The sequence below is a fragment of the Amblyomma mixtum genome, chromosome 3 (genome assembly GCF_055824585.1).
Source record: "Amblyomma mixtum isolate Tamu chromosome 3, ASM5582458v1, whole genome shotgun sequence".
In the NCBI taxonomy this organism is placed as follows: domain Eukaryota; kingdom Metazoa; phylum Arthropoda; class Arachnida; order Ixodida; family Ixodidae; genus Amblyomma; species Amblyomma mixtum.
In genome coordinates, this window is record NC_143014.1 from 124,270,714 (window position 1) to 124,413,120 (window position 142,407).

General features: G+C 46.4%; 6 protein-coding genes and 2 long non-coding RNA genes across 20 annotated transcripts; 5 read left to right on the top strand and 3 right to left on the bottom strand.

Annotated features, from left to right (window-relative positions):
- The first annotated feature begins 3,040 nt into the window (after positions 1-3,040).
- On the top strand, positions 3,041-8,363 carry LOC149351714 (uncharacterized). The gene is made up of 6 exons (XM_089581074.1): positions 3,041-3,267; positions 4,990-5,153; positions 6,207-6,336; positions 6,858-7,001; positions 7,252-7,559; positions 7,937-8,363. Exons 1-6 carry the CDS (start codon positions 3,103-3,105, stop codon positions 8,361-8,363), a joined length of 1,338 nt encoding a protein of 445 aa, XP_089437200.1. The 5' UTR covers positions 3,041-3,102.
- Positions 8,364-8,629: 266 nt separating this feature from the next.
- On the bottom strand, positions 8,630-14,617 carry LOC149351715 (uncharacterized). The gene is made up of 3 exons (XM_089581075.1): positions 13,557-14,617; positions 13,303-13,483; positions 8,630-9,647 (listed from the first exon to the last, which is right to left on the bottom strand). Exons 1-3 carry the CDS (start codon positions 13,699-13,701, stop codon positions 9,047-9,049), a joined length of 927 nt encoding a protein of 308 aa, XP_089437201.1. The 5' UTR covers positions 13,702-14,617; the 3' UTR covers positions 8,630-9,046.
- LOC149351716 (uncharacterized) lies at positions 13,924-36,039 on the top strand. 7 transcript variants are annotated; one of them, XR_016290626.1, is made up of 4 exons: positions 13,924-15,406; positions 18,284-23,821; positions 25,393-33,593; positions 34,501-36,039. XR_016290626.1 is itself a non-coding variant. In XM_089581069.1 (2 exons), exon 1 carries the CDS (start codon positions 14,063-14,065, stop codon positions 15,374-15,376), a length of 1,314 nt encoding a protein of 437 aa, XP_089437195.1. In that variant the 5' UTR covers positions 13,924-14,062; the 3' UTR covers positions 15,377-15,406; positions 18,284-24,679. The 7 variants fall into 7 exon arrangements, 5 of the variants coding, with proteins under 5 accessions (XP_089437195.1, XP_089437197.1, XP_089437199.1 ...); XR_016290627.1 differs by lacking the exon at positions 18,284-23,821 and having other exon boundaries at positions 33,441-33,593; XM_089581069.1 differs by lacking the exons at positions 25,393-33,593; positions 34,501-36,039 and having other exon boundaries at positions 18,284-24,679.
- On the bottom strand, positions 22,228-31,799 carry LOC149351717 (uncharacterized). 4 transcript variants are annotated; one of them, XM_089581079.1, is made up of 7 exons: positions 30,679-31,799; positions 25,722-30,060; positions 25,422-25,566; positions 24,152-24,215; positions 23,649-23,743; positions 22,744-22,988; positions 22,228-22,662 (listed from the first exon to the last, which is right to left on the bottom strand). In XM_089581079.1, the coding sequence occupies exons 2-5, from the start codon at positions 25,919-25,921 to the stop codon at positions 23,688-23,690; spliced, it is 465 nt and encodes a 154-aa protein (XP_089437205.1). In that variant the 5' UTR covers positions 25,922-30,060; positions 30,679-31,799; the 3' UTR covers positions 22,228-22,662; positions 22,744-22,988; positions 23,649-23,687. The 4 variants fall into 4 exon arrangements, with proteins under 4 accessions (XP_089437205.1, XP_089437202.1, XP_089437203.1 ...); XM_089581076.1 differs by having other exon boundaries at positions 23,649-23,815; XM_089581077.1 differs by having other exon boundaries at positions 22,228-22,988; positions 23,649-23,815.
- A 20,741-nt stretch (positions 36,040-56,780) lies between the features above and the next one.
- LOC149351718 (uncharacterized) lies at positions 56,781-63,731 on the top strand. Its single transcript, XR_016290632.1, has 2 exons — positions 56,781-57,084; positions 62,178-63,731. It is a non-coding gene; the product is annotated as an uncharacterized LOC149351718 (long non-coding RNA).
- Positions 63,732-65,986: 2,255 nt separating this feature from the next.
- LOC149351719 (uncharacterized) lies at positions 65,987-74,267 on the bottom strand. 4 transcript variants are annotated; one of them, XR_016290631.1, is made up of 4 exons: positions 73,686-74,249; positions 71,557-71,883; positions 66,284-69,736; positions 65,987-66,201 (listed from the first exon to the last, which is right to left on the bottom strand). It is a non-coding gene; the product is annotated as an uncharacterized LOC149351719 (long non-coding RNA). The 4 variants fall into 4 exon arrangements; XR_016290629.1 differs by lacking the exon at positions 65,987-66,201 and having other exon boundaries at positions 66,263-69,574; positions 69,651-69,736; positions 73,686-74,267; XR_016290630.1 differs by lacking the exon at positions 65,987-66,201 and having other exon boundaries at positions 66,263-69,574; positions 73,686-74,264.
- Positions 74,268-103,806: 29,539 nt separating this feature from the next.
- On the top strand, positions 103,807-105,396 carry LOC149351720 (uncharacterized). The gene is made up of 2 exons (XM_089575628.1): positions 103,807-103,929; positions 104,953-105,396. The coding sequence occupies exons 1-2, from the start codon at positions 103,807-103,809 to the stop codon at positions 105,394-105,396; spliced, it is 567 nt and encodes a 188-aa protein (XP_089431754.1).
- Positions 105,397-116,210: 10,814 nt separating this feature from the next.
- On the top strand, positions 116,211-117,793 carry LOC149351721 (zinc finger protein 711-like). The gene is made up of 2 exons (XM_089575629.1): positions 116,211-116,333; positions 117,350-117,793. Exons 1-2 carry the CDS (start codon positions 116,211-116,213, stop codon positions 117,791-117,793), a joined length of 567 nt encoding a protein of 188 aa, XP_089431755.1.
- Positions 117,794-142,407: the final 24,614 nt, after the last annotated feature.

A 142,407-nucleotide genomic window follows, 5' to 3' on the forward strand; every position in this document is an offset into this window, starting at 1 on the left:
CGAAAGTTTTCGAGTGATCCGATTAAGGTACTGTTCGGGTTCCCTCGAAGGATAGCAGGTTGCAATGATGCTATGGATGTGAAGACTGTACTCTACGAACTTGAGAAGAGGTTGAAGACTGGTATCGTATCTGCATCAGTTCGAAGCAGTGCCTACAGCTCAGCCTCATTCTGTACTGATGCGGCGGTTTCCAATGGAGACACTCAAAAACACAGCTGTACAAGCAGGTGTTTTCTCCCATCAGCAGCAAAGAACAGATTGCGAGATCTTTGCACTACACCATGGCTTCCCAACCCATGATTGGTAGATGGTAGATGGTATTGCCCTGATTGGTGGATATTTGCCCAGGGTGTTGTTAGAAAGGCTCAGCTGCGAGAGCTGCTTTCAGCTTGTGGCAAACCAAAGGGCAATGCCCCTGTTGATGGCCTGATTGCATACCAAGACCGTGGTGGACTAAATTATCCAACCAAAGAATTATTGTTTGTCTTGATAGGTCTTAAGTGGTTTGTCGACATAATGCTGTTTCACAGGAAGTCCATTTCCAAACCGCTAGAAACAAGTGTGGAACATGCTGTTGATGTGCTTGTGGACATGCTCATTATGGTGTGCAAGAACGAAGAGCCAGGCCACAGGAAGATGTTCTTTGAACTCTTGTGCCGCAAATTCATGAAACCATTGCTGACTAACCATTTCAATACTACAGACAAGAATTCAGTTGCCAACCCAGTAAACTATAAAATGTCACATGGACATTGGCGAGATATTTACGCTGGACTTTAGACACCTCCACCAGACATCAATTTTAGTGCCGTTCACCAAAAATCTCTGTGTCTACAACACCAAAATTAGTGTCCAGTCCGAGGTATAGAACATAATGCAGGCATCCAGCTCGATATTTACCAGATATTTGTGCATGGTCTAAGTATGCTCAGTCTGCATAGTCTACAAATCTATATACAGAGAATATGGACATATAGACCAATAATTTTTTTAAATACTGCATTTGTAATAACTGTAAAATTATGCATTAAAAAATGTTTGACGTCCTGATCCTACTGTTCCTTGGGTCATCTCTTGCCTAGAGGCTTCCTTTATAGCATGCCATGATAATGGTAACATAATGCACAGAGCATTATGTTGCAACTCACAGGAAGAAATACCCAAGGTACAGAGGGGTGAAGACCTTATATTGTAATGCAGTACGTAAATCATGGGTGCTTGCAACCCATGCTTTATGCAATTACGCATGCTTTACAAAAAAATGCAATTGCAGGTTTTCCTTCCCCCATGCCAGCTTTATTTCAACTGCAATGTTATTAAATTAAGTTAAAAACATCCTAGTCGAAATAACAAAACAGGTATATGGGCAACGCATGTAACATGAAGGCAAGCTAATCGATTATCATTAAGGGTAATGGGCTGTGTTCAGAGAGAAAGCCAGCACAGCAGAAAGGATTAGGTCAGGTGGGCAGGTGAGGTGAGGAAGTTTGCTAGGATAAGGTGGCTGCCACTGGCACAGGACAGGGTTAATTGGGGGAATTTTTGGCCAGCAGTGAACACAGGCCGGTGATGACAAAAAGTGGGGCTCAAGAAGTTTACTCTCAAGAAAGATGAGGTCACACATTCATCTACACAAATGCCAAAGCTTTCCTCAGTTCAGCATACCAGTAGTTATCATTGCTAGCATGACTACAGTTTTAGCATATTTCTGAGAAAAATTAACTCTAAAAAATTGAACTGAACCAATTTTTGTGCTTTAAATAGTTGGATAAGTTGAATAAAACATGTTTAATCAGAAAAAAATGATTATTGTCCTGACTGCTGATTTAAAAAAAAGTTTTTTAGTGTGGCCTCACACCTCAAGCTGAGATAGCTTACTTTGGTTGCAGTGCAAGGTATAAATTGAAAGTAAGAATAGTAACAAAATAACAATGCAAATCCTGACGAAAGTGACTGGCATTTTAAACCACCTGCGTCCAGTTGAGTCAGAAATCTGATGGGTGTGCATTCAGATTTGCTTTTACTACTTCTAATATTTTTTCTTTTATTTAGGTAGGATAATGTTGCCATGAAGCGGGCACGAACACACACAAAAATACAGGCAGCGCTGGTCATGCCACCATTTTGTAGTCAACAGCAATTTCCAACTTTGAATGCAGTAAGACAATATGAAATATCGAATGCTTCAAAAATATGGAATTCTTAAATCATATCTCACTTATATGCCCAGGACGTCACATGTAATATCTACGGGGAGTCTAGGTTAAGGCATGTATAATGTCTTGGGTACGTCTAGATTTTGCACGAAAAAAAGTTTGGTAAATAAGACATCTCAGAGATTATGCCTCAGTACATAGACGTTTAGACTTTATCCCGACATCTCTGGGAGGTTTGTGGATTGCTGGGAAGATGTATGCAAAGAAGCCATTGTCACAGAAGCTGCTAGAATTGTAGCATATGCCATGGGAACTGTTGCGGTCTTGACATGTTGAGGTAAATGCTGCAAATAAATGTTCGATTGTTGAATGTATCATGTGTTTGAGTGTAAGAAAATTTTGGCCGTGGGAACGAAAGCTTGTTAAAAAGCAGGGAAAATCACAGAATCAAGGAAAAGCACAGTTTTTGGCTATTATTATGCTTTTCGTTTCTGCCCAGCCCCAGCTGAAGTGTTTGGCTAGTGCCTCCATGGACACATCCGAGGCGCACCAGCGCAGCGCCTACGCGCCCAGCGCCGCGCCGCGACAGGCGTCGGAAAACATGCACAACTCGATGGCCTGTCGCCTCGTGACGCTGGTGCTCGCGCTCAGCTCGCGTTGCTGCATTGTTGCGAGACTCCTTACGCTGAAACCAACCGAAACAATCCGACGGCTACTTGAAGTCTTGACCTTTAAAAAGAAAAAAGACAAGTCATTGATTCAGTGAACTGAATGTTAGTTTGCGTCTTAGTTTTTGAAACAAACAAACACATCCTCCGTCACTTATTTCCAAGTATTCGTCATAATCTGCAGCGCCATCGACATTAAATTCCGCGGAAAAGCTTTCCCGCGCATTTCGAGGTCGTCTGTGTTTCTGCTAGCTCGTCTCTGTCCGTCACTATCAATAATGCCGGCAGTGTCCGCACGGAGACGAGTTTTGCTGCTCATGATAAGAGCAGCGGTTCTTCTCATCATGGGGAAGAGGCAGAAGCGGCTCCAGCGAAGACGACCACGCTGGTGGGTGCGGCCTGTGTTTGCGGCGCGCAGGCAGGAAGGCCTCTATCACACAGCGGTAAGTATACCTCCATTCCTTTGAGTGGAAAACCTAAATGCAAAGTATTAGAAAAGCTCGGATTGTAGGCTGCGGCTAGAGTGATTCCGCCGAGAGGGAAAAAAACTACTGCATTTCCGACCGGACATAATAAAAATGGCTTCAGTTGCGCCAGCATAGAACACTTTCACCAGCTGGAAAAAGAAAACCACGAAGCAGTAAATATCGGCTCGTTTAGGGGTGGTGTGTACCTTTAAGTGCGAACTGAATTTTAGCAGTAGTTGCATTGTTACCTCTGGGCAGAGGGCTCAAAGCTAAAAATGCTATGAATACTATCAATACAGGCGATGAATACTGTTTATGAGATGAGACAAAAAGTTGTGATTATGTAAGACCTTATTTTCATTTCATTTCTCTCTAAACTATTGAGTAATGTGGGAGTAATATATTTCAAAGATTGCGTATGGTATGAGGTGTAGGTACATGCCATTTTTCCTTGTGCCTCGTAAGGCGAGGTCTGGCGTTTTCTTGTAGTTGGGCTAAAGATATTAAAAAATTACTTTTTTCTTTCACAAAAGATTTATATATTAGCATTAACCTATAGTTATATTGGCAAAACACTGGGAGAACATTATATTTCTCGAAAAGGGGGGCCGAGTGATGCAAAAAAGACACATTAGCGATATACCGAACTGCTTTTTTTTATGTAAGTGTAGTTTTTTTCCCTGTGTACCCTATGTAGCCTATGTACCCTGAGCTTTCGTCCTATCTTCCATTTTTGTCTTCATTCATAGTCTTTTTGTTTTAACAAAGTACTTCCGTTATATCGGAGGACGAGTATCGGTCTGATTTCTTAGATGCAGGATGTTGTGCTTTTAGCTGTCAGCAAGTTTTTCATTATATTCGAGTCTCCTCTCTCTCCCACCTCTGAGTCCCCCACCTCTCATCTACAAGAGGAGGAGTGTGATTCCTTTCTCCTCATTCTGTCACCTGTCAGTCATGGCAGGTCGTGGTTCCATGTAGCAACAATGGTAGGTGGCAGGCAGCTCTTGTCATCCGGAGCCATGTGGCAGGGGCTTCAGAGTCACGGCACTCTTTTTTCGTGGGAGTGTGCCTGTTATTGGTGTGACTGAAATCCATCGCACCAAGCAGCCTAAAAATCATTAGTTGCATTTGGGCCCTATTATTGTTTAGCCTTACTTTCCTCTGTATGGAACCGTGCTGGTACAGTAGACTCCAAAGTTCTCCATTGCCTATATAGGTTTTCTAAATGAGACAAGAATTATGCATCACATCAGCCAATCATTGCTACGAGGCAATTTGTCAAAATTTCCGGAGCTCTTCACTACAGCGTCCCTCATAGCCTGAGTCGCCTTGGGATGTTAAACCCCCATAAACCTAAAACAAACCAACCAAGTAGTATTACATAACAGTGCCAGGGAAAGAAAGGCTGTGCAAAACTAAGTGCTCCTGCGCTGCTCACACAGAACCACAGTACCTTTGCTGCCGAGATTCAACTACTAATTAGTAAAGCTGGCACCACAGCACCAATGTCGACAAGATTCAGCTGTGAAAGGCACTGGGCCACCTCCACTGGCATAAGTAATATACTCAAACAAATGCTTCATGCGGTCTCGGGAACCATCCACAACAGCCAATGTAATAACATATTACTAGGTGTTCTAATCGTGCTCTCAGTTGTTGCTTGTTGGCCTAACAGAGGGCATATTTTTTTCCCGACAGATGCGTCGCATGTGTGACGGCGACCATGATCTGTTTTTCAAGTTCTTCAGAATGACTCCACAGCTGTTTGATGAGGTGCTCAGCTTTGTTTCCCCGGACCTGACACGGCAGCACGTTGTAAGGGAGCCCCTGGAGCCAGCCGAGCGACTTGCAATAGCATTAAGGTTTGTACAGCTTGAATTCTGCTTTCCAAGAAGCGGTGTCTTCCAGTGTCGTGGCAGGTTGGTATGGATAGCATAGACATATAACCCTCCTGACGTTTTCAGGCCACAATGAGTCCCTCATTTTTCCTTATTTCATTTGCTGGTTTTCAGTAGCCCTTAGAAAGAATAAAGAAAGAGAAAGGCCTGGGAGATTGGACAAGTAGAGTTGTGTCACACTGAAAGCCATTAAGACAAAAAAAAAAAAAATCTGCATGCGCCCCGTGAAAAATAGTTCGAGTGCAGCTCCTGAGTGCCCATTCCTGGCTTAGTGGCGTTGCCATTGCCATAAACGGTGGGTTACCGATTGTCCATTCGCAATCCCATCGGGTTACAAACCAGCATTAAGTGGGTAGCCGGTAAACCTAGTGTGCATGATTCTGCTCAGCCTTCCGCAACGCACCATGGTCATCGGGAACACAGGCGTCTTCGATGATCTGGTGAATGGTAGCGTTGGGTCTTCCCTTCACCCTTAAAGTATAGCACATAAATGCATCCTGTACTGAGAGTCATTTGAAGGATGGCTATGTGTGGGAAAATATAGTCTAGGCTCTAAGTGCATGTTTGCAGAAACATTTCTGCCTCAAATCCTTTACGTAGTCATATCACAAAACTAAGATACCTGAAGAGCAGCACTCAAACTTTGCATTACCGAGCATCGTAGTTGTTGGTCAGTTTTCTTTTTTGCAAAAAAAAAAAAAATGTGTCGCCCACAGACATAAGCACCAAGCTGCAGTTTGAGTGAACAGAAGAAAAACAAAATCATTAAGACAGAGTAGTAAGGGTAAAGAACCCCTAGCACTGTCCTGTCATGGTGGTCACACAGGAAATATTAGAGTCCATGACTATGCTAACCATGCCATCTAGCACTTCACATCATGAAATTACTCGGTCTGCCATATCTACAAAAGCTGCATAAAAAACTAGGACACTATGGTGCAAAGATCAAACTCAAGTGAAACAAGGGTTGCTGGTTCAAGTTTCCTTACTGATTGATTCTCCTGCTTCATCTTGTAGCTACCTGGCTTCGGGGCAAGACATCTGCAGTGTAGCACTAGCCTACCGTGTCGGTATTGAGACTGCAAGGCGCTGCATTCACGCAACCTGTCGGGCCATCTGGGAGCGACTTAAAGATGTATTCATGCCGGTGAGTTCGTCCAATGCAAAAAAATTTGCCACTCATTGCATCTCCTTCAATGTGCTGGATTTCGGAAGATATGCTTCACTGTTTCATTAATATGTTCCCTCTTTGATGTGAGAGTCATTGTTGGCAATCTTGGAGATGTACCACTTTGTAGGACAGTTTTCCATGCTGCTAGCTTCATAGTGCCTTTTCAAATGTACCTAGTACTGAAGCACTGTTTGGTACAATTATCAGTGGATATGTTTCACTCTACGATTTCACAGGCAGCAAAAAGATGACCTTAAACTTATTTGCCGCTATCTTCTACTGATAGCATTTCCAGCATTTCGTACACATATCCTAGGAATGGGTGGTTGCATGTTTGCCAGGCTGATGACAGAGGAGCATAAACAAATTGACAGGGAGAAATGTGGAGACAAAATTGCGTACTCCTTATCTGTCACTGCAGGGTGGCTTTTTGTCACGTGGTAGTTAGCAACATTGTCACTGTCCATCCTACAAAGAGCGCTGCTGACTCCTTCCAGACGCCTACACAGTCACAGTGGGTACAAATCGCCAGGGATTTCAGCTTGCGATGGCAGTTCCCAAACTATTTGGGAGCAGTCGACGGCAAGCATGTGGCCATCACTTGCCCTCCCAATTCTGGGAGCAGCTACTACAACTACAAGGTAAGATCACACAGGTTCAATACGTTATTCAGGTTGAAATGACATATGTAAATTTATTGACAGTGACTAGATGACCTTTAAATACAACTTTGTGGTAACACTGTAAGGGATTGCAAGAGGCGTGGGGAGGCGTTTAGGACGATTAAGCCATGAAGCATGAAGTCAGGCCTTGGTCATTGCTACATTGAGCATCTTAGAGTGAGTGTAGTGACCCCTGTGCTGATTGTCTGTGCTTTGCTTTTTATTTCAGGGCACGCACTCTGTAGTGCTGATGGCCATCGTGGACAGCCACTGCAAGTACATCCTTGTAGATGTGGGTGCCGAAGGCCGGCTGAGCGACGGGGGGACTTTCAGAAGATGCGACTTCGGCCGTGACCTCACTGAGGGAAATCTTGACATTCCCAAGCTTGCAACACTACCTGGGATGGCCACACCTGCACCCTACGCATTTGTGGGTGATGAGGCATTCCAGCTAAAAACACACTTCATGCGCCCTTACCCATCGAGGCAGCTGGATGACCAGAAGAGAGTGTTCAATTACAGATTGAGCAGAGCATGGTATGATCTCACATTATTTCATTAGTCTTGATAAGCTAGCAGTGAAAGATGTGGTAAAATAGAGGCCTGTTTCGAAAGAGATGAATTGAAAATACCCGTACACTTCCTTGATTTATCAATGGGTTGGATTATCGAAAGCATTTCCAGTAAACTTCTTACTGACTGGAGGGAAGTACTGGTTACGGATGCATAGTAATTTCAGAGCCAACTAGTTTGGACAGGTGCAATTCGGCTTAATATTTTTAGCCTCTTGTTACTGTATTGATGTCCCCCTTGATGTGTTTGTTAAAAAAAATAGATGCGCTGAATGTGGCACATTTATTTGCCTCTTGTTATTACTTTAAATGCTGAGCATTCTTTTTTATTTTTTTTTCCAGGCGGTGTGCTGAAAACGCCTTTGGGATCACCGCAGCAAGGTGGCGCATCCTATTGCGTACAATTCCCCTCCGCCCTGAAAATGTGGACTTCGTTGTCAAGGCTGCCTGCGTCCTTCACAACTTCCTCACTGTCCGAAATCCACGGTCACAGACCTTCATGGACAGAGAAGACATGCTTGGGAATGTTGTGGAAGGACGCTGGCGGCAAGGCATCCAAGGGGGAGACAACTCTGAGCCCAGATACTTTTCTCTCGCTCCAACCCATGCAAGGAACCACCTCGCTGATGCTGCTGCAGCCAGAGACCAGTTCGCTGCATACTTCTGCAGCATGGCTGGGGAAGTTCCATGGCAGTGGCAGCAGCCAGGAATTTCAAAGGAGGCAGCAATGAGGGGGATGCAACAACAGCAGCACGGTTCTTGCCACTAAAAGTAAGTTACTGTAGTGCTCAATAGTAATGCATAAGAGCTTTTTACTACATTAGCTGTGGCGGCTGATAGTGCTTGAAGCTGCCTGCCACCCTAACCTATACCTTACACCTTCAGACAAAAAGGGGCGAACACATGGTAGCACTGCACTTACCTGGATAGAAGTAGCTAAAACATATCAGCATTGCACTTTTTCAGTTTTTATGAATGTATAGTTGAAAGAAGAGCAAATTAATGTTACATACAAACAAGACCGGAGACTGTGAGGACTAGCACCAAATAAGGTTTATGCAGATTTTATAAACCAACAGCAAACGACTGAAAACAATAGCTTAAAATTGCACTACATTCAAGCCTAAATGAAAAAGGCAGAAAAAAGAAAACAATTAATTTCAATGACAAGGAAAGACAAAAATGGGGAGAAAAACATTGCAATTGCTGGTGTATACAAAGAAAATAATGTGGATATAAAAAGGAGCATGAAGGTACGTACAAATGACAAACACACCACTTTAAAAAAGGAAAACTGATCGAAATTCTGAGTCCCTGAGAATTTCAAATAATGATGAAAAAGGCCAATATAGGTAAGCTACGCATTGAACGAAGCATAAAACTAATGCAGGACATGGAAAAAAAATTGTTGTATGTCACAAAAAAAAAACCGCTTCATTCATATTAAACATCTCACACATATCCTTCAAAGACCTTCAGGAGTTTTACCCTGACCTCAATTTGTTGGTGCGCAGGCACCCTTCTCAACATTTTTCCTAGAGAAAGCACAAAGTGATCAAATTCGTCAGGTCCCTCGCATGTGTTGAGTGCCTCAGTAAGCTTCCCTAGATGGTCAGCTATAGCAACATCATCGGCACTTCCCTGATGTTTCCGCTTCCTTTTGCCCTGCATAGGTGTCACTGAAGAAGCCGCGGGAGACAGTGAGTCCAGAGATGCCTGGCCAGACGGTCGTGAATCACTCGTGGAAGGCGACTCTCGCCGTGTTTCCATCGGCTCGTCAACCACTGTTGCTACATGCAGGAGTGAGACCTGCGACGATTCACTGTTGAGGTTCCACTCCTGCAGTTCAATGGCATCTTGCGCACATTCTCCTGCTGCCAGGCTTTCTTGGAAGTCTGGCTGGCTGACCTCTGGCTGGCTGACCTCTGGCTGGATGGCCTGTAGCTGCCTGACCTCTGGCTGGATGACCTGTGGCTGGATGGCATGTGGCTGGATGGCCCATGGTTGACTGGCCCGTGGTAGACTGGCCTGCGGTCTGTAGTTGCCCGAGGTCCTGTAAAAAGAGTGTACATGTATATGCAGCATAAAGTTCATAGTGTCTTCTCTCTCAAATGTGTTTATATACATCAATGAAAGGTGATAGTGTACTTAGTCATACATGCATTGTGGCAACACCAAGAACTGTGAGGGGAGGGGCTAGGTTTATGTTGTGATGGCACATGGCTGTCTCACACACTGAGCACATTGTGCAGTTCATCGCCTAGTCGAAACAGCAGCTGTAGAGCTGCAGCAAACCTGTATTATCGCATGGCATTCCTGCCGCCACTTAATGAACAATATCTTGTAGTGTATAATGAGTTAGATGATAGCATTGCTTCTGATGCTTAGCTATCGCTCTGCAGGTGATGTTCTTCTGATGCTTAGCTATCGTTCTGCAGGTGATACAAGAACACATTGTATATAAAATATATAAAGCATATTGCAAACTGCCCTGCTTTTCATGCACACTAAGCTTGGTTTGGTTTATGAGGTTTAAAGTGCTAAATAACTCGTGCTCCGAGGAACACCATGGTGAAGGACTGTAGGTAATTTCGGCCGCCTGCAGTTAATGTGCACTAATATCACACAGTATATCAGCGTCTTGCCTCCATCAAAAACGTGGCCTCTACGGCCAAGATCGAACCCCGATTTCCTGGCTCAGTGGTCAACTGCTCTAACCTCACAGTCACCGTGACGCGACATACATGCATACCAAAGAACAAACCTTACCTAGGCAATGTGTGAAAACCTGAAACCCTCAATGCGCTTTTCTAGCATATGTGTTGCAGGGAGCAGGGCTTGCTATATGTCCGTCACATGCAATGTTTTTCTGTCAAGAAGAGCTAGACGAAGAAGTGCAATTTGTGAAACTGAATCCTGCATGGTCATTCAGAATGCAATGTGAAGGGTTTTAAGCCCTGCAAGTCAGATTTCAATGTGACAAGTATGTTGTACAGTTGCACACATATACAGTAAAACCTCGGTGATACGTTCTTTTTTTCTGTTGTGGGCAAAAACTTATTATCCGAGAAAACATATGATCCAACCCACCTAATTTCGAGAAATGTAACTGTTAAATAAGGTAACGAAACATTTATTGACAGTTTCGCTGTATAAAAATGTTGATTGGCATTTCTTGGCGCAAGAGCTGAACAGACCCTGTCCCAGTGCTCCCTGAGTTCAGTCCGCGCTGTGTTTAGCGTGGAAGGGAATTCGTAACGCATCCGCTCCGTTGGCGGCAATGACGAAAGTAACCAAAATCTCATCCGTGTCATTTTCGGACGCTTCGTCCCTTTGCACCCAAATATTGTGGGGAAGCCACCTGGGAAACGCAGCTTAAAAATGCAGAAACACTGTGACAATCAGCCACCGTGGCGGCTGATTGTCGCAGTGTTTCTGCATTTTTAAGCTGCGTTTCCCAGGCCAAAAAAAACCTTCTCCTCGCCCTTATGCACCGCGAAGAAACTTCAGCGTTTCTCCTCTTCACATCGCGTCCTCGCAGAAATGGCTGGCACAAATGCTAGCGCACCGTTATTTTCTTGCTCTGGGTGGTAATGGTAATGCTCCGCATTGTTGCAATGAAGCACTGTAGAAAAGCCACCACAGCGGGAGACTGCTGCAAAAACCATGTCGCGTGTCCTTTCATTCGGCCCACTTGAAACGTACATGGCGGTTGGTCAATAAACGTATTATACGAACACAAATTTTCGAAATTTTAAACGCAGTAGCCGGGAAATTGTGTTATCCAGGAATGTATTAACCGGGAAAAATACAGTGTCACTCAACGGGACATCTTTAATGTCCATGATTTTGAGCGTACGAACCGAGAAATCGCATGAACCGGTAACGTATCAATGAGGTTTTACTGCATATTGGGGCTCAAATTTGTGTGATTCTGCGCTGTTTGCGTGCAGTATGCAATCCTTAAAGCATTTTGCAGCACCATTCACTGTGTTTATTGGTATGTTCGTGCTTCATTGCATGCAGCTCATTCATTTTGACAGTATTTCACTGTGAAGGCTATGTGTTTGGTGTATAGAGGAATGGGAAGCTCACTTGTTCATTATTAGTTCATATTTGCTCACACAGCTTTGTTTGTGGTATTTTGAATGCGAGGTAACCTGTGACACAAGCAGGCATACCTGCTTAGAATCAAGAGTTTGGCTGTATCACTGCATCATTGAATACAAGAATTGTTCAGTTTTGTATGTGTCGCATTTATTTATTGCTAATCAAGCTCATATGCCCTTCACACCACACATTTTGAATATGTCTCTTTGTCTAAACATACCTGCAAGGCCAGTCACATGTATGTCATAGGAAGGATGTGGTTTCAGTGCAATGCTAGCATACCGCTGGTTGCCTGATCATTCTGAAGCCTTGAAGGAAGTCTTCATGTGCAGGCCTGCAAGCCTGTCGAACACATTGCCTGAATTTTGCCGATGTCTTTCTATAGTCTGTCATTTTTTGCTTCCCTTCATCCACAAAAGTAATCATGTAGTGCATGAAAACACAACCCAGGTTGTCATTTCTGAAATGCTCTTCGGGATGTCAGTACGCTGGAAAAGCGGTGGGTACCTGGCGGCTGGCAAACCCAGCTCCTCCTGAAGGCTACGCAGATGCTCTACCACTAGGTCAGAGCTCTGTGATATTTGGTTAATCAGTTCTCACTGGCTTGTTACTTCCTGAAAGCCATTCAAGGGCTACAAGTCACAAATGAAAGGTCTGGCTTAATTTCAGCCACCTCGCAATCTGGGTGTAAGAGTATTCTAGCAAAGAGTTTGGCATTGGTAGCAGCTACTTGATGCACTTCCTTTCTCAAGGCCAGCTATAGCACTAGGTCTTCTTCACACAATACAAACTTCGACACAGTGCAGTGGAATTCACATGAATTGTAACAAATGAGCACGGATTCCTGTATGTCACATTTACAAATCCTCACACTGTTGATCTTGCAAAACAAAAGAAACTGCTCTCCTCAGTAATACATCCACAACAAAGGTGCACATACAAACCGGCTGCACTAGACAAGATTTAAATTTTTTGATCAATTCTCATACGTAGTCAGACAGCGCACTGAAATGTAGAAAGTGACCAATTAACAAAAATGTATCCAAATTAGTGACATGCCTTAAACAATCTGTAATATGACATCAGTACCGAAAACTTATTGCATGAAAGGAACCATTAAACAACGTAATGTATGGCAGATAATTTCAGTGCCTATTTGGTTTATAATTAGCGACAAAGTAGCCAGCAATTAACGAGGCACCTGAACTCCACGTGCATTTACAGTTCTTGATTTTCATAGACATCTCATAGCCGTGACTCGGCGGCTTACAATGAACCCATTTCAGAATTCATTAAATTGGCTTTCCCGCATTACATACTGCCCTGCGTCGAATACATAAGACCTGTGTCGAATTTATAACAAGGAGTAATCGATAACAGCAACTGCTACTTGGTCACGAGAGAAGAGCAGGCTTTTAGTACGCACAGTTAAATTCGCAATACCGTCACGTTCAGTTTTTGTACATGAAAGCGCGTCGCGTCAAACAGCGCTTCTCACACACGCACATGGATCGTTGCCACGGCGAAATCGCGGCACTGCACACGTTCCTCTTCTAGAAAAGTCAATACAGCAAGAAGTATTATATCAATGAACTTACGGCCTGGTGCTCATGGCATCCCTCAAAAAGAGCAGCTGCTCATAGTGAGGCCACACTGCCTCGGATGCCTCTACTTCCTCTGTGCCTGCGCCGCTTTTCTTCCCGTTTTTCTCGGCGGTAAATAGGCGGCGGAATTTATCCCGCAGGGATTTCCAGCGCCTCTGCACTTGATCTGTACTTTCTGCGCGATTGAAAGACGAGGAAAAGCACATTTCAGTTAATCAGTGCCAGTCACAAACAATGCATCGGCTTACCTTCAAAAGGCACTCCCGGCAGTACATCAGCCGCCACCTCCTGCCAGAGCGCGGCCTTGACGTACTTATTTTTGTGGAGCTTGTGGCTCGCAAGCCACAAAGAGGGGCGCGCCTCCACTGCGGAAATCAGGCGTTCGTTATTCATAGTTTACAAGCCAAGTGACGTCCGCGGTGAAAGTGATCGAAAAAACGGCGGGAAGAGCCGTGCCGAATGCCGAGAGAACTGCGTTCTCCGATTGGTTGCACCGCCCGCAAACCAGCGAGGCGCCGGCGCGAGCGAGGCGCGCGCGCGAGGCGCGAATATCTGACATGGACAGATATTTGACAAGCGCCAGCGCCAGCTCGCGTCTGCGCGTCGCGCATGCGCAGACCGGCTCCGGCGTACGCTGGTGCGTAGGCGCTGCGCTGGTGCGCCTCGGATGTGTCATGGAGATGGGCCTTTAGCGTTCGGGCGTACGTGTTCCGCAAGAAAGTATACCATGCAGATACAGCGTGTTTGTGTGTGAATGACTGTGACCACGAAGACCATGGGGGACCGTGCGTATGATCTTAGTGACGTTAAGTGTGTGATCCGCGCTTTGCTTATTGCCAACGGCGGCCCTATAAGTTGTGCTACCTTAATGAAGGACTACAATGCACAGGAAGGCCGCCCAATGCCCTTCATCAAATTTGGTTATCCAAACTGCTTGGCCTTCCTTGAAAGCGAGCTAAATGACATTGTGCACGTGCAGGGCACTGGGGACAACGTGCTCATCAGCGCAAAGCCCGACGAAAGCGTTCGGCATCTACAGACGTTAGTCCTAGCTCAGAAGGCTCGTGGTCAGCCCGCCCCGCGTCCTGTAGTCCGTCCACCACGGGAACGGGCCAGCGCTCCGCAGCTTCCGGAAGCCATGCTAGAGAACATACTGAAGCTCATGGCAGAAGGTGTGCACACGCGCGTGTTGCGGGACGCGTACTATCGGCGCTTCGGTACTTCACTCGACGTCGAGCAGTACGGCTTCGCCTCGCTGGAAGACTGCGTGGCGCGAGTCCGATTGGAAGCAGAGAATTATAAAGGCCTGCCCGAAGCTATCGTCGAAGTGTTGGCGCAGTATCCGGAGGGAATTTACATGTCACGCTTCGCAGAGGCTTATGCACGTGAGCGGGGCCTTCCGCTCACCGTGAGGACAATACAGCTGGTGGGCCTTTGGCCCCGACTTTTCCGCGCGTTGAAGCCCGACTCTTCGGGCGATGTCATCCTCCAGCCGGCCGTCAATTCATCCGCCACATTATTGCCTCCGGAACCCCTGCCCGACCTGTCTGTCATGCATGTGACCGACGTGTGCGGTAGCCCCGCCGCACTGACTGTGGCTCTGCGGGCACCGGAGAGTGAGTCGCCGCTGGCCCTTCTAGGGGCGGCCATGGATCGCTTCTACGGGCTGGAGGCCTTCGGGCCACCGTTCGACGCGGAACCCGGCCGTCCATGCGCCGCGTTGTGCGCGGAGACTTGGCGCCGCGCTCGCGTGGTCACGGTGACAGGTGACATCGTGCAGGTAGAGCTGGTGGACGTGGGCGTGCGCCGGTCGCTCGCGCCGCAGCGGCTGCGGCCTCTGGCGCCGCGTTTTACTGAGCTTCCCGCACTGTGCACGGTGGCTACCCTCACGCTGCCGCCGGGAACGAGAGCATGGTGCGAGACTGCCGGCGAACGCCTACGCGAGCTGACCCAAGGTTGCCAGCTGATATGCCACTTCGATGGGGCTGGCGTTGAGCTACAGAACGCGCAGGGAGTGTCTCTGACGGAACAGCTGGCCAGTGAAGGCCTGTGCATACCGGCCTGGTGATGTGTGCCACTCTCGTATGGCAGCCCCCAGGTATTGAAACTGAAATTGTGTATACATTCTTGCATGATGGCTTGTTTCTCAGTCCCAATTTCATCACTTTTTATTGCTTACCCTCTTCTTCCTAGATTCTTTCCATACTCCTCCCGCTGCAGACAGGGTGGCCTGTGGGTGGTTTCAGCGAGACCCATGAGCATGGCTTATGGCTTATTGAAGCGATAGAGTATGTTGCCATGAGCATATCAGCCATCTCGAAGTAACAGCGCAAAAACATAGACAGGACACATAGAATAAGAAGACACCAACAGCCCTCGTGGTGTCTTCTTATTCTATGTGTCATGTCTATGTTCTTGCGCTGTTACTTCGAGATGGATCACCAACAAGCCGAAGCTGCAGTTCTGGATATCAGCCATGTTTCATGGTTTCATGATATATAGTGCTTAGAGTGCAAAGTTCATTTCTTGCAATGTGCGGTTGCATCTGTTGCGCTGCCTTCACAGAGCCACTGGTGCAATATCAGTCCATGCACCACTGCTTGAGCAACAGCTGGCTTATGGTGCAATGGTGAGCAGACATGGCATATATGGCATCACTCCTGGAGCCCCACACATAGGAATAATAGAGAATAGATATCAAGTTAAGCAACAAAAGCCAATTACTGGGACTTACATTTACCTGCCTGTACTGCTCATACAGGAAGGATTTTTTTTAGGATGCCATTGCTTGTAAGGCAACCCACCTATTCGAAGGCTGTTTCTCTTGACACTCTTGCACAAATGGCAATAAATTGCTGCACTTTATTAGCTTTCCTCACTCTCCTTAACACTGCTAGCTATATGAAAAAGTATCTGTGGGGTTAAACAGCCTTGACGTTGTGGCATGTTGCTGCTGAAAACTACCACACTCACATATTGGAAAATCATTATTTCATGCTGGCAGCTAGTCAAGAATAGGAAGAGACCAAAGAAATGGGCTGGACACAATGGCACTGTCAGCTGAAGTTTTATTGCTGAAGAGAATTTATACATGGTAACACTGGTTGCATGTGCATTGCGAGGGAGGTCCCACAAAATAATTTGAGAACCTTTTTCTAGGGTACCTAAAATCATGCACAGATACACTGTCTTGTGACCGGTTCCCTCCTGACAACGAAGTTTTTGTGATCACATTCTGAAAGATTTCTTGCTTGCTCAGCATCAGTAATGGCTGGCTTATATGCACTGGGCCTCTTTTTAAATTATGGTATGCCGCAGCAATCTAGTGTGCAGTCTGTTCTCTGTGCCCAGACAGGATGTCAGTTTTGGCAAAACTGAGATGTAAACACACTTGTGGCAGTGCTCTCTCATGTGCAGTCCTGGAACATTCTTTAATCGATAAGCAGTCTCCATCATCATCATCAGCGCAACTGTGCTCACTGCAAAACAAAGGCCTGTCCCATATCCCCCCAATTAACCCATTCCTGTGCCAGCTATGACCACCTTATGCCCACTAACTTCCTAATCTCATCTGCCCACCTGTCTTTTTGCCCCTCCCTGCTATGACCCCACTCCACTAGCTTTAACAACCATTTTGTCTTTTCTCCACTTTACATGCCCTGCCCACGCCCACTATTTCTTGACTTCACTTGGAATGCCATTACAATCTTGCCCTGCTAATACAGCCCCCATTGATATGGACAATGTTTCAGGGAACCAAACTTTTTCAATGCATTTATGCCTCGTTAATCTCCCTGTCTGGAGAATGTACAGAACAAAAATGCACAAAACCTATTGGGGCCTGTGTATTTTTGCCATTAAATATAGACAGTAGCGAGAACAAAATCATGATTGCACCAATGAGATGTTTCTATTCCTGTATTTTGAAAGCAGGACACCAGCAAAAGGCAAAGCGAAAGTGAAAATGCCTTAGTGGTGACCCTCCCTCGTGCTTTCGTGCTTTACAGTGCCAAGGTGCCCAGTTGATGCTTCCTTAAGATTTGCCGTATTGTATGAATTGATGTGAAGAAAACTCGGTAGTCCATGCTGTGTTGCCAGCCGCATTTAACAGCTGCCAGCAACTGGGTACAAATTTACTATTGTGCTCAATATGAGCTGCAACGCACGAGCTATGGCAGAAACTCAGTTCACGAAGCAGTGCGTGCTCAGTGGGGCTGAACATTGATGCATTTAGCTGTCGATGGAAAGAACAAAAGCACTGGATGGTTGTGCTAGGTGGGTGCTATGTGTGAAGGCGCACTGATTTACTATAAAGTAAAAACCTCAGTTGGCTGACTTTGGACAAGTTTCAATTCATAATGAGTGCGATACACACTAGGGGTTCAGGGCGTCTGAAGAGTCATAGGAGGGGATAAGCCACAGTTCCGGTGTCATCAGCGTTGACCATGTGTGGTCCGTGCGCGAAAAAGCTATCGCTTTAAAATCCCAGATAGGTCGGCTGGTATGGCAGCTTGGCACAGCCGATTGGTGTAGTGGCACCGGCATGCGACGGCCACCAGAACCAAGACACGCCGCAGAGTGCCACTGAGCCTGTAATAACTCTATGACTGAGCCTAGAGGTGGATGGCTCGCGAGATGCGGCCTGTGCTAGCAACAGTATAGGTTTGTGCCGCGAAGTGTTCATGCCTCCGAAGTTATATGTGTAGGTCTCCAGACTGCTAAAGGGAGCCAATTAAGCTTTAGCAGCACCATTGCGAGCAGCTATAGAGTAGAAGATGACACAGAGCTGCTGCTCAGCACCGTCCGTGTTCATGCCGAGCGCACGCAATGTCCTGTGTTCGCTGCACAGTGGTGGGTGGCTGTAGAAGGCATAGGCATAGCCCTGCATTTTTTGTGTTCACCTTGCGCTTGAATTCTGAGTGATATAATAGGTGTCTATAGACATCTAATTGTAGTTGTATGTTTCTTGTTTCAGATGATGCGTCAGACATTAGAATACATTGATCACCACGTGATGTTCGCTTACGGCTGCTAAATAATTTTTCCATTGAATTTCTTCTCATGCTGTTTCTATTTCGGTTTCATCAACCGAATGATGGCTGTGACGTATAGTTCCATGTGTAGTTCACAATTAGGTCACGTTAGACCAGCTCAGACTGGAACCACCTGCCCGCCTGCATCGTCTCCATCCCAGAAACAGAAGCATTCAAATTTGCGCTTCTTCATCACCTACGTTAATAACTATCCTTATTTTGTATATTTACCTGCCACCCCTATCCATAACGCCTTGATGGCCCTGTTAGTGATGAAAGAAATAAATAAAAAAGAAATAGGTATCAGCGCCGCGGAAGAAAACAAACAGCTGTGCAAGAACGCTTGCTCAAATGTTTATTTTTTAGGCTCCTCTTCTTGTCTAAGACACTCAGCGGTATTTTGGCAGTGTATGGTAGCACTGAAAGCATTCCCCTGGGTGCAGGCCTGGGTTTTGGCTGCAGGTTTGACAGAAAAATACAGTCTCCTTCCTGCCTCCTTTGGTTTTGCGGTCACTGCACACCGCGCAATCTTTGCTGCTTCGGCCTGGGAGCTTGAAAATGAAATGAGGTCTGCCATCCAGCCTTTCCTCGCGATCCAAACGAGCAGATGGGCCCCGTTTTTTAGCGCGGGCCCTCACATCACCGACCAGCTGTTCGATGAGGTTCCGGCGGTGGTGGAGGTGTTGCTGCTCCTTCAGGCCCTGTTTGAGGTGTTGTAGTCTCATCAAAATGAAGCTGTTTACAATCGAGACTTCCAGGAGCCAGAAAAACAGCTTTCTCCACCATTTCATGGTCTTGCGGGTAAAAGCATAGCTGGCACAATAGTGGTCAGCCCTGTCGACAGCACCCATGTTCTCAGTGTAGTCACTGATCACCACAGGCTTTTGCAGAGTGACTTTCTTGCCTCCTGCTTTCGAGCGCGTCTTTTCCGTCATTGATGCATTGTGCGCCGAACTAAGCATTGTCACTTGACGTTTATCCCGCCACGCAAGTGTCATGTATGAGTCTCCTTGGCGGTAAGCCGCCACTTCGCCTTTCTTCAGTTTTTTCTTCAGCTGCGGTGGCATTTTTTTCCTGTTGGTCATTACAGTGCCTGTTAGCACCACGCTCTTCTGAAGCAATTCTTCTGCAAGAAGTGACGAAGTGTAAAACCTGTCGGTGTAAATGTGGTAGCCACTGCCCGGTGTAGCTAGCTGCAATTTCGCCAGCAGGTGCAGAACAATTCTGCATGTAAAGGGGAGATCGGGACGGCAGACGCTCTCAGTCGTAGTGCTGCCGTAATAGGGCTCAATTGCAGAAATATACCCTGTCTGGCAATCAGCTAGAGCAAAAACCCGCATGCCCCATTTTGTTGGCTTCTGTGGGTTATAGCACTTGAAAGAAATCCGCCCTTTGAAGCCGACTGTACTCTCGTCGACACAAATTTTTGGCCCGGCACTGAAATGCTCTCTACATTTTACATCAATGTAGTGCACAATGCCCCTCACCTTGCTGCCACGAGTTGGTCGTTCGGATGAGGCATCTGTGCTTGGTGAAACGTGGAGCATCCAAAAAATCTGAACAAATCGCTTGCGCTTGAAAACATGCGGGAAAAAAGGCATCTTCTTGAGCAGGTCCTGGCTGAAGTACTCCTTGATTTCGGGCTTTGGATTCAGTGCCATGTTGATTATTACGCCTAAAAAGGCCTTGAATTCATGTACGGACACATCTTCCCAATCCTTCCAAATTGAATGCTCTGGAAGAACTCCGGCATTCGAGATTTTCTCAAGCGCATAGCGGTTGGTCTCGCGCACAATGTCCTCAATCAGTTTGTCCGTAAAGAACAACTGAAAGTAGTCCAACTTGCAGGTTAGGTTGGAGGCGCTTACTTGAGGTCCCGGGTTCGAAACGGTGAACGGAATGGGTTTGAAGTCTGGACAATTTTTTGGGTAGGCCCGCCAGACTTGCAGGTGGTCTCATGTCACCAGAGCCACAGGCTCCAGAGCAGTCGTCGTAGTCATCGCTGCCACCACTTGATTATGTGGATTCGCTGTCTTCGTCATCTGATGGCGGCACATAGTTCTCTTCTTCACTAAAATCATCTTCACTTTCACTGAAAGCTTGGCAATTTTTGCCGTAGAAAGCACTCGGCGAGAAGGCGGCCATGCTGTGCTACGAGCGGCATGTAAACAGAACCACAAGACGCTCGAAGGCTTGCTTGTGCGAAAGGTCGAAAACTTTTCTGTGCTGCCATCTAGTGTAAAATTTACAAACAAATTTTAAAATATAGTTTAGTATGCTACAAGAGATGGCGCGCCATGCAAATTTAGGAACTCTAATTTAGCCGAAACGTGTGCGATTCAACTGTGGAAGCGCTTGTCGGGCCGTGCCAGACAGCGGACTGCTACGGCCGAGCAGCGTTGTCGGGCGGGGCCCAACTAAGGACCGCAAAGGGTTAAAAGGGCTTCTACCCAATAGGAAGGGATGGGGAAGGTTATGGGTGGGATGCCACCGAGTGGTGTTGTGCAGGCCCAAACAGAATGATACAGTACAGGTCAGTGTTCTTGGCAGCTTGGGCTTTGTCAGTGTAGAGGGTGGTGAAGAACAAGTGTTTGTGATGTAGGTTAGGATAAGTGTGCATCTGAAGTTGGCCCCATGCATGCCACAGCTTCGGCCTTCGTCAGTGTTGGGTCTGGTGGTGGCGTTGTTCTTCTTTGTGTATGGTAATATTCTGTGATTTGGATGCAAGTGCACAGAGCCGCGAAGACGCCCTCCGTGTCTGCTTCCTCCTCTGCTTCCATCAACAGCACCCAGAAGGTTGGTGCTCGGACGAGCGCGTGCGCGCTCTCGTTGCCAGGAAGTGAGGCATGACCAGGGGCCCAAACGATGCGCACAGTGGGGATATATCGGGATTGATTGGTGAGAGCGCATGCACAGTCTGTACAGATAAAGATTCTTCGCGAATGCGTGCCACGCAGTTTTTGAGTTTGTAATTATTTTGTATATCGGACTGGCATAGTGTTCATCATGTGTGCCCATGTGGTGTGTGGAACTGAGTGCTACCACAGTGGCGGTCTCCTCAGCCATTGTGCTCGAGATCATGCCCCGAACGGAGCTCATAATCTGATTTGAGCCAGTTGTATTTGTAATTACTAGTCCCTTAGTGTCTGTGCCCGACAAGAATTTTGCCGCATCGACATATATAGGATGTTTTGATCAAAGCCGTATTGGCACATGACTGCCTTGACTCTGGCTGTCCTACAGCCAGCATGGAGCTCGGGGTGCATGTTTTTGGGACTGGCGCGACTCTGATCTTAGCTGCCAGTTTGAGCGGCGTGGTGTAGTATTGTTGCTGCAATGGATTGGCCAGGTCTGGATAGCCTTGTCGGCGCAGAACGGTCCAGCGTATTCTCACGTCACCAAGATGCCTGAGCTGGCTGGTCCTTTGGGCTTCCACCAGCTCTTCTGCCATGTTGTGTAGGCCCAGCTGGAGCTGGCGGTGTATTGAGGTGTACGGGTGCAGTCCAAGGGCTGTCTTGACCACCGATCGCAGGAGGACATTCAGCTGATTCAGCTCGCTTCGAGTGGGTCGTTGATAAGGTGCATGGAACATCACATGGCTGATTAGCAATGCCTGCACAATTCACATGGTGTCACTTTCCTTGAGCTCCCTTTGTCTGTTGGAGATGCAGTGGATCAAGAGAGCCAACTGCACAGATTGCTTCTGGAGCAGCTGTACTGTGTAGGCCATTCGGCTGCTTGATTATTGGTACAGGCCCAGCACCCGCAGACTGTCTACTCTAGGAATGGGAGTGCCTTCAAAGTGGAGGTCGATATCAGGGTCTTCGAACGCGCACAGATAACGAGCAATTCCAAATTCTCAGGAGCGCACATAAGTTCCCTTTTAGTCGCATAGTTCTGCGTCACTTCTATGGCTCCTTGAAGGCTATCTTGGATGTGGCCGTCCAAGCCTATCGTCATCCATAGCCTTAGCAGCATGACCCACCATGCATGATCTCATTGCATCGCTCTGACCACCAAGGGACGTTTTGTCCTGTATCTCTCTCAAAATTTGCAACTGTGTACGAGCCTCACCTCATGGGCCTCCAGCATCCACATGGGACGCCTGGTTCCGGCTCTGCAGTGAAGCAAGCATTGTTTGTTTGTTTGTTTGTTTATTAATACTGTTAACCCTATTGAAGGGTCATTACAGGAGTGGTAGGAAAAAAAAAGAAAGCAAAAATACCAACAAATCTGTCATCAAGCGCATTGTACACGTAACAAGTCATGTCCACACCAGCTCCTCTGTGGCATCAGCTTGGCACACCATATGGCCTTCAATCTGTATTGGAAAGACAACCGAACTATCCATAAAAAATCAGTACTTCAAGAAACAGCAGTGAAAAAATTGTTGAATACTTACCCTTGCCATATGGGCCCTGATGTGCACAGGTCCTGACCTATTTGTCGAAGTTGGTGCTCCTGATTGGTCACCAGATGTCCCTCCCTGCTTGTCCTGTAGGCCTGCATCCAGGGCGTGGCTTCCCTGTGCATGGCCTTCACACACAGGCCTACGCAGAAGCCTATGCAGCTGCGTGTGCACAGGTGGCAGTGCTTGGGGGGTGGGGGACAGTGGTGATGCCAAGGTGCTGGCGTGGGCCTCGATATCTGTATGTGTGTTATTGCAGTGTTCTGAGTACCTTTCTAGGTACCGGAATAATTACTCATTAGTATTCACCCAAATGCAGTCATATGTTTAGAAAGAAAAGCTACACAGTTGATTAGAAAATCATCATGCTCTGGGTACTGTGCCTGGGACCACCCGCTGTCCAGTGCAGTTGCTCTGCCAAGCAAACCCCGATGACTAACAGATGGTAGGCCGAGAGCAAATCAATGAGCAACTTGAAGTGGGAATGGTGCATGTTCAATTAGTTCAGAGACACTTTCGACTGAGTGCCTGTGCGGAAATCGGGACATTTTGCATCTATTACGGTTCTTTTTCAACCTTTCACTTCATTTTGCAGCATCTTTGGTACACATACTTAAAAGAGTTTACCTCAGGTAGCCCTCACTGAAGCGTGCCTACGAAGCATGCTGCGACTTTGCCACTAATTCATAATTATAACGCTGTGGTGACAAAAGTGGACTTGTCATTTCGAAGGAAGCATGTTCCTTCAGAGTAAATCTGTAGCTACGAGGAACAACCGGTGCAGTGATGGTAACTGATGATTTGCTGGAACAACGGTTTAATTTGATGTGTCACCTTGCTTTCAAGTGCCAACTACATGAGGGATGGAAAGCTGCTGTGAAGTGGTGTATGTCACAAACCTTGATCCACGTAATCATGATCCTCAACAGGTGGAGGAGTCACTGGAGGTGGCGTGGAAGCCTGAGTGAACAGGCGATGGCTTTGGTGCACAGGCCTGCGCAAAAATGGCAGTGCTTGGGGGTGGCGGACGATGGCAGTGCTGAGGTGCTGCTGTGGATCTCGATATCTGCATGTATGTTATTGAAGTGTGTTGTGAGCACCTTTCTAAGATACTGGAGTAATTATTTATCAGTATTCACCCAAGAACAGCCATATGGTAAGAAAAGAAAGCTACAGAGTTGATTAGAAAATCATCATGCTCTGGGTACTGAACCTGGGACTGCCCGCTGTCCAGTGCAGTTGCTCTGCCAAGCAAACCACAATGGCTAACAGATGGTAGGCTGACAGTGAATTTACCAGCAACTCGAAGCAGGAGTGATACAAGTCCAATTAGATAAGGAGACACCAAGTACCAACTACACAAGGCATGTAAAGCTGCTGTGAAGTGGTGTAAGTCACAAACCTTGATCCATGTAATCATGCTCCTCGACGGGTGGAGGCGGCGTCACTGCTAGCGACCTGGCTGCCTGGAGTGCAGATCAATTACATCACCTCTTGCATCATGTTTTAGTTGCAACATGTTGGCTATTGAGGCTTTCAGCAGTGTATTGCCATGTCAAATTGTGCGTGAATCCTTCGACATTAGATCATTAAATGCCTTCCCCCAGGGAACACCAAGCAAAGGTACTGGTTTTTTTTTTATAACCCTGTGTGTAACACTGTTTCACAGCATGCTAACAAACCCTACAAGTCTAAGCAATCTTTGTGATGCATGTTTATGTGTGTGCACACCTGATTAGTGCATACTGTTTGCTGCCGAAAGCTAGAAATTTTTTCATCATGTTCACAGAGTGGGACCCACTAAAAGTGTTTAGTACATTTCAAACAGTGCACTACACATCTTGCCAGCGTAGCTCTGTGCATTTGTGTGTTGTGAAAATGTGCACTTTCTTGCCCTCAGTAATTTGAATAAAAAGGGTTACTATATGTCTTCAACGTGTTCAACTTTCTGTAGGCCATCATATGCTATACCACGTTGTCGGAAGACTGTTATGACAATGGCACAAAACTGCGCAGACACTTTAGCAAATAAAGTGTTGAGAGGCGAAAGGACACTATGCCATGATGACTTACGTGATGACATCATTCTTGTGGCTATATCTATACCCAAATTGTACATCTTTCAGGGATCTTAAGTGTTAATTACGCTTAATTACACATTTCTACATCTAAGTTTACACAAATCCGACGTTTTTCCGACCATTCTGTGACAATTTTCACTATCCCGTGACGACTTCCGGTGGATGTGACGTCACACGGTTCCCATGGCTATATCGATGCCCACCCTATTTTAATGCAATTTTGACATTTTGCCTATAATTAATTAACTAATTAACCAACAGTCATCAAACTTGACTTTTAGGTTCATTTTTTTTCTCCTCTATCTAGAGCAACATTGGTTTTCTTCTATCTTTTTTAGCTCCCGAATAAAACACGTGTGACACGCTTTCTTAACGGACGACAGTATGAGTCATTAAAAGCTTTTGCCTTAAAACCTGCGTAACGCTGCGCATGCTTCATGTGCAACCTTGCACTCCTCATCGTGTAATGCACATCTAAAACTGCCTCACAATTTCACAGTTCCTGCCTGCCAGCAAACGCTGTTTTCTAAGAAAAGCTTAAGATATTTCTCATTGCATGCAGACATGGGAAATTCCAGCAAGGTTTCTCACCTGGTGACTCTGTGCCCTCAGCCGTGCACCAAAAATGGCAGGGGCCCTGCAGCCACCGGAGCAGTCCTGGCCGACGATGGTCAGAATCAATGCGTTGACGTTGCTCAGCACTGCTCCAGAGTTCGGCAGCCCTCCGCCTGTTCTCCTGCAGTCATAACACAATCACTGACATTACACAGGCGCACTTCAGTGGACGGACGGACAAGACTGAACATGTAACCCTGTTATGCATTTCATGTATTAATAATGCAAGTCAAGCCTCCGAGACACCTGCTGCGCTCCATAAGCAGGTCAGCTTACCTTTGGTCGGCAGCAGCTAGAGCTCCTGCTTTCTGGGCCACTCTCACGCGCTTCTGCCATAGCTGCCTGCACTCTTCTGGCGAGTGAGTAGCCGGCCCTATGGCATTCAGCTCTGCTGCCAGCTGCACCCACAGCGCCCGCCTTTTGTCTTGTGTTATGCTATCACTGGCCCCATGGGCCAATGTGTGGTGGCACTGCATAAAGTTGAGCAGTGCCACAAGTTCAATTGCACTGCCGTGCAGTGCATAGGCCCCGCGCTGCTCGCTACTGCCGGCACTGCTCTCTTTGGAATTCACTGAGATTCTGACGCTATTGTGTGCTTCATAAGTACTGCTAAAGTCCCTAGATCAGCTTTAATTTAGGTAGTGCCTCCTCTATGTTCGTAGCAGACATACGTGAATGAGCAAAGGCACAAATTTCTCATTTACATTATTAATTTTCTTTATTACAAGACACTTTACTTTCTTTTTAATAACGCATCTGGCAATAATTTGAGGCAACACGTCACGTGATATGCCGAGGGGCTGCTGATACCTTCCCCACACAAAGCGACAGTCAGGGTCCGACAAATCGTTCTCAGTCACAGTGTTGTTCTTGCTCTACCCCCAAGATTCGTTGCTTCTTGCGGGTACAGCAATCGCAGCGTTGTGGAGAACATCACGCAGGTACCATTAAATATCTTTGCTATTCCTGCGACTATTCACGTCGTGTTAGAAGCACTGCCCAAAGCCAGAGCCATATTCCTTTGCTGCCCAATGGATATGTATGAACTGATACACTGAGACCGCAACGAATTTCACTGTTTCGCTCAGCGGCTGCAATGCACCACGCATACATGCACCTATGCGCTGTAGCTGCTTGGCTTTAGGCCCAGCTTCAGTGCATCAGTGCTTTTTGTACTTGGCGCCAAGTAGGAGATGACAGCATTTTTTTTCAATTTTTTTTTTTTCTTCTCAAATGTCGTCAACCGATTCTGTATAGACCTTTTCACAAATTCCGCCGCGCCACCAAGCGGCCGCGCAAAGCACTCTGGGAAAACGGAGCGCCGCGGCGCCGCTCGCGTCTTTTCGTCCGTCTCTCCGACTGCGCCTGATCACCGGAAAGCCTTCCTCTGCCATCTCGTCGCCATCGCTGTTTCTTATACCTGTGCTACACGGGAACGTTCGAATGACATCTGAGTCGAATGACATTCGAAAACTGGAATGACAGTCGGACTCGACGGACGCGCGCGGTGCTACACGAAACCTTCCAAGCGCATTCGAAAGCCTCAGTTCGTTTCCTGTGTACAACGATGACGACGGCGGTGGTCACACTGCTCCGATAACGACACTATCACGGTCAACAGCAGCATGTGATTATAGTGAAATATCTAGTTTACTATAATATGATTGCAGTGGGACACGTTTTTCAGGCCAACGACACCGACGAATCCGATCGGCGGACGGTCAGCCTTGTCGGCGGCTGAGCGAAAGCACGGTGATGAGGCGGCGGTGCAAATATGTTCGCGCTTCTATATGAGCGAACCGAACGGCCATATTTCACATGTGCACACCTGAACAGTCACCAGCGATAAGCGCTTGCCAAATTAATTTCAGTCGACGACGACTCCCTTCCGGAACTTCCACGACGACTAGGCCTAGCGAGTCCGTAGGATATGATCTGTGATTGCGGCGGTTGTGATGAGCGAATCACTAGCTTTAGCGAATGAAAATGGTCACCGAGTGTAGTTTTGGCAATAGTGACCTGATATTAATTATTGCTTACATCGCTGGACACGCATATGATGAACGTGAAACGCCGGTGTGACCCAGACTGCCGAGCCGTGTTTTATGGCCAGCAGCAGTCGTCGCCGTCGTTAGCGTGTGGATGACAAGTTAGGCCGTTTCACTTAAAGCGAACGGTCGCCAAACATACTTCTGGATAAAGTAGTTTAAAATAAAGTACTGGTCACGACGGAGGAAGCCGGGACAAAAAACGAGAAGCGCCGGTCCTGCGCGATGTCAACAGCCCGCGGTTGTTAAGTGTTTCTCAGGCGTGCGATCGCACCATCGCTTCCCACACATTATCGCACTGCCTAAACAAGCACGGCTACAGCTGGTAAAAAAGAAAACAGGTTGATTAATATAAATAAAGCGCCGATTGTGTTTTATGTCATGAAAAGCGAGTACTAACTGTTCGTACGGAGCGATGTAAACAACAGTATGAGTGCAGTTGTCCTCATCGGCGCACTCCTGGGGAAATTTCATGCTGACGCGGTAAATGTTAACTGCTGTAATATATAATCCTCAAGCACTCCCTTAGACAGAACATGAGCTATTTGCTAAACATGACACAGTTGGTTGACACAGTAAGCGTGACACAGTCGGATGTTGCGTTCCGCGGCCACGGATCACCAGCCGAGCACCAGCAGACGCAGACCGGCGTTCTCCCAATGCATGTATACACAGAGCCCTCGCCGCTCATGTGCCCATGGTGGTGGTGAATAACTTTATTCATAAAAGCCCCCGCCCCCCCCCCAAAAAGAAAGAAAATTATGCAGCAGCATTGCGGGCGGCCTTCAGGCTGCCAGTTGTGGCGTCTTGGCCGTACCTAGTCGCGACGCCCTCTGTCCCGGTCACCAGCCGAAGTTGGAGATTCGCATGCGCCCATTGCTCTGTGTAATCACAGCAGGCGTCCGTTCCGCATACACTCGGTGTGGAAAGATCGTGGAGAGACGATCCATGTATCCCTTGCGCCCGCTAGTGTTGAAATGCGTATACCACATATTTTGTGGTGTTTCGAAGGCTTCCACAGGGTAAATCGCCCTTGCGAACCTTGCCAATTTATCCTGCGCACCCATTCTAGCTTCAGCTTCTTGTCCTTGGGGAATACGTGGTATGAAATGTTGATGTCCTTTCTCGTGTTGTTACTACAGCCGGGCACGCAGCACCTTTGACCGCCACCGCGGTTCTAATCTGCAGACATGTCGAATGTCTAAAAAAATCCCCACATAATTGCAGAAAGACTAAGAGATAACCACCCCAGCAGTGCGCTGCAACATTTACACCACGCACGAGAAGACGCACAACGCCTGAACACGGCGGCACAACACAGCAACACGCTTGACAGCAGACGACGTGGGCGGCGACCGCTCCTTTCTCCCATCATGCTTTGCGCGGATCCGCTAGGCGATGGCGCGGCGCTGCAATTTGTGGAAAGGTCTATTGACGTACCTTGGCGCCGCCCCGATTTACATGCAACGGGTACGCCCCGCTCTGGGCAGATTGGCGGATATCGAGAATCGGGCCCTAGATTTTGTGGGTAATCCTGAGCTTGTGGCTGTTTCAACAAACATTGACTGAAGTCACATTCGGGACCACCACACAGAATTCCTTCACAACAAAAACAGTCTGTTAAAACTTTTCTTTACTAAAACAAGAAGCTAATCACAAGAAAAAGATTATAAACTCTAGAATAGCGATACCTGGCTTGTTTAATGTAGTTAATTGCGACAAGCATGCGCAGAAGCAAGATAACACACAAAGGAGGCAAGAATTGCAAGGCCAACATAGCCCTCAGCACAATATTTGAGGGAGGCAGTATCATAGACAGGCAGTGGTATTCTGGCAAAAGGTTGATTAATGCTACATGATAACACTGGATAATGTGGATTGGTTTTGGCAAGCCGTGTGCACTCCATGAGCAATCTACAAAAGGCCTCAGTAATGTTTCTTGCCTGATGTGCAAGTGTATGACCTTCCCTGTACACTGCTGACCACATACATTTGGTTCTCTTTGAGTAGTGGATCACAATGCTGTTAGACAACATTTACAAATACACTGATGCAATAAAGATGCTCTGCTGCCACTATTGTGCACTGCAGGAGAGTAATGCTCAATGGAAAGCACTTTCAAAGTAGTTTCCTTTACTGTGCATTAAAATATACAACCGAAGCCCTCTATATGTACCCAAGCAACCACCGATATCCTTCGGACGGCCGACAGAGGTCTATTTTGGATGTTCTGTACGTCCGCTGAACATCCGCAAACAGCCGGTAGACGTCCGTCGGCCGTCCGAAAGGTGGCCAAAGGTATACGGTTCGCCCGCCGACGGACGTCCAGTTGAGTACGTCCATTGGCGGATCTTTCTCGAATATTCGCATATATGGTGCATGCGTGCTTTTTTTACTCCGCGCAATGCAATAAAACCAAAAACAATGATGCATAGCACGCATATGTTATTGTGGTTGATTATACATCAGCAGCGCAATGGGTTACATTCGGAAAATTACTTAAATGTGACTCTTCAAATGTGGCAAGATTGGGACACACATCCGTAATCTTCCCACCCACAGGATTTCTGAAATAAAAAGAATGCGGCAAATATCAGTCATGTGAAACAAATGGCACAATGCAGTAGCCCAAGTAAAAACATTGGAACCAATTAATAGAAGTGTTTAATGCTGCAAGTATAACAGACAATGCACTTTAACAAACACCTCAATAAGTATAAGGCAATAACAGCTCTCCCTTTTCTACACCATATTTGACAATGTATCTATTCTTTATTTATTTTCATGGGCCTTAGGGCACTAACCTGCGCAGCACTGTACGCGACTGTGCACAGAAAGCCGCAAAGCTTCCGTCGCGAACCACTGCGACCTCACGTGCTTCCTATGGTCTGCCTTTCGCGCGTTGTCACTCTTTATATAGGCACAGTGAACATAGCGATGCCTTAAAAATTAACAAGATGCGAAAACACTCCGTCCAGCAACTTTGAAGAGGAGTGGGAATTAGTCGCGCGAGTTGAGGGCTCCCGCAGCTGTGTGATGTAGGCTCCCGAAAGTGTGAGAACAGCACACACTTGGGGAAGCCATCTCCTCGCGCTTACTGCTCCCACTGTCCTGTGAACGAATGTTATATGAGCATGCTGCATTGTCCTAGAAGCAAAGTTCCAAGAAGTGTACTGGATACATACCTTCGTAGGCAATCACAAGTGCACTAAGCCTTCTTTACACCAAGGTCGACGCAGTACGGGATTCCGGTGTTCCAGAAAAGCTTCAGGCGCAACCCGTAGCTTTCGAATTGCTTAAGTTACATACAACTTTCGTCCACAGACCGAACAAAGCCACATTTTATAATAACAGAGCTATAAAGATCTGCACGACAACACTACGCGACATACCAACAACAGCGCTACGGAGCCGTACTGATGGATTGGATTGGTCTGACCGCGAACTGACATCTATGATGATGGTGATAGCAGAATGCACGGGAGTTTTGATGCTTACGAATGGTTTCAATGGCAAGTTTAGCTAGCAAAACAGTGGACATGTCGCGCAACTCCTCTAATTTGGAGAAGTTTTATAAATATAAAACTAGTCATTGAGTTCTTGCAAAATTCTGCAACACCTTCTTCTCCTCTTAGATAAATTTAGCTCGTTGGCGGCTCTTGCACTGCAGGTAGGAGTGGAATCGTACCAATTTACAAACGTCTTCGCGTCAAACCCTCCAACTGATGCAAATAAAACAGTATGCATACACGAAAGACTCGAATTTTCTGTGAAATAAAAAACGTCCATACTCATGGCCTGGGAAAATACTCGACCTTACATCCTTCGGACGTCCACCTCGTCTCTCATGCGGATATACAAAAGTGGACACTGTCCGTACGTCCGGCGGATGTACGAATACGGATATCCGAAATAGGATTGTGTTCGTACGTCCGATGGACGTCCGATCTCGGCAAAGGACGTTCGGATCTAGCTCGTACGTCCGACGGATATCTGTGGTTGCTTGGGTACACTCAAAATATGACATCTACAGTTCAGTGAAGGGCACCATACCATATGTAGGTGTTGCAATGTCGGCAAATGCCTGAAAGGACATTGAGGGCAAATCGAAGTTGCTCTGTAACAATAGGTTACCACATTCCAATAACAAAGCGTCTATCTGTAAAGAGAACAAAGCTTGTGTACTGCTCAGAGATTATTTGTTCAATGAAGCAGTTGAAATGTGCAAGATTGCCGTGGTGAAGTGCATTGGCAGGAAGGATATTTGAGTCCTTGGTTGGTTGGGGTAATAACTTCATTAGACACACTTCAGTGGATCATGTGAGGGTGGGTGAAGGAGAAGGGTCTTGAACAGGATGGTGACAGGCCCTGAAGTCACTCTAGATGACCAGGCACTGTTGGGCTGCGGCAACCTTCAAGGCCCAACCCATGATGTGAAGCCATGTGGACTTGTGGCGAAGCCACTATGTACACTCAAAATAGGACATCTACAGTTCAGTGAAGGGCACCATACCTATGTAGGTGTTGCAATGTCAGCAAATGCCTGAAAGGACACTAGCACTAATAGAAGTTGCTCTGTAACAATAGGTTACCACATTCCAATAACAAAGTGTCTATCTGTAATGAGAACAAAGCTTGTGTAGAGCTCAGAGATTATTTGTTCAATGAAGCAGTTGAAGTGCGCAAGATTACCGTGGTGAACTGCATTGGCAGGAAGGATATTAGAGTCCTTGGTTGGGGTAATAACTTTATTAGACACACTTCAGTGGATCAGGTGAGGGTGGGTGAAGGGGAAGGGTGCTGAACAGGATGGTGATGGGCCCTCAGACTGCTCTAGATGATCGGGCACTGTTGGGCCACGGCAACCTTCAAGGCCCAACCCATGATGTAGAGCAGCCTCCCATCGCTCCTGTGATTCCACCCCTTGGAAGAGAGGTTTCGGTTTGTTTGGGCAAGTTTGATATGTGTGGTTAAAATCTGCTCTGCTGCTTGGGCTTAAGATTTCTCCCCTCTCTATATATATTACAGTACTTGACTGCATGCAAAAAAAAATAACACTTAAAATGCGCAGTGGTGTGTGCTCATGGAGGGTAAATTGTTTTTCTGAGCATGATTAAGGCGGTTTGAAAAATGGTAAGCAGGTCTGACTCAGAGTTCCCAAGAGGAGTGGGTTAAATTCTTGAACAGAAACTATTCATCACCAATATAATGGTAGAACAGGTTGCAAAATGTTGGTGAAATTGGAGTCATTGGAAGTGCTTGTGCATAAAACTTAGGCCCCATGAAAATTACCATCTTGTACAGCTTTGCTGGCTATTTTTTCTTCAAGTTCAAATCAGAAGTATGAAACCAAACCAAGTCAGGTGGAAATAGGCTGCAATTTTTTTTCACACTAGAATAAATTTTTTTTTCTAGTTACTACAAAGTAATATCATTAGTGCTTTAAGAAGTTATTAGGTGACATGTACAACCAGAAAAGAAAGGTATGAATAGCCTGCACTTACCACTGTCAAGGAGAGAGGTTTGTAACACGACAGCATTAAGGCTGCCATTCAGCAGAAAACCCAGTGTTATCCAGCCAGCATTGTGTCAAAAAAACCCGCTTCACGCGTGTATGTCTGCAGTGAAAGTCACTGAAAAGAGGATTTGTAATTTGAATCAAAAGTCAGCACATATATGAAATTACTTCACTTTATAAAGTAATAGATTTTACGTACAAAAACTTTCAATAAATTTCTGTCTGCCTTGAAACCCATGACCCCTGGGTCGCCATCCGGCATGCGACCAACTAGGCCGTGCAGGCACACTGACTTTGCTGAGGTACAAAAGTGGAAGGGGAGTGATGTGTGGGTGCTGTTGGCTTAATTTGAAGCTTAGTAATGTAATTACCACAGTGATCTAGATATGTGCCAATTAGTGAGAAACTAATTACATTAACATTATGCAGGTCAACTGCAGTGTGGAAGAGTTCAAAGATAAGAATGTGGAACCTGTGTTGAGATAAATAAATGTGTGAACATGAATGAAGAACAGTGACTGTGCTTGTGAAGAGAAACTGCTGCAGAGAGCCACAAACACTGTCATGTCATACCCATGAATGGTGAGCTTAACTGTCCCCTACTTTTTTGGGGAGCAAGACAAGAATTGCTATGCCTCTTAGGTGTTGCGAGTTGTCTAAAAGGAATGAGGTGTCTTTTATATGCACAGTGAAAAGTTTGTGGAAGCCAGTATTGTCAAAATAATTTATTTTCATCACTGTCCTTCTTGGATCTCAGAATTCATTATGCAGCCTAACTGCGAATGATTACCTAGTGCAAAATTACATATTGATGAATATGTCTCATGTACAAAAATAAGGACTTTTTTTGCCTTTCATAGACATTCGGCAGTGGTGTACATGCACATTATTGTTGCCTAGTTTGCAAAGAGAAGTAGCCAGCAGTCACCTCTGCTAAACAGAAAAATGGCAGCACGTACACTGATGGTCCAGTCACACTAAGGGTGTAGAGGGTAAATATGTTGTCTAGGATGTTTCTTAAAATGACCAAACAGCATCCCCAATTTACATGAAGCAAAGTGCAAGAGGCTGAGTCAATGAAAATGAAAGGGATGATGAGGGAGTCATGAAATGTTCAAGCAAGGAAAAGATGAGGGCAACAGTTTCCTGTTCCAGTGCAATGCAACATGCAGTATTCACCACAGATGCACTTCGTTAGTTGCTTCCCAAATCTTGATATTATGTCCCCCTTAGGTGCTGAATCTGCATTTGTAGTGTAGACGTGACCTGAATACTATCGAACTTCTCGTACACAAGGCGCTATAAACTGTAACATGGATGCAGTAAAATGCATGTTCTGAGACTTGAAAAAATCATGTCTAGGTCGAAACACATCAGGTCAGGTATGAGAAATAAACGTAAGAAATAGTTTTTAGTAGTTTTAAATAGTTTGGCAGATGTGCGCAAGCCAAAATTTGCACACTGCTTACTGCTCCTGCTTTTTTCACAGTATCGCCAATGGTCGCTGATGTTCTACCTGGCAGCAAGTGGGACCAAGTCACTGGTGCATCGTCGACTGCAAAGCGAAACTGCTGCGTTGCTTGTATATCCCTCTTCCGGTGATCAAACGCGTTAGCACTGGTCTGCTGCCCCCAGCTGCTTACAAAAGTTTGGCCGCAGTTTACAAGCCATTCGCATGCTTGTTGCTCAGAGCTACAGCTGCTACTACTGTACTACTGCCACTGGCAATCTAGCTGTGCACTGCTGCCAAACTTCATTTATTTTGTGAACTTGTTGAATGATTCATTTGAACTTTTCTTACCAAGATGAAAGAAATTGCCAAGACTCTCAAAGACTTTGATCAATGAGAACGGAATTACGTTCCCTGAAAGATTCTACACAGTTTTGCAGTGACACATGTGACAAAGCAAAAAAAAATTACCTTTGAGGTCAGAACAGTTGGTTAGTGAAGTGTAAAGCTTATTGAAAGCCTGAGAGCAGAAAATATATTTATAGGTCCTTATTAGCCTGGGCAGGACTCAAGGCTGCTGTGCTATATGTGAAGTCATAATAGGCACTGCTTCAAGGCCTTCATATTTTAAAGATATTCATGAATGTGTGCCTATGTTTCTTGTGATCCTTGGCATAGCAACTCACTCTTCTACAAAATTATACAAGAGCAACTTCCTCTGTTATCAGAATATTCAGCTTTTGCCTGTAGTTAGTAGGCTATAGGCTGTTATAGTCATGGGGTATTGTGGACAACTCCACCCAGTTATTGTTCCGAGTAAAAATAGATCCAAGCCCCCAAAAAACACCACAGGTTGATTGTGAAATTGGCTGGGGATGGCAGCACCTCTGTTTTATTTTTTGGCCTTTTCTAGCTTATAAAAGCTCTTGTTTTTAATGAAGTAGTGTCCTTGCCATCAGAATGCAGTTATCTCTCATTACAAGGCAACTTCGCTTTCTTCTCTGAGCCTCTTTGAATTTGCTATCTCATGATGTGAATTGAGTCAGTGTAAGCCGGTTTTGGACGACCACATTGTTGTCCATCTCATCCTAAATATTTGCTAATGTGCTTCTAATTTTGGCAAAGTTAACTAGCTTTCTAGCTGTTTTATAAGTTTTAGTCCACAGGAACAAGATTTACTCTGGTTTTGAATTAGAATAATTAGAGTTGCTTCAACCTGTAACTCTATGGCAAAGTACATTGATGGGAATAAATCTTGGCTACTGACTTTCTTAGTGTTATCGTTTTGGAATTCTCCTTAGATCACTGCTATCCCTTAAAAATATCCACGTCAGTTCGTGATGGGCATTTTTTACCATATAGTTGACAACTGGCCCTGTGCTATGCCTTTGTACTTTAGTCTATTTGTTGTCCTCATCACTGTGCTCAATTTTCTCCACCCATGAATACATTTCCTTTTCTTTGGTAGCCTTTGTATAACTCCTTCAGACCACTGTTCACCTGTGCTACACATATGTCCTTTCACCTCCTTTCACATGTGCTCACATGTATTTAATTTCAATAAAACATCGATTCACAGCTTGTCCTCTGCCTTTGATATTTAAGTTGCATACACCATTGTTTCTTATTTCATCACTAGTGTCCATTTCGCTTTCCCTGCTTTCCATTTGAGAATAATCTGTAAGCTTCTGTTCATTACTTGGTGTGTCTACCAAATTCACTCCAATCGAGTCCTATTTTTTAAAATTTGCTCTCATGGCTTAGATCTGTTGTGAGTGCTTGACACATAGGTTTACTATACAGTGCTTGAAGTCTGGCTCCATCAAAGGGGTGTCTCTAGTGAATCAGGCACAGCTGAAGAGAGAAGTGAAGAGGGAGAGAGAGAAAGCGACTGACGACCTGCTTTACACATCGTTCTGTACAAAAGGGAGAAATCACTTTTAAAGGTGGTTGTTTGCTCATTTTATGACACATACCTGAAACAAATGATCCCCATGCTCTGTCAATGTGCTCATTGTTATTGTGTGTTGTTGTTGCTCAGCCTTGGAGCTGAGCAGCCAGCTCTGGACTGAGTGACGGTGTGAGGGCATGGGTTTCCCTTCTTCCAACCTTTGTGTACTGCTGCCGACTTTGTATTTTCCTCAGTCTAAAATTTTAGAAAACATGTTGATGATTGATTCCTACTAAAAATCGCAATGAAATTTTCAAAACGATAGAGAAGAAATGTTCCAATCACCTCTGACAAGAACACTAAAAAATGATTGCCTGCTTCGGATACATGCAATCTGTACATTCTAGTATGGGGGGGGGGGGCGGAAGTGTCTCAGATTTTTTGTCAGTACTGGTGGGTAATCTGAGAGCCCCCCCTGAGACCCCCTGACTTCAAGCCCTAGGTGTACACATACACTGCTTCTCAATACTGATCAGGTGCCTTTGATTGCTACTTTGATAGATCAGAATTTTTGAAGCCTACTTTGCTTTCAAGCCTGCTTTCTAGTATGGCCAGTACGTTAATGGCCAGAAGTGCTGTGAATGTGGCTTTCACCTTCGCTAGAAAGACACTGCCCTCCTGATATACCCAACATCAGTTGGCTCTGTTGTGTTGGTTATTGAAGTACCCACAGCTTTGGACACTATTTTCCAGTAGTTAATGACACCTGGTGATCATGGCATCCTTTTTAGAATATCTTGAGGTGTTATTGCAGTGCATTTAGGAGAATCCTCCAAGAATGAGTGGAACTCAGGTGGGAATAATTACCATTAACATCCACTTCAGTGGAGCCATGCAGCTGCTGCAAGTAAACTGTGCAACTTTGTTCTTAGTTCAAAAATTACCCTAGCCTGTGGCCTGTTGTATTTACTTGTGTAATGGGTGCGCTCGCATAATGAATACTTCCCCTACTTTGGCTATCACAAAGTAAAATTTTTTTTTCCGCACACAAGAAATGCACCCCTTTATTTTGGAGTGCAGTCTGCTGCTGGTGATACTTATGGCTAGTAGCTAAGCACCCTTTTTTTGAATGCTGAAAAAAAGTATGCAAGTCAAGACTACTGTACATCACCCTGTGGGAAAAGCATGCAGTAAAAAGAATGTTCGACTAGGAATCAGAGAACCAAAAGAAACCTTGCTTGGTCACAAAGGGTTTCTCTGTTTGATCTGCCATATTAAGGATTGTAGCAACTTGTTGAAGTTGTGTTTAATCCTGGAAGTTGTAGAAACCATGTGAAAATTTTGCTGAAAGCTGTGCTAGACTGAACTCTACTTGTGCTCTCTTGGAGAGCACTATGAGATGGTATGCAAGTTATGCAGATGGCTTTAAGATAAACGTCACATCGGCTATGCTCTTAACCACAAAAACAGTGCTGGAGATGAGTCTTGTTTTATTTAGTTCGTGAATTGTTCCTCATCAAGTATTCATTCCACCAGCTTACTTTTTTCATTTTTACAGCTTCAAATTTTTTGTGACTATTTTACCCCACATAGTGAATGCACACCAAAAGTTTTCTGGAATTTTTTGTGAAGAAAAAGAAAACTGTTCATTATACAGGTAAATGCAGTAAACACTGCTGCACAAAAGCATCTTGTGTACTATATTAGTTAACTGGGACAACTAGTAAGGTCATACTGACCTACAACAGGGGTTCCCAACCTGTGGAGCCTTCGGTAACCTCCACCTGGTTTAAAACAGTGCTGAAAAACCCCACATGTCTCAGCTTTTGTCCCTTTGTGCCTGACTTGCATGCATAAAAGAGCGTACAGGTGTAGAGCCCCACAAAAAGTGGCCAATTTCAACAGTAATGCCTTGCTGTATATAAAACAGTAAGCCATATAAGCACTTACTTTGTGGTTGCTCACAAAATAAAGTGTGTGCAGGAAAGGTAGGGGTTGAAGCAAGCATGAATTTAGGGGCTCAAGGAACCGTAAAAGTGCTCCAGGGAACCCAAAGGTTCTGCAGAACTCAGTTTGGAAAGCACTGTTATATAATCACAGCAAAACCAGTGAGTTCATAGGAAGGATTTCAAACAGAAGGCTAATTACCAATAACTCCAGCCTGGGCAAACATCTTCCCTGCTTTAAGTGGTTGCTTAAATGAGCCTCTCCTTGTCAACCTCAAGACGCCCTCGTTAGCTTAGCCAGAAGACCAACTGTACTATTGTGGCAGTGGTCTAATAGCCTCATACGGACAGCGTTGAAATTTGGACTGGTGCTAAAGGATTAATGTAGAAGAATCACAGTATATACAACATCGGAAATGGTGAATAAAGTATACTTTTGCTATGTATTGTCCACTTTCTGTTCCCACAGCTGATTTCAAGCTCTTAAATGGGCTAAATTTTATATTACTGATTGCAGGTTGTGGTACTTTTGGTGCAGCTTTGCACACACTACTTTAAAGGTTCGTTCATAAACAATGGTCACACTGAAACGTCCAAGTGCTCATGCGCAACTTAATATCATACTTTAAACAAGCTTAGGGAGTCAGTCTAAAACCAGTGTCCCATTTATTATGCCGAATCTTCGAAATTTTAATGTATCAGAGAAGCTTTCTTTGAATGAGCTTAAATGTGCATTTTAATCTTGCTGTACAAAGACTGCCACACACCCGGACAATTTGTAACATACAGTATGCTTATAAACCTTGATCCCGTAGCTGCTGCGAAATTTTTGTTCGTATTTAACAAGCTTCTCAACATCGATGTTGTTTGTAAGTAATGGAAGGCAGATAAGTTTTAAAAAATTAGTGAGTTCCAGTTGGGATTAAAGGACCCAAACCAAATTTAGTCCACAAAGAAACTATGTGATAACACCACATTTTCACAAAATATTGTCGCATATCATGATACAGTATGCAGTTATTGTTATTTTTTGTGAAGTATACAGTGAATTTAAACGGCCATAACTGAACAAGAATGACAATGCTAAATGATGGGATGGTAATTTCCTGGAAGAAAAAGTGGTAGGGGTCTAATGTAATTAAACTGAGTACACGTGCAAAAACAGGGGACACGTAAGCTCCGCCTTAAGGGCTTTAGTGGGTTAATGCCCATATACGCAGAATTAGTCATCCTCCACTTAACATTCATAGATCGTGGCGAGTCCTAATACCACTACCAGCGCAGTGGCGCAGCGGTTAAGCAATGCGCTACTGCACTGCAAGTAGCTGTTTCTATCATAGCCACCGGTCGGAATTGTGTGATCCATGTTGCTATTCTTGAGCAACCTCTCATGACCGATCATTAATTTAACTGCCACCTGTCACTGTGGTCAGTTTGCTCGCAATCTGGTGGGCAGGTTGTGATGATGCCACAAGGTTACGTGACTTAGGTGGTGTGGTGCCTTATTCCCATTAGCTACAGCTGACGTGACGCTGCTCTAAACTTACCCGAGTTTCCTCCCATTGGCTGCAGCTTGCATAACACTCCTCTGAATTAACCCGAGCTTACCCCAAGCTAACCTAAGGTTAGTTCGAAGCACAGGACAAGACAAGACAAGATTTTTGCTCAGGATTGATGCGTTTGGAATAGTGTTTTCGTACTAAAAATATTTTTTGAGAGCTCCAGCTATGCCAGCCCCCTAAAATGCGACTGTATAGCACTTGGCGTGTCACTGCACCCCTGAAATGTGTGGCAATGAGCTCTTAATACAACACCTTGAAGCTAGTGGAGAGTCGTAGAAAGAGAACACAGTTGCTTGTCTCAATTGAAACGTTAATTGCACAAGTATGCTGAGGGGGGGTGTACAGCACATTCATTTTAGTGAGAAACAGTCTATTTATCTAAGCAGCCATCAAAAGCCAGCAGCAGCAGCAACACTGCTATTAGCTGCCTTCATGAGCGCTTTTATTTCATAGTTTAATCTAGAAGCATGATGTACAGAACAGGCTGATGCAGATTGATGGTCGCTGTTTTGCTCACCCTGCTTTTCCCACGTAACTTTGTCATTGTCTTTCTCTTCGCTAGTATTTGTCTTTGCTGTGCAACGAAAATGCACACTGCATAACTGTTTCAGGCAAGCACATTTTCTTTTAAATTCCTTTGAATACTTTTTTACGGCGAATGCTGTTATAGCTTTAGTTTAGCCATATATCTGTGCATTATATAAATGAAGTGGGCGCAAAACTTAGACAAGGATCGAGAAGTCCTTGAACCTAGAAAGTTTTGCACCCACTTCATTTATATCATGCAAAGCCACCTTGCCTGACAGCACGATCCTGTGATCCGTGCATTCTCCCATGAAATTTACAATGACAGCTGTCAGACTTTAGTTACTAAGTTATTTAGCTTATTTAAATGCCACCACGTGTCAACCAAGGCAGGTGGCAAAGTGGAGAGAGAGTGTGGAAGTCGGGGGGGAGGTTGCCCAGGAGGCGATCGTGGCCATGTTTATTAGACGGCTTCTGAAGAAGACATTGTGGTAGAGTGGCGGCGGCAGTGTCCGGCCGAGGCTGAGGTCCAAGCGTTCTCCCTAGCGCGTGCTCACTGCTTCGTCTTCCTTGCGCATGCTGAAATGGTGGCACTACAAGAGAAATCCCCCTCTTCACGTTTAGAGAAATGGAGGGAGAGCGAAAGCCAAGAGGGAAGAGGTAGAGGGTGAGAGGCAATGGGTGGCCAGATCAGATATCACTGATTCTCATTAGCATGGCTAGATTTGCAGTGCAGGGCTAAGTGGCTAAACCAAAGCTATAACAGCTTTAGCTGATTCATGCATCAAGCCAGAAAGCCTAGATCTACATATATTTTTTCTTTTCGGGTCTTTTTTGACCTTTTGTACTTGCTACTTTAGAAAAAGCTTCATTATTGCTGTCTTCCTTTATATGTGCCATATCTGTCTTAGTCTCTTTAGTCTCTCTCGAATTTTTATTCCATCTGCTAGCAGGCGATCATAGTCTTCTTTATCAAGACTCAGTACACTAGCGCCGATCTTATCACAACCACCAAATGGGTGTACATGGATCTAGCACTGTTTCAATTAAGAGGAGTGATCAATTAATAAAGGCACCTAATCCCCTGAACACAACAAGGTGTGTAAAAGCATTCTACTGCAGAGAATAAATCTCTGGCGCGGCACAGCTTATCAAGCTCTATGTAGTTCAAAAATAATGTGTAATTGCAAGTGGGTGTGCATGGATCCTATCACCATTTCAATTAAGAGGAGTGATTAATTAATACAGGCAGCTAATCCCTTGAACAAAGTATGTAAAAGCATTCTACTGCAGAGAATTTATTTTCTGTTGCGCAACTTATCAAGCACCATGTAGTTGAAAAATAACCTGTAACTGCATGCTGTAGCGAATGTGATATGCAAGTGAATACCTCTCTCACAATGCAGTCTGATGTACTATCGCACCGCAGCTGCTCTAAAAGAATGACAAAAAAGAGCTATTACCAAATAATTTTTTATAATGCCACCTCTAGTTAGAATGACAAAAAACTTCTTGTTGCTTATAAATTTCTGCAAGAAACAAGCAATAATGCCTCCACAGACATCTTAGAAAAAAACCATAGGAGAAATCCTCCAGAAGGGTGCGTTACTGCAAGTATGGCTGTGAAGGAAGCCATTTAGCACTGAAATCAAGTATGTACATATATGTATATATATTTTTGGGCTTAGTCAATGGGTTATTATAGTGTAATTGTTCTATCGCTAAAAGAAACTTGATTAGAAAGCAGAAGAAAAACATGCCACCGGTGGGAACCGAACCCACGGCCTCCGAATTTCGTGTGCGGTGTTTTACCAGCTGAGCTATGGCAGCGGTTTTGGTCCAATCTTCTGCTTTTGGAGGCAGTTAAGTTGTGTCTTAACCTTGAGAGAGTTCAGCGCCATCCTCTTTCATAGCAGTGGACGTACGTCCTGTATTACTGTGTACTTGCGTCACATGGAACACGGCCACAAATTTTGGGTATAATGTAAGTATTTTTTTTGTTTTGTTTTTGAGGAAAGGAATTGTGGCGCTGTATCTGTCTCACATAGGTATCTCGGTGGACACCTGAACCGTGCCGCAAGGGGAGGGAGGATGGTGGGAGTGAAAGAAGAAAGACGGAAAGAGGTGCCGTATAGTGGAGGTCTCCAGAGTAATTTCGACCACCTGAGGATCCTTACTGATATCGCACAGCACACGGGCGCCTTTAGCATTCCGCCTCCATCGAAACATGGCCGTCACGGTAGGGTTTGAACCCGGGTACTGCGTCTCGGTAGACTAGCATCTTAGGGCTGTTGTACGATCGCTTTTTTGGGCAGATTCCGCTGCATGCTGACCGCACGCTTTCAGCCTCCGCCCGGGCATGGGTTGGAAAGGCATTGATTGTACGATCACTTTGCTGCTTGCAGATGAGCTGGATGGTTCGAGCATTTCAACTGGCGCTCCTGGCAGTGCCTCCCATCTAATCGCCTGTGGCGGTATAGACGTGTTTGTAGCGAAACACGCAGATATCTTGCAGTAGAAATCACGTATTCGAGACATAACCGTTGTGTCAACGCTTCTTTTGCTGCAGGACTTTTTTCGAAGGTACAATCATGGCCGGCTGTGATGGCACGGATCTCAAACTAATTTGTGACAAAAGTTTGCAACATTGAAGGTTAGTCCGATCATCTGAAGTGATGTCATGGGAAACGATACATATTTCGATCATTTCTACCCAAGAGACTGAAAAACACGTCACATCACCATCGATTATACTCCTCCTTGTTCGACGATACGTTCTCACAATGGTCTGCGATTTCTACCCCAAAATAACAGAATGCTGCCCGCTCTGAAAGTTATGCTGCCCAGACGACTTCAGAATGACACGATTCTTACTGCGAATTCTTGATCAGGCCAGGCTGCAGTATAGGCTGCTAACAACTGTCCGCAATTACAATTGGGATAATCACATTTTTTAAACAGGTAAGATTACATGCTTAAAATTTTTATTCAGTTATTAAAAATAGCACACTGCAGTGTTTTTGCATTGCTGAGAGAAAAAGAAATAATTGCACTTGCAGCCTTTCCCAAGCATTTGCCTGGTCACTGTAATATGTAAATGGCCTTCTGCACGGCTCCCTATACTGTTACTGCAAAAGACATGCTATTTGATGTGTGTGTGTGTGTGTGTGCATGTCTGAATTGTGCATGCATTAAACATTCACACTTTAGAAAAACACTGCTGTCAAACACAAATGCTAATGCACATGAGAAATTATGATGTTTCCAACTACTTGGAAGGGGTAAAATCAGTTGTAATCAAAGCATTTCTGCATTTCACAGAACAGTGACAATACAACAATAGTGATTTGTTTTTGTCATGTTGTTCAGGCCATTATTAAAGCCAAAATAGAAACAGCACTGTGTGGCAGTAAAGGGGCTTAGATGTGCATCACTGGGCTAAAGTGCATGGCTTTGCTCTGCATGGTGACAGTGGGACATCAAGCTGCGCTTTAGCATTCCTTCCTGAGCTCATGTTGCAGTGGAACAAGTCAGAAATCAGCATTAAGAACAAGTATGGGAAGTTCTCTCTGTGCAACTCCAAAGCATTCTTAAATGTCGCTGTGAATGCAAAACAAAGTGGGTGCCTTTGTGTTGCATAAAAGTCTATATTAATGCCATTCTCATTAATATAAATATAATGAGATGTCGGTGCCAGTAAACTGGATTACAGGCAGAGTAAATGCAAGAACCAATTTGGAGGGTTTACATGGCAACAGCTCCTGGCTTAGGCTGAGAAAGAATACTTGTATAGTCAGGGAAACAGGATACGATGGCCATATTATCTGGTTATCTTGAGCAAACACTAACATCTCAAGCAGAATTTGCAAAATTGGATTTCCAATATGGGAGCTAAGATGTCGCACAATAAAATTTAAAAATAAGCCATTTAAATATGTGACAGGCATATATGCATATGTTCTCTGATACAGCTTTAAAGCAACATTTAAAGTTATTTTCATTCAACAGTAAAATGTATAATGGCTGAAGGTAAGGTGACCAGTTTCCAAGATAGCAAGCAAAAGTGAACACTGCTGACTGTTAATTGATGTTCATACCACTTAACATATGCTGAATTTTAGAGTGCTATTAAATGGTAACTATCAACATCTTCAGCAAAATATAACTATTTCACTGCCAATCTGCTTTCAAAGAAAGAAATTAACTGAGGCATTGAGAGGCATCAGAAATTTGGAAAAATCCAATTTGAAGTTAGGGCAAAGAATGCTGAAGAAAAACAGGAAAGCAGTGGTGGCTTTTGTCGTTTCTGGCGTCTCTTTGCTGCTACTTGAAGTTGACGGCTTTTGTGTTAAAGGGACACTGAGGAGAAATTGAAGTTGGCTTGTATCGACAGAATACCAGCTCCTGATTACAAAAATGCCACTCATACTGACAATAAAGCTCTTGTAACATAGAAAGGCGCAAGAACCAAAATACAACTTAGCAAACCACAAACCTCCCATATATAGATGTCCAGATTAAGTCTGAACGTCTATGTACCAAACCAAAATCTCTCAGATGTCTTATCTACCAACCTTTTTTCGTGGAAAAGCTGGAGACGTACCCATGACATTATATCTGCCTTAACCTAGACTCCTCGTAGATATTACTTGTCACGTCCTGGGTATGTAAGTGAGATATATAATTTAAGAATTCCATATTTTTCAATCGTTCGATATTTCGTGTTGCCTTACTGCATTTAAAGTTGGAAATCGCTGTTGACTACAAATTGGAGGCATGACCAGTGCTGTCTGTGTTTTTGTGTTTTTTCGTGCTCGCTTCACGGCAACATTATCCTACCTAGAAAGAAGAAAAATACAGGAAGTAGTAAACACAAATCTGAATGCACATGCATCAGGTTTCTGACTCAACTGTACGCAGTTGGTTTGAAATGCCAGTCACTTTGGTCAGGATTCGCATTGTTATTTCATTACTATTCTTACATTCAATTTATACCTTGTGCTACAGCCTGCAAGCTATCTCAACCACAGTGAAAAGTGAGGACACACTAAAAAACTTTTTTGTTATTCAGCAGCCAGGACTATATAATAACCATTTTTTCTTATTAAGCATGTTTTATTCAACTTATCCAACTATTTAAAGTACAAAAATTGGTTCAGTTCAATTTTTGGGAGTTATTTTTTCTCAAAAATGTGCTAAATCTGCTAATCGCGCTAGCAATGATAACTAACTATTGGAATGCTGAACTGAGGAAAGCTTAGGCATTTGTGTAGCTGAATGTGTGACCTCATATTTCTTGAGAATAAACTTCTTGAGTCCCGCTTTTTATCATCATGTCCACTGCAGGCCAAAAATTTCTCCAGTTAACCCTGTGCCAGCGGCGGCCCCCTTATCCCAGCAAACTTCCGAACCTCATCTGCCCACCTGCCCTGATCCTCTCTGCTGTGCTTGCATTCTCTCTGAATCCAGCCCGTTACCCTAATGATCATTGGTTATCTTGCCTTCATGCTACATGCGCTGCCCATATGCCTGTTCTGTGCCGCGGACAGGCGGCGGCGGGGAAAGCACGGTGAATTGTCTACGCCGCCATCGCGTTGTAGCTCGTATCGTATTTTATCAATTAATAGTGCAAACTGCACATGGCGATTGAAGCTGTGAAAAAAGTAATATGCTACAATTTAAAAATTATTAACTTATTTTTCGTGGCACAGCAAGCCTGCTACTAAGTACAAAAAAGAGACGATACAAAATATGTGTCAGTTTCGCACACTCCGCACGAGGCTAGGTTCGGCCATGGCGGCAGTGGTAGAGCGCACGGCGTGTGCGATTTCTCATCGTGTCCCGTGGGAACGTTGTGTTTGAAGAACCTCGACACAGAATTATTTATTCCCATATTATTGCTGGTGAGATTGTTCAACAGTTCTTTCCTTGATGGAGCTGAAGGAAGACAGTTTGCTTGCTTTTACTACTCGGTGAAGTGGACCCATCAGTACGAATTAGGACTACAAGTCATTTTCACCTGCTGGAATCGTGACCTTTCCTGGTACGTACTCAGTCTCAGTCTACTCATTGAAGTGTATTTTATGCTATTTTTGCGTTTGTAATGAAAAAATTCTAACGCATTTATCGGCACGTTATATTTTTACGTTCACTCGTTTGGCTGTTTTGCCAAACTCGCTGTGTATTGAAACAAAGGCTGGTGATGTATGCAACTGGCCTCTACTACCGAAATGTGGGCATGCATTCGGATGGTGTGCCGAAGTGTGTGTGCAAGCTCACTCCGCTCAGCATGACTGCCTTTTAGTGCTGCCAGGGCAACCATTGACGCTTCATAGACTTGCGTCAGTAAAAATGGCGTAAATTACTGGGCTTGTTTGTTGTGGTTGCTGCGCTATTCTCTTGTCACCTATAAAAGTGAACAATTATGCTTTCTTTTGCAGCAACCCTGACTTATTGGGCTCTGCAGAAGAGTATTGATGCCACCGCAGCTGTAAACCTATACGATTATGCTCAACGAGAAGATTCAGTGAAAGCACCGAGCGCAATAAAATACTGACGCACTCGGAAGTCATCTGCAGTGTTTTGGGCTCCCGTGATGGCCATGTACTCGCTTACTCAACTGTATTTGAGCTAGCTGGAGTGCTTGGACGTCCCGACGACTCAAAAGGGAAGTCTGTGGCTGGGATGCAGTAGGTCTCCGTTCAATCTGCAATTGTAACAGGTGTCAGCTGCATCTCGTATTGCAACTGGTTCCAGTCGCAACTGGTTTAAGGAACAAATTTCCAGTTGCAACAACTGGAAATGTGTCCCTTAAAACAGTTGGACTGGAACCAGTTAGAAATTTTCACCTGGGTATTGATCTATGTATAGTCATTCTCTTTATATAGACGTCTACACTACGTAGACTGGGCGTACTTACATGTTCACACATATCTGATAAATGTCGAGCTTGATGTCTGCAGTACGTACTTATAACGTGGACTGGACCCCAATTTTCATGTTTTAGGTACGTAGATTTTTCGTAAACGGTACTAAAATGGATGTCTAGTGGAGGTGTCTAATGTCCAGCGTAAATATCTCGCCGATGTCGATGTGACGTTTTATGGTTTACTGGGAGGTATCGCCGCCACAGGCCAAACTCGCAAGTACAAGCGTGATGACGTCATAGGACAAAACAGTGTTGCTAGAACCAATGTTCTAGCAACACTCACGAATCACTGAGGTGCAGCCAGTGCATGCACAAATCTCCTTGATGTCGCCAGATGGCGCCACGTACCCGGCAGCTACGCGCGCGCTTGCAGCATCGGGACCAATGAGCATCTGCTCACCGGACGTAGGCGGGCTCACGGTATTCCGCTAACGATAACAAGGTACACGGTATGCTAAAGGTGTCTATTTGCGAGAACTTCATTGACGACTTCGAGAGCGGGATCCATCGTAATGCTGGCAAAACACCGGTGCAAACGTAAACGAAGCGACGGCCGCAGTAGCCGATAGATGCCTTCAATGTGCGGCCGGCAGTAGCTTTCTTTTCGGCTGCTGCTAGGCCGCACTGCTGGCTGCCAGAAATCACGGAGTCTGCGTTACGTCATGTGCACGTCATGTTTCACGTCACTTCGTCCTGTGTTGTCATAAGAGAATCCCAAGTTTGAATCAGAGCGGCGGGAAAAACTTTTTCACTTTGAATCCAAATTTCTTAGAAATAAATGCATCTCTCGCTGCCGGCCAAGTGGTAATAAAGCCATGAAATGCCGAACTATCGGATTTTGTTTTTAAAAAAATATTAATAGAGCTCTCCTCACTGTCCCTTTAAGATGAACCAACAACCCTGTTAACACTATCCTGAATATACAAAAGTCACATGCATAAGTATGCATTTGTAGCATTCCTACTGAGCCACGCTATCTAGTCGATGTCTTGCTTAGCTGAAGAAACGATAACAAAAAAGCACCAAGGAAAGCCTGACACAGGTAGGTACAATAATGCATGCTTAACTATTCAGTGCACGAGTTTAGCTGGCTAGACCTAGCTTACGCAGTATGCAAGTTAGCCTAAATGCAACTGTATACTGTCCAACAAAATTGCGTAAATCTGCCCCGATATCACTCGAAATAGATTGTGACGAAAGTTCTTACGCGTAAGAGAGCATTGTATTGGTTTGCTGAGCTGAGCAAGCGACTAAGCACTTCATTAGAACAATTTAATTTAGCATTTATTATGCCTAAACAGTACTAAATGATAATACACGAGAGGTGAGCTCACATGATATGCCAAGTAAGAACTTGAGTTTGTAATTTACTATTAAGAAGTAATTAACCATTAGCATCCAAGCACAGCTATACAGCTACATAGGAAAGCTTTGTAGCTTCTCTTTGTAGCCTTATGGCTTCACTTGGGTTGATGCTAATGGGTAATTTCTCCCTTATCACAAATCTTCGCCTTGGGAGATTCACCTAAATCAGTGGATGAACATCATCATTTACTGCATGGATTTCTGCGCTGACCAGTTCAAAGGACGAGAGGTTAGCCCTGTGGAAGGCCATTCTAGCCTTCTGTGGCAAAAACTAAAATGAATCTTGAAATGCAGTGGCATGAGCTAACTGAGGCACAACAGTGCTTGTGCAGCTGGTGCAGAAGGAACTATGAGTCGAAACAGATTAGTTGGTTATGCGACGGTAAACAGTTAAAAAACCTGCAGTTTCTTCACGCATGAAAAAATTTGATGATTCACCTTTAGTGCTGTTACACTGGAGCTTCAAAAATAATCTGAAAGAAAGAGAATAAAACAAGCGGCTCAGGACTGAACTCATTCCAGGATTCTAGTTCAGTTAGATTTGCGCCATGTGCCATTAGAATACTGATGCCATACAGGGGATTGGAACGCAAGTAGCTTGGAAGACGGTGATACTAAAGGTCTTCCCAATATTTTTTTTTGTTTTTCATCAAGACTCATTATGCCCAACCTGCTCCGTGAACAGTTTTGATCTCATAAGCTGCTGCCTCACTTTTTTTTTGTGCGTTACATCAACTGAAATGCTCATCAAAAACAATTGAGTTGGCACATATTATCCCAGTAAACCATCAAACGTCACATGGACATCAGTGAGATATTTACAATGTACATTAGACACCTTCACCAGACATCCATTTTAGTACCTTTTGCCAAAAATCTATGTACCTACAACACTAAAATTTGTGTCCAGTCCGTGGTATAATACATAGTGCAGGCATCCAGCTGGACATTAACCAGATATTTGTGCATGGTGTAAGGACACCCAGTCTACGTAGTCTAGACATCTATATAATGAGAATATGACTATACATAGACCAATAATTTGTCTTAAATACTGCAGTTGTAATAATTGAAAAATTCTGCATTACAAAAATTATTGACGTCCTCGTCCTACTGTTCGTTGGGCCATCTCTTGCCTAGAGGCTTCCGCTATAGCATTTTATGATAATGCCAACATAACGCTAATAGCGTTATGTTGCAAGAGCATTATAATGCAAATAGCATTATGTTCACAATGCCAGCAGCCTCTCACGGGAAGAAATGCCCAAGGGGCAGTGGGATGAAGACCTTATATTTTTGCAAGCACGTAAAGCATGGATGCTTGCAACCCATGCTTCATGCAATTACGCATGGTTTATGAAGAAATGCAATTGCGTTCTTTCCTTGAACCATGCAGGCTTTGTTATTTCAACTATGATGTTATTGACTGAAGTTTTTTTTAAAAACATCCTGGCTGAAATAAATGTGGGCAGCACATGTAACGTGAAGGCAAGCTAACCGATTATCATTAAGGGTAGTGGGCTTGATTCAGAGAAAAAGCAACCACAGCAGAGAGGATCAGGTCAAGTGGGCAGATGAGGTTCTCAAGTTTGCTGGTATAGGAGGTATTCACATGACGTCATCCGCAAGGGGCGCTAGCGGCCGGTGCGGCATTCGCCATGTTGGTGGTCGCGCGCGCGGCGGCCGCAGCCAGCCACAGCGTTGAATAGCTGGTGATGGGTGAAATGTGAGTGTATTTCGCGTCTCGCCGCACGTAATTTCTGTCCGACCCGTGCCGCCGCGTCACTGAGTGAATACTGCGTGAACTGTGCGAAGCAGAAAAGAGCGGGCACGCTCAGAAGGTTCTACTTTGTGAAAAGGTCGACCCCCCGTAGGAATGCGGAGGCACCGGCATGGTGTGCGACGTATACAAGACTGCTGCCGCGCGTTGAATTCACCGGTATCGAGGCCCACCTTGTGCACGGCTTAAGTTTGCTGGCAGGCCAAGGAATTAAAGGATATAAACCTATGAGAGGGTGCAATTACTTGACAAGCGGGTGAGTCTAAGAGCCGTGCTGTGGGTGCCGACGTCCGCGGTACCGACGGCCGAAGTGCCGTTTTTGAAGAGGTGAGTAATTCGAAGGGTCTGTTCACTTAGCTGTAGCTTAACTTGTCATCTCTACCTGATGAAAGTGACGTGTTACAACTGAATCTAGCGGAATGGCTGTACACTGCGTTGCTGCGAAAACGGTGTTGTGCATACGAAGCAGCGCTACGTAGCTACAATCAAAACTGCAAAACATTCTCGCTGTGTCTGCCGTTCGTGCTGCGAGCGCATGGCAGTATTTGTTTGGCCGTTCTGTCGGGTAAATAAGGCAGCTATGACGCTTTGCCTTTCTGCTGAAAGACCGTACGTCTGAGAAGCGTCAGCAGTTCGCGGACTACAGCTAGGCGCTTGAATTATCAATTTCTGCGGTGGCAGTTCTGGAATTTCAGTAATTAATCGTGCTGTTTATCCACGATGTGCCCTGCATGACTAGCTGACAGTTATCAACTGATATTAAAAGCTGCAAGTCGTGTACGTTCTTGCGTGCAGCACAGCCAGCCAGTTTTGCTGCCGAGTTGAGCCAGCTCGGTCATATCACGACGCAGAAGAATTCTGCTGCAAACTTCATGCACAATACGCGCTCCACAAAGATAAGTGGTCGCTGACGTATTCAACAACGTACAAATATGTTACGGATCACTAACAGTTCAGGCCGGGTACCTCACGGCGCACCGTGACACTGCGCGAGCTGGCCTGAAACGACCGCAAACATGGCGCGCCTGCCGCGACGACGCTCGCGCCGTCTGGTAGCGCGGCCTCAGTGAATACCTCCTATAAGGTGGCCGCCACTGGCACTGGACAGGGTTCATTGGGGAAATTTGTGGCCAGCAGTGGACACAGGCTGTTGATGATAAAACGTAGGACTCAAGAAGTTTACTCTCAAGATGAGGTCACACATTCAGCTACACAAATGACAAAGTTTTCCTCAGTTGAGCATTTCAGTAGTTATCATTGCTAGCGCGACCAGCAGTTTTAACATATTTTGAAGAAAAATTAACTGTAAAAAATTGAATTGAACCAATTTTTGTACTTAGAATAGTTGGATAAGTTGAATAAAACATGCTTAATCAGAAAAAAATGATTATTACAGTCATGGCTGCTGATTTTTTTTAAAAGTTTTTTAGTGTGGCCTCGCTAAGATAGCTTGCTTTGGCTGCAGCGCAAGGTAAAAATTGAAAGTAAGAATAGTAATGAAATAACAGTGCGAATCCTGACCAACGCGACTGGTATTTTAAACCACCTGCATCCAGTTGAGTTAGAAACATGATGGGTGTGCATTCAGATTTGCGTTTACTACTTCCAGTATTTTTTCTTTTTAGGCAGGATAATGTTGCCGTGAAGCGAGCAGGAACACACACACAGACAAACACAGGCAGCACAGGTCATGCCGCCAATAGTTGCAGTCAATAGCAATTTCTAAATTGAAATGCGATAAGGCAACGCAAATTATCGAATGATTGAAAAATGTGGAATTCTTAAATTATATCTCATGTTCCCAGGACGGCACAAGTAATATCTACGAGGAGTCTAAGCTAAGGCATATATAATGTCCTGGGTGCGTCTACTGCTTTTCCACGAAAAAGCGGTGGTAAATAAGATGTTTGAGAGATTATTCTTCGGTGTGCAGACATTTAGATTTAATCCGGACATCTCTGGGAGGTTTTTGGTTTGCTGGGAGAGATTTGTACTGTCAACCAGCCGTGATTTAGATGCGGCAATGATTCTTGTTTGTGATGCTGTCACAACCCAAACCGAAATGGCTAGAGGAAGCGTGAATTCAGTCACCCATTCATCAAGCAGATATTTATTACAGGCAACTGTGCTCACAGCCGGCAAGAAATAAAAAGAAATGACACTCCCGAAGATACGTTCGCAGTGCACAGATGTTTTCACACAGGTTACACAGTTCCTCCGGCGAGTTGTAACCCGAGCACCCGTCACCACAAAATGTATTGAATGAAGGTACAGGTGCCCCAAAATAATACGGAGCATGCGAGCTGTGGCCGAACTGGAAAAAACTGCATGCCAGCGCGCTCTATCAGCAGATGCGCGGCAAAAAGCGAAGGGGTGTCAGCACATCTGGCTGACCCATCTCAATAACGTGATGCTCGCGTTATCGCCTCAACAAGCGAAGCTGCGCTGCTACCATCAGTGCTCGCCAGGCGCACTTTCAGTTCATCATGCAAGGGTTTGTCTGCGTCGTGTAGAAAGTGGCGTTCCGCAGATTGCACTTTTTGCTTTTTCAGGAATGTCACCATTTTCAGCCTGCGAGACCGCCGTGGTTCGCTCCTGGCTTCGCGGCGAGTTCATGACAATGAAAACAGCAAACTTCATGAAGGACGCAGAAAGGGAAGACGAGACACAAACGCTGAACTAACAATGGAACGTCTTACCCAGATCGTCTTTCCTTTCTACGTTTGTCGTGAAGTTTGCGCTGCTTTTTTCGTGATGAACAAGCTCATGATGTGGTCATCCAGTTTGTGCGCGAGTTATAGAATATAGACGCTTTGTCACTCGCTTTGGCAAGTGCAGTCAACTTTTTCTTGGTTCAAGGAAGTGCATGAAAAAAAGAATAACATGCATATGTTGCCTTCGTTGTTTTCATTACAAAGATAGGGGCTCAACAGTATAGCAACTGAACTAATTAAGGGTCACGTCCCTTGGCACAAATTTGCTTTATCACAATGGAGGAAAAAAAGGCAAACAAAAAACGAGCTTGTCTCTTATTTAGTCGTCCCCTATCGGCTATATTTTGCAAACATGCAAGGAGAAAAGGGCAACAAGGTGGAGGCGATTAAAAAAAACGACCTCCAAAGGCACTTTTTATGCAAACTCAGTTTAATGACGGGTGAAGCTCCCGCTCACGGTAATGACATGGACCATGCGTTGAGGAAGGGACTCGTTTAAAGAGTCGACGTATTTGGGTTGCTCTCGAAGGTAGTCCCACTATGTCTTGACGGCCTCCCAAAGCTCATCTGGACGCGTGCTGTGATTGATACGAGACAGATTCTTTTTCAGAGTGCCCCAAACATTCGTAATGATGTTCATATCAGCGCCGTTTGGAGTCCACTCCAACATCTGAACAGCCCGTTATTCAAGCAGGCTTTCACCACTCGCGCAGTTTGGACGGGGCTATAGTCGTGCTGCAGGAGGAATACTCCATCTTTAAATGGCTCGTCCAGCGCATACGAGATGAGAAACTTGTCCAGGACGTCGCAGTAGCTGGCTCCATTAAACTTTGATGGCAGTCTAATAAGAGGGCTGAGGCCTTCTGCACCGACAACTCCCCAGACGCTCATGGCACAACGACCACTGCTGACTACTTGCGTCGTGAAGTCGGGCAGGTACCTATGTGCGAAAGAATAATGCATTGATTAGCTCCTGCGTAATACATGACTAAAAAAATGCCTGTACTCAAAACCATGATTGTCAGATCACAGAAAAAGAAAAATATTTTTCGGCTTACAGAACTTAATTGCTGCGAGAGGACTAGCGAAGAAAATCAGTTTCATTTCTCTACTTTTACTTGCTAATGGCTTACTGCGCTTTAGAACGCTGTGCTCTTTACTTCACACAAATCAATCTTATTCAGACATTGCATTTGCACTGCAATTGCATGGACGCCAAACATGCTGCTGTTTGTCCCACCTTGAAGAGAAAGTTGATTCATCTGTAAAGATGACTTGTCGCCAGTCGTCGACAGTCTGCTCGTGGGCGCGCGCAAATGTTAGGCGCTGTGCCTTCTATCTTGCCGTAAAATACGGCTTCTGCGCCGCCACACATCCACTTAATCCGGCTTCATAGAGACGATTCCGAGTGGTGCTCAGACTGATGTCTATACCGAGGGCATCTCAAATTTCTTTTGCGCTCTGAAAAGGATCCGCAATGGCTGCAGCGACGATCAGTTGGTCAGCCTCAGCCGAAGTGCACCGCTCGTGACCTGGACGTGGAGCATCGCCAAGGCCTTCATCCCTGTAAGCTTGTATTATACGATTCATTGCAGTCATCGACCTTCGAGTCCTGCGGCATATTTCTCGTTTCAGTACACCCTGCGTGCATAGAAGAACAATTTCGCGTCTGATATCCAATGGAACTCGGGGCGGTATTTTTCGTCGAATGGGAATTTCCACAACGTTCGCTGATATTTATGCGCATGCCTGCGTGTCTTGCAAAAGGTGTCTAGCCTTCTTCTCATTGATTATCAAGGTGACAGCATAAACAGAGCCATGGCTGCGACGTGCTCGGCGACTATATCATCCCATATGACTTGGACGGTCCTTTGAACGATGATGTATTCTTCCAGCAGAAAGACTAGTCCCATCCACATTGCGGGAGTCATGAAAGTCTTGCTGGAAGAACGGGCTCTGCTGCTGTTGGAGTGGACGCCAAAGGACGCCGATATGAACATAGGTGACGTCATTTGGTGAACATTGGAAAGCAATCTACTTTGTATCAGCCGCAGAATGAGTCCAGATGACCTTTGCGTGGGAGGCTGACAAGAAGATGGGGGATACCCTCTGAAAATGACGTCGACTCCTTGTACGAATCTCTTCTTCGGTGCTTGACCTATGCGTCAACCTGCGTGGGGGTTTTAGCAGTTATGAAACTGTTGAGTTGCATAATACAGTACCTTTGGAGGTTTTTTTTTAACTGTCTCCTTTCTGCCACCCATTTCTACCTTTATTTGTTTAACGTTTTGTTCTCCAGTGTAAGAAAGTGAATTCGTGTTGAAGAAATTGGTCTCGAATTATTAGCCCACTTGCTGTGCCGTTGAGCACCTATCTTTATCAAAGACAGCACATGCATGCTATTGTTTTTTTTTTTTGTCATGCGCTCTCTAGAGCGACACAAAGTTTTCACCGCATTTGCCAAAACGTTGCTCGAGTGCTTATACTCGTCAGCGCACAAACTCGCCGCCATATTTAGCACAAACTTAGGCTGTTCCGCAGACAAAGATAATGCAGTTCCTGACGAAGCATAAAGCGCACGGTGCCGATGGCCAACATTTCTGCACGGCCCAGACGAACAACCAACCATGAGGTATTCAAAGCGCCCCTGGCGGGCAGGGATGGTGGCATTCCTGAAAATATGGTGGCATTCCTGAAAAAGCAAAAAGTGCAATCTGCCGAACTCCACTTTCTACACGGCGCGAACAAACAACAAACCCTTGCATGATGTACTGAAAGTGCGCCTGGCGAGCACTGATGGTAGCAGCGCAGCTTCGCTCGTTGAGGCGATAACGCGAGCATCAAGTTATTGAGATTGGTCAGCCAGATGTGCCGACGCCCCTTCGCTCTTTGCCGCGCGTCTGCTGATAGAGCGCGCTGGCATGCAGTGTTTTCCATTTCGGCCACCGCTCGAGTGCTCCGTATTACTTTTGAGGCACCTGTACGTGCAGAAGGATGGCGACGTTGATGTCGCCGCGAAAACAGTCCGACGGCTGTGCAGCCAAGCTCGCGTCATGTCGCACACACGACAGTTCTCAAGCACAGTGCCCGCACGAATCGCGATCAAAATGGTAATGAATGCGTAGCAGTGCAACCATCGCAACGAATGCGGCTAGCTGCACAACTCCACGTTCATTTCAGCATTCGGAAAGCATGGCGTGCGTTGTTCATTTCGCTGCCTTGACGTAAAAGCACTCGCTCCAATCGCAATCACATTTCACTACGCGGACACAAGTCACTTTGCTATGCAGCTCATGCACGCACAAGAAATTCATCGTGAGCAGCTGTTACTCGCCACTGTCCGTGATGATCCTCGCAGGAATTAGAACGCTTGTAACAACCACAAACAGCTCCATATAAACACTTCGTGACTCCGCCAACGCGCAAGTCGCTCGCGGCTGTTGCACGCGAAGTTCGCAGTCGCTCTGATAACATGTGGCCGGAAGAAGCGGAGGTGGAGTCGGACCTGAGACGTCACGTAAAAAGCAGCCAATCAATCCGCTCGCCGGTCGGATATCCGCTCATCCGCAGAAGTTGACCGACTTTTCCTCCGCTCGCCGGACCGGCGTAAGGCTAAATGGAGGAAGACGATCCTCATGTCACGTGACTTTTAATGACGTCATTCCAAAATGGCGTTTGTTTAGGTACATTTCTGGGTACTTTTTGTTGCAAAATTAGGTAAAAATGGCGTCGCAAAATTTTGAAACGTCCCTAGCCATAGTTCCTAGGTCGCTGGCGTCTCCACGGTTGCCACGGTGACCATCGCTGTCATCGCCAACGCCACGGTGGTTTGTTGACATGGCTGCGATGGCTGTTTACCGCGCGGTGCATTGACGTGTGGAGTAAGTGCTGCCGTGAAAGTCATCAACAAAGGTTGGTGCAATGGCGAGTAATATTGACCGCGCTAACGTCCGGACTTGTACCCCAGTGCCCTAGTGTTGTCTTTATTATGGAAGTTTGCAGTGCGACCCAGCCGTGGTATGATATCGGAAGCCCCTAGAGACGTTTTGCAAGGCGGTGCTTGACTGAATTTAAGGTCACTTCAGTTCTCTTCGGCACCTTTCGGTATTGTATCTCATGTTTGAACATTGCCTCCTCTAGAAGGAGGCAATGGTTTGAAGCATTGGATGAGTGTCGAAAATTATGTTTCCTTGTGTTGCGCGTAACTGATTCTGACCTGTACGTACTGATAGGATGAGCTCGTATGCATAAAAATGGTGGGTACTGCGAGCCATTTGGCAGTTGCGGTGCATATATGCTATGTTCCTGGAGTCCTGCATGTGTGCCCACCGGCGACAAGCTATGCTAAAAAAAAAAAATTTAAATGCGGAAGGAAGGCGGACTGGACGTACACGCTAGCCATTGACACCCATGTTGCGCAAAGCACGCGGTAGGCCACAGCTGCTTTGTACGACGCCGTAGCGTTGCTCACGACGCATCGTGCCACATGAACTATGGTACGCCGCTTTCTTCGCTGATAGGCGTTTAGCAAATGTCGTAGTATGGTCACACCACCGAACCTTTGAATATCTGGAAAGCTGCTTTTCTTTTATCTAATTGGTGAAGTGTTTTTATACTCATCAAGTAGAACGTGTGCTTCTTGGTGTATTTCTTTTAACGTTCAGCATTGGAATAAAGCCAGACAAGGCCGAAACTTGTTTTGCTTGCTCTGTCATTTCTGTAATGGTTTGTGATGAAGTGGGAGGCTTGACTTAGGCTTTCAGCATCCGCGTAGCCAGTGTGGCCCTTGGGTTTGTTTGGGAACGATGTTGGGTTATTGCAGGGTAAGTAAAACACAACACAGAGAGAAACGTAAACACTCCGGATGATCAGTTTCTTGCACTTTCTGTGTGTTACATTTTCTGAGCTTCAATTTCTAGACGCCATGAATGCATTCCAAATTTCACAGCTGTTTTTTCTGCTGCAGCAGTTAGTAAAAACATTGACTGATAGGCAAGTTGGTATGACATAATAAGGCAAAAACAGCAGACCTGCATAAGGAAGATGCTGTGTCTTGTCTCATCTTCCTTGATCCTTGTGCAGGTGCAGTGTTTTAGCCTTATTAGTAAAAGTATGTTGTACAGGGACGTTGGATGCCATGCATGCCGTAATGCGCTGCGTTAACTTTGTGCTAGCATTTGTAGCTAGAAGGGTTTCTTTTTGACATTAGCATTGTATAAGTGAATATAATTTGTGCGCATACATGAATAGCATGCTGGCTTGGCCTTATGTAGGCGACTGCATCATTACGAAGTGTATGAGGTGTCACATTAATTGCACGCCTGCTTTTACTGCACGTTGCCAGTTTTGAGGGGAACATCTGTTTTGTGTGGAGTCAGCAGTGACTAGGCAAGCGACCTTTAAATGCAAATAAGCTTGCTCCATAGATGGCAGCTCTGTGGGGCAATGGACACACACAAAAAAAAAGAGTAGCCATGACCTTTCAATATAAAGTGAAGAAGCAGCATAAACCAAACATCAACACGCCATGCATGTGACATGCTTCTCTGCATACAGTGAAGAGCTTAAAAATGCATGAAATGTAAACATGGCTTGTCTGCTTATATTTGGTTGTTCCTTTTAGAGGGAAGCATTTTGACAAATTTTTCTCTGGTTTATGGCAAACAACGTCTAAAGGAGTGTGGGATTTCAGTAAGGAAACATTTACAGTTGGCCACATAAGTTTGAAGTATTCAAATTAGAAGGTCTGAAAAAGCTCTGTGCCTTTTCTTTCTAGCTGCATTCTAATTTTCATTCTTCGCTTGCCATGCTGCTGAATGGGTGGGTCTGCTGGTTCCTGAATTACTGTTTTTGTAATGTGCACAGTCAGAACATGTGTATATCACGAGTATGAGGCAACATATTTAAAAGCACAATGTGAAAAGAGCTTGTGGATGCATTTTTGAAGGTTGGCAGCTCAGTTCGCTGATATGTATAGGTAATTTTTATATTGTCAAGGCCCAGTAGGTATTAAAGGAGTAGAGACAACAAAATTTTAGTTGTTTCTTTCGGTTAGAATGATGCGCAGTACAGCTGCATGGATTGCGACGACAAGAGGCGATATATTTATAATTGCATTTTTTCTCTCGCACTGCTTTAGCTTAAACAACCGAAAGACGACTGTGATGTCAGGAATGTGTTCAGGTCATGTGAGGCATACAAAGACAGCAGTATTGTTGCAGCTTTGTTCATTGTTATTTGCATCAACTCGTACACAAACCTGTCTAAGAGTTGGAGTCACATAAAGTGAACAGGCAGCGATTATATCTCTTTTTGCATGCCTCATGTGACCTGAACATGTATCTGACTTCAGAGCAGTCATTCGGCTGTTAAAAACCGAAACCAGATGACACGAGAAAAAAAAATTAAATTGTAAATTATTTAGCTGACAAAGTTAAAATCCTTGTGTACAGCATTGCCTAGTGCATCACTGTAAAGAGAAATGTGTATCCAAAAATTTGGTTTCTCTACTCCATTAAATATGTGGCCCATGACATGTTTGTGGCAGACCTTTGAGTTCATCATTCTTTTATGAGAGTTGTGAAACTGGCTCACTAGAGTGTAGCATATCAGGAGTCAGAGTGTTACTGGAGTACTCTGACCTCATGGTGATTAAAATAGAAGAAAACTAGTTGAGTCCACAAAGAATGAGGTGCTCCTTTCAGAAGCGGAGCTGCTGTGAAGAATGTTGTATGAAAAGACAACCATCAGCTCTTTGCTACATTTCAGTTTATTATTTTCTTGAAGACCTAGTAATGGGTATTACAGAAATGATAAGAGGTACGTTACAGAAATAATTGGTACCTGCATATTAGCACGACAAGGGGTGACTAATAAAATTTTTGTAGGGGTCTATAGAATTTTGTCTCCATCGAAATGCGACCGCCACAGCCGGGATCGAACCCACGTCTTTCGGGTCAGCAGCCAAGCACCATAACCTCTGAGGCACCGCGGCGGCCAGTGATTTTCTATTACTGGCCCTCGGTACGGTGGGTTCACGGTTTTGCGGTAGAAATGTTATTGGTGTATGCCTGTTGTGTGTATATTGGCTGAATATTTTTGTTCAAAGTAGTGCAAAATTTGTGAGTTCTTTTTTCTCTTAGAATCCACAATTCATACTGTGGCAGCTGTTACACTTCTATGACACGTTGATAAAACTAGCCAAAAATTATAAGCTTAAGCGTGTAGCAAACCAAGAAGGGCATGGGACTATTATAGTAATTTAGATGGAGTGGGGAAGTTGTCTATCGTTAATTTTTAGATTGCAGATATAGTAAAAGTAGACGATACCTAGGCAACATGTAAGACATAAAGCAGAGACCTGGACTTTTGGTTGCTTATAATGTGGTCAGCCGTTGCCCCGCTGCAATGGCTGAGTGGTTCCCGCTGCTGTTCCCAAGGACGGGTTCGATCCCAGTTGCGGCAGCTGCCTATCAGTGGAGGCGAAATGCTAGGCGCCTGTGTACTGAGTGACATCAGTGCTCGATAAAGAGCCCCATGTGGTCAAAATTAATCCGTAGCGCTGCACTATGGCGTTCCTCATAACCCATGTTGCCTTCGGACATTAAACCCCATATTCTATACCATACCATAACTTTGACGTGTTCTGTGTGCTTGACCATTTAAGCTGCAGTAATTGCTGAGCATTTGTTAAGTTTTCATGAGTATTTTTATGTGCAAATGCACAATGTGTGACGGGGTGCATATCGATAATTACGTATGCATGGCACTCATGCTAAGACTGGCGTGCATGTGAATATTTGTGTCCATCGTGTAAATAAACGGAAGTTGCATAAATAGTGAACTAAACGTAGTGTCAAAATGTCTGTGAAGAAAAAATTCTCATGTTTGCATGTGCTGTTGAGTCATTTTGATTGTAATGGCAAGCGTGGTTACGTTCAAGATTGCAGCAATATCTCGGCACATTATGACTTTGAATGGTAAAATTTTGTCTGTCTTGCATCCGTTGCAGTTTCAAGTAAGGTGAACGCACACAGTTTCAACATTGCTGCCAACATGATTTGTGTGAATGGCTTTATTGTACACTGTTGGGAGTAAGGCTTCTAGTCCATCTGAAGTGCTCTGATGAAAAATACCTTTTATAATGGTACTTGTGGTTCTTTCATGTCATTAAAACTAAACTCAAATAATAAATAATGTGAGTTTGAGCTGCATAAGTGAAGTTATGTGACCGCTTTGTTCATGACAGTACATTTGGTTCGGTTCAATCCGCTACAATGATAGAAGACCATTCTGCTTTGAAACAGCAAATTGACATGCATTCAAGCTTGGGATGAGCAACAAGAGAGAAAGCGTGCATATTGTTGACGATGCAATGTTGACCCTTAAGTGCCCCTGTTACGTTTTCAGTTTTCTTGCCTTAATTTTCTTATGGTCGCACTGGTATAGAAAACTGCCAAAAAATAGTCGCACGTCCTAGCTTTAGTCAGAACTAGAGATGTAAAATTTCAAGAAATTTTGAACGGCATGAAAAAAAACATTCTTTTCAGGGTTTTTTTCATGAAAAATTGGAAATTTTGAAAAACGTGTTAAAAACAGATTTATTTGCAACAGCACAACGATCAATAATAATGCTCTGAAGTTCAGTCGAATATGCTGTTATAAATGCCATATTCTGAAACGAACTTCTTGTTCTATTGCACCGAAAAGATAAATAATTATTTGCACTCCAGGCGAATATGGAGATATAAATATCGTATTTGTGGAACGAACTTCTTGTTCCATTGCACCGACAAAGGGAACATGAAAACTGATCTATAAGACACTCCATATCGAATTCAGAGTCACTGCCGCTGGATGCGGCACTACGCGAAGCAGCGTGGATTGAAGTTGTGTCCACAGCTAGGTTCGACTGCACATACACGAGCTTTCGAACGCGGTCTCCTGAAAGCCTGTTGCGAATCCTTGTATGGACGTTTCCGAAACGTGACCAGTTTCGTTCGCAGCTGGCGGATGATGGTGGTATCTGCAGCAGTGGGCAAGCCAGAGGAGTTAGCGGCTGGTTGGTGCAAAGGCCTTGCCACCAGGTAGATGGGGCCACGTGCTTCGCTGAGCCCCAGACCCCTGTACTGGATCAAATTCCTGCGGATGTCCTGTACTCTGCTACGTTGGAAATCAAGAAGCTAGGCTTGTATTTGGCTGGAACGGCTTACGTGCACAGCAGCCTATGCTATTTATGCCGTGTGTGTCGCGCTGTAGAATTTGCAGTCATTTTGTTCTACTTCAGCCGTGAGTTCAAGCATTAGTGTTTTTAAGTCAAGCCTGGATCTTATGTGTCACCTGGCCTCCAACCCGCGTACTCGCAGCACGAACGTTTTAAAAGCTCTACCTGGCACCGGCGATGACGACTGCTCTCCAATCGTTCAACGATGCAAACTGTTATGGTTTTCAAAGCAAAAACAAAAACCTAAACTGAAAGCAAGAAATCATAGAACCTTAAAATTGCATTGTGAAATTTACGATGTTTTTTTTCCATTTTTTTTCGTCTGAAAAAAACGAAAAAAACCGGTTTTTTTCCAAAATTGCAGTTTTTTTTCAGGCCTTCACATCTCTAGTCAAAACCAAGAAGAAGAAAACATGCATATTTATATTTTTGTTTTATTTTTATGAATCAATTTTATTGGCGTTTCCTTTGAATGAGTGTGTTGATTTTCGTCAACTGCATAAACGACTTTCTTATTTATGTTGCAATTTTTAACGTCTAATGCTTTTTTTTTTCTAGTTTATTGCTGGTTTCGGCTATTTGTATTTACTTTTCTTTGAGGGAACGCGCGATGATGATGATGCTAGCGCTCTTACAGCGCCCCCTACAGTCAGTTAGCAAAGAAGGCAAAGAAGAAAAAAACAACATGGCGGTTGTTTACGTACGTTCGAATCGCGGTCCGCGGCTGTTGCAAGTGAAGTATTCGTCGGTGTCTCGTCTTTGTGGCGTGTGTAGTTCTTTAAATTTGCCCCTTTTTTGTTTGTGACCAGTAGACCGCCTATGGAATGCGTGTTTACCTCCCATGCGTCCCTAAAGGTGAGTGAGCAGGACGCAAGCCCGCGCCGTCCAGTACTGGCGTCCCTGATCTGGGTGTTTCCAGCTCATTCTGGAAAATATCTGTGCATATAACTCTTGTTATAATCATCACGATGCAGTGCGTGGGCTGTGATATGTCGTCACATTGACTTTCTCGTGATGCAAGGGTTGGAGAACATTGCAGCATGTCGTTTCCAGCCCACCTTCGATCCTTCAAGACACTGATCTGGACACCGAATAGTGACAGTACCAGTTGACGACTGTTGTGGGTGCGAGGTGGCGTAGATCTGCTAGATCACAGAGAGAAGCAATTGCCGGCAGAATAATCGCAAGACTAACCCACCTGTGGCTCGCAACCACCTCAGTGGACTGAAAAATGCTCGGGACAGAGCGAAGCAATAAAGCTGCACGGTGCGAACGCTATAGATACGTTGCTTACGTCTCATGTAGTACCTATCTGAATTAAATGTTCTGGAATGCACTGGCAGTGTGTACTTCTGCTCTTGGGGCCGAGTCGTCCTTCATGGCGCAGAAAGAGTGCTCTGAACGCATGTGCATACGCTGGGCGGCGCACCTTAAAAATAAAATTGTTTCCATGTTCACTGCATGTTTTCAAAGGCACACGAGTTCTAAGGTAATCCTCTGAGTTCTCGTTCTGCTGGTATAGTCATATTTGGTTTTTGCAATCAATGACTCTGTGCCCACATACTGTCAAAAAGCAAGATTTGTCAGATCTTTCTCAGCCAGAGATGATGTGCTGGCATGCATAAATTGATATATAGCATCGTAATAGTGTGACACTGAACACTTTATTAAGATGTAATAGCAAGTAATTTCGATGTTTGTGTAAGCCAGTGTATTTGCCTTCATTGAAAAAGATATTCAAGAAAGTGTTTTGGTGTTCGTATGAGGCGGGACAGAACTTGTCTATACAAAGTATGTGATAGCCAAGTGCTCAGGGCCAAATGTCACCTATCACTGCCTCTCGCTGGGGCAGGTGGCTCTCTGGAATTCTTTACTTCAGCATACTGCAAAACTAAAATATGTGAAGAGATGCGCTCAAATTTCGCTTTACCGACTGTAGTTATTGGCTGTCGTTTTTTTTTTTTTTTTGCACGTGGTTTACTGCTGATACAATAACACACATGGCTCAGTCTGTGCATTGTACTGTGTGCTACTTACTGCATGCAATGTGAAATGCTTCAAAAGCAAGGGTTCGGGCAAGTTGTTTGTTCTAGTTAAGGTTGGTCGCCGAACAGAAAGGGACGACACGGGAACCAGACACACAGCACCGACTGTCGAGATTTCTGTCAGTGCTGTGTGTCCGGTTCTCATGTTCATGCTGTCTTTATTTCTTTGCAATGTGACCAACCTTAGCTTCAAAAGCAGTCTTCGCACTATGTATAGGGAGGGTGCACAGAGAGGGCCTGGTAATAAGCGTTTTCATTTCGTGCTCGTGTCTGTGTACAGCACCTGGTGCTAACTGCTCGCTATACTGCACATTTCAACTTAGGTGCCAAATATACTTCCTTGTGATGCAGTGTGTGCACACCAGGGAATGATCTCGCATGTTGCATGGTACAGCGAGTACTCTTTTCCTTAACATGTAACAAACTGTAGCTGTCTTTCAAAAATATCATTTTAGTGCATCAGCATCAGAACCCCCCATGTTGGAATAATCCGTCGGTCTGAAGCCTCAGGTGACAGAGTGGAGGGAGTGAAATCCACCTTCACGAAATTGCAGGGAAGGGGGAAGAAGAGAGGGCGGGAGGAGGCGGTTGGCAAGCGGTTGCAAATCTGAGTCGAAGGGTGGAGAGAGTGGATGTGTCACTGATGGATGGGATTTCATCGGGTGAGTGGAGTGGGGGTGTCACGTAGTGATTGATGGTACCCATTCGTACAGTCTGACCCTGTCAGCGGCTGCTTGGTCCGGCAGGAACATAATGCTAACTTTGGCTTATGGGGTTTAACGTCCCAAAGCGACTCGGGCTATGAGGGGCGCCACAGTGGAGGGATCCAGTAATTTCGACCAACAGTGGCCCTTAACGTGCTCCGACATCGCACAGCATCTGGGCCTGTAGTGTGTCACCATCGGAATACAACTGCCGCAGGCGGGGTCATACCAGCGTCTAATGGAATTTGTTTAATTTTGTCGTTACACTCACAGTAAGATTAGTCTTTCCCAAGTACAAGTTGTATTTAATGTCAGAGTCCAAGGAAGGGCAGCTTTCCAAAGCCACAGCTGGGCTTGTACAGCGTAATTAAGCAGCATTAACATCCTTTAGAATCAATTAACGTGTTTGTACTATGATTACACAATGGACACAGTATTTATCAAGGCAAACAATGGCAGCGTATATATGCCTGCAAATGTTTAAATCAAGAATAGTATCTGCTAGCTTATTAAAAATATATCATTTATAAAATCACCGTCCAACTTCTCAGAAGTACCAAATCTGTGGAGAAATACAAATTGCAGATTGCCAATATGCCTAGGAAAATACATTTTGACTGTCAAAAAAGGATTAGGAGCACTTTATTATTAACTACGCGAGGATTGTGGAAAGATGGGTCGGGTCACACCCAATAGTGCAAAACATGAACCCTTGGAAAAGATGCGAAGTTGTGGCGCATATGCACTCATATGCTGTGCATAATGGGCTGCCTTGCATTACCATAACCTGTCCAGGTAGACTGCCACAAGTCAATAAAAATCTCCGATATATACAACCGCAGTTTTCAGTTAGGTAGACATTTTATTTGTGACATTCTTAATCTAGCTGGCAGGCTATCACCAGCCCGAGGTGAATGTGACGTGCAGGATGAAACGGGTGCCATATGTGGATACTGGAGTAAATGTGATGTGATGAGCCTTGGGAGCATTCCTCTTCACATGGCGCCAGGCAGTCTTGCGGCCACATAATACAGCTGACAGTGCTTCATTCTGTAACCTGTAATACCGCAGTTACTTGCATCATGGATGCAGTTTCTTGTGGGAAAAAATTAGAATGGTAAGTTTGGTGCATTTATTACATGGTGTAAAACATGGTGTGGTCAGTTGAACTTTCCCCAGATTTTGATGATTGATGTAGGGAAAGCATTTATTATGCAAATGCATCCATTATTTAAGTAAATATGGTGTACAAAAACCTGGAATGGAAACAGAAATCAGCATCTGCAGGATTGAAACAAATTCCTAACAACTTTGGCGCAGCACCATACCCATGACTGCCAAGCCACATTTTAGCCCCTAGCCTTTCACTCTACACTGTCCTTAATCTGTTCATTCCCAATGGGCCAGACATGAGGCCGTATGGCACTCGGGTATCCGTATCTGCCTATATGGACATGCCACGTTGTCTACACAGCTTTTTAAACACTTGTAGCAACAGTGTCAGTTTTCTCAGAAGCATGAAACTTTGTTACGATTAGTTTTATGACACACCCAGCACATTAACAGGCATTCTAGCCAAATTATAATTTCGTTGCAGTTGGGCTTTGAAGCATTTTTCATTAATGAGTAAAAAGGAAATGACATTAACTGGGCACTATATGTTTCATCTAAGCTGCCTTCTCGACAAATAGGGGCATTTTAGAATTTCTAGGCAACAAAGTTGGCACAGTGTTCCCATCACACAACAGAAGGCTCATTGCTTGGAAGGCTGGTGGAGAGACACTGTGTAAGAGCCAAGCAAGTTCATTTATGAAGTGCTTTATCATGTGAGGGAAGGCTATTCACGGCTGTTTCTACCATGGCAATATAAGTTCGTGTCACAAATTGCACCAGCAATGTTCTGAAAAATGAGTAATACTGTTTTTCTGTTGCAGCAGTATTCTCTTTGCAAAATAAGATGAATAGTAGTTTTGCGCTGCAGCTTTCAGTGTGCAAGATGACAGCTACGGCTTAGCCTTTTGTCAAGAATACTTTTTCTCATATGCATTGCAGAACTGTAGAACCACATATTGTCAACTGTCCTAAAAGGCAAGGTGTGTTGCTGGGCGAGTTGGTTGGGGTACATCTTGAGAAAAACAGCACTTGCAGACAAAGGAAACGAGGACACACAACTGCGCTGTTTTTTTTTTTTTGTGTCCTTCTTGTTCTGGTCCTTTGTCTGCAAGCGCTGTTTTTCTCAAGATGTCCTAAAAGGGCGGTGCACTGTGACAGCACGACGCAACAAAGAGGAATGCAGCATGGAGCGACACTTCATACTAATTTTATTGAAGAGCGCATGCCTCTATGAGTGCATCACATGCAGACAAAATGAAATCAAGCAGGGATGACGAAGAAATAAAATTATAGTGAATGCAAGGCAGGTATGAACAAGAAAATGAGTGCACTAATTTCCCAAAGATGAAAAATGTTTGCCAATTGTCAGAAGTTCTCTGTTGAGCAGTGCCAGAGAGGGCGTACTCACACAAGCAGATTCTGAGTAGGGAATGAGGGGCCTGAAATTTCTCAATTTCTTAATTGTCGGGTTTAACATTCGGGAGCGGCACATGGGCTATGAGGGACACCATAATGGAGGTCTCTGGATTAATTTACACCACCTGGGGGCCTTTAATGCACGCTGACTTTGCACAGCACATGGCCATCTTTGTATTTTGCCTCCACTGAAATGTGGCCGCTATGGCTGGATCAAACCCACAGCCTTCGTGTAAGCAGTCTAAGAACGCCAGAGCCACTGAGGCGCCGTGGCGGGATGAGTTCTCCATTCCTAGGAGCAAAGTTTCGGGAAAAAGGAATGACTAGAAAAGAAATACCAGAGGCCTGTAGTGCACCCTCAATGGTGCTGCTTGATATGGGATATGATGGCGCACCTTTCTCATGACCATGTGGGCTTCAAGAAAATTAGCAAATGACACTCCTCTTCCCTGCTGTGTCTTGAGCTTGCTATGCTAAAGCACTTTGTCAGAATAGCCCGCCAACTAGCTCATAACATAATCCTAATCCCTCACCTGAAATCTGCCATCTTCAGCTGGCAGGGCCTACAAATGCCAGCACAGTCAAATGCTACTTTCTGGCTGCTCTGCATCTGGCACGAGTGTAGCTCCATTATAGCAACAGCATGCATGTGCTTGCACATGTGCACATGCGTTGCATGGTCAACACGTACTTGTGTACACGTTGTGGCAAGCCTCGCACTGCTCACAATGAATCTCACAGCCACTGCACGATTTGCTAGTTCTTTCCACTGTGTGCTTGAAGTTCACCAAACTTTGTGACTTTACATGCCACTGGCCATCTCCCACTCTCTCAGTACTGGACTTAGAAAGCTCAATCCCCACTTTATGCTTCCTAAATAGGGCAGATTTGCGGTGGTCTGCTCCTCCTTTGACACCTGTTGTAAAGTTTTTCGGATGTGAAATTGAAGAGTACTTTGATTAATGTATCCAATCACCCATTTACCTTGCCACCAAAGTGAGAGTACTTCAGTGCCTTGTGCATTGACTCCAAGTGATTATTTGTTGTTAATCCAATGTACTGCCGATAGCAGTAAGCCCACTGACATGCCCTCTTTGCGTATGTTTTCTCAAAATTTCTGACAAAGCCAAAGGCAATTAAGCTGATGCTCTTTGGAGTGGATACCAAGAATTGCAGGGAGCAACTGTTGAGAGTCAGTCTCATCTGTCCACTTCATCAGAGTGTGCAGCATGTCCCTTGTTGTACTCCTGCAGTCCTTGTTTGCGACTGTATTCAGGTGCGTGCTCCAGTTGTGTAGCACCTGCCAGCTGCAAAGCAGTCGACTCCTCAAGGGACCCATCACCTGCTCCCATGCACTGCCATAAACAGGGGCATCATCAGACATAAATGCCTGACACTGTATTGTGTTTTTTTTCTTTGATGGCCTCGCAAAACCTCACCACAGTGCCCGTGTTCACCCTTTTTGAAATCAAGTAGGCACACGGGATACCAAAGGCATCTTGAGAAATTGTGAGCAGGGTTGTCAGTTGGAGTTAGTACTTATTTATGCCATGGGTGGAGTCAGTGCACAGTTTCGCTGCCCCCAATTCATAAAGGAGCTCTCGTTGTGGGAACGTCATTAATGCTAGCTCAAAGTCACCATCATGACTGTTGGGGTCACCCTTCTTCCTGTAATACAACAGTGGCGACGACTCATTTTTTGCCCTCATTTCTTCGACCCATAATTCAACACTCTTAAAATCGTCTGGATCTCTCTGCTCTGTTTTTCCAATCCTAAACTTATCTGCAATGTTACGAAGGTCCTTAGTGGTCACAAGTTGCATCCGTGGGCTTGATCCACTTGTACCTGCTCGGATGTTTGTGCACAATGGTTTTTTCTGGCATTCCTTCTGCTAACCGGCCTGAAAATGGTACAGAAAAAAACTGTTAACATCTCTGGTTCATCTGCCTACAGCCATGTAATAAAGTGACAAATACTTCTGGTCGGATTCCTTCGTCTTCCACTTTGTTCCTTTTCACAGGTGACACACAGTTCATCTTACTTTCATTTCACTTTTGTGGCACTGCAAAGCACACAACAAAATGGTTGTTTCAAAGCCAGATGGACTTTATTTTTATGAGCTTGAGTGTTTAAACTTGCATACTGCAATGCAAAACAGGGAAGTTATATACAGCGTGTTATAAATGCAGAATATAACAGCACTGAAAATGTGGACAAGAAAAGAATAAGGACATGTGCTTCTCATCCTGTCCCATTTCATTCTGCATATTCAAAAAATGCACCGATTCGCCTGACAGCAACCTTTAAAGGAGTAGAGACACCAAATTTTTGAACGCGAACTTTGTTTCTTTGGACTTGTGCACAAGACAATAGTGTGCACGAGTCACAATGTAGAATTCACTTACGCCAGGTGAATAATTTCTAAGTGAATATTTTTCTCATGCTGTTTCAGTTTCAACACCTGAATGACTGCTGCTAAGTCAGAGACAATTGGAGGGCATGCCAGTCATACATAAACTGAAATATAAATGCTGCTTGTTCATTTTTTTTTTTTGCGATTTCAACTCTTGTGCAGGCTTGTGTTTTATGTTAGTGGTTTTTGAGGAAAGGAAATGGTGCAGTAACTGCCTCAACCATGCCATGAAGGAAAGGAGTGAAAGAAGCAAGAGAGAAAGGTGCTGTAGTGGAGGGCTCCGTAATAATTTCGACCGCCTGGGGATCTTTGGGCACTGCACAGCACGTGGGCACCTCTTGCCTCCATCGAAACTCAGCTGCCGCAACCGGGTTCTAACCCGGGTACTCCAGCTTAGTAGCTGAACACTCAAACCACAGCCGTTCCTGCGAGCGTTACTGATGAAGTGCCAAAACAGCCAAATAATTCTAATTAATGAAAGTTCACTGCAGACGATCTGTCTTATGAGAAAAAACATGGCCCTTATACAACCATTAGACTGGTGGCGTTGCTTTGATCAGCAACAAAATGCCTACGCTTTTGACAGGCAGCCAAAAAAAGAGGCTAGCATCGAGTGCAACTGTCAGTCATTCAAGACACGTTTCATAGAGCTCAAGCCGACTTCTTACGGATAAAGTTCAACGTCAGCCGATTGAGCGACAGACCTAGGATAGTCAATGAAACCAGCAGAAAAACAAAAGAACAGACATTGGAGTAGTTCAGTGCTAGACGACATTCCTAATTATGTTCAGTTCGAAAGACTGGACCCCTTCCACAAAGCATCTCTAAACTAAACGGCATGAAGTTCGTACAGACTGTGCTGTGCATGCAATGTGCCGTGGATCAATTGTTTTTCACCCTTCGATGCGACCAAGTAGGCTCAAGTGAATTGCACTACAGTCAGATACAACTCGAGAACGAAGTGGCAGATGGCCCTTAAAGAAGACCCCCCCAGTCAATGGCGTCAGCTGATTTTCATCAGTTAACCCAATTAAAGCCATAACTAATCCCCTTTCATCTGCCACCCTCCTGCAGTGCTACCCCCTAGGATTAACCATGACATCATGAGAATCGGTCGACGCCATTGGATGGCAGGCTTCCTTTGAGGGGCATTGGCCACTGGGTTCTTAAGCTGTGCCCTACTATAACTTCTTCCGCCCCCTCGTTTTGTGGGACATGCCTTCTCCCACTTTACAATAGGCATTTTCGTGTTGTCCCACCTCTTTTGTGCCATAGATGCATCGCAGAAGAATAATCATTGAAATGATCACTCGAGTTAATGAGCAATATCTTCCCCCTAAAATACATTTCTATTGCACTTTCGTCTCCCATTTATGAAAGGTTGGTGGAGTGTAGCTTCTAAACGTTTTCACATTCCGGTACAGTCAACACAGCATGCACAAATGCTTTGTACAAGAGGAGTGGCTAACCTGCAAGCCCTCTGGCATCATCCTGGGATAGCCTTTGGTGGCAGGTCTCATTGAAGTGTCCGTAGTGTTTCTTTTGAAACACTACATATACCTTGCCCTCTTTCTCCATGACCTCTAGAGTAGCAAAGCAGTGTTTGCTGATTTTGCAGCTTCCTTGTCACTTTTCCTGCCTTTGGCGCTGTTCTATAGGAAGCTCTTCGTACGAGCCGGAACGGTGGCAGTGCAGGTAGCGTTTAAAAACCCTTGGTGCACATTCCTTCTTTCCTGTAGAAGCTATAAAATGGCAGCAAGTTTTGCTTTCTTCTCCGTCTTTCCAGGCGCAAAATCCTGAAACAGAAAGATTGTAAACATAACTAAGCACTCCACATAGTATTAGTTAATTATTAGTGTGAAAGCACAATTCCGAACGGTAAACCCCGAGCAAGATCCTGCGATGTGTATGTGGGTTTGTGCCAAGAGCATAGCAACGGCGACATAGCAACCACAGCCTCACAGCAGCATTGCAACATAGTTATGACACGATGCCAACATATGATGTTAAGTCCATGACCACTCATGACTAAAAAAAAATTTTTTAAAATTGAGGCGTGAACAAAGGTGGGCTCCATTTTGATAAAAACGTGTACACAATGATAGCACATGAATAACGGCATAAGGCATCCTTAGAAAGTCAACAGTAAAGTAACAAGACAAGGCAATGTTCATGAAATTCTGCTTTTGCACGTTTATAAAATTTTGGCAAAACTTCTCTGTCAATTTTTTGTGTATCACACTACTTTCATTTTTTGAAAAGCAAGGCCAAATTAAAGTTTGTACTTTTTACATACACTAATGAAAAATGCATGTGCTATGGAGTGGGCACATATGCAGTACTCTCACACTACTACTGGCGCTCTGCCTCTGCCAAGTGCGCATGACAATCACAGATTTAGCTTCAAATTTTTAGCCTTTTGCCTGCAGTGCAGAACTGCATTTCCCAGCTTTTTTATTGTTAAAAATTTATCAGTCATTCGCTTACTGTTTTTTCCTGCTATAGCGCATGGGGAACAATTTTTGGAGAAAATTATTAAGTTCAGGTTAAGTTATTACACGGACTGTTACATGGAAGTATTTCAATTTTACTACACCCTGCAAAAACTCATTCCTGCACAGCAACCTTTTACATGGCCCTGTCCTTTGACCACATATTCAGGTCAGCACTGTTGACTTCTAAAGGCAGAACAATGCTGGGCATTCTTCCTACACACTTCTGCGTGTTGCGATTGCCATGGCTTCAGCGCTGCTAAGCCAGTGCATGCCGCGACAATGTTGTGTGTCCTGTCGAGACATTGCAGGTGCCTGCAACAAAGCATAAGCAAGGCCTGTAGCAGCGAGTCTGCTGCAAGGACCAGTTTTTTTCCTACAGTGGCCACTTTAAATATGAAAGAGAGTGCACTGCTTGTCACTTGCTTGTCAAGTGACAAGCAAGCTTGTCACAGCTTGTCAGGACACCAAAAAAAAATTCTGCAGACACACATAAGACTGCTTACCAGCGAGAATGCCAAAGCATTAAAGTGCACAGTCATGCTATGTTGCAGAATGACGAGTCATGAGTGCAAGGCATGACTACGCAACTTTGTACAAACTCTGCACACCTTATGTTACTAGTAAAGTGCTGAGTCATGCTACACTTCAGAATGATTAGGAGTCAAAACTATGACTACCTAAACTTTGTACAAACTATACACCTTACATTACAAATAAGTGCAAAATGACTATGACAAGTCATGGCTTTCAAAGGTTATAGTACTACGTTACGTTTCACATTTCACTCGAATGCCCGCAAAGGCTACCTCTGCAATCTGTCGCACTAGACTAAGCCCATTGAAATCTTCATGGTTCCTTTAAAAAACGTGCATGTCATCGCTAAGTTTTTGTGCACAAAACCACGTGCAAGTTTCCCCAGGTGAGTGTAAGCCCGTAAATAAAAAAAAAGAACGCGCTTTGTGTTTACAAACTTAAAATGCGCGCACTCGAAAAGTCAATAAACTGCAACTTTTCAATCGGTAATCTAAGCGCGCGACTGCATCCCGCTTTGGCCCTTTATTGCTTTAATCACAGCGTGCGTGCATGCAGACTTCGTTTCTTACCTTTATTAGAGTCGAAGACTAGATTCTCCACCTCTTCCTCGAAGTCGTGGTGCCGTCGCAGGTCACGAAGGGCGACAAAATGCTTCGGACGTAAGTCGCACAAGAACGGCCGTGCCTTACTACATGTTGTTGTTGTGACTGGGAGAAGGATGCATGGGCCTGCCTACTGGCTGGTGCCGAGCCACCACCGCTGCCGCGTGCAGATAGAGGAGAGATCAGAGGAAAGAGAAAAAGAAAAGACGCGTCGCAGCAACAACCGCGTCCTTCCCCATGAATATCCTTGATGGGTGTTTTTAAATTACTAGTATTGAAGAACGCCTTGTCGCAAACCGCTGAAGCAAGGCCATCGCACGTGTCCGTCTCCATGCTCAAGGCAAAAAAAATAAAAAAAAACAAGCGAGCAAGAAATGCACCTTGGGATACCTTGGGATATTGAGCAAGGATTTTCAAGAAGAGTTGAGATTTTCCCTGTCGGTTGAAGCGCAGTGTTCCCCAAAAGTCCCCACAGAGTGACGTAGAGTAGAGCAGTGACGTCTGTTCTCGGTTGGCCAATCGCAACGAGGATCACCTTCCTCTGAATACGCCCTCCGCGCCGGACCGGGTGGTGCCGTCCGTCGTTCGCATGCCGTGCGTGTACCGTGCGGAAGGCGCAAAAAAGCGATCGTACGAGGGCCCCGCGGCGTGTTCTACAATTCAATGCGCGCCGTAGAATGGTTCTTTCCGCTAAACTGGTGACTTGTTAGAGCTCAAATTTCGCACAGAAATTGCATTTGGCCGCCAGAATTGCTATATCTGCGGTGACGACGAAAGAAAACAAGCCGTTATCTCATCGATTGCACCGGTGGCGCCATCTCTTTTATCGGCTGTTGAGATTCGCAAGGAGGGTATCTTTAGCGGGAGGTTCGAAGACGCTTCTTCATGGAAGAGTTGCAATTTAGTGAAGTTTTGTCCAAAATAAGTTTTTTTGTGATTATTGATAAAGCAGTTGAAAAAGAGTCTCCAAACCTACAGCAAAACACCCCCAGCCCCTCCTCTGCTGAATCTCCACGGCCGACAAACAAGATGGCGCCACCGGCGCAGTCGCTGAGATAACGGCTTGTTTTGTTTCGTCGTCGCCGTAGACGATGTGAATATCCCACTTTTGACTAATTCAGGCACGCACACCAAATGTAACATAAAGCAATTCTGCCGGCCAAGGGCCATATTTTGTGCGAAATTTCAGCTTGGGCAACTCACCAATTTAGCGCTTAAAGAAGCATTCTACGGCGCGCTTTTAATTGCGGAGCAGTCTATATGCAGGGTGTTTCACGTAACATGAACCAGGGATTAAAAAAAAGTGGCTCACCGGAGCTGGGTGAAACCAACTACATATTGTTTCCCGTCGTGTGGCGCTCCTCAGAGTATTTTTAAATTCCGCTTAATTAGTTCATTAGCTAAGATTAATTATGCAGATTTACTATACTCATTTTAGGGGTTTTTGTTCTTCGTATGCAGAGTAAGGGGCATTGTGGCTCCTGAATGCCCAAAGAGATCGCCGAAATTGTAGTATTTAATATTTTAATCTTCTCCAGAAATGCTCGTTTTGAGCCGATGGTGTCGCAACGCAGCGGTCATTTTCGGCAGCGGAAATGAGCTGGCATCCAGAATGGGCACTGCCTCTCTGATTGGTTGTGCGTCCAGTTTGCACATTGTTCCTTTATACTCACGATATGGATCCGAAATATTATGTCTCTGAGTACTGGAAGCTTTTTACATGCCCCAAAAACTAGAAAGAAGTAGTGACAGTGAACGAAAACTAATATGAATAACGCTAGGGGCGACACTTTCTGTTCTGCTTCAAACCTTCGTGGGGGCGAGCGCTGTTCAAACCAAACCAAGGAGGCAGCGAAAAAAAAGCCAGTCGACACACCTTGCCCAAAAATGTGAAGAGAAAGGCCGGACAGGAAAAGGGAGATAAGTTTGGTGGGGAGGGGGGGGGGGGGGGGACAGCCGACAACCTTACAATCCTACCAACAAAGAAACGTCGGGGAGCTTCCCTTGCCCCTACCCTGTCTACGCCTACCAACACCCTCTAAAGAATTTTGACAAGGCCTGTGTACTCCTCCCGTGACGTCACGAAAAGAGCTTCCATTTATCAGTCCACATTTTTCCTTTAGTTAAAATACTGGAATGAATAGCAGACACTTTACCCGGAATTTATTTTGAGGCACTAGCCGCAAACCGTCTGTGCAAAGACTGTTTAAGCACTGATGTCAGCACCTCTATCGCATTGCGCTTTCTCGTCTTTCTCAGTAGATGTTTTTCTTTATGCATTACTTGAAATTAATTTGCCAATGTTTTCCTTTTTTTCACCTAGTTTTATGAAGCACAGTGATAATGAAGAATTAAACACTCTCGACGCTTCACAACTGCGTATGTGTATTTTTATTGGAGATATATGTATTTGTTCTAAGATCATATTTTAAATGAATGCGATCCATTGAGGTGCTTGGCTTAGAAGTATAAGACGGGCATCCCGGAAACTTTGATGGGATTGCGCCTGCGCGAAGGCGCAGATGCGAAAGTTTGTTTGTTTTATGGGGTTTAACGTCCCAAAGCGACTAAGGCTGTGAGAGACGCCGTAGTGGAGGGCTCCGGAAATTTCGACCACCTGGGGTTCTTTAACGTGCACTGACATCGCACAGTACACGGGCCTCGAATTTCTCCTCCAAAGAAATTCAGCCGCCGCGGCCGGGATCGAACCCGCGTCTTTCGGGCCAGCAGCCGAGCACCATAGCCACTGAGCCACCGCGGCGGCAGATGCGAAAGTGGTTCAGTGGTGGTGCGCCCTGTAACCATGTGGGAGGCCTCTCGCACGATGTCAGCCTCAATGAAGTGAAGCTCGCAAACCGAAATTCAATTTTTGTTTAAATAACAGCTGTAACTTGGAAAGAGAGTTTTCTTGAAAGTCTGCATTCTCTACCTGCAGTGCAAACCAGCTGCTTAGTTTAAATACTTTTTTTTTTACAGTGCATGCGTTTAAGCTTATCGTATTTTGCAAAAGTAACTATTCTATGAAGAAGTTTCGAACATCTTACCCTGGAGTGCGGTGATACAACGAAGTTCTCTCGTGGTATTGCCCTAATCCAGGCGTTCTGTTCTTCTTCATCCCGGGGAAACTTGAAAACGTGGTTTTTGGGGACAAATTTGTAATTAGTCCGGCTATTGGGCACGCAGCACTTGTTAGGCATATCCTGGCAGAAGCGTAATCCACATTCCACTCCAGCGATGGCACTAGAACTTCGTCTCGGACACAACCGCACGCGCAGCACGAGGTGTAGGCACAGTCAACGTCTAGAAAAAAATGTGCGTTCGGAAGCATGTCGCGACATGCCATGACTTTCCCCGAGGCAATGAAAGGAGTGTCACGTGTTTCCAGAACCGATCGCATTGTCGTCTCCTTCGTCCCCCACTCTGACTTCTCGGTATAGGTGGGGTTAACCATTGTGTACCTTCCAGGCCTCATTTTGAACACGAGTGCTCCGCTCGTACACGGGTGGCGGGAGACGCCCGTGTACGCCTGCTGTTCCCCCCCCCCCCCCTCCTGAGCTACGTCACACGAAAGAGGCCTACATAGAAGACGCCGTCATGGGGAAGCTCCACGCCCTCTACGTGGAGATACTTGGCCCTCCCCAGGGCCTCCCAGTCCTCCCCCCCCCCCTCCCAACCCGACCTCCTCTGCAGGTCACCCTGGACCTTGACGGCGTGACCAAGCGCCACTCCCCTGCTGCAGCACTCCGCCAGACCACTGCTGCCTTCATGGAAGAGTGCAAAGGGACCACCCTCCTCTTCACCGATGGCTCGGTCCTGCCAGCCACAGGGCAAGCAGCGGCGGCTCTGGCAGTGCCCCAACTGCAGCAGACCCGGTCCTGCAGACTTTCCTTCCCGGGCAGCTCCACGGCAGCTGAGCTGGCAGGTCTCCACCTGGCAGCAGAATTCATCGGGTCCACCACACCACCTGGCCCTGTCGCTGTCCTGTGTGACTCCCGGCCTGCCCTCCAGCTCCTGAGCCGGCCCCACATCTCGCAGACATCGGCGAGTGTCCTGCGTGCCCACCTGCACGCACTTGAGGATGCAGGCTACCAGGTGTCCGTTCACTGGGTCTCTGGCCACACCGGCGTCCAGGGCAACGAGGACGCCGACTCCCTCGCCAAGGCTGCCCACAACGATGGGTCGCCAGTGATCACCAAAGTGGCCCCGCATGACTTTGCCCGGCAGCTACTAAGGCGGGCGGTAAGGACAAAGCACCCTGACAGGCGTATCTCTGCGTGCAGGCCCTTCCACCGGCTCCCAGACAAGATCCCCCGCAGAGAACGTGCCCTCCTGCTCCGACTTCGGATCGAATGCTCATGGACGCCGACACGCAAGTTCGTAGTTGGAATGGCCTCCTCCCCTGCCTGTCCATCGTGCGGGGATACAGGCACCCTGGGTCACCTGTTGGGTGCATGTCCTACTTGTTCTCTGCCTCGTAGCCGTCTCTTTGCAGGCTACCGTGCCCTCGGCCTGCCAGCAGACACGGAGGACCAGCTGCTGTTCCCGGCCCGGAACCTCCTGTCCGCCTGCCGGCTCCTGCTGGCCTACCTCAAGGAGACCGGCCTGGACATCCTTCTCTAGCCCGAGGAGCCTGGACCTGCAGCCCAAGGCCTGCGGCCTCCTGGACCTGCAGCCTCGGACCTGGACCCTTCTAGACCTTCGGCTCCTCCCAGCCACATGAAAGTCTAGGAATCTGCCTCCCCCTGCCCGATGCTTGCACACCGTCCCAGTGCATCGTGGCTCCCCCCCCCCAGCCCGGTGCTTGCACACTATCCCAGTGCACCGAGGCTTCCCCCCCGCGAACTGTTGTTGCGGCGGCGGCGCTACTCCAAGATCCCTCCCCCTGCACGGACACGGACCGCTCCTGTCGCGGCGACGACCATCCCCCCTCCCTCCTCCCCTCCCTACATCCCCCTACCCCTTCCCCTGGTCCCCAAGAGTGATGCCACCAACTGGCCAACATACGTCGGGACCAGTATCCCCTCCCAAGAATAACCCAAAGTAATCAATCAATCAATCAATCAATCAATCAATCAATCAATCAATCAATCAATCAATCAATCAATCAATCAATCAATCAATCAATCAATCAATCAATCAATCAATCAATCAATCAATCAATCAATCAATCAATCAATCAATCAATCAATCAGACGCCGTCAAAATACGCGGCCGTGGGCATCAGTGGCATGCAAGCTTCCTCTGCGTGTGCGCTAGGTGCGGTTCTGATTGGTGGCGCACAATCTAAGTATCGGGTGAGTGAAATGGGTGAGTGAAACGCGTTTTCGTCTCATATTTTCTTTTCGAATTTTCAAAGTGCAATAACTTTCGTTTGCGTGCTCCGATTTCAATTATTCTTTTTGCACTGGTCTCAGGAACGCATGATGAATAGATTTAATGAATCAATCGGTACAGAGGAAAACATCGCAGTGCCCCTTTAAAGGGTCAGTCTACTCACGGAGATGAGTGTATAAATAATGGCATATTCTAGTAGTTGGCACCCTATAACGTCAACAACGAGGAAACTGCTCCCAGTTTAGGCAGGAATTTATATTTTAATTAGGTGTTAAAAGTCGCATAAAAATGCATGGTGGCGACCCCAAACGTTCATTTTGTTGCAGAAGGCGGTAAACTTTTTTGTAGAAGCATAAGTGAATATACTACGTACCGTTAGTATGCCCCAATGTCAAAGAAACGTACATTTTGTTCTAGTAAACTGTAGAAGGCGTACCGCTCGTTTTTTTTCTGTAAATCACATGAATATTTATAGTTATACGTACGCTAAACGCAGGTGCATTCCCACTCTTCCCACCTTTTAGTTAAGTGTATGCTAGCAGAGACGCAAAAATAAACTCAGCCTATAGTGGCGCCATCTGGTTCTCAGGACGGGAACCATTACAGCAAAGAAACCGACTCTCCTGCTAAGCCTAGAAGCGGCAGAATCGTCATTCTAATTATAAAAATAAAGCAAATTTATCACTTATACGTTTTCTTATAGGCGAGGTAAGACGAAACGAAAGACCAGTGCTCCATTTATGGCCAATGAACGCACTGAGAAAGGCAGCAACAACGAGAATGCAGTCCGAAGCGAGAGGTCCGGCTTCGAAGGACGCCGCCATATTTGTCGCCGCGCGTCGGAAATCGTCGGGATCGTCGCTACTCTCGTCATCATTTCGGCTGCCGCAACCGCGTTTATTCGGGGTTGACCACTGTGGAAGAATATCTTCCACCATGGAGTTGACTCATATGGGTCAAAGTTTTGTTCGTTCATCCTTGACAATGTTCTCTTTTCAACTTCGCTCAGATTCTGCCTGTCAATCAGACACCATGTGCACCGCGACCGCGACGCCGCTTCGTCTTGGATTGGATTGATTGCCACATCCTCTCAGGTTCATGGTGTTCACTTTCCTGTATTTTGTTAATGACAAAATACGGCTTCTCATAATTTCACATAAATAACCAATGTCCTTTCAGTGCCGATTTCTTTTAATCATCTTAGCACTTGAAAATTGCACTTTATAAACAGCAATGACGTTTGTATTTTCATGGTTGCCAGATGATGTGGGAACGAGCGGAAGGGAAGCAATAACATTCTAAATGTCTTGAAGCTACAATGCCAGGGGGCGGTGTCTGTATTCACGGCATGTGTCCGCGGGTGTACGTCGCGCGAGGGTTGAGATGCGGATGGGAGGGACTATATACAGCAGTAACTCCCCGCTCTGCAGTATATGATGCATCCGTGTACAATATGCTTCAGGCAGATACGCGGCTGATACCGACGGGGAAACAGTGGGGCGATTGTCTGTGAGCTGACAGTACGACCACGGGGGGAGCGTCTTTAAACTATGAAGTTGTAGAGACTGTTTGCGAGCTCTGTTTGCCACCCGCTTGTCGACGAGTTCACTGAGAGTATTAAGTTGGGCGAACTCCTGAAGAACGGATATGGGCGTTAAACGGGGCAGATATGTTATGGCGCGCATAGCCTCACGATTGATAGCTTCAAGGGAGTCCCACTGTCTGCGGCTGAGACGTTGAAATTGTGCCTGATATATTATCCGTGGCTGAAGGATAGAGTGCACAAGCTGGCGGGCGGTATGAGCACGCGCGCCACCAGATCGCATAGCTATGCGACGAATCAGGCCTATAGTAGCGTGAGCCGACTTACGGGTGGCTGTCAGCCATGGGGTGCCAGTTCCAAATGTATGAAGGAAGAGGCCAAGAATACGAACAGTTTCTTCCTGAGAATCAGATAACTATCTACCGTAAAATTTAAAAGGGGAGCTTTCCGTAAGCATGCTTTGTTTCCAATGCGAATGAAACATGATTCAGTAGGCGAGAGGGTTAGACCGAGAGGTGGGAGGCGAGATGTCAAGACATCCAGCGCGTGCTGAGGACTGACTGATGGATAGACGCATCTGGGTGACAGCACCACAAGGTTATATCATCAGCGTACGCAAGCACACGGATAGAAGGGATGGTCTCTAGGGCTCGAACAAGAGGAATAAAAGCCACATTGAATAATGTGGGCGCGAGAATGGAGCCGTTGGTCACTCCTCTATTGGAAGTGAAGTTACCAAAGGGCTTTCCGCGGGTACGTACACTGAAAGTTCGATTTGTTAAAAAGGTGGGGAGAGGAGAAACCGGTGAGGGAGACCAAGAGTTGAAGGGAGGCAAGAATGGCAGAGTGAAGGATGTTATCATATGCCTTTGTTATTTCTGTAGCGATCACGGTTCGACCAAGGTGACTCTGCGGAGAGTGGTGAAGCACGTCAGCCACCAAAGTAGCAAGACTTGCATCCACCGTTCAAATTTGTGGACGGAAACCGACTTGGGAATCTGAGTAACAATCGTGGGATTCCAGCCACCACGACAAGCGTGTGACGACAATGTTTTCATAAAGCTTGCAGATGGTAGGCGTAAGAGAAATTGAACGAAGGGCCGAGAAAGATACTGGAGGCTGACCTGACTTGGGTATTGGGACCACATTAGAATGCTTCCACTCTCCAGGCTTGACGCCAGATTGCCACATTTGGTTGAAAGTATCAAGTAGGGTATGCAAAGCAGTCCCATCCAAGTTACGGAATGAAGAGTTAGGTATGCCGTCGTACCCGGGAGAAGTGGTAGTTTTGAGGCGTTCAATGGAGGCCAGCAATTCTGCCATGGTTAGGTGAGAAGTAATCCGATAAGTCAGGAGGAGATGTGCAGGTGCAATCATGAAGTGGAAAAAACTGACGGGCTGCTTGTGCAAATGTATCCTCATCCACATTCTGCATGAGGCGAATGCTTTCTGTGTAATCTGCAACCTGAGAAGGGCGCTCCATATCGTGAAACATCCTCCAACGATGTCGATTGCCCTGTGTAGACGACAGGCGGGCACACCATGCAGCCCAGCGTTGCCTGCCTAGTCGCTTTGCATACGCCGCGCACGTGGGGGAGCTCGGTGAAGAGAGGGAAGAGCCGAGGGGCCCTCGGGGTGACGAGAAGCATATTTATCGACCTGGCGACGAAGAGCTCACAGATTCAGGAGGTGTATGTCCGGGTTTCGGTCGTCTTCATTTACAGTACTGGTAATAGTATGAGTTGAGAGAGCAGCAGAGAGAGTAGACAGTGCTGAAGACGGGTTGAATGTGGATATAATCGACTTGCTCTGTGAAAAGGCTTATTCTGAAGCATAGAACCATTACTGAAAAATAATGGTCACTGACGAATCCCCGCATATAAATTCCAGCGCAGAACAGCAAGACACACGACGAAGAACGAGGACACACAAGCGCTGACTTCCAACTGACGTTTATTGGGTGAACTGACGTTTATTGGGTGAAAAATGTGCTTAAATACTGATTTCAAACAAAAAAAAAAGAAAAAGAAAATATCTTCGCTTGTCACTTCTTCAAAAAGAGCAACTCCGCATCTCACAAGGCGACTGAAGCGCGCTGACACAATTATCTTGCAGCCCGGCTATCTCAGCAGCCTCCTTGATCTCTCGCACTATCTGGTCCGAGTGCCTGCTGATTGCCGAACAGCTGGCTAAGTCCGGAGTGCACTGCTCTTCTTTCCCTGTAGTTCGGTCTTTGATGATGCATTTCCGCCGGTTCTGCGCCAGATTGCCTGTACCTGTCTCGAATGTCCTGTACCTATGTTCCTTCAGCCGCTCATTCAGGCAGCGACCAATCTTCTTGAGGCGGTGTGACACATTGTGTATATACGGCACAACGACCACTCTTCGTTTCCGCGGCGGTTCTTCGATCCCGTTGCTGGCTCGTGCTTCTTGTTTTACTTCCTTCAGAAGGCGTTGACTAACAGAAGTAACAATGCCCGGATGGTACCCAGCGTCAAGAAGACGAGCAACCTGACCGTGGAAACTTTCTTACATCGAATGAGCGCACGATTTTTGGATAGCGTTCTTCAGGCACAGGCCGGCGATCCCTCTCTTAGCTTGGAGTGGCCCCGCAGCACTCATTCTAAGTTACCAAGGTTAGGCTGCACCGTACGCCTCTAGGCACAAGGTGTAGCCTCAACCACGCCGTCGGTGAACGGATGAAGGAGGGACTGAAAGGAGAAAGACAGAAAGAGGTGGCGTTATGGAGGGCTCCGGAATAATATCGAGCACCTGGGTATTTTTAACGTGCACTGACATCGCACAGCAAACTGTGTTATGATCGTACTTCTGGCCATGTGGGCCGCAGCAAGCGACAACCGAGAACTGTCAACAAAGCCGACAACCTCGTTACAGCTGCAGACCGGATGCCCTTTGTCTCGAAAAAGAAAAGGGTTCCCTCTGTCGCACCTGCCGGCCGCTTCGACGGGGCGCTGGAAGATTGAGCCCTGCGCGACTGCAGCGTACTCTCCCACGGGCTACCAAGGAGTACCGGGAAGCGCTGCGTGGTCCAGTCACCATGTTTTGACATCGGCATTCGTCTCCAAAGGAGAAGGTTACTCTGCATACATTTCCGCGTAGCCTTGCCCTTGATTTGATGAGAAACACGTGCGACCAGCTGCACACCGTGGGAATGTCACTCGTGTAGATTCCCGTGTATGCACGGCGAAGATGGCACCCTCCTCTCAAGCTCAACACATGATGGGGGCGTGTTCCCTGGGGAGAGTGTGTGATGATCTGCCACAGTAAACTTGGGCACGCCTTCCTCGGCAAACACTGTCTCCATGTAGGGATTTTAGGGAAGAAAACCCGTATAAAACTCGGTGCAGAGGACGGTCAAGTGGTCCCTCACATGAAGTAGCTTCCTCTCATCGAGACTCTTCGACTGAGAAGCGCTCTCAGTTGCTGTACGTGTACATAATGTAAATAGTTGTATAAATTTTTCCTTGCCTTCCTTGTAACCCAATCTTCGATCATCCTCGTCCCATCACCGGTCCGGCCATGCTACCCGAGTCGCAACAACGGGTGCCTTTTGCGTTTCGCCTCCATCTAAACGGCCGGCCGCCGCACACGGGTTCTCCGGATCAGTATCCGTGTGCTCTAACACCCTGAGCCCCCGCAGTGGGTTGGGAAGGAGGGTACGGCGGGAGAGAAGAGAGCGTGAGGAGATGAAGGGAAGGAGGAAGCTATGGCGAGAACGGTGGGTTGGGGCACGCTGCGTCTGCGGCGGCTGCTGCGAACGCTGCCCGCTGCCGAGGCCAAGCGCCGCCGCCGTTAGGCACATAACGTGTTCCATGTGTGATCGCCTGTGGTTCAAATATTTCTGCAGCTGCGCTCAAACTTAGCATGACCGAGTGTCGCAGTCGCCCAGAGAATTTTTGCAGCGAAAGCTGTATAAGTTTTGTAGAAGCTAGTTTAGGTGTATAATGACAGCCGTGTAAGGAGTTACGCGCGTTATTTAGGTGCACACCCTCCCCAGATAACACCAAACCTCTTGAGGATTTTCTCAAATGGTCAGAAGGTCGTTCTTCCGAACAGGACATTCTGAGAACCTTTAGAGTGCATCATAGCTAATTAAATGTCCTTATGAGGATGTCATCAGTTTACACTTTGCTGGATGACTCGAAGATGGGGATTCCTCGAACGTCCTACAATCGTCCTATTGCAGGACAATATTGTGGAAGTGAACTGAGATGAAACCAGTTTTATTTACCACACTCAGCTCTTATTACTTAAAAACTGCAGGTTTATTAAAAGATCGGTGTGTACAGTAGTGATGTAACGAAGGAGACCACTGTGGCATAAAATACTGAATGCCTTGAGGTGACGCCTCAAGATATTTTTGATTTTAAACCTGGTCTTATGTACCACATGCTACTGATGGGGATGGTCTCTAGATTTTGAGGCCACTCGTCTTTTCCATTCAGATAGCAAAAGTAAATTCCTGAGAGTGTTATAGCTCACTGCGGCAATGGACATGGTAAACCCGTGCTGTGCCTCTTAGTTTTGATTCTTCTGGTCAGCTTGTCTTAAATTATCTTAAAAAGGCTATTGATGCAAATCCTGAAGCAGTACTGAAGACGTCCCCAAACATGATCCTCACGACGTCGTGAGGATGCCCAACGGACAGACAAATGGATCCAAGTTGGTCTGCTTGAGGACCAGTTAGGGGCAACCTGAGGACGTCTGAACACCCTGACGCGGGGATCGTCAGGCCACACCCAGGATATCTTTGCGTTGTCTGGGTCGATTGAGGTGTCCACTAACCCAGGGTTTAGGCTTAGAATAAGACAACACTGGGAACTAGACTGTCTAATTTGCTTCATGCAAGCGGACCCTGGAGTCTGTGAAGTGTGCCGGGAACGCGATCGAACCGAAGACCACAAGCCAATGAAGGCAGAGTATGCATGTGAATCTAGAGATGCCGAAACGCACGTCTCCTGTGAACATCAAAACGGGCCTGCCACTGCTGACCTCTCGGCCGCTAATGGCAGTCAGCTTTCGATGATTAATGCGCTAAGCCGGAAAATTTATGCCTGCTAATGTTTTTTATGTTATATCAAAATATTTGTATTTACACTACACCGTAAAATTGTATTTTTGCCTGCTATAAGAAAAAAGTTGACAAAAGTGCGGTTTTAGAATACGCACCACTTAATGTGCTAGGATTTACGGTGCATACGGTGGGGAGCATGCGTGGGTAGGAAAGGCACATTTAACCTCTGCGGATATGTTGGAGGAGATATCTTACCTGAATGATGGTTGAGGGCGTGGAATCACTGCTTCTTAGCCATGTCGGCGCCTCCGCCAAGGCGAAGTTCTGTCGAAGATTCCGGATTGCAGGACGTGTTCAGCTGACCAAGGTTTCGACGCTTTGACAGTGAACACACGAGTGAACGTTCTGAAGCATGTGTTGTCGTGTAGCACGAAAATGTTAGTGAATCATTTCTGTGAATTACAGTACTGCTGATGCGAGCGCTAAGCTGCAGACGCTAAGCAGCATCGCGTCCTCCGCAGTCGAATGAAATTCTGGCGTTGGAGTGGTGTATACATGTGTCGTATATTCAATAGATAAGCTTCATAATAATATGAGCATCGGTGCTTGAATTAAAGCAGCCTGCCGTCTTAAAATGAAACAGGCTCCTTTCTGCGACAGGCACTGCCTTATAATAGGGCTAAGAGCGCCCCTTAACTTACGTGCTTCTTGTGTCAAACCTGCCGCTGGTGTTTCATGTAGTATATATTATGGAAGGGAACGGGATGCTAGAATTTCTAGCATAAATGTGGATGTAAATACGTGCGCGCTTTCGCTTCTTCCGCGCATATCTGCGGTGCGCCCCCGCCTCCCCATTGTGACTTCGCGGAGCGAACACTCCGGCCTTGAAAGCAGAGTTGGTGCTGGATGACGCCAAAGGCTACGCGAAATATGGCGCTCTTGTCTAAGACACCTAGACTGGCTGGTTCAACATTGCTAACCACGAACTATTGTGCGAAAGCAGGTTTTTGTACGTGGACACCAATACCACGTATAGGGTCGATGGAAAGAAACGTTAATGGCTCCGCTCTTCTTACTTTTTTTCATCACAGTTTTACTTTGGTGGCAGCAAAAAGGTGCTAAAGTTGTTCGTAACGCATTCTAGGATTACTCTAACTCATTTTTCTTACCACCAAGGTAAAAGCGCGAGCAAAAGAAATTCGAACAGCGGAGCGCGTGGGCGCCGCGTTGTTCGCCTTTCTTTCCATCGCGATAGTACCTGAAAGCGCGATTCTGACCTCGTTTGCTTTCTTTTTGTGACTTGCGCACAGTTGGCAGTTGACGAATACGCCGACGTGCAATGCACAGCGCGGGATTTTTTGCCGTTTAGCACGGGGCGCGACTGGCTGCGACGATATCATAGAGCTCTAGTGTAGTGCCCTGTGAAGCTGATCTGTTCGCGCCACCGCGGGCTCGAAACTCAGTCGAGGGAATATTTATTTTCTTTCTCTTGGTTGGCTGAGGTCACCCTCATTCAAAACCTGTTTATTTCTCCCCCTTTCCCGCATCACATACTAACTTCGGAGGCCTCACCACACACTCGAATTTTCCGCATTATTTTCTTTCTCGAGGTTGGCCAACGTCACCCTCATTCAGTGTCTCGTTTATCATCATGTGACTAACTTCGGGGTCTTTACCACGAATTTTCGAGGTTATGAGGCTAATAATGCTTTCGCATTAAAAAACAAATCCTCACAGCTATGACTGCTGAGGCAACCCCTTAAGTCTACATGTGGAACTGGCACCAGAACCGGCTCTGCAGGTAGTATTATCCAGTGAGAATTAGGCGCGAACAATTCATCTGAATCTGGACGCACGTTCTCCGCGTCCCGACATTCTTGCACAAGTATGGAAGAGGCATGACGCGTGTTCCGAAACGAATGCTGAAACCTAATACGAGTTCATTTTCCGTTCTTGACCGATGTTCCACCGCAAACTAGGGAAGAACAGCCCACATGGTGTCCAAATTTTGGTCCAAATCAGCCAAGGTAAAATTTCGGGGGTGGATCAAATTTTCAGAGTGGCCCGGGCCAAATTTGGAGGTCACCGTCGTGTCGGGCGTAGTCAATCATTGCTGGATATCGACTTTTGTCCAAATCTGCAAAGGTTAAGTTTCGGGGGTTGGTGGAACAAATTTCTGGGGGTGTTCCGGCCGTGGCGGCCACGTTAAGCAAAAAAGAAGGCGCCCGTGTGCTGTGCGATGTCAGTGCACGTTAAAGGACTCCAGGTGGGCGCTAGTATTCCGAAGCCCTCCACTACAGCACCTCATTCTTCCCTTACTCCCTGCTTTGCCCATTCCCTTACGGCGCGGTTCGGGTGTCCAACTATATTTGAAACAGTTACTGAGCCATTTCACTTCCAGAAGAACTCATTTTCATTTTTTTTTTGCAGTTGAGTATATGTTCCGCTCTAATAACGAATCGACCAGCACAGTGGCGCTTCATCGATTGATGTGTGTTCTTTTATACTTGTCTTCTTTGTGAAACGCTAGCGTGGATCTCACTGGGAACTCCACCTGAACGCTTTAAAAATCGTGCGTTTATGCAGTCATCTCACCAGTGGCACCTGCCGCGCGTACCGCCGCATCGAAGACAAGCATCACTAATGCAGGTGCGATGTTTTATCACCCCAGCCAAAATATAAATATATACTCTGTACAGAACGATCTGAATCACGTTATTTATGTAGGGGTGTAAATTAAGGACATCTTACAACCACGACTTAATCGCTCACCAGGAAGTTGCTTAAAATCATGTCAAAGCGCCGCTCAGTGAAATAGCTAAAAGTCACAACGGAATCATTCCAGCTGGGCTCGCGGCGAGCTGTCTGTTATACAGAGAAATCATGAACTTGCACATCATGCCTCCCTTCTCCTCTATGGGCAACAAGACTGGCTCTGCATGCGAGCGTCATGCATATCTGGTTCGGCCGCAAGTCATACGTTCGCCTTCATCACGCATCTTTGCCGTGTTTCAGGCAGTGGCTGTGTTCTTAATGCGTGCACTCGTGACATTCGCGCGGCTATGAGTCTGTCATGAAATTTCCTCTTCACCGAACCGCTTAGGAGGCACTGCGCGACTGAGAGATGCTGCTTCTCTTAGTAGCCTTTTTTCACGCTGGGCTGAAATTCAGAACGTACTGCTCGCCAGTAGTTCATCGTGTGAGCACTAGACTCGGAAGAATCAGAGCAGCTCGCTCTGCTACCCATCGGACCCCAATGTGCACCGACGCCCAAGTTTTGGTATGGTATTGTAAAAGCGGCGAAATGAATAGCGCATCGCTGTCTTCAGTGGTGATCGGGAAGTCAAGGATGAAAAGGCCGACAGCGGTAAACAACAGCGGCATTAGCAGTAACGAAAGATATTTCCAATTAGCAAGCGCGGAAAATGTGGACAAACGCTTCTAGTTTACAAGGCCGTGACAACGTGATGCGTGGCTCTGAACAATCAAAACCACTGCGGAAATTTCGAATGTTCGGTTCATCCAATTCATTTTCTATGGACGTCTGAAATAGCGTTCGCGCACGAAGTTTATAGGTCAGATTTTACAGCGACGAGAAAGAATGAGCCACCATTACCACCACGTTGCCGCACGATATCTTGGCATTCTCGCTTACTCATAATTACAAGTTTAAATATTTACACCGAGTGACGCGGTGTTCGCTACTAGTGGCCCAAGAGCCGACGCTAGTTGTTAATGTCCAGGAAAGCTTGGCGTGGCTTGAACGCTGCATATTGGTGTGATGTTACTCTGTTTAGCGTCGTGAAGTTGCACATGGAGTGTACGAGACCCCGCAGTGGAGGGCTCCGGGCTTATAGTTTGACCACTTCTCCCAGAAAGGTAAAAAAACAACTAAGCTAGGCTTTTCGAATTCTTAGCAGTCAGAAAAATGCCACTCGCCCGTTGTTAGCGGCATTTGGTGTGCTGATTCGGTCCGCTGGACACTCGGGTTGGTGAGGAGCTACAAAAACCAAGCGAACCTGGTCTTTCGAAGAGCAGAACTTGTTTATTTTAGCGCCCACATTTGATCCCGAGCCACGGGCGAGAACTCCGAGAGCTTCAAGTGCGGCCCATGCCACGGTGTCGAGTCTGGTCTCGCTGGTCGTGCTGGCTACAGGCTGGTCGGATGACGCGGACGCTTCAGCTAATGCTGCTTGGCGTACTACAAGCGCATGTGTTCATCCAGGTTGCTCTAATGAGCGAACACCTTCCTGCAGAAACCGCCCTGGAAGCGGCCACCGTTGCGGTGCACGCGCTTGTGGATTAAGGCAGAGCGGGAGCTGGCGAACTGTGCGCCGCACTTGAAGCACTGCCGCGCCCCCATGTGCGTGCGCAGGTGGAGGGCCATCATGTTCTGGTTCCTGCACTTGCGGCGGCAGATGGGACATTCCACTTTGGTGCAACGGGGGGTGCCGCGAACACCATGCTTGTATAGCCGGTGGGCGATGAACTTGCTAGGAAGTTGGAAACTGACTTTGCATGGCCAGCACACATGTACGGTGTTCTCCCCTGTCATCGGTATGTCCAGCCGCCGGCTCTGCAGCAGGGACAAGACGGCGGGTTGGTCGCTCAGTGAGCTTAAAGGTCACGGTCTCTCGTGGCCACTCGCGCTATGCTGCTGCAGCTGTTGCCTTACCAAACTAGCTGTTCGGTCCCATCAATTTCCTTAAGCGTGCTAGAAGCAGAATTTAACATTACATGAAATGCAGCGTGGCTTGTCTACAGCAAAATCCACGTGTAGTCAGTGAGCGACAGCTGCTAGTTTTTGGAGCCATCGGTACTTTAACCGGTATTTGGATACTTGAAATGGAAGTTTACATGGAAGTATACATGTTTACATTTTCACTCTGCTCAGCCGTAAGGACAAAGACCACTGCAACTCTAACCCAAAGAACAAGGTGACTGCTACCAGTCACAGACGGGATCAACATAGGTGTGATGTTATATAAGGCTCACTGATAGTTTCGATGCCAACAATCCTACGTCAGTTGGATATATACACGTTTTCGCCTTTGTCCTGTTCTGCCCATTGCGTAACGCCTATTGGTGATCTGGTAATTAAGCCGAGCATGCGGCATGGGCAGAAAAATGGAGCATTCACCCAAATGGGTTCAGTTCTGAGTTCAACTGCCCTTTAACCAAAGGGAAACCCAGTCTGGTCGATGTTCAAACAACATGAACCATAGCTTGTTGCTGAGCGACTGCACACAAAAGGCAGTACCAAAGGGACAGACACGATTGCTTCCGGTTCTCGTCTCTCGCAACTAAACAAGCAGCGGGCTATTGACAAGGACTGAAAGATTGCCGATGGATGCTGGGTGACCACTGGGCTTACCTCATCGGGTGACACATTGAAGCCCATGCTTTCACCTCCAGACCTGCGCCTGGCCTCCATCTCGGCCAGCGTAGAAAACCTGGCGGTCAGAAACGACGCGGCGGTATACGGGTCCGTGGCTCCGGACTGCTTGCGAAGCAGTGGAAGTCAGGATGCAGGAGCGGTGGAGACAAAGGTGCAACCGCTAAGCCACAACGGTCGCCGATGCAGGCGCGTTGCTTCAAAGGCGCGCAGCTACGCCCGAGCGATGTTACGTAGTTCACGAGCGATGCAAAGGAAGAAGAAATTCCACGAAGGTGAAGAGGAAGAGACAGAAATAAAATAAATGCTCACGAAATGTTCACTGTATTCGCTTTCGCTCGTTGACAAGCGTCGTCAGTTTTTACTGCTGCAGCGAGTCGGAATATACTCGGTAAAGATTATTGCAAAACAAATCTTGGAATTTTGCTACCGTCCTCCGTTATTGCTGATGCTTCCTGACAAACCGTGCAATGTGTGCACAAGGGGGGATCTGGTTTGGCATGGTTTATTGGGGTTTAACGTCCCAAACCAACCCAGGCTATGAGGGACGCCGTAGGAAGGGTTCCGGAAATTTCGACCACCTGGGGTTCTTCTCGACATACAGCTCTTTTGACAAGCGGAAAGCAGGACGTACCTCAAGTGCTTAGGAAGTCTAGCAAATGTGCCCACAACCGCGCATACCTAAAGTGATGTTATAAAATCAGACGGAATTCTACAGCTGCCAGAGCTGCAGAAAGTTGCATCAAGGTTTGTCATGGCACAATGCCCACCGCTTGGTGAGCCTTAGCGGCTAGCATCACTTTTTAGTTTATTGAACTGTGCCAAACACCCCTGAGCTTCCGCTAGGCCTTTTCGTATTGGTGCGCAATATTCGGTTATTATTCGAACCGCGCACAAAAAACCAGCATGCTTAGTCAGTTTCATGAAGCGCCGTGTATTTGGGTCATGCGCACTGTCTGTGTGTGCGTGTTATTTTGGTCTGAACACGCCGAAAAAGCAGGGGACACGTAGAAAGCCTGAAATACACTTTCTGAGAGCCATAGGCAGTTTGCGAAATTGCCGTTGCCCCTCTTCAGCATGGTGCTCACTGTTGTAGGAAGGATGAGGACACCTTGGTGCATTCAGGCGGAAAACGTCGTTTGCCTCTTTTTTTTTTCGCCCTCTCTCTGCCATTTAAAAAATTTCTTCGTTGGTGCATAACTAATGTCTCTCAAAGATTCGGAGTTTTGGAAAAAAAAAATTTTTTTGTCGTCCTTGGAAGCGTTTCAGAAAAATCATTGTCACTGGTAAATACTAACCCCTATCCAGTGAGAATGATTTTTCTGAAACGCTTCCAAGGACGAAAAAAAATATTTTTTTTTTCCAAAACTCCGAATCTTTGAGAGACATTAGTTATGCACCAACGAAGAAATTTTTTAAATGGCAGAGAGAGGGCGAAAAAAAAAAGAGGCAAACGACGTTTTCTGCCTGAATGCACCAAGGTGTCCTCATCCTTCCTACAACAGTGAGCACCATGCTGAAGAGGGGCAACGGCAATATACTAACCCCTATCCAGCCGCAGCGGTGGCTCAGTGGTTATGGTGCTCGGCTGCTGACCCGAAAGACGCGGGTTCGATCCCGGCTGCGGCGGTTGAATTTCTTTGGAGGAGAAATTCTAGAGGCCCGTGTACTGTGCGATGTCAGTGCATGTTAAAGAACCCCAGGTGGTCGAAATTTCCGGAGCCCTCCACTACGGCGTCTCTCATAGCCTTCGTCGCTTTTGGACGTTAAACCCCATAAAACCAAACCAAACCTAACCCCTATCCTTATTGTAAGGAAAGTTGTGCTGCACCGTACGCCTCTGGGCACAAGGTGTAGCTACATTTTCAGTAAACTAAGCGTACTGTATTTTGCCAATAAAAGAAAAATTGACAGCACGAAACCTCATGAGAAAAAGCAGCGAAGTGGGATTTACCACCGAAAATTACTTTGGCGACTTTATTCTAACGAATGCTTTTTCTCTAGCGACAGAACTCTTCTGAAAGGTGAACTAGGACGGAGGAGTGCGGCGCTCCTGGAGGTTGGCAGTAGTGCGCGGTGAGGGTCGAAGGTGGTCATTTGTGGGTGGGCAGCCTTCTAACTACGGAGGAGGGAAGGCGGGTGGTGTTTCTGGAGGGCAGCCGTCTTTTCCACTGCGACGTCGCTTTTTCATTCTGCGTTGTGGGCTTTTAGTGGATGGAGGTTGGTGGGTTGGTGACACTTCTGGAGGACGGAGGCTTCACCCGCAGAAGCTTCACACGGACGACGCCGACATTTTTGCCAAGTGCCACTGGTACTGCTATCGCAGTGAAAAGCTGTTCTGTGATTTAAATTTGAGCTAAAAATCATGCAATAAAATGAGAAGTTAAGTAGGACGGCTGCGGTCACGGCACACGTTTTCCAGGAGGAGCTCGCACGAGTTGCGCCTTTGCAGGCACGATGTCGAGCGAGAATTTTAAGTGCGTACAAATCACATATCGCCGAAAACCTGGAATCTTCGCGTCTAACCGTTTCTGTACAAGTAGAAAAGAAGCATGTCGCATACTCCCTCGTGAATGCTGACACGTATAATACGAGTTTGGTTTCTCATTGTTAATCGATGTTCCACCGTAAACTCGGCAGGAACGGCCTGCAGTGCTTTTTTTATTTCATTCTTTTATGACGACACAAAGGTGACGAGCTCTACTTGTGTTAGGCCCAAATTACCGCTGCATATTCGGTTTCCTTGCGGAGCCTCATTGGGGACTATTGGGCGCTACCGCTATCGGCATCGCACCTCTGAGAGCGCAACGTGTAAGGCGGGTGAAAAATGCGAGGGAAGCGCCATCGATGTGTAAATGTCACTGCAGCCAGCCATGTACAACTACTCTTGCTACTGCGTAATGCTTAGCGTTTAATGACCTGACTGAGAAAGAATGAAAAAAGAATCACAATTACGGAAATTTGCTAGCTAATGTAACACAAAGATGACCTAAGTCGAAGAATTTGTTAACACCGCTGAAGTTTTCGGAATGAATATGTCGCGAATTCACAGAGGGCATGTGGCTCATTTTCCGCGACTTTACCTTGAGTTGTGTGGATGACCATCTCGAAGGCCTGTATGCGAAATGAAAATCGCACAAACGGCTCTTATTGCTCAGGTTTAATGACCGGGGTCCATTTATGACAACGGAAATTTATCTGACCGTTCTTGTGGAGTCACTTTCTGTCACTTGGCATTGTGACATTTTCTGGGTTCTGTGTTCTTTTTAACTTCGGACGTCCTTTTAGGCTATTTCGAGCAGTTGACTGAGACCAAGATTGGGTTTTCCCGCTGTCCTCTTTTTATCATGTTTATATCCTTATTCAAAGGCTGGTCCCTTTTGCAGAACGCACATGCAGCCTGGGTCATTAATGCCGTCATCATTTGTACAGCAGTTCACGATGGAAGAGAGCGACGAATTTGCGCTTTGAAGGCGGAAGGGTATATCCGCTGACCAAAGTTTCAACAAGCAGCCAGTCTTCGTGTGGGCAATTATTTTTATACTTGTGAGGATTACACAGGGTGCTTCATCTACGAGAGCCATTTTTTAAAATCGGATTTCGACCTAGAAGGCAGCTTTCTTCGGCATAGCATAGTCATTGATGGCGTGCAGAAAAACACAACGGGATAATTAACTAGTATTAAATACTTAAGCTGTTAACTACTTTAGTTAGGCTTTTTATGTATCGAGAGGTCTGAATCCCAGCGTAAGTAAAATGGAGTTCACACGATGAAGAATGCCCGCTGTCTCGAACGGGGAGTTGAGCATACGTCACTAAAACACCGGACTTCGGGCGCCGAGGAGGGTCGAGTGCGGGCGCCCCAACTTCCCCGGGGAGTGAGAGAGCTTTTGCTCGGCCGGTCCGGAGGGAAACGCATGAACGCAGCCATGATCCAACGGTTCGTGTGCTGCCAGCTGTTTAGACACGTGCTAAATTTGGACGAATAACGGAGTTTGAACTTGGCAACGTAGTTCGTTGGAAGATGGTGGCATGCAGTGTAGCTCTTGACCGCTGTAAACATGCTGTAAAAACGCGAAAATCACTGCGTTTGGAGCATTAATTATGGTGTAAAGCGTTGCATACCTGTCGTAACTTCAGGTGGATGCCCTGTTTCTTGTGAATTGTTATTTAAAGGTGACTACAGCGATTCTGACTCGCTTCGAGTGTATTTCGTCCGTCGAGCACACGGGATTATGCACGTCCTCTGTTGCAGATTGCAAATACACGCAGGGAATTTTCTTTGCCCCCAGGAGGACGAACACAATTCCCAAAGGAAACGACCTCCCAAAGTAAAGGGAGCAAGTGTTCTGCCTGGTTTATTTTGAATATATAGTATGTGCTATGTCATAGTAAATGTTGAAGGTTTGTTAAACTGCTGCGGGCCTCATGCATTTTTTTTTATCTTTCTCCTTCGCCAAGAACGACGGTGACGTGTCTTTTCTGGTGCGGGACGGGCTCACAGTGCGTTTTTTTTTGTCCAAAGGAACGCTCACAGCTTCAGCACGGACCATTGAAACAGAATTTTGCCGATATGAATCAGTAGCAGCTAGCTTGAGGAAGAAATGCACGAAACAGTTTAAGTGTTACCTTTATTTTCCGCATGCATTAGGGCTGTAAAACGAAATGCAAAACGCATTTATGTGACAACACCTATATGCTCTATAAGCAGCACCAATGTGTACCGCCAAGCAGATTGGGGCAATGGCCTTAAGAAAGCCGAATGCGTGAAAAAGTAAGCAGCAACAAGGATGACTCGCTTGGCGTCATCCGGCTTTAAAAAGAATACCGAGTGTGGGAGATTTTCGCTCACGCGTTTTGCAGTACATAGTTGTCGTGAAATGTGCAGGTGTATCACTGGGCGCGTTTACTCGGAGGTGTTGCGACATGTCCGATCCTTTTGGAGCTTTTGCTTGTGTACAGCGTACGAAGGTGGCATCACTGTGCATGAGAGCACGAATGGCTCTTTGTCGTATGCGGCTCCTTGCTTTAAGTGGCTCTATCCCACAGCTTAATCCCTTTAAGCAACATGAAACCAGGCTCGAAAATAGAAAGATAAACCTCATAGCCTTAGTCGCTTTGGGACGTTAAACCCCATAAACCAAACCAAACCAAACCAGAAAGATAAACCGAAACTCCAAGAGCGTTTACTTGGTTTACTCGTGAACCACGTCAACATCGTTCACGATTGCCTGATATTAAAACAAAGGACCACAATTGGCATCGTAAATGCTACATATGTTTAAAAACATAAAAAAAATACACGTAAGAGTGGCATATAATTATTCTCTTTACCGCAGTTTTCTGGAGTCAAGTTCAAACATTACCCATCCTTGACTCAGCCGGAAAAAACTGCTGGCCACAATATTGTTTTGGAAGATGGCGTCCAAGATGGCGACTTACTAAGGAAAGTGCTCAGGAGAGGCGGTTGCGTCACATTTTTCCTAGCCGGCTCCCCCACTCTCCCCCTACTTGGCCGCCGTCTCAGCGCGCTTGCGCATGCGCAGTAGGCATTGCAGCAGACGACGCCGCTGCGCCCATCGTTACTAATGGCTGCGCCGTCGGCCACAAACTCCTAATACTCCTTACGAAAGCGCGTTACTTCCAGCGCACTTTTTGGCGTGCAGCTCGGATAGCGAGGGCCTCCTGTGGAGCCACAGAGATGGTTCCGGCTGACGGTTCCGAGACCGGCTGAGTCCCTGCGCTCTGTCCCTGAGTTACGGTAGAGGTGCGAAGAGCGAATGTTGGTGAGAAAGCAGTAGATATTTTGTCATTGTTGACTTACCAGAAGCGTTTATAGTTACTCCCGAAAGCACTGGTGCGTGAAATTATCAAATTGAAATGATTTCCCTGGTACGCTATTCCGTTTCGAGTTTAATTATGCCTTCCCTATTGAAAATGAAGAAACATTAATCGCGATCGTTTGTCCATGATTAAAGCGCACAAAGCTATAGTCCACTGTACCACCACGCATATACCATAGCTGGAAATTGCAGTTAGCAACTCGTGGAGGAGGTTCGAAGACATGCTCCGTTTACATTCGTCCGCACCTCCTAACGCTGTACTACTACCGCGTTTTTTTTTTCGATAGTGCTACCCAATACACTTCCACTCGGAAAGCCACCGTCTTAGCTTCGTATGGAAGTGTTCAATTTTGTATCAGAAAATATCAGTGCTTAATGACGCATTTTGTGCTTGGCGCCCTACGACTGCCCTTATCTCCAGTCATAAGTTCATTTTTGCTCACAAACAACTGAGACCTGGTACCGAGAAGACAAAAATAGATGTTTATAATTGTTGACGGACCATTTTCAGTTCTTGACATCGCTTATTCCGGGATTGATGCTTAGCAGCAAAGGAACTCGCCGATTAAAAGAATATTATTAAAGCAAGCCCAGTGTGAAGAACGCACTACAGCTGGGAGCTAGTGACGGCGGCTGCTTGTTCCGATCTTAAGCTGCAATAATAGCTTCCTTCCTTCACCATTTTAAGACGTTGAAATCGATATTGGATGCCTAGATGAGATGAGAAGAACAAAATTATGTAGCGCAAATTTCCGTTGGTTTTACATTTGGAATTTCGGGAAAAAATATTACAGTTCATTTCACACATTTAGAGGAACGAAAGATAACCTATATCTGTTGTCTTGTGCCGGAATGGTTGCGAAGGAATAGAATATATACTTTGTCTTGTGCCAGAATGGTTGCATAGTGTGCATGGAGGAAGTAGTGATAGGAATGGGTCCTAGAGTACGCAGGCAAAAACTACAGCCAGGTGCACTACGTCCTACGTACGGGGCACTCGATATCTGGCACCAGCTGATTTGTGAATGGAAGTGTCGACGAGAAATTCCACTATTGTCCATCGGTCTCTTGAAACAAATTATCGAGGTTATCTCGCAACACACGACCACTGTTAGACTCCTGCCATTGGCCCGTTGCCCTCGGAGCTTTTGTGACGAATATGGTATCTTTGAATAAAGCTATTCAGGTAGGTGTTCCGCATAGAAGAATTAGTCGCACAGTTTTCTAAGAATTGCAAAAAGAGCTGTATGCGCCGCGTGCATAAAATTAGCGCGCGCTTTAAAACCACTACAGCGCCAGTTCTCTCATACAAACGTTCCACTTACACGAACTGCAGCTGTCTGCATGTTTGAGATTTTTAGGGTGGTCACAGCGTGCATTACCAGGCGGTATACAGGAACAGATTAGCGCTAGGGACCAATTAAATCCTCCGTGCGATTCTTTCGCGGTTGAACTTAGCAGTTCCACCTTATATATCTGCAATTGATAATAAAATTTATTTTGAGTACTCAAGTACAACCACCCCAGATTTCTGCACCGGTTTTAAACAGCCCAAAGAACACCTTTTTGACCCTGAATGATAAGCAATGAAAACGGACAGCAGGATCACAGCCAGAGCTGACCGAAAACACTCACGATTTAGACACTTCTCTTCACTGTCGAATAGAGCTGAGCTAAACGAAAAACTAAAAAAGGAAACGCCCCGCGAGCATGGTTACTCTTCCTCTCGTTCCTGTGTGTAGCAGACGACAGCGCTCGACCGGAAGCAAGACTCAACTGCAGCGCTGTTAGTTCTCGTAAGCTCCACTGGGGCCCCTTTCCGCTGCTGGCCAGGATGGGAAGCTGCGAAACTGCTTCAGTTCTAGTAACTTTGCTTGGGGTGGTAACGAGATCGCGGTTGAGCGTGCGCACCACCCGAAGACGACGACAGCACCTCGGGGCACCTGTGCGTAACTGCGTACTTCCCACCGCCGTAGCTTTGGCTACGCTTAGCCCTCTGCTGTGCGTCGCCTCACCCTCTTTTCCCTCCATCCCCTGTAGGCACATCCTCTCCCCAGTTAACCTTAGCCCATGCTACTCTCCACTCCTCACTTGTATACCCCCTCTCACAAGCTGGTTGCAGCGCTGTGAAGGCTGCGGCGATCTGAGCCAATCAGAACACCGCGCGAAACGAAACGTTATCCTCTTCCCCTTACCCCACTACTGGTGCCTCCATTTCTGGGAAGAAAATCGGAGGCTCGGCCGATTCGGCGAGCGCCGTATTTACGAATGGCGGCGCACCACTTTTCAGCAGGACTCCGCAGTGCTGTGTTTATGCGGACTTTGTCTGCTAATTTACTCGACGAATTAAACGCTCGCTGTACTTGAGAGACACCATCCCGAACTATCTTTTCAGTCATTGCAATAATCGCATGAAGACTAGTCACAACACTGCACAAATATCTGAGGGACTATTTGTTGCCTTGCTTGGCCCTTACTGGACGAGAGAACTCTATTTTCACAGCGCTGCAAACAGCTCGTGAGATGAAGTATGGAATTGTCTGAGTTGTCTGAGATCAGGCATTTTTCACGAGTATGCCAGGTACAGCCACCTCCGTAGAAACGAGTAATATTGCGGGTAACCTGGAACAAGCGATTGTAGTGAAATTTGTAATTGCAACCAACGGCCTCTCTACACCTGAGGTGGGCAAGACTTCAAATTCCTTTCGCTACTACTCTTGTTGTTGGCCCCAGAGACGAGCATTATCAGATTTGGTCAAGAATCGGGAGGTAACAAAACAGTGTCCGAAAGAGCAACTTAGAATGCACACAAAACAGAATAATGACGGGCACTATAGTACGGCGAGTGATCAAAGCTAGTTCGTACGCGGAGTTAAATACATTTCCAAATGATAACGCTATAAAAGTAACGAAAATTTGGGCAAGTTTTTGAAATTCCAATATGCAACAGCTGGAAAAACAGGACAAAATATAAAGTAGACACAACCAGCGCTCACTTTCAACTGACGTTCTATTACGCACGGTTAAAACTATTCCACAATCTGTTTACAGGCGCAACGAGTTCAAGGAAGGAAATACATCTACTTGAACCTAACTACAGGCTCGCCGGAGTTGACCACTCCCTAAAAGATCGAGAATGCAAGTGTCGAATAAATATATTTATGCATTTCATTTTCCTAAAATCGTCCAACAACTTACCGGAAGAGATTGTCTACGCACTGCCGTCCTGTTCTGACGATGCTTTAGCAATGTTTTTGTTAATTAGCTGCCATGTAACCTTTCGTCTTGTGTGCTCCATCTAAATGCTGATACAGCTGTAGTAATAATATCCGTATCTGTGTGAATGCATTGCAAATTTTTTTTCTTTCTTTTTTGTACTGTTTATATTCACTTTTTTGTGTGACTACGTCGTTGAATGTCTTATTGTTTTTACTCATAAAATTGCGTTTTTACGCTGCATTCTGTTGTATGATCTTTCTGTTTCCCCCCTACAGTGATGCCCAGTCCGACTCTGTAAATGAGTAAATAAAAAAAATGTGAATAAATATATTCACATTTTTATTTATTAGAGCCAAAAATCAGAATAACATGATTGCTGCGTCTCCATTCTCCTTTTTTCCTTTCAAAACGTGTTACGTTGGGAAACATAGCCTTCAGGTACGCGAATTTACACCTGCCTAGTGACAGTGAGGGTTTAGCCCCGCCTGTAGATACGCCCATATATATGGATAGGCTTCAACCGACTCGCTTAATGTATACAGTGACAGATAACTTTGCATGCATCACCTGCAGTGCGACGAGACCAAAGCACATTCTCTGTGCATGCCTTGTGACAAGTGCGGAAAGTCATTCTCGCGTTTTAGTGACATCCCAGTAAAAAAAAATACAATTGCTCCAATCAGAAAACTTATAATTGAAACCAGTTGGTCGGAAACCAGTTGTGTTTTCGCAACATAATTGGCTGGACCAATCAAGCACAACTGGCGCTTCTAATTAGAAATAACTGGCCACTCAACCAGACCAAATGGCCCACCAATTGAACTCAGATGGCATACCTATTCGACTCAAGTGGTTTGAACTGGCCAGCAAAAAAAAAAAAAATTAGAATACCATTTGGAACGTGTTGGCTTTTCAGACCTCTGGTAGCATTTATACAAGGGAATGTAAATTATATTACTTGTTTTTATGAAAATCGAGCGGGGCCAACAAGGCTGAATCACACAGGAAAACTAAAGTCGCACTCTATACCAACATAAGTTCTCAACATATATATGCAAAACACACTTTTGCAGTCACTTATACACCTCAATCGTGAGGCCTTCTCGCTGGGGCCATTGGCGGTTGACGGTTAAGCGAAGTTGTCTTATTCAAGATGATTGCCCGCGGTGATGGTGGAAATGATGAAAACAATTTAGAAGATTAAGCAGCTAAAATCTGTTTTGCAAGTTGGTAATTAGTTCAAAGTTCTGTACTATATATATATATATATATATAATAGTGAAGGACATCATGAACTTCCACTTATAGTTTCCAGTTGGAAGCAAACGTGCATTCCGACTGGGAGTGCCGAAAGCAATTGGAATCTCAAGAGCCAGTTGAGTAATTCAATTAGAAATGCAGAACCCATTGGTATGCCCTACTTGAACTGAGGAAACCAAATGGACTACCCAATCGGATTCATTGGCCCTATGGGCTGACCTATTGGGTCCAACTGGCTTCATTTAAAGCCGAATGGCATGCACAATTGGGCCCATTGTTTTTTTTTTCGGGCGGGGGGGGGGGGGGGTCTTTTTTGGATGATCAAACACAAGTTCCACCTTCACGAACTCTCCTTACTTTCGAGGCCACATTATACAGAAGGTGTTGAGAGGGAAATGGCTATGTGAGAGGCTAAGGATAGGACCACTGCTTCAGATGCGTTTTTGAATCGATGAAATTTGTTTGCGGTGGTGTGGCGGATTTTAAAATTAGAGAATTTTAGAATAGGCAACCCGAAAGAAGTCCGTAAGTTCTGACTGGGATACCCGGAGGCGGATATCACGTCATCCTCGAACAACGAACGAGCAAACTTAGGCATCGAATTACATTTCCGTTTTCCAGACAGACCAGTGGCGTAGCCAGAAATTTTGTCAGGGGGGGGGGGGGGGGGGGGCTCATGTTGCAGCGCGGCCTCCTCGTAGAATTTGTGGAGGGATCAAACGCAAGAATAATGACTGCATTGCCATGTTGACAATGCCATTGTGTATTAGATAACGCTAAGCACTGTCTAGAAAAGTGAAATATGCAGTTCTTAAAATAAAAAAAAAATGCATTCGTAGTCTTAAAAACCATTGCAGGCATAACTGATGCCAATGCTTCCATTTCATTGCTATCAGTCCGAAACCTGCAAAGCAGTGCGTGCCGCTGATATGAAACACGTAAAGGTCAGGAAATGAGCAAGTAGAGGACAAATATTTTAATGAATCTTTGTCGTTCAAGAACCTTTACATTTTTGTACGTATGCAACGGCCAAAGAAAAATCTCAATGACACTGTCCTTCGTTTCAGTGTACTGCACAGCAGCAGCTGTCACCGGTCATGTACGCGGGTAATTGCACCGAAATTTTAGTCGCAACCGAGAGCACATGAATAAACGAGGCGTTCTGCAAAATATGCATTGCAAGTGCGAAGATAAAATGTAATATTAGAAATGCGAATATAAAACTTGATAAAGCACAGAGAAGTGTCACTGGAAACAGTCACACAAAACCTCGCAACAAGATATTCAAATACACGTATGCCTCCATTAAATCTACGTATCTAAGCAAAAGTCACCCTATATAATGCGTAAAGCAAGGCAAATAAACATATTGCGCAATCACAGTTTGTAAACCTTACACACGGAAAGACAGACCATCCAGGCAAGAAGAAAAGTATGATAGCAGAAGTCACGATATGTACCTGAGCCATGCTGCGGTCGGTGACAGTTCGAAATAATTTCGGGGGGGGGGGGGGGATGAAGCCCCATAAGCCATAAGCACCCCCCCCCCCCCCCCCCCTACCCTGGCTACGCCCCTGCAGACAACCGAAAAACTGTGCAATAAATTAGACTGAAACTGGAAACAGCTACATGTTTGCCAATGAGATCGAGAGGTTTGACTGAAAATGTGCGAGGGCGTGTTTGAAAGCGCAACATTTTCACTCAGCAACAGTTTTTGCGCAGCTCACCAGCCCTTACTTTTCCACTTAAATGAGCTTTGTTGTATCTGCACGGCTCCGTTGCTTATCCAACAGTCCTTGCTGTAGCATTAATTTTTCTCTTTCCTTGCACTTACCTTCATGTGTTTCACGTAAGGTTGATGCGCTCTCATCGAAAAAAACGCTGTTTGTCCATGCACAACGGCGCAGCTAGGGTGCAGCTGCGGGCGTAATCTGTTTTCTTCGTCAAAGAACCCGTTCGTGCAGCTTGGCGTTTCTTGAATGTCAACGAATATCTAGTTACAGGGAGTATGTGCTATAGGTCGTGAGGTTTACCACAAAAGTCGGAGGTGTATAAGCTCTTCGGCAGGGCAGTTCCCACGCGTCTACAGGTTTTACAGATGCCGATGCAGCAAAAGCAGCAGTCTAAAGTCACAGCGATACTCTAAAGTTTAAACAGTATTAACGTTTAAACTCATCTCCAACGAATCCTTTGATTTCACGATGTATTAATAACGGACTGCGGATATCAACGAGAAAAAGAGAATACCATGAATATTTTGCGCCCACTTATTTTAGCACTGTCGCTTTCTCTTCGCCTTCGTGGCGTTTCTTCTTTCTTTGCATCGCTCGTGAGTTACGTCACATCGCTCGCGGTTCGCTGCCCGCCGACCAAGCGCCGCGCCAGCTCGACTGACCGTTGTGATCCGTCGGTTGCACCTCCGCTTCCTCGGTTTCCTTCGATCGCCTCAGAGCAGAGCCATGGACCGGGTGCTGACCGTCGCGTCGCTGCTGACCATCAGGTTTCCATCGCTCTCCGAGATGGAAGCCAGGCGAAGGCGCGCCAATGAAGAAGACTACGACTCGGACGTGCCACCCGAAGTGGTAAGCCCCGACTTTCTTCCGACAACCATCGGCTACCTCAGTGGACGCGGTGGTCCCTCGTGGTCGCTCAGCGGGTGGTTAACTAGAGACGGCGAAGTTCGGAATCTGTCTGGCTTGCTACATCGTGAGTGCCAGCTGCGTTAAGTCACTCCACACGAATCAAGGATTGTAGCTGTTTAAGCATAGGCAAGACTGGCTTTAGCTGTTAAAAAACGGCAGGTGAACTGAGTGTTCAACCCACTCACGCGCTTGCTCCATTTTCCTGCCACAGCACATACGTTCGGCCTAATTTGCGGGCCATCATGAGGTGTGAGCCGCATGGACAGATAGCGACCAAACAAAAACAACTGCATATAGCCGATTGACGTATACCCATCACTGCCCATGACTACTCGATATATAAATATTTATTTCGATGCCATCCATGATTTCCGTGGCGGTGGCTCAGTGGTTATGGCGCTCGGCTGCTGACCGGCAATACGCGGGTTCGATCCCGGCCGGGGCAGTCGAATTTCGATGCGGGCGAAATTAGAGGCCCGTGTACTGTGCGACGTCAGTGCATGTTAAAGAACGCCAGGTGGTCCAGATTTCTGGTGCCCTCCACTACGGCGTCACTCATAGCCTGAGTCGCTTTGGGACGCTAAGCCCCCACAAACCCAAAAGCAGCCCATCTATTACTGCTCACATGGCTAGATTGCAATTTAGCGGCTGAACTGTCTCTGCGTTCAAGACCAAAATGCATATCGAAGTTTTTCAAGTAAGGATTAATCTAAAAACTTTTGGTAACCTATGTTTACTTTCCGTAGGTTTCGCCTAGGCCTGTTTCTTATTTTTTCTTTTGAGCTTTATTATTACTGGCTATATTCAGAGGAGTGAATAGTTTCGCTTTCGGCTCCGCCACTTGATTGTATTTCACTATTTTTAGTTCAGGTGCTCTTGTTGAACATTTCGGCGAGCTTCGGTGCGCACAAGTGTACGAACAAGGGTGCGCTGAGTGACCGACCCGCTTTCTTCTCCCTGCAGCAGCGCCACATGTCGGACCAGAGGCGTCGCCTGCGGAACATTCGGCCAGCCGGAGAGGACACCATACACATCTGCTGGCTCTGCGAATTAAACTTCCATCTGCCTAGCCGCCTCATAGCCCACCAGATTTTCAAGCATGACTATCGCGACGAGCCCCGGGGCACTAAAGTGCCATGCCCGATGTGCTACCGAAAGTGCCGTAATGAGACCATTATGGCCCTTCACTTGGGAAAACACATCGGCGAGAGGCGGTGCTTCAAGTGCGGTGCTGAGTTCGCGAGTGCCACCTCCGCCATTGCCCACAGGCGCCTCCACCGCACGGGCGGTCGTTTCCAGTGCGGCTTTTGCAGAAAGCTCTTCGCCCACAAGAGCGACCGAGATGACCACTGCCAGCGGGAGCACCTCCGCCAGCCGATGGGTCCGCGCTCTGGGAGCAGCCGGTAGGCCAGCGAAAGCAGGAGCGATACCCTCCACGCCTGGGCTTGAAGCGAATGGCGGTGGTTTGAATAAAAAAAGTGCGCTTCGTTCTGAGAAAATGCCTCCGTCGGTTTGGCACGGCTTTTAAGCCACCCATGTTTTACGTTCAGCCATCAGAAGGTAAACACTCGAAAAATCTCCGGACTCGAACGAACGGGAAATTGTCTGTTTGCGTGCAAAAAAAAAAAATAAAAGAAAAACACGGGTTACCTATCTTTTAGGGAGATGTCATTGACCGAATGAACTCAGCATTCAGATGTCTGCACGGTGTGAGAATCGACGGGTTTTTAGACTGCGCTTTTTTATTTTTTTATTTATTTTACCCTCAGGGCTTACAAAAGCATTGTAGAGGGGAGGGGCAGAAATACAAGGGACACTATGCAATTTGGTTAATAAAAGGAAACAGAAAAAAATATAAAGGCAACAACAACAACGACGAAAAAAGAACAAAAACGGCACGTATTCAAAGCACACGGGTCGGTTACAAATGTGGAATAGTTTGGTTGAACAGAATGCAGCAGAGTACAGCATCAACGTAAAAAATAAAAATAAAATAAAATAAAATGAAGGAACAGTCATACAGATCATAATAAGCGCCAGTGCAAGTTTTAAAAAGAAAGTAAAAAAGGGCTTCAAAATATGTTAGTAAGGCAAGTACGAAATCGGTGGTTGTCGGTGATAGCGACCAGGTCAGCAGGTACATGGTTCCAGTCACGGGATGTTTTTGGTAGAAATGAGTGTGCATATGTCATGGTGTTGTGGCGAGGTATGGCGACTTTGTAGCAGTGATCTACACGGGCAGAAACATGCGCAGCATCTGTGATCAGGCGCGTCCTGCGTTGATGGTTATGATGATAAATTTTATGGAAGAGGCAAATACGGGAAATCTTACGACGGACAGTGAGAGGGGGCAAATTTAGACTTAGTTTCATGTTAGTGACGCTTGCTGTGCGGTGGTAATTATTGAGAATAAAACGAGCAGAGCGATTTTGTACGCTCTCCAAGGTTTTATTCAGTGACACATGGCCAGGGTCCCATATGGATGAAGCGTACTCGAGAATGGGTCGTACATAGGTAGTATATAGCCGTTTTTTAAGTGACAACGGAGCTAGTGAAAAGTTACGTTTCAAATACCCAAGCATGCGATTGGCTTTGGCTGTTGTGTAGTTAATATGAAACTTCCAGGAAAGGTTATTCGCAATGTGTACTCCAAGGTACTTATAAGTTGAAACGGAGTCGAGTGGATAATCATTAATACAGTAGCTTGGACAGGATGATTGACTGCGGGAAATTCGCATTGTTTTGCATTTTGCAGCATTCAGTTTCATCTGCCAAAGGGAGCACCAAGAAGCGATATTATTTAAGTCAGTCTGGAGTAAAGTCACATCAGAAGCGTTAGTTATTTTACGGTAAATTACACAGTCGTCAGCGAAAAGACAAATAGAGCTAGATACGCAGTTGGGTAAGTCATTAATATAAATAAGAAAAAGCAATGGAGCCAAGACAGATCCCTGAGGCACTCCTGATTGGACGGGTACCTCAAGGGAGTCAGTCTCGTTAGCTGTGGCATACTGGGTGCGGTTTGAAAGAAATGCAATTATCCACTCAAGTACTACAGGATCGATGTTAAGGTGACTGAGTTTTAGTATAAGAAGTTGATGATTAATCTTATCAAAGGCCTCGGAAAAATCTAGAAACGCACAATCAGTAATGAACCCCGAGTCTAAAAATGAATGTAGATCATTGGTGAACATAAGTAACTGTTTCGCATGAGTATAATTTGCGGAATCCATGCTGGGAGGGATGAAAAAACTGGTTTGATTCGAGAAAGTTGACGAGGTTGGTGAAGATTATGTGCTCAAGTACTTTGCAGGGTACTGATGTCAAGGAAATGGGGCGATAGTTAGACGGTTTATGTGAATGGCCAGATTTGTAAATAGGAACAACTTTCCCTGTTTTCCAGTCTTTGGGTAGACAGCTCTCGTTAAGTGATTTGGTAAAAATAAAGCTTAATAAAATAGAGCAGTATTCAGTAGTGTTCTGAAGGAGTTTTGATGTGATTCCATCGACACCACAAGACGATGATCGTTTCAGTTTACTAATGATGGTTCTGATTCCGGCGGGATCAAAAACAATGGGGTCCATTGGAGAAAAATGAGCATGAGGGAAAATCGGGCATTGAGTGGCTGAGGGGCTAGTGAACGAGAGAGAAAAGGTGTTATTCAATAAGGCAGCACATAAATTTTCAGGGACCTGTTTGCCAGACTCGTCAACCAGGGTGATTGTTCGATCATTGGAGCTCTTTACAATGTTCAAAAATTGTTTCGGATTCGTACTTATTAAGGAAGGAAGTGTGGTGTTAAAGAAATTGAATTTAGCTGTTTTCAGAGCGTTTATGTAGTTTTGTGCTGCCTGATTGTATATTGACCATCGGTTAGGGCTACATCTCATTTTTGCTTGGCGAAAGAGCCTTTTTTTCTTATTGGATAAGCGTTTTAGATAGGTGTTATACCAGGGGGCACTGGGTGAGTGATGGATCACTCTTAGTGGAATATACTTGTCACTGAGATGGAGAAGTTTACTTTTAAAAGATGACCAGAGTTCAGAAACCGAAAGCCTCGAGTGGATTAGTAAAATGTCATCGAGAAATGAGGAGAGCTCCATATTAATAGCGTCAAAGTTGGCTTTGTTGTAATCTCGGATACGTTTTTTTTGTCGCTTCGCTCGCGTAGATGGCACTGAAAACGAGAAGTGTAATATGTCATGGTCGCTGAAGCCTGGTACGTGTAACACCGCAGAACTGATGTCAGGAGCTGATGTAAGTATTAGATCAATCAAAGAAGATGACGATGGTGTTACACGCGTTGGTAGATTGACAAGCTGAGATAAACTGAAGTCAGAACAAACAGTGACAAAGTTAGAAGCTTCAGCGGTAGTAGAACTAGCGCAAAGATTGGACCAGTCAATGCTTTGGAAGTTAAAATCCCCAAGCAAAAAAATAGGTGCACCAGGAAACCGTACAGTGATTTGGTTAAGACAGTCACGGATACCTTCACAAAACGCCGTGCTGCAACTGGGAGGGCTGTAACAGGCACCAATGAGAAATTTTTTGAAAGCAACAGTTATACAGCACCAAACTGTTTCTAAGTCACAATCAACAGATATAGGAAAAGACTGAAAACTTTCATTGATAGCAATTAGGACTCCACCACCCATTCTATCAGTTCGATCATAACGAAAAGTAACGAAGTGTTTATTGCAGTCGAACAGTTCATTTGATGATATTTTCTCAGAGAGCCAAGTTTCGGTTAGGACAATTATGTCTGCTTCAGAGTCGTTAATTAGCGCATTAAGATAGTCCTTTTTATTGTAAAGGCTGCGAATGTTCGTGTACAGCACGGAAACTTTCGACACTGATCCGCTTCCCCTCACCCATTCCTAACTTTCGGACGAGTAAGTGCGGCCAGAACGTGTTGCCATGGTAGGTGGGGCCTCGTTATCAACTGTTCGGCTAGCGGGTGGCATCTCGCGTATGTTGTTGGTAAGCGCGTCATAAAAGTAGCATTTGTCTTTGGCAAGCAATTTATTGTGACGTAGCTTGTACTTAGTTTTGAGTGATTTCGCGAACTCAAGAAGTTTCTTTCGAGCTTGTCGAGTAGCTGGGCAGAAGTCCTCGCTCATGCTGAAATCGCTATCCTGAAGGCGAACCTGTGAATCGCATCGAGGTGCACGATTATATGAGGAGCGCTGTTTGGATTCGACCCGAGTTTGCGCAGTAAATGCTGAACGATACATCTCTGGATGTGCGCATCGGCTTAGAAAGTGTGATGATAATGAAATTTAGCGACAGGCACTTATTTCTCTGTCAAGTGCTAATGTGTGCGTTTTTAAAAGGCGAGGTGATCTCTACTATGAGGCTGGATGGCGCATCGGGCTCCCGAAAGTGAAGTTATCGGATGTAAGCGGCCTCGTCTCGAAAGTCGGCCTTTGGCAGGGCACGAAATGGGACATGAGCACGGCTTTTAAGTTTCCATTTTCACCTTGCGTTTTCTTCTTTTCGTCGTTGTCGTCTTTTTACCCGATACTGCCTGCTTACTACGCCGTCAACTGCATGAGGAGTCCAGCAAAGTCTTCGGGAAAGGCGTTGCAGAAAGAAGGGCATTTTGCATTGCAATGGCAGTGTACTAGCAGACGACAGGACGTCGCTACACACAACACGTGCTTACGGAGCGTCATCTGCTCAGCTCCGTGTCGTCCCGTTGCGCTAGCGTCGCCAACGCTGCGCTTTATTGTCATGCCCGTTCCCGAGCTCTAAGCCCAAGTTATACCATATGTAGGGGGCAAATTCAACAAAGAATAGACGGAAACCTACCCCAGGCAGTCGAATCTGCACTGACCACTTTCGGGAATTATCTTCTATCGGACCGGTGAGAGAGCGCGGGTACTATCTGGTGAGGTGCCGACGATGTTCTGGTTCACATCAGCGGCTCCAAAGGGTGTGGTAGTGCTTTTTCAGCGGAGTGTATAAAGCACTGTTCCGTATTGTACCAAATTATGCCTGAATATATAAGCTGTTATTTACCTAGCGTGAAAGACCACATGGGGCCCGAGTGACAGTCGTGCTGCGAATGATATGTATTCGGATTTCGCACGGACGCCCTTGCCTGTCCATCGATAGAAATTGTCAGCTTCTCTCAGTGCGTCCAGCCGAAACTTTTTGCCGAGATGATAGCGATACATTGCGAATATTGCAACTGTCTCTTAAAGGTGCCTAAGCTCTTTAAATGCTCCTGAAATGCACCAGACGTTAGAAATGTAGTTTCAAATTTGCTACTTTTTGACCATTCCTTCTTCACCACCCGAAATGAGTGGAACAGAAGACTAACGACTCTACCAAAAATAAATCTAACTTCCATTCTGCCCAACCGTTAAACTGGCTTGCTTACGAAACTGAAGGAGAAAGTGATTGTAAGGTTCGATTCTGTAGTCCGTAAATTCATTTCAGTCAGAGAATCATTATACCGAAATTAAGCGCATTACTAGAGTAAAGAGATGTCACGAGGTTTGTCTTTCCCTTTTACATCTCCTCATCCCTCTCCTCCAGTGCGGGATAGCCAACCGGAGCACCCTTCTGATCAGTCTCCTCGCCTTCCCTCTTCCTAGTTCTTTCATACAATTTTTTTTTCTGTCCCATAGACGTGATTTACAGTACGGGTACGCACAGATTCCTTGGAAGCACACCAGACATCCCAATACGCATTCACTCATACACTCAGTATCAATTCTTCACTGACTGGAATGCACGCTAAACAAAAAGTGGAGCGTATAAATGTATCGTATAAAAGAGTGAATAATCAGAAAACACGCATGAGCCTGTGTTTCCGCGTCTTAAGGGCATCCATGACAGCATTTCAGTTGTCCAGTTTAGTGCGGACGCCGCAGCATGAAGAAGAATTGCATGGCCTACACCTCGTAAAGTAGCAATGTATTCAAATTATTTGGAGATTTGCTAAAGTTAATTCTGGCTTTGATGGTCTTGTATTTAAGCGCGCTCTCTCGACATCAAAGTGTTTAGGTAAGCGGAAAGCAGGACAGACTTGAAGTGCTTAGGAATACCAGTAAATGTGCCCACAACAGCGCATACGTAAAGTGATGTTAAATCAGACGGCATTCTACAGCGGCCAGAGCTGCTGAAAGTTGCAGCAATGTTTGTCTTGGCGCAATGCCTACCGCTGGATCACCCTTAGCGGCTAGCATCATTTTGTGGCTTATTGAACGGCGCTAAACAACCTGTAGCTCCTGCTAAGCCTTTTTATATTGCTGCGCAATATGCGGTTAATATTCTAAACGCCTACAGAAAAGAGCACGTGTGGTCATTTTCATGAAGCGGCGTGTATTTGGGTCGAGCGCACTGTCTGTGTTTGTGTAATATTTTGGTCTGCAGACGCGCAAAAAGCAGGGGACACGTAGAAAGTCTGAGATACACTTTCCGATTTAAAGGGTGTGCGCTAAAAAGACGTACACAGGAAAAAGATAGAGACGACAGGAAAGAATATGTATAAGAATATGAATATGTACCAACTAGCCCGTCAAAAAGCTTTACTAATACCCTTTCCGAGAGCCATAGGGGAGTATGCAAAAATTACCGACGATTACGTTACTTCCTAATGCGAAATTTGAGCGCAGCAAATAAGCTGTTTCACCTTTTCGATAGTGAGTCAACCCCAGCTGCGGAGTTGGTTTCAGGGACAACGCCGCCGATGCCGACACAAACAATATGATACCCTCGCTTCCGCAGCGCTAAGAACCAGGTCTAGCCGTGGGAAGGTGGTCACGTATTCGTCGACGTGCCGGGGCCTACGTGAAATAACCGGCGCGTCGGCAACTGAAGAGCACCCTATCCGCCACACAAGAACAGGGGGGGGGGGGGGACCCTTTCCTCCTCTTTCTGCATGGCGGCGACGGTGTTCTATGCAGTCACGTTATCTTGACTCTCTAGCAGCGTCAGCGGCATCCAGCGGTATCAGTCGGTCGCTGCTAGCGCTGGGGGGATGAAAGGGGGGCGGAGCTGGTTACGAGGCCGACGACAACGCCGACGACGACGCGAAACCCAGGAACGGACGCCAATGAGCTGCGCTCTAAAATGCCGTTACACTTCTTTAGCACGGTGCTCAATTTCGTACGAATGATGAGGACACCTTGGTGCATTCAGGCGCAAAACGTCGATTGCCTCTTTTTTTTTTTCGCCCTCTCTCTGCCTTTTAAAAAAAAATCTTCGCTGGAACACACCTAATGTCTCTCAAAACTTCGGAGTTTCGGAGCAATTTTTTTTTTGTTCGTCCTTGGAACCGTTACAGAAAAATCACTATCATTGGTAAACCCTCACCCCAGTCCTCAATGCAAGTAAAGTTGTGCTGCACCGTATGCCTCTGAGTACAAGGTGTAGCTACACTTTCAGTAAACTAAGCGTACTGTATTTGTTAGCGGCTATTTATTGGTGATAAGAAAATAATAAATCGAAGGAACAGATGTTGCTAGCCACGGCATCTGCCACCGAAGCCTGGATCACCTGAGCTGTGGCTAGCGGGAATAAAATGACACGGAGAGGACAGGGAGAAGGAAAGAAAGGGGGGGGGAGAGAGAGAGAGAGAAAAAAGGACGGAAAGGCAGGGAGGTTAACCAGGCGATGCCCAGTTGGCTACCCTACACTTGGGGAGGGGAACAAAGGGGAAAAAAGGAAAAAGAGCGGCAAAGAAATGAGTCTGTCAAGTGTCCATCGACCACTATGTCACAGGGACAGAGGGCACGCACAGAAAACTTAGGTTATAGGCGGGAATGCAACCCCGAGTCCCTTAGGAAATTCAGCAATTCACCAATTGATCTCAGATGGCATACCTATTCGACTCAAATGGTTTGAACTGGCCAGCAAAAAAAAAAAAAATATAGTATACCATTTGGAACTATTTGGCTTTTCTTCTGTGACTGGTGCGAGACCTCTGCTAGCATTTATACAAGGGAATGGAAATTATATTACTTGTCTTTATGAAAATCAAACGGGGCCAAAAAGGCTGCATCACACAGGAAAACTAAAGTCGCACTCTATACCAACATAAGTTCTCAACATATATATGCAAAACACACTTTTGCACTCACTTATACACCTCAATCGGGAGGCCTTCTCGCTGGGGCCATTGGCGGTTGACGGTTAAGCGAGGTTATCTTATTGAAGACTGCCCGCGCTGATGGTGGAAATGATGAAAACAATTTAGAAGATTAAGCAGCTACAATCTCTTTTGCAAGCTGTTAATTAGTTCAAAGTTCTGTATTATATATATATATATATATATATATATATATATATATATATATATATATATATATATATATTTATATAGGACACCATGAACTTCCACTTATAGTTTCCAGTTGAAAGCAAATTATTTATTTATTTATTTATTTCAGGTTCCTTCATGGCCCTTGGGGGGCATGTACACTCCATTGGGCAATGTACACTCCATTTCGCCTTCTGGGTCCAATTGGGTCCTTCAATTGGTATCAGATGGTTCCAAGTGGGCATTCCGACTGGGAGTGCCGAAAGCAATTGGCATCTCACGAGCCAGTTGAGTAATTCAATTAGAAATGCAGAACCCATTGGTATGCCCTACTTGAACTGAGGAAACCAAATGGACTACCCAATCGGATTCATTGGCCCTATTGGCTGACCTATTGGGTCCAACTGGTTTCAATTGAAGCCAAATGGCATGCACAGTTGGGCCCATTGTTTATTTTTCTCAGGCGGGCGGGTCTTTCTTGGATGATCAAACACAAGTTCCACCTTCACGAACTCTCCTTACTTTCGAGGCCACATTATACAGAAGGTGTTGAGAGGGAAATGGCTATGTGAGAGGCTAAGGATAGGACCACTGCTTCAGATGCGTTTTTCGAATCGATGAAATTTGTTTGCGGTGGTGTGGCGGATTTTAAAATTAGAGAATTTTAGAATAGGCAACCCGAAAGAAGTCCGTAAGTTCTGACTGGGATACCCGGAGGCGGATATCACGTCATCCTCGAACAACGAACGAGCAAACTTAGGCATCGAATTACATTTCCGTTTTCCAGACAGACCAGTGGCGTAGCCAGAAATTTTGTCAGGGGGGGGGGGGGGGGGCTCATGTTACAGCGCGGCCTCCTCATGGAATTTGTGGAGGGATCAAACGCAAGAATAATGACGGCATTGCCATGTTGACAATGCCATTGTGTATTAGATAACGCTAAGCACTGTCTAGAAAAGTGAAATATGCAGTTTTTAAAATAAAAAAAAAAATGCAGTCGTAGTCTTAAAAACCATGACAGACATAAATGATGCCAATGCTTTAATGTCACTGCGTATCAGTCGGAAACCTGCAAAGCAGTGCGTTCCGCTCATATGAAACACGTAAAGGCCACTAAATGAGCAAGTAGAGGAAAAATATTGTAATGAATCTCTGTTGTTCAAGAACCTTTACATTTTTGTACGTATGCAACGGCCAAAGAAAAATCTCAGTGACACTGTCCTTCGTTTCAGTGTACTGCGCAGCAGCAGCTGTCACCGGTCATGTATGCGAGTAATTACACCGAAATTTTAGTCGCAACAGAGGGCACATGAATAAACGAGGAGTTCTGCAAAATATGCATTGCAAGCGCGAAGATAAAATGTAATATTAGAAATGCGAAGATAAAACTTGATAAAGCACAGAGAAGTGTCACTGGAAACAGTCACACAAAACCTCGCAACAAGATATCGAAATTCACGTATGTCTCCATTAAATCTACGTATCTAAGCAAAAGTCACCCTATATAATGCGTGAAGCAAGGCAAATAAACATCTTGCGCAATCACAGTTAGTAAACCTTACACACGGAAAGACAGACCATCCAGGCAAGAAGAAAAGTATGATAGCAGAAGTCGCGATATGTACTTGGGCCATGCTGCGGTCGGTGACAGTCCGAAAAAATTTCGGGGGAGGGGGGGGAGGGGGCTGATGCCCCATAAGCACCCCCCCCCCCCCCTCCCCTGGCTACGCCCCTGCAGACAACCGAAAAACTGTGCAATAAATTAAACATAAACTGAAAAGAGCTACATGTTTGCAAATGAGAACAAGAGGTTTGATTGAAAATGTGCGAGGGAGTGTTTGAAAGCGCGCAGTTTGACTCAGCAACAATTTTTGCGCAGTTCACCACCCCATATTTTTCTACTTATATGAGCTTTGTTGTATCTGCACGGCTGGGCTGCTTATCCAACTGTCCTTGTCATAGCATTATTTTTTCTCTTTCCTTGCACTTACCTTCATGTCTTTCACATGAGGTTGATGCGCTCTGATGAAAAAAAAACGCTGTTTGCCCATGCACAACGGCGCAGCTATGGCGCAGCTGCTGGCGTAATCTGTTTTCTTCGTCATAGAAGCCGTTCGTGCAGCTTGGCGTTTCTTGAATGTCATCGAATATTTAGTTACAGGGAGTATGTGCTATGGGGAGCCTGCGCTGCCCAGGTGGCACTGCAGTTATTCCACTATTCGACTAAAAACTGCTGCCGTCAGTCGCTTGGGCCGCTACAAACGCGAGGGCACATTCTGAACGATTAGAAGCTCGCGTTTGGTTTATAGCGCTATTTGCCTCGCTTCTGTAGACATGACCCAGATAACTGACACGCACCACGTGTGGCTTCGACAGAGCGCAGAAACTCACGCCAATAAGCTCAGGAAGGTGGCGTGGAATAGCGCTACGAGTGCCCCAAAAACTGCTTGCTCCTCTCGCTATGCTGTGTGTTACGGCGCTGCATTCGACACGGCAAACTTCAGCGCAGGTTCCCCATAGGTCGTGACGTTTACCACAAAAGTCGGAGGTATATAAGCTCTTCGGCAGGGCAGTTCCCACGCGTCGACAGGTTTTATAGATGCCGATGCAGCAAAAGCAGCAGTCCAAAGTCACAGCGATACTCTAAAGCTAAAGCAGTATTAACTTTTAAACTGATCTGCAACGAATCCTTTAACGGACTGCGCTTATAAACGAGAAAAAGCGAATGCCATGAATATTTTGCGCCGACTTATTTTAGAACTGTCGCTTTCTGTTCGCCTCTTCGCCTTCGTGGCGTTTCTTCTTTCTTTGCATCGCTCGTGAGCTACGTCACATCGCTCGCGGTTCGCTGCCCGCCGACCAACCGCCGCGCCAGCTCGACTGACCGTTGGGACCGGGTGGTTGCACCTCCGCTTCCTCGGTTTCCTTCGACCGCCTCAGAGCGGAGCCATGGACCGGGTGCTGACCGTCGCCTCGCTGCTGACCATCAGGTTTCCGTCCCTGGCCGAGATGGAAGCCAGGCGAAGGCGCGCCAATGAAGCTGGCTACGACTCGGACGTGCCACCCGAAGTGGTAAGCCCCGACTTTCTTCCGACAACCATCGGCTACCTCAGTGGACGCGGTGGTCCCTCGTGGTCGCCCAGCGGGTGGTTAACTAGAGACGGCGAAGTTCGGAATCTGTCTGGCCTGCTACATCGTGAGTGCCAGCTGCGTTAAGTCACTCCACACTAATCAAGGATTGTAGCTGTTTGAGCATAGGCAAGACTGGCTTTCAGTGTTAAAAAAGGGCAGGTGAACGCAATGTTCATCCCACTCACGCGCATGCTTCATTTTCCTGCCACAGCACATACGTTCGGCCTAATTTGTGGGCCATCATGAGGTGTGAGCTGCATGGACAGATAAGGACGAAACGAAAACAACTGCATATAGCCGATTGACGTATACACATCACTGCCCATCACTCCCCGATATATAACCATTTGTTTCGATGCCATCCATGACTGCCGCTGCGGTGGCTGAGTGGTTATGGCACTCGGCTGCTAACCCGCAATACGCGGGTTTGATCCCGGCCGTGGCTGTCGAATTTCGATAGAGGCGAAAACAGAGGCCCGTGTACTGTGCGACGTCAGTGTACGTTAAGGAACTCCAGGTGGTCGAGATTTTCGGTGCCCTCCACTACGGCGTCCTTCATAGCCTGAGTCGCTTTGGGATGCTGAGCCGCCGTAAAACCAAAAGCAGCCATCCATGACAGGTCACATGGCTAGATTGCAATTTAGCGTCTGAACTGTATCTGCGTTCAGGGTCGAAATGCAGATAGAAGTTTTTCAATAAATGATTAATCTTAAAAGTTTTGGTAACCTATCCTTACTTTCCGTAGGTCCTGCCTAGGCCTGTCTCTTTTAGTTTTGAGCTTTATAGTTACTGGCTATATTCAAAGAAAAAAATAGTTTCACTTTCGGTTCTGCCAGTTGATTATATTCCACAATTTTTGTCAGGTGCTCTTGTTGAACATTTTTCCGAGCTTTGGTGCACACAAGTGTGCGAACAAGAGTGCGCTGAGTGACCGACCCGCTTTCTTCTTCCTGCAGCAGCGCCACATGTCGGACCAGAGGCGTCGCCTGTGGAACATTCGACCGGAAGGGGAAGTTACCATACACATCTGCTGGCCCTGCGAATTAAGCTTCTACCTGCCTAGCCGCCTCATTGCCCACCAGATCTATAAACATGACTACCGCGGCGAGCCCCGGGGCACCAAAGTGCCGTGTCCCATCTGCTACCGAAAGTGCCGTAACGAGACCATTATGGCCATGCACTTGGGAAAACACATCGGTGAGAGGCGGTGCTTCAAGTGCGGCGCTGAGTTCGCTAGCACCACTTCAGCCGTAGACCACAGGCGCCTCCACCGCACGGGCGGTGGTTTCCAGTGCGGCTTTTGCAGAAAGCTCTTCGCACGTAAGAGCGACCGAGATGACCACTGCCGGCGGGAGCACCTCCGCAAGCCGAAGGTTCCGCGCTCTGGGAGCAGCCGGTAGGCCAGCGAAGGCAGGAGCGATGCCCTCCACGCCTGGGCTTGAAGCGAATGGAGGTGGTTTGAACAAAAAAAGCGCGCTTCCTTCTGAGAAAATGCCTCCGTCGGTTTGGCACGGCTTTTCAGCCACCCATGTTTTACGTTCAGCCGTCAGAGGGTAAACACTGGGAAGACCTCCGGACTCGAACGAAGGGAAAATTGCCTGTTTGCGTACAAAAAAAAAAAAAAAATCAAAGAAAAACACATGGAATGTTTTCTATCTTTCAGGGAGATGTCATTGACCGAATAAACTCAGGATTCAGATGTCTGCGCGATGTAAGAATTGACGGGTTTTTAGACTCCGATTTAGGTGCCAGAGCGAACCTGTGGATCGCATCCAGGTGCACGATTATATGAGGAGCGCTGTTTGGATTCGACCCGAGATTGCGCAGTAAGTAAATGCTGAACGAGACGTCTCTGCATGTTCGCATCGGCTTAGAATGTGTGTGGTGATAATGAAATTTTGCCACAGGCACTTATTTCTCTGTCAAGTCAAAATGTGTGCGTTTTTAAGAGGCGATGTGCCCATTGATCTCTACTATGGGGCTGGATGGCGCATCGGGCTCCCGAAAGCGAAGTTATTGGATGTAAGCGGCCTCGTCCCGGAAGTCGACCTTTGGCAGGGCACGAAATTGGACTGAGCACGGCTTTTCAGTTTCCATTTTCACTTTGGAACTTCTTCTTTACGTCGTTCTCGTCTTTTTACACGATACTGCCTGCTTACTATGCCATAAACTGGATGAGGAGGCCAGGAAAGTGTTCGGGAAAGGCGTTTCAAAAATAAGAGAATTTTGCACTGCAATTGCACGATATAAGCAGACGACAGGACGTCGCTACACACAACACGTACTTACGGAGCGTCATCTGCTCAGCTGCGTGTCGTCCCGGTGCGCTTTATTGTGATGCACGTTCCCAAGCCCAAGTTATACCATCAGTAGGGGACAAATTTAAGAAAGAATAGATCGAAACCTACCCAAGGCAGTCGAATCTTCAGTATCCACTTTACCGAATAATGTTTCTATCAGACTGGAGTAAGGACGCGGGTACTATATGTTGAGGTGCCGACGGTGTTCTTGTTCCCATCAGCGGCTCCAAAGGGTGTGGCAGTGCTTTTTCAGCGGAGTGTATCAAGCACTGTTCCCTATTGTCCCAAATTATGGCTGAATATAGAAGCTGTTATTTACCTAGCGTGAAAGACCACATGCCCACGAAGGGGTCTGGCGTGAAAGTCGTGCTGCGAACTATATGCATTCGGATTTCGCACGGACCCATGTGCCTGTCCATCGATAGAAATGGTCAGCCAGTGCGTCCAGCCGAAACTTTTTGCCGAGATGGTAGCGATACATTGCGAATATTGCAACTGTCTCTTAAAGGTGCCTAAGCTCATTATGTGCACCTCAAATGAACGAGACGTTAGAAATGTGTGTTCAAATTTTCTACTTTTTGACCATTCCTTCTTCACCACCCAAAATGAGTGGAACTGAAGACTAACGACTCTAACAAAAATAAATCTGACTTCCATTCTGCCCATCCGTTAAGACTGGCTTACTTACGAAACTGAAAGAGAAGGTGATTGTAAGCTTCGATTCTGCAGTCCATAAATTCATTTCAGTCAGAGAATCATTATACCGAAATTAAGCGCATTACTAGAGTAAAGAGATGTCACGAGGTTTGTCTTTCCCTTTTACATCTCCTCATCCCTCTCCTCCAGTGCGGGATAGCCAACCGGAACACCCTTCTGATCAGTCTCCTCGCCTCCCCTCTTCCTAGTTCTTTCATGCAATTTTCCTTTCTGTCCCATAGACGTGATGTACAGTAAGGGTACGCACACATTCCTTAGATGCACACCAGACATCCCAATACACGCCCCGCCGCGGTGGCTCAGTGGCTACGGCGCTCGGCTCCTGACCCGAAAGACGCGGGTTCGATCCTGGCCGCGGCGGCTGAATTTCTATGAAGGCAAAATTCTAGAGGCCCGTGTGCTGTGCGATGTCAGTGCACGTTAAAGAACCCCAGGTGGTCGAAATTTCCGGAGCCCTTCACTACGGCGTCCCTCATAGCCTAAGTTGCTTCGGGACGTTAAACCCCAATAAACCAAACCAAACCAAACCAACATCCCAATACACATTCACTCATAAACTCGGTAGCAATTCTTGACTGACGGGAATGCACGGTAAACAAAAAGTGGAGCGTATAAATGTATCGTATAAAAGAATGAATAATCAGAAAACACGCATGAGCCTGTGTTTCCGCGTCTTAAGGGCATCCATGACAGCATTTCAGTTGTCCAGTTTTGTGTGCATGCCGCAGCATGAAGAATTGCATGGCCTAAGCCTCGTAAAGTAGCATTGTATTCAAATTATTTGGAGCTTTGCTAATATAATTCTTGCTTTGACGGTCTTGTATTTAGGCGCGCTCTCTCGACATCAAAGAGTTTGGGTAAGCGGAAAGCAGGACAGACTTGAAGTTCTTAGGAATACCAGAAAATGGGCCCACAACAGCCCATACTTAAAGTGATGTCAAATCAGGCGGAATCCTACAGCTGCCAGAGCTGCAGAAGTTGCAGCAATGGTTCTCTTAGTACAATGCCCACCGCTGGGTCACCCTTAGAGGCTACCATCAATTTGTGGCTTATTGAATTGCGCGAAACAAGCTGTAGCTCCCGCTAGGCCTTTTTATATTGACGCGCAATATACGGTTAATATTCGAAACGCCTACAGAAAGGAGGACGTGTGGTCATTTTCATGAAGCAGCGTGTATTTGTTTCGAGTGCACTGTTTGTGTTTGTGCAATATTTTGGTCTGAACACGCGTAAAAAGCAGGGGACACGCAGAAAGCCTGAAAAACACTTTCCGAGAGCCATAGGGCAGAATGCGAAATTCCCGTTTCACTTCTTTGCATGGTGCTCAATTTCGTAGGAGTGATGAGGACACCTTGGTGCACTTAGTCGCCAAACGTCGTTTGTATATATTTTTTTCTCTCTCTCTGCCCTTTAATGAATTTCTTCGCTATTACATACCTAATGCCTCTCAAAGCTTCGGTGTTTCGGAGAAAATTTCTTTTGTTCGTCTTTGAAACGGTTACAGAAAAATCATTGTCATTGGTAAACCCTCACCCCAGTCCTTTATGCAAGTAAAGTTGTGCTGCACCGTACGCCTCTGAGCACAAGGTGTAGCTACACGTTCAATAAACTAAGCGTACTGTATTTGTTAGTGGCTATTTATTGGGACAGCCCGCGTTATCAAGTTGGGAGGACTGGGAGGTCGTGCTCTCGTCTCCGGACCCGCCATCGCAGCTTGCTGCGGTGCTTCGGGGTGCCGACGTCATGGACAAACACCGCATGAACGTTACGACGTAGAGTGGGACCGTGCGGTGGTCCAGGGACCCAAGGGGGGTCTAAACACACCTGCCATGATAAAGTTTTTCTCTCTCTCTCTTATTGGTAATAAGAAAATAATAAATCGAAGGAACAGATGTTGCAAGGCCCGGCATCTGCCACCGAAGCCTGAAGCACCTGAGCTGCGGCTAGCGGGAATAAAATGACACGGAGAGGACAGGGGGAAGGAAAGAAGGGGGGGGGGGGAGCTATAGAAGGAAGGATAGGAACAGGGCGGCTATAGACACTACGTACAAATAATGGGCATTAAAAGAAAAATAAATCTGGGGTGCTGCCCGCGCAAGGTTGTTGGAGTACGCGGTGCGCGGGCGTTGTTGTGCCATAGAGGTGGTCCCGTTGCGCTCGCCACCCGTTTCGTGACTGAGCATTGCCAGCTCTCTTAGCGGTAGCGAAGACTCCGAGTCAGGCGTCGGTGAGACTAAGAAAACGCTTTATACATTATGTACAGGGCATAATATAGTTCAGCGGTCGGCACGGGGGCCGAGAGCTACACAACGCGACTGTTCTCGCACAGCGACGATCAGCGAGACACCAGCACGTCACACCATCCGACTCCACTCGTGAGCAGCACTCGACTCACGGTGGGTCGGTCACTCCTTCCAAGCTGCAGCGGTGGGGCTTATAAAACCTGAGGAACGGTGGTCCCTCACAACTGGCCAATCCAAAGGCAGCACTCGTCGGCAGTCCGAAAGGACCAACCAGCGACCGCGCGGGCCAACCGCTTCAAATTTTGCCGCGCGCGGTGGCGTCCGGGGGAGAAGGAAACCGGCGCCTTGCTGTCTGGCACCTTGCGACAGGTCCAGGTGTGTTGCTTGCAGATGCTTCTTCTTAGGACTCTGCTGCTGTACGGCGCAGCATCGTGGCTTGTCAAGGGAGCGTTAGGGCGCGTGCCTTGCGGCGTAGCACCAGGGCTTGTCAAAAGGACGCTCGTGGGAGAAAGTTAGCGGCCTGCAGAATTGCAATCAGGGTGGGTTTCCCGGCATGACAGCATCCCCGCCATCAGATAAGGCGCCGGGAAGACGAGCTGCTTCGACGTGGCTCGGATGCCAGGCGCGCATCTTCGTCAGGCTCTTCCAAGTTCACGTCCAGTATAACTTCACGAGCACCAGGTCCCACTCGCAGGCCTGGAGCTCTGTTCACCTCGTTGTCGCCAAGGCACCTCGACCAGCTTCGCTGAGGTCGTTCCGATCCCCTTGCTTCTCGCCACTGGTCATGGTTGGTCGTTCTGCAGACTAGAAAACCGACCGGCAAAAGGCAACACCCAACACGAGCAAGTGCCCTCTGTCTCCCGTCAAACACCAGACGAAGCCATAATCCAAATCAACCTAACTAAATTGCTGTCCCCATTTATTCCCGCTGCAACAAGAGGCATGTATACGATCTGGTACACAAGGTTCAAACAACCATTTTGCAAAGTATCAACACATCAAAATAGCAGGAGCACTTAATAATCAGCAATAATAATGAAAATCAGATTGGTCCCCTTGAAATCATTTGAACCGAGGACACACTACTGAGGAAGCAAATGAGGTCATTCATTTTTGCCCCTTTCTTCCTTAGAACATGACAGTTTGTCGCAAAGCGAGAGAAGGTAAGTAACGAGGAGGTCACTGAAAGAAGCGAGGCCTAGAATGCACGACTTAGAGCATCGGCGTTTGCCTTCAACCTTCCCTTCTTATAGCGGACAACGAGATTGTGCTGCTGGAGGGTCATGCTCCACCTCAGCAAACGGCCGCTTTTAGACGACATGTTACTTAACCAGGTTAGAGGGCAATGGTCCGTTTCCACAACAAACTTAGAACCGGAGACATAACAAGCCAGCTTCTGAACTGCCCACACAAGGCAGGCGCACTTTTTTTCAGAGGTGCTGTATGCCTCTTCCCTAAAACTTAGTTTGCGACTCAAATACAAAATTGGTCGTTCATGACCACTAGCATCTTCTTGGCATAGCACCGCTCCCATTCCACGATCATTCACGTCACATTGAATGATGAAATATTTCGAAAAGTCTGGCGCCGTTAGAACCGGCTTATGGCTCAAGGCTTGTTTCAACATTTGGAACGCATTTTCTTTCTTCGAGTCTCACGTCACCTTAACGGGCTCCGATTTTCGAAGCGCGTCTGTTAGCGGGCTGGCAAGGTCAGAGTAGTCTCTCACATAGTGTTGGTAATATCCAGCTAAACCTAAAAAAGCCCTTATATCCGTCTTAGTGGTTGGCCGGAGATAGTTTACAATAGCGGCTACCTTGATGTCGGAAGGTCTACGCCGGCCGCGCCCCACCACATGGCCCAAATAAGTCACCTCACCGCAACCTAGGTGACATTTAGCTGGTTTCACAGTAAGGCCTGCCTCTTTCAACCTGCACAATACGACTCGCAAGTGCTCGAGATGTTCTTCCCAATTGTCCGAAAAGATGGCAACATCGTCGAGGTATGACAATGCGAACTCTCCCAAACCATGAAGCACTCTGTCCATGAGGCTAGAGAAACAATACGGCGTGTTTTTAAGTTCGAAGCTCAGCATGAGTGGGCGGAAGGTTCCGAACGGGGAAACGAACGCGGCGAAACGGCTAGCCCGTTCCGTAAGGAGTACTTGCCAATAGCCTCGCACGAGGTCTAGCGTAGAGATATAATTTGACTTCGACACCGTCTCCACCCTTTCTTCTAGGTTCGGTATCGGATATGTCTGATCTCGGGTGATTGCGTTCAGACGCCGATAATCGACGCATGGCCTCGGATCCTTTCCCGGAACCTGGACAAGTATCAGGGGCGATGTGTAGTCGCTCTCACTTGGCACTATAACTCCCAAGTCACGCATGCGCTGAATCTCCTCAGCCATGATTTTTTGCTGCACGGGTGAACAACGACACGGTTTACTGCGGATCGGTTGCTCAGATGGTAACTCGATGTCGTGCTCTAAGACCGTGGTCTTTCCGGGACGGTTCGAAAAAACCTCCTTAAACTCGGAAACTATTCCCTTTAAATCCTCCTTTTGGGTGGTACTTAGACGCGCGTCCAAAGTCAGCTGTTCCAACATTAGCTCTAAACCGCAATCTTTCATGTCAGCTGTCGTCAGGATTTCCGCCCCTTCCTCATCGGCAGCATTTATCGTCATGCTTACAATCACGTGACGCTGAATGTAGGGCTTCATCAAGTTGCTGTGATAAATTTTGTTGGGCCGTCTCCCTAATTTCACTTCGTAGTTGGTATCAGAAAGCTTCGATACAACCTTCGCGGGTCCTTCCCAGTGAACCTCGAGCTTGTTTTTCTTCGACGGACGCAGCAACATCAGTTGACTACCTACTTCGAAGGTGCGTTTTTTTGCTGACTTGTCGTAATATCCCTTTGACAAGATTTGCGCCGCCTTCATGTGGTTCTCTACAATATCTTTTGTTTTCCCGAGCCTCTGAAGAAGGTCGAGGACGTAGGAGACTACATTTGGGGCGTCATGACTGCCTTCCCAAGACTCTCGCAGCATGCGCAGTGGAGTTCTAAGGCTTCGGCCATATACGAGCTCCGCGGGGCTAAAGCCTGTGCTCTCGTGGGGAGCAGACCTCAAGGCGAACATAGCGGCGGGAATGCAGGCCTCCCAGTCACAGTGACGCTCAAAGCACAGGGCTCTCAATATTCGCTTCAGCACCGAATGCATTCGCTCTGCGTCACATATTTTGAAGCCGGCTCCCCCCGCTCTCCCCCTATTTGGCCGCCGTCTTAGCGCGCTAGCGCATGCGCAGTAGGCATTGCAGCAGACGACACCGCTGCGCCCATCGTTACTAATGGCTGCGCCGTCGGCCAAAAAGTCCCAATACTCCTTGCGAAAGCGCGTGACATCGAACACGTTTTTTGGCGTGACGCTCCGTTAGGGCCGCTCTTGAGCTTTCCTTCCTCCATGCTGGTACTTACTGGGGTGGACCGCTTTGGATGAATGGATGGAAGATAGGAGCGTCCCCTTTGAAACGAGGTGGTATCCGTTGCCGCCATTCTCGGCCTTTCTTGTTTATTTTTGTTTAACTGTGCTGTAAATTGTTATTAAAATTCGCCATTTTCTTTCAATATGTTTTCCTACACTTCTAACTCTATATCAGCCCTCTGCTTCTCAACCACCAATCTTCCAATCGCTTTTTGCTAACTTCCACCGCAGATTTAATTACATGACCACTGTTATCTCGAAGCCCTAGGGCCTCAGGAAGAGTGACTGTGCCTGCATCGACATCCAGATAGATGCCATCACATTTGAGTATAAGGTGTTCAATAGACGATATGCGAAATTGCTTGGCGGTCTGGCAACACCGCGCCCACAACTTCCGGTTTCCATCTCTGGCTCGGTCGATCTCGTCAGGCTGGTGCATCGTTTGCTATGCGTACTTTCTTCTTGCGAGTGGAATTTCAACAGGCAAGCTTCAGCTGCTGCGTTGTTTTAACCGCTGATCTTTGACCAAATGTAGGTGCTTTCAATAAGCGCCAGCTTACTCCTACCACGTCCTCAGCTTCGCTTGAAGTCTGGCGCTGATGATCGCAATAATCGGCACTCGAAAGTGGGTTGGAAAGTCGAACCGTGACCGTGTGCTGTTGTCGTTTGAATGCTCGCATTAAAGCACCAGTTCAAGCATCACGCATTATCATGGCTATTTTATTCCCAGGTGGACGCGAATTCATCTGGTAGGGTAGCGAGAGGTTATTTTGCGGTGAGTGCGCACGTGTGTTGACAAACTTCTGTGACAGTGCGAACTTTCGTTCGCGCCGACGCCAGGAGCTTCGTGCATTGCAGTATAATCACACAAGACCCTCGACCAGCTGCGTAATTCGATTCCTTTATTGTAACGTGCAATGCGCATCCGCGGTTTTCAACGTCACCGTTTCAGAGCCCGGCGTCGGTTGATTTTCGCCACAATTCGTTGAAACCGCGTCCTGCTTAAGACGCAGTCAGTTGACATTAACAAGAGGAAAGTAGGCATGCACATATAATTCAAAATATTGTAAGCAAAGACGCAGCTTTTTTTTTTCAGATAAGCACGGAGCCACCGCGGCGGCTTGATTAGAGAAAGATGCTACAGCTGTAGGTGCATGCACGGACTCGATACGCTGGTCAAGCTGTGTGTGCAGGGGCGAAATTAGCATGTTCGGTTGCTTCCGAAACTTATTTCTCCCAAACTTGGACAAATGGCTTTGTTGCGAAGCAAGCTGTTCAAGCTTGCCACAACGATAAACAGAACACTGTTGCACGTACTTTCTAGCTTAGAAATGCGTCCCTCCTTCATAATAAAGTAGCTATATTATTCGCTTCTTTTTTTTTAGATTTTCGTCGCCGCAGATATCGAAGGTATATGAATCCTCAAGAAATAAAGCATTCGCACCTCAGTTTTTATACGTAGGGTGTATTGCTTCACAAAGACTCCTTAACGCGCATAACATATGCGTATGGTCCAGAGAGTTTGCTCGCCCTTCTAAAACTAATTGAACACGGGAAAGACTTAAATGAACACGTAGCAAACTAAGCAGTAATCGGTATATGGTTCTTCGAGTGAACTTATTTCGCCACGGCACGAGCGATTGGCCCGCTCAAAAAAATTACCTTCTCTATTACGTTGTTCAAGTATGCGTCTATATATATATTCACGCCCGACCGGAGAGTTGATAAATGCACGAAATCGGCTTCTAATTTTGATCAGAGACAACAAAGGCTGTGGTCCTTATCTTAATTTAAACGCAAATCACCTCGAGAGATTTGTCAAAAATCAGCGCAGAAAGCGAAAGCTGCGAACTTGGGACGGAGTAAAAAAAATAGAAAAGCGAAAAGCTGGAACGCACCTAGTTCTGGCACGCATCGTAGTGTCTTTTCACAGTGGAGAGGGTAGCGCAACACTGCATCGGCATTTTACTTTTCAAACGAAGCGCAGCCGTTTTAACCCAACGCTGGGCAGCGGTTTCGTTTTCTGTACCGTATCAACATGGAGGACTTAGTTCTCGGAGCGCTGAGAGATGGCGCTGCGCATTTCGCATATCGTCTATTGTTTCTTCAGGTTTACCAGACACAGCACATGCGTCATCTTCTTCGTTAAATTTCTCTTCATAGCTGCGTTTTCTAAGACACCCTGACCTAGCTTCAAAGAGTAGGGCACTGCCTCTTGAGTTATCATAGAACAATTCCTTCCTGGTCTACCTTTTCCAGTATCGATATAATTTTAAACTAACCTACTTTTCCATTAGTCCAATTTCTACCTTCCGCTTTTTTAACTTGTCGTTTAACCTGTCGTATTTGTACAATGTAATTTTTCAAATAATAATAATAATAATAATAATAATAATAATAATAATAATAATAATAATAATAATAATAATAATAATAATAATATTAATAATAATAATAATAATAATAATAATAATAATTATTATTATTATTATTACTATTATTATTAATGCTCTTTCTTTCTCCGTTCACGTGTCCGGCATACTTACTGGTTTGTTTCCTAGTTCTTTTCCACCATTGTGAGTGGACGCTCTTTCTGTATAGATAGATAGATACAGAGAGGGGGGAAAGGCAGGGATGTTAACCGTGCTTCGAGCGATCCCCAGCTATTCCCAGATCCCACCTCGTACTAATCTTCCAACAGCTGTCTGATTTACTTCTAATGTCGAGTGAACTTCTGCCCTTAAGCACAGAACCGCATTCCCGAAAGTAAGCCCCGGAATCATCATTCATTTCCAAATATCTCTCAGTACTTCATACTGTCACGTAGTGGTAACTGCAGTCCGGCAAACAGGAAAACAGCGAGAATGGCTTCTAAACGAAACTAGTTATTTGGGATGACTTGCGTCCGCAAAGAACTGAATGACTTGGCGGCGGCGTAGCAACAGGCGAGCTCGGCGGTCGTCGAACAGAATCCCCGTCGCTCTAGGCCATGCTCTTTTTAAAGTTGATGGAGAACTTTCGAGATAAAGCTAGGAAAGTTACTTGAACATGCTGGAAGAACGTACAATGGGCTCCGCCTGGATGCGATCAATCAAGATAAACCTAGGAGCGTCTTGCATCCCAAACAAAGCGATAAAGCGGCGTGTCGGCAGCTTTGAAGAGTGAACGAACAAACACTACAAATATTCGCGGCAATATTTTTTTTTGCGAAAGCAACACTACGGGAGTCGCCGAGCCATTTCACAAAGCTAACGAAAGGCCATACTGCGCATGCGCGAGGAGCAGTGACGTCACAGGGCGCACTGATGGCGCGCCGCCGCCTTCGCTGCGCGGGTGACTCAGAGGTGCCGCCGCCGCGCTCGCCAGTTGCGCATGCGCAGTAGCGGCGCATAGATAGCGGGAAGCGGCCGCCGCCGCTGCCGCGCGCTCTCCATCGCCTTTCTCTCTCCTCGTTGCTTTCGCATTCTTCCAGGTTTAACCACAGCTAAACCACTGCCATTTTTTTTCACCCCCTTTACGCCCTATGTTTCATTATCCCGGCACCTCTTCACCCTTTCGCCTTAGGAGATTGTTCGTGCTTTTCCCTTCGTTTACCCATATTCCGAGATATTTGTATTCAGCCACTTTGGGTATTTCATGGCCTTGTATTGTAAGCACCTGATCAGTTGTATCGTTGAAAATCAGCACACCTGACTTGGTTGCGCTAAAACGGAACCTAGGGCGTCTCCTTCGTCTCCACAAAAATCAACCGAAGTTTGCAAATCTTCCTGGCTATCTGCTAACAGCAAAATATCGTCCGCATACATTAAACATGGGAGCCATTGCTTGACGTCCTTTCCGCCTAATGTGTACGAAAGATTATAACCTAGATTACATCCTTGTAGCCTTCTTTCCATATTTATCACATAAAGCATGAACAGCAGCGGTGATAGAGGACAACCTTGTGTTAATCCTTTGTGTACTTCCACAGTTGTACTTTTTATCCCCTCCCATGTGATTTCAATTTTATTATCTCGGTATATCTCCTGTAGAAAATTATTCACTTCAGCACCGATACTTTCATTTTTTAATATGGTTTGGTTTGGTTTATTGGGGTTTAACGTCCCAAATTTGTGACGGAACAGCGCAAAACACCGGGACAAGAGACAAGCGCTGACTTACAACTGATTTTTATTTCGAAGAAACACTGCTTCTTATACCTTCTTCCCCCCTCAAAAAACACATGCTTCATAACCATATCGTTCCAGCGTCCAAAACTGACAACATAAGACAAATAATCACAGAGATTTACAATCACATGTTTAACATGTTAAATTCTTTCTTTGTCAAAGCAACAGACGGCGTGCTGACACAATCGTAGCGCAGACTCGCTGTCGAAGCTGCCTCGATTATTTCCCGGACTAATTGGTCTTTGTGATTAGCCAAAACTCTACATTTTTGGGAAATCAGGTGCACAACTTGTTGAAGGGCAATCTCTGCAATAAATGTCCAGGTTCCTGCAAGCTTTCTCGAAATTAGTTTTGTGTTCTAGTAGCCTTTCATTCATGCACCTGCCAGGCTGCCCTATGTATGTTTACCACATGTCACTGGCAACGAATAAACAAGGCCTTCGGTACACTCCACAAAGGGGGTTTGATGCTTTATCGTGCATCTCTGCTTCTTTTTGGTCCGGTCGGAATTTAGTCGTCTGCACAGACTTTTGAGTTTATTAGGAGCAGTCATCACTACATTCACGCCAGCGTTTCGACCTATGCTTTTCAGCGATGGGAAACGTTGTGAATATACGGTATTGCTACCACCAGACTCCTTTCTTTCTAGCCGCCGCGGTGGCTCAGTGGCTATGGTGCTCGGCTGCTGACCCAAAAGACGCGGGTTCGATCCCGGCCGCGGCGGCTAGAATTCCTTTGGAGGAGAAATTCTGGAGGCCCGTGTACTGTGCGATGTCAGTGCACGTTAAAGAACCCAGGTGGTCGAAATTTCCGGAGCCCTTCACTACGGCGTCTCTCATAGCCTTAGTCGCTTTGGGACGTTAAACCCCATAAACCAACCAACCTTTCTTTCTGTTTCCTTGCCTCATCTTGCTGCTTGGGCCTAGCCTGCATCAGGTGTTTTTTCATCTGCTTGGCAACAGATACCGAGAGGTGCGAGGGGTAACCCGAGTTGCCAAGCCGTTCCGCCTGGCGAAGAAAGCTCACTTCCACTTTGTGAACACAGGACTTCCTCAAGGCATTTGTGAGACACAAGTTCACAATAGCCCTCTTGGTCAGCTTAGAGTGAGCTGATTGGTAGGGCATTGGCGCTTTCTCCCCTCTGGGCTCAAAGGCCCAGCAGGCATGCCCTCTAGTGAACTCAAGTCTGAGGTCTAAAAACCTGAGTGACCCTTGAGCAGGAAGCGCATGCCCGCTCCGCAGAGTATAGCGTTACTGAAGCATCGCTTACACACTGGTCTTTAGGCGTTTAGGAAAGCACTGAACATGTTTTTATTCGTCCTGCTTGTTTTTTCTTCCTTATTACTGTCACTGAGTCATAGTGTTCATTGCTGGTGTTTTTTCATTCCTTCTTGCTTGCCGTGCCATAACCGAGTGACACATCGAAACTTTTGATGTGAAAAAAAAATGTTGACGACCCTGGATGTGCGCATGTGATGTGACAAGCCTTTAAATATGTACCCTGGAGCGAAGAATAAAACCAGTTGTTAGTAGCGCTCTTCTGCGTTGTGTCGCCGTCCTCTCGCCTTGTGTTCGTCTTTTTTGGCGCTTACCTATCTCAAAGAATGTATAACCAACTAGCCCGGCACCAAGTTTTACTAAAGTATCTTCCTTGATGTATCAACATATATACCCCTGCTCCCTTCTTCTCCGTTATTGTTCTGTTGCTCCTTTCCCAGACGTAGCCATCGATGAACGGTGGATCTTCTATATCCCTGATGTGTCTCGTATCGCGCGTACACACGCGCTTCTTCGTCCTTTAACTGCTGTTCTATTTCTAACCATTTCACTCTCTTTCTACCCCCTTTCATGTTTATGCAACTGGTCCTGATGTGAAATTTCTTTTTAGCACTTTTCTTCCTGGCCCTTTTAGTGGCCATTTTGTTGGGCTCAGTCGCCATCCTAAGTTGTTTTTACCTTCCTGAGTCGGACAGCGAGTGGGCCGCTCATGACAGAGTAGTCAGCTCCCGTGTCGACCAAGACAGTAACCGCGTGACCATCGACCGTAACTTCAAAGTCACTTGTTCGCGTTCTCGTATTGTACGTTGCCTTCGGTGTCCGATCTCGGCTTCGCCGAGTAGGGAGGCTGCGGTGGGCGTACTCCGACGTTACTTCACTGGGGCAGCTTCAAGTCTGGCCGCTTCGTCGTCGTCGTCGGTGTTATCGTCGTAGTTGAGGCATGGCCTTGCGTTTTCGTCGATGGAGGATCTTTGTTATGGCGCTTAGAAGCAACCTCACCTCCAGAGGCTGCTTTATTGAGTTTAACCTTCGGTGGCTGAGGGAGTGTCCACGCACGGCGTAACCTCGGCTAGGAGATACAAAGCACGGGCACGATGGCGACGGGGAACGTGATAGGCGGCTCGGCGATGAGCATTCTTCCCGGCGCAAAAACTCTTCGATTTCGGCTGGTCTCTGGCTGGGTCGGGGTCGTGGGGCGTCGTAAGAGAACCCTCGGATACCCATTCTCCTGTATGGGCAGTACCGGAGAATGTGACCGGCTTCGTCGCAGTGGAAGCATCGTGGGCGGCGCTGGTCGGGTGTTCTCCACTCGTCGCATTTCCTCGGCCCTGTGCGACGCTCGTAGGACGGACGGGTTGGGGCGAGAGGGCGGCGGTCCAGCGCAGCTGGCTGAGGGCGATAGGGGCTTGGGTCCCGTCGTCGAGGTGCAGGACGGCGCACTGCTGCGACGTAAGACATGGCTGGGGGCTCCATATAGGCTGCGTGGTGGTTGGCGTCACACGCAAGGCCTGTTGAACTTCGTCCCGGATGACGTCTGTGAGCCATGAAAGCTGTGGCTGCGTTCCCGTTGGCAGCAATCGTCGGAGCTCCTCTCGCACAACCTGACGGATAACCTCCCGCAGGTTATCGTTGTTAGCAGTGTCCAGGCAGTTTGCTGAGAAAACGCGCTGCTGGCGGTCATACTGGCGGGCTCGGGCTTTAAGATTTTTTTCCATTGTGGATGCCTCTTCTACGAATTCCGCGACGGTTTTCGGTGGGTTGCGGACGAGGCCGGCAAAGAGTTGCTCTTTAACTCCTCGCATAAGCAACTTCACCTTCTCTCCTTCCTTCACGTTTGCGTCGGCCCGCAGGAAGAGAAGCTTCATCTCCGCAGTGTAGACTACAACGGTCTCGTTTGGGTGTTGTCTGCGAGACTGAAGGAGCTGCTGGGCTCTCTCTTTTCGCACGACGTTTGTGAAGGTCTTCAGAACCTACTCCTTGAAGGTTTCCTAGTTCGTCAGGCTAGTTTCCTCATTCTCAAACCAGATTCTTGCTGGTCCCTCCAAAGCGACGAAGACGTACCTAAGTTTAGTGGCATCATCCCAGTTGTTGAAGACAGCCACACGGTGGAACTGTTCCAGCCATTCCTCGGGGTCGGCGCCATGCGAAGCGTCGAAAGTTGGTGGTACCCGGGGCTACTGACGGGCACGGTGCCCGTCAGTAGGGCAGTAATGAAGCCGACACTCGACCGCCGCGCGGGACGATGAAGTATGTCGACCATTTGCGCAAAAACTCAGCCTCGCTCATTGACAGCGCGTCCACGCATGCTTGCTAAAAGAGGCGCGTGCGGAGGCGCTGCAACAATGGAAACATGGTTCTTTGCGGACGCCCATTTAAGGAAGCCGCTCCGCGCTGCCGCCACAAAACGAACATGCCGACACACAAGAGCATATTTATAAACAGTTCGCGTGAACTAGTGCGCGCTTCGAGGCGGGTGACGAACATTCGTGACACTAGTACCCAAAAGGTGCGCGCCACTACACAGTCGAACATTGCGTGCCGCAATGTTTCTAAGAGGCCGCATTGCGGGCATCGGGCGGAGGGCGCCACGCCCCACGCCGCAAGGCGGTCTCTTGTGGGCAGGACCCGCCAGCTTCGCAACCAGCCGAAGTCCCTGATATCTGCAGGAAGTGCAGGTGAGGTCAGTTGGCGCCAGCGCGCCTGTCTCATTTTCTGGAGTTGTTCGCGGGTGAGCTCTGCTACCGTTAGTGCCTCACACACCCTGGAGGGTGGGGTTTCATCAACATCGAGATCGGGCACGCTGGCAGACAACGACGCCAGTGTGCGACGCACATTAACGAAAAATGCCGGCGGCTGTTCGGCTGTAGGGCCAACCACGTGTTGTGTAAAAAACACATTACGCGCTGTACCCAGAAAGTATGCGATGAGTGTTCTCCCGGGATAGTCTGGGTTGCGCACAAGATCGCGTACTCCTCGCAAGGCGAGCGCATTACACATGGTGCGGATGCAAGGTATACTAAACCCACCCATGTACGACGGAAGGCGCATATGAACATTCGTGACACAAGTTCGGTTTTGCCCGCCCAAATGAAAGTGCCACAGGCCGAGGTTAGCCTGCGAGCGCGGTGCGCGGTGGGTTTGCGACGCGGGCGACAAAAAAACATGCGGCTAGGATTGTGGACTTAACAATATAGCTGCGCTCTGCCATTGAAAGGCCGAAAGTTGACGCCACCGAGAGGCGTTTCTCAGCCTTCGTGCGGAGGTTAGTCCAGGTTTCGCGGGCTACTTCTCCGCTGGCGAGGAATACTACTCGCAAGACTTTCACTCCCTGCACCCACTCCACCTCGCCCACAAGGCTCGGTGTGAAGGCGCCAAACCTTAGCGCCGTAAGCAACAAACGTGCTCGTTAGTCGTCGAACTACAAATACCCGCCGCTCTCGGCATCGCTCAGTTTAAAGCCAGCAAGGAAACTTCGAGATAATCGGTCAAGATCATCTACAGTAATCTAGAAAAACGTAGATGCAGCTCTTCACAGCTGTGTGATCAATCGAGATTAGTCCGGTCGTTTCTCGCGTCACAAACAAAAATGATAACACCCCTTTCCTGCGGCCTTGAGCGCGAACGAACGGACACTACAGTGAGACGTGGCAATATGATAAGATGTGATCAATATCAGATTTAGAGAAACACTGAGGATAGGAAAGCACATTAAAAAAAAGGATTTCATAAAATGCAGCAACTCTGACATAGTTGTGAAAACCTGAAAGAGATAGCAGCCACAAAGATTCATCAAGCTTTATTGTATGAATCCAGATATTTTAGTTCACAATCATGAACCCATAGAGGGGGTGCTTACGCACGAGTCGTGGTTTTTTTCGACGAGTCACGACTCGTGCTTAAGCACCCCCTGTGTATCTATTCATGATTATGAAGTAAAATATCTGGATTCATATGATTGAAGTTATCAGTTAGACTTTTGGTGTTGGACATGCACTCCTGGTTGTGAAAAGAGTACTTTTTGTGTTTCTTTCTAATAAACTGCAGTTGTTAGTCAGCGCCAGTCCTGTCTGCTTCCTTTGTAACCTGTCTCTGCACTGTCATTCACAGTCAATATGTACCAACTAGCTCAACTTACTGTCTTACTGAAGTGAACAGAGCTCTAACAACATTCTCAAGTAGAGTTCAAATGATTTTTCACTCCGCTCTGACGAGACCTATGCCTTTACTGGAGAAAATAAGCAAACTACTTTATTTTTTTCAATTTCACAAATAAAGCAACAAAAACGGATGGGCAGTGCAGATGTTGCATGTATTTTGATAGCGTCATTAACAATGCTTCAATACATTCTCTCTTATAGCTTTTAAAAATATTGGTAAAGCAGTACTGGGGAGAAAAATGCGTGTTTACTGTGTGGTAGGCCTTTAAAAGCCCGCGAAAAAATTAACGTGTTTTGAATGAAGACGTGCATTTCACACGGCGCAACAGTCATGAACATCCTGGCTGAATATCCCTGCAATACACACTGTGAGAAGCCTGCAAATTTAACAGATAACTGGGTTTTCCTTGTCACCAATGGCAGTATCTATCAAAATGATTCAACAGTGCTTAATAAAGTCACCTCGACCATTCAGTTAACTATGAAATGCTATCTTGGATGCTAACTTGCCAGATATTTATGCTGTGATCACTGCAATGTGGGCAAGCCATAATATTACTCTTTTGGTCCCATTTCAAAAATCATGACAAAAAAAAAAGCAGATGTAGCTACCCGAGCCGTGACTATCATTCAGTACCATGTAACCGGCATGTTGCCACATGAAACACCATGCATGGGCGATTCTTAGTGCGTGATTAATTTAAGACAGCATCCAAAAAAAGCTGCCCCAATTCAATTACTGAAGCATGCCCACGCAAAAGAGAAAGAAAGGGCATGTTGTGATTGCTCCCTTCATCCAAACTGCGCCCAATGTGACCTGAAAACCACAACATATGTTCGACATCTGACAAGTGTTCAAACTGCCATGCACTTCACACAGTTCGTTCAGAAAGCCATGAAACTGCACCAAAAGAAAGCAGCATCAGATACAAGGTGATCTTCTTTGATTATGGCATGACATAAGTGCAACCAGAACACACAAAATTGCCGTATAGAGTACAAAAAGATGATTCTAATTCTGCACACACTATTTCAACAAAAAGAAAACTGAGTGCGCTGGCGAACAAGGTGATGCATGTTTGATACTAAAATTGCAGTTGCCTTTGGAAAAAAAAACAACGTTGCAGACACCTAGAAGATCCTGTAAAGCTGGTTTAACAGATATAAACCGCCAGCATACTAAACCAAATGTGGCTTTTAATTTGGAAGACTTTAATAATGGTAGACTGATAAATCGTTTATTCTGACATCCGACCGAAGGCATACCAAAGACGCCACCAAGAGGGGTGGCAAACGTAAGTCTTTGTTCAGGTTTGATATGCTGAGTTAGGCGCCAGGGTAAAATGATTCTGGGTTGCAAACAGTTTTTTAAAAAAGTCTGAACCACAAATCTGTAATAGGTGGGGGAAAAAAAAGCTCTTGCAGCACGAGCTGCAAGTTCAGATGTATGCAAACTCTATACAATAGTTCAGTTCAAACATGCTGAAAGCTACAATACCTATTCTACAAGGCACTACATTGGTTAGTCACAAATGACCATAATTACCCACTACAGCAATCACAGAATGCATATGATGCATATGATGCATATGTGCTATGCCAAGGGAAATTAGCATAGATGGTGGCGTCGACAGTTTCATTCGTTTATTGCGCGAGTTTAAGCCACACCTTTGGTTAAACACGTTTGCGCAATAGACAGCACGACTGCAATATCTTCATTCCTAGCCTAATCACTGCCAACTCACACCATTGTTTACAGCTCATCAAGCTGCAACGAGGCACCATAGCGTTGCTATGGTTTCGCGCTGCTTCGCATTTCAATTCATATTTGAACATGGTTGCGTGCAACTACCAGTTACCAGCATTTCATGTTGCTCCGCTGTGGTGCTTCCGCTGCCCCACACATCAGCGTCGTCGTCGGAATCCCCTGACGTCGAAATGAACTCGAGTGCCGAAGCTCGCAGTCGACGGGAGACATGGCCATAGCACCTGTACCCTCCCGACGGAGATGCTTTGCTCTGGTGAGCCCGGTTCAAATTTTTGGACCCCCAAGTCACTTCACTGTCCACCCCCTCTCCCCTTTGTCGTCTCCTTCCACAGGGACTGCGTCAAGACTTCCGGCGATCTGCTCCGTCTTCGAGGCTTCGCTGCTACTTGAGGGGGTCGAACTCACAGGAACGCGTGTGCCATTCCTAATCTCTGAGCACGGTCTTGGTGGCGTCGGAGTCCTGGCAAGATCGGTGCAAAAAGCACCGAAAACCACCTGTCAAGACGTTTACATAGCCAGCTCATCGGTTACTTCTCTCGTCATGTTTGATCTTTCGGACTCTGATGATGACAGACATGTAAAAACGATCAGAATATGAAAATGACGCCAACGGTGAACTTCTTATTCAGTTTGTTTGGCGCCAGTCAACCGCGGATGGCCTTGGATGTGTTCTCGGGCATCGGCTAGCGCTGATGATGGTGATGGCGTAGTAGTGGGCAAAAGACCAAGAAGGAGAAACAGTTTGTTTTGCATGTTTTTATTTGTATATAGTGTACATTGCCGCCTTATCCTTATCCCTTCTTGCTATCGCTCCCCACTTTCCTTCTCCCTATCCTCTACCTCTTCCTTCTCGCTATCCTCTACCGCGATCACTTCTTCGATCGCGGAGGCCACGCCGCACCTAAGGTGCTTCAGGTTTCGACGGTGGATGCCGCAGCTAGCAACATCTTTTCTGTCGTGTTCGCGGACCAGGCTACGCAAGGCAGCTCCAGCAGCCCTTGCCTCCTTTGCGTATACAAGCCGGCGGCTTCCAAGAAACTAGCACGGGCCGGCCGCTTCCGCTAAAACTAGCAGGGACGACAACCGACGACACCTGACCCGTACAGCCCTGCCGATTGACGCACTCCCCACTCCCCCCCACCGTCCGCACTCCCACAGCACCGGAAGTGCTTTTTTTTTTCATTCTCCCCCTCTCTCTCCCTCTACTGCAATAATCCTTTTCTATAGTCTCCACCCAGCAACTGTGTTGAGAGGTTCCTCGCATGCGGGGCTCCCACGCACCGAATTAACCCAAACCTTTCATAATTTCCTTCTTTTTGTTATTTTATTAATAAAGAGCGAATTATAATAAAAATTTGGAGAACGCTTAAGCTGGGCCTTTAAGAGTGGAACGCGACAGGGTCTTGCAGCGCGGCCATGGAGTCCATCGACAAGACCCCTTAGCCGTTGGACAAATCGAAAATTGTTTTTTTTTTTTAGGAAAGGAAATGACGCAGTAAGTCTCACTTGTCTTAGTAGACACCCGAACCGCGCATGATAAGCAGTCCCCGATTATAGGTCGCAGGTTGGAATCGTGCCGCGAGCTAGGCTCTAACTTAACCAGTAAGTGCATGCTGCACGAAACGCTTAATCGCATTATGCCATCCGGAACAGTCTGCGGCACACGGTTGGCATGATACCATTTTTTCGGACGCGCGGTGCCGACAGCTACTACGAAGGCCGACGGCTTCTCCACCGAACGAGCTGTATAAGCTGTCGCGTAATAGAACAGTTCGCTCTCCGTCGCATTCACTGCGCCGTCAATAACCACGTGTTGGCGTTTCCACGATTCAGAGGTGCCGTTTCTTTCCTCCATGGCCGAAACCTCCCCAAAACGCTCATGTACCAAATAACTGCTCAAGAGTGCCGAGAACACGAAAAAAAAAAATAAAACCTCGTGGGACCATGGAGTTTCATTTGAGAATCAGCGCCACCGTCTTCTAATCTGAAGGTGGTCACAGGATGCAGCCAGGTTTTTATTCGGATTTCTTTGTTCAGGCGGACAAGCGTGTAGTACATGTAAACACACCCATCATCAATGAAGGCATCACTCAAAATGTTATGCGACCAGCCGCGGTGGCTCAGTGGTTACGGCTCTCGACTGCTGACCCGAAAGACGCGGGTTCGATCCCGGCCGCGGCGGCGGAATTTCGATGGAGGCGGAAATCCAGAGGCCCGTGTATTGTGCGATGTCAGTGCAAGTTGAAGAACCCCAGATGGTCGAAATTTCCGGAGCCCTTCACTACGGCGTCCCTCATAGCCTGAGCCACTTTGGGACGTTAAACCCCAATAAATGAAATCAAAATGTTATACGAACCATGCGAGAAGGTAGAGGTTTTTGAGACTAGTATCTGTATACTTAGTGACTTCTCCGACCTTTTTCATAACAGTGTACTGGTTTTTGTTTTATGGGGTATAGCCAACGTCTCAAAGCGACTCAGGCTATGAGAGACGCCGTAGTGAAGGGCTCCGGATAATTTCGGCCACCTGGGCATCTTTAAGGCGGACCGAAATCGCACAATACACGCGCCTCTAGCATTTCGCCTCCATCGAAAAGCCACCGCCTCGGCCGGGATCGAACCCGCGTGTTTAGGGTCAGCAGCCGAGCGCCATAACCACTGGGCCACCGCGGCGGCTCAACGACATCCGAAACAAATATTTCGTCCCTGCGCGGCAATAGAAGCGAACAACGCCTGTTAATTTACGTAAAAAGACTTAGCGCGAAAACACACAGCACCCATGAGAGTGATGGACAAGTGCAACTTGCAAGCGTTTATTCACCGCGGCCGGATGCGAATAAATATAAGACGAAATATCAAGAGGGAGACGAAGAACGATACATGCGCGCGAGGGGTATGCAGATCGGAGCACAGGAAGTAGGCCCACACGTTTCACACCGCATACTATCTAAAAATGCACTTTCATTATTATAAATGGTAAGTGATAGCGTGTTCATACACTGACTAGCTATCGTTTCCTTTGATACAGAATGTCTCGACCAGTTCACGGGCTATCTTGTCCTTACACCTGTTTCAGATCTTATAGTTTCTTGCAGCGCCGCTTCCCATATGCTGTTGTCTTTTTCACCGCAGGCTTTACAGTGATGCGGAAATTGGTAAATCATACAGTGATGTGTGGTTGCTCCTCTCCCTCTTGATTCTTCGCCTTATATTCACTCGCATCTGCTGTGTATAAACAGTTGCAAGTTGCGCTTGTCCCGTCTCTCTTAGTGTGTGCTGTCTGTTTTGGCGCTAAGTCTTTTTACTTAAATATGCACTACCTAGCCCACAGCAAGTATTAATAAACGCTAGTTAACCAAGCAAAATTGACGATTATGGGACATTTTGCGCACGTTCACTCGGGCGCCTTCACTTCCACTTCGCTCATGTGGCATTTCTCATTGGTTTTTATCGTCCGCGAGCTGCACCGTACCGTCCACGTGCCGCGCACCGCCGGCGTCATTCGCTCGTGCCGTTCACGTGCCGCCATTCGTCCTCCCAACCTATCTCGCTGAGCACTGCGAAGCTCCTAGTTGTGCCCTCATCGCCAGAGAGGACAAAATACAGACATGGACCAGCCTAGTACCGCCGCGGTTTCCATCGACGAGCAGCCTTCTTGGACCGAGGCTGCAGCCACTCACAGGGAGGCCCGCGACAATTTCGACAGCGGTGTCTCCCCAGAAAAGGTAAGTCCCGACTTTCTCTCTCGGCAGCCATCAGCAGCCATCAGAACGTGACGGTCCCATTCGGTCGCTGAGCGTGTGTTTAGCTTCGGAAAACAAAGTTTCAAACTAACCGCGCCTGTTCGCACGATAGGACCAGTTCTTTGCAATCACTCCGCACGAAGGGAAGACTGCAGTTTGAGCATCGACGAGTCTCGCTCAAGAAAGGGCAGATGAATGCAGTGTTCAACCCGTTCATGTATACACGCTCCATTCTCCTGTCACGGCGCGTGCGGAATTCGGCGTAATTAACGGATGATCATTAAGGATATATAACACGGATAGAGAGGAAAGCAGCAAAAAAAAAACTAATTATTTATGTGTAGTAGCAACATCGCTTCCACGACCGCCCGCTGCTGAAAGACGACGAAGCGGCGCCCTGGCTCAGCTCGAAGCTCGCGCTTGCTGCACGCGCACAGAGCGAGCTGGTTGGCCAAGACCTGCTGTTCAAGGCGCATCTGTGCTTGTTCTCCGGCAACATGTCGGTGTTTTGCCAATACAACCAGCTTTGTTTCATGGTCTCGCGTCCCTGTTGATACTACCATCCGGAAAAGCAGAAGACGCGCTTTGAATGGAACGTCTTGGCAGAGAACCTCGCTGTGTGCTCGCGCGCCGGGCACGAGCTTCGAGCTGAGCCAGGGCGCCGCTTCATCGCATTTCAGCCGCGGCCGATAGCGGTGCCGATGTTTCACTTACACATGCAGTTGACCCTTTTCTCTGTATAGATACTTGAGATATCTGTCATACTTATTCCAATTCAGCGTATGACTGATCAACGAGAATCACTCGGTACGCTTGATAAGGTTGCAGCGCGCGTTGCCCTGACGGCTGAGCGCATTCAACCGCACGATGACCAAGCGTAGGTTACCTAGAAATACTTGGTAGTATAGCGCACGCCGGCGGTGGCGGAGGCTGCTGCTGAATGATCGCCGCAGGGGCGGTCGAGCAAACGGTGTGCCATGCCACCCAAGGTGTCTGCAGTAGACGCGCGCGTTTTAAGGCGAAAGCCTTTTATGGCTGTGGCCTCTCCTCCGCGAAGCGGCGCAACCTCCTCTCCTCCTTAGCAACCGGCGCGCCGATGGGGGGCGCAGCTATGCACAGCAACCGTGACGTCACACAGTAGCGGTAGAGCGAGCGCTCGCGCGTCGGCGGCGGCAGCTGCACCGCCGCTACCAGAATATGGGGTAGTGTGTTCAGGGAGGACTCGCGGCTGTCGCTGTTGATGTCGAAAGCCACGAGACGGCGCCACCAGAGCACGGGCTGTCACTGCATGCACTCCTCCCGATACGCGGCGGTGCGTTCTGTGCATTGCACCCAATATTTTTGGTCCTTTTAAAAGTCAACACTTCAATAACATGCCCTGTAAATGTTTGTCGTTGTACATGCACGACAAATAAAATTAAATGCTATAAGACAAGTCGCACACGGAAGAAAAAAAAAAAGAACAGTGACTATACAGACGGCCGCGAAACAGCCAAAATTGCGGAAAAACAGCTCCGCTAATTTATTGTAACAACGTCATTGAATGGAAACAAAATTTTAGAAGAAAGAACACAATGAAGTCTGCAGGTCATTGTTAAAGATACTAATTTTTCGCTGCCCTGCATTCTTCCCGACTACCTCATATTTTCTTTTGCTAAGAGCGCGGCTCAAAATTCTTTTCCAATAGCTGCAATTTGTACAGACGCAGAGTACGTACAGCTGGTACTGCTGCCGAGGAAAGATAGAACACAAGGATGATGAACAAACTGTTGTGCATACTGCAGCGAGCAGGAAGCGCGACCTCGAAATCGTGACCAATTCATGATAGACGGCCGCGGTGGCATGCTTATGAACATCGGCTGATTTTCGCATGCAGTTTTTTTTTTCGCCCTGCCTCTCGCGACTGTTTGATGCCCTTGACAAAATAGCTTAGGTTAAGCCTAGTCAGATGCGAAGCATATTGTCGCCGAGTTGCATATCGAGCACGCCGCTTGGCTAGACGTTCTTCACGCTCTTCATCAGTCTCTGTAGCACGCCGCAACTTTTGCTTCTCATTCCAACGAGCAGCCCTGTCTCCAGGAGGCATCTCTATCCCGTGTACGCCTAGCAGAGGCAGGCGCACCCCCTTGTATACCGCCGCTCCAGCATCACGTGTTCAC

Excerpts from the sequence above, each read along its gene's own strand:
- LOC149351714 (XM_089581074.1), top strand. The coding sequence starts at position 3,103 with ATGCCGGCAGTGTCCGCACGGAGACGAGTTTTGCTGCTCATGATAAGA. Across the intron at positions 6,337-6,857 it reads TTAAAGATGTATTCATGCCG|ACGCCTACACAGTCACAGTG; the intron begins GTGAGTTCGTCC and ends GACTCCTTCCAG. Across the intron at positions 7,560-7,936 it reads TACAGATTGAGCAGAGCATG|GCGGTGTGCTGAAAACGCCT; the intron begins GTATGATCTCAC and ends TTTTTTTTCCAG.
- LOC149351715 (XM_089581075.1), bottom strand. The coding sequence starts at position 13,701 with ATGAATAACGAACGCCTGATTTCCGCAGTGGAGGCGCGCCCCTCTTTG. Across the intron at positions 13,484-13,556 it reads GCCGGGAGTGCCTTTTGAAG|AAAGTACAGATCAAGTGCAG; the intron begins GTAAGCCGATGC and ends TCAATCGCGCAG. Across the intron at positions 9,648-13,302 it reads GATGCCATGAGCACCAGGCC|GACCTCGGGCAACTACAGAC; the intron begins GTAAGTTCATTG and ends CTCTTTTTACAG.
- LOC149351716 (XM_089581069.1), top strand. The coding sequence starts at position 14,063 with ATGACTGTGACCACGAAGACCATGGGGGACCGTGCGTATGATCTTAGT.
- LOC149351717 (XM_089581076.1), bottom strand. The coding sequence starts at position 25,921 with ATGCAGTGCCACCACACATTGGCCCATGGGGCCAGTGATAGCATAACA. Across the intron at positions 24,216-25,421 it reads TGAGGGCACAGAGTCACCAG|GCAGCCAGGTCGCTAGCAGT; the intron begins GTGAGAAACCTT and ends TCTGCACTCCAG. Across the intron at positions 23,816-24,151 it reads GCATGATTACATGGATCAAG|ATATCGAGATCCACAGCAGC; the intron begins GTTTGTGACTTA and ends ACATACATGCAG.
- LOC149351720 (XM_089575628.1), top strand. The coding sequence starts at position 103,807 with ATGGACCGGGTGCTGACCGTCGCGTCGCTGCTGACCATCAGGTTTCCA. Across the intron at positions 103,930-104,952 it reads CGGACGTGCCACCCGAAGTG|CAGCGCCACATGTCGGACCA; the intron begins GTAAGCCCCGAC and ends TTCTCCCTGCAG.
- LOC149351721 (XM_089575629.1), top strand. The coding sequence starts at position 116,211 with ATGGACCGGGTGCTGACCGTCGCCTCGCTGCTGACCATCAGGTTTCCG. Across the intron at positions 116,334-117,349 it reads CGGACGTGCCACCCGAAGTG|CAGCGCCACATGTCGGACCA; the intron begins GTAAGCCCCGAC and ends TTCTTCCTGCAG.